At 42.0% G+C, this 144179-nt stretch overlaps 4 protein-coding genes and 3 long non-coding RNA genes across 16 annotated transcripts in view; 4 read left to right on the forward strand and 3 right to left on the reverse strand.

The window, feature by feature from the left end:
* Positions 1-12491: 12491 nt before the first annotated feature.
* Positions 12492-46119, reverse strand: anln (anillin, actin binding protein). Of its 7 annotated transcripts, none has more exons than XM_031279301.2 (25): positions 45892-46119; positions 39000-39150; positions 38463-38888; positions 37502-37830; positions 35739-36138; positions 35330-35529; positions 34765-34872; positions 34539-34650; positions 32834-33135; positions 32193-32341; positions 30609-30750; positions 30289-30424; positions 29630-29812; positions 28616-28742; positions 28222-28270; positions 27496-27549; positions 27348-27392; positions 26554-26586; positions 26418-26436; positions 24872-24984; positions 24085-24138; positions 21350-21436; positions 20852-20959; positions 20289-20461; positions 12492-12983 (listed from the first exon to the last, which is right to left on the reverse strand). In XM_031279301.2, the coding sequence occupies exons 1-25, from the start codon at positions 45907-45909 to the stop codon at positions 12869-12871; spliced, it is 3633 nt and encodes a 1210-aa protein (XP_031135161.1). In that variant the 5' UTR covers positions 45910-46119; the 3' UTR covers positions 12492-12868. The 7 variants fall into 7 exon arrangements, with proteins under 7 accessions (XP_031135161.1, XP_035848763.1, XP_031135163.1 ...); XM_035992870.1 differs by having other exon boundaries at positions 32834-33132; positions 34539-34644; positions 35739-36141; XM_031279303.2 differs by having other exon boundaries at positions 34539-34644; positions 35739-36141.
* A 1026-nt stretch (positions 46120-47145) lies between these two features.
* si:dkey-222b8.4 (uncharacterized protein KIAA0895) lies at positions 47146-65279 on the forward strand. 2 transcript variants are annotated; one of them, XM_031279315.2, is made up of 7 exons: positions 47146-47508; positions 51440-52113; positions 57037-57180; positions 59802-59934; positions 60242-60547; positions 60770-60867; positions 64600-65279. In XM_031279315.2, exons 1-7 carry the CDS (start codon positions 47484-47486, stop codon positions 64756-64758), a joined length of 1539 nt encoding a protein of 512 aa, XP_031135175.1. In that variant the 5' UTR covers positions 47146-47483; the 3' UTR covers positions 64759-65279. The 2 variants fall into 2 exon arrangements, with proteins under 2 accessions (XP_031135175.1, XP_031135176.1); XM_031279316.2 differs by having other exon boundaries at positions 47149-47508; positions 51444-52113; positions 64600-65278.
* Positions 65280-69013: 3734 nt separating this feature from the next.
* On the forward strand, positions 69014-70081 carry LOC116035935. The gene is made up of 2 exons (XR_004101488.2): positions 69014-69196; positions 69239-70081. It is a non-coding gene; the product is annotated as an uncharacterized LOC116035935 (long non-coding RNA).
* Positions 70082-76461: 6380 nt separating this feature from the next.
* Positions 76462-114016, reverse strand: eepd1 (endonuclease/exonuclease/phosphatase family domain containing 1). The gene is made up of 8 exons (XM_031279311.1): positions 113741-114016; positions 112696-113626; positions 91494-91545; positions 79450-79560; positions 78856-78990; positions 77768-77906; positions 77367-77561; positions 76462-76839 (listed from the first exon to the last, which is right to left on the reverse strand). The coding sequence occupies exons 2-8, from the start codon at positions 113541-113543 to the stop codon at positions 76652-76654; spliced, it is 1668 nt and encodes a 555-aa protein (XP_031135171.1). The 5' UTR covers positions 113544-113626; positions 113741-114016; the 3' UTR covers positions 76462-76651.
* On the forward strand, positions 100944-102251 carry LOC116035938. The gene is made up of 2 exons (XR_004101491.2): positions 100944-101522; positions 101555-102251. It is a non-coding gene; the product is annotated as an uncharacterized LOC116035938 (long non-coding RNA).
* A 7290-nt stretch (positions 114017-121306) lies between the features above and the next one.
* sept7a (septin 7a) overlaps positions 121307-144179 on the reverse strand; it is a 55325-nt gene continuing 32452 nt past the window's right edge. The window contains exons 5-15 of one of the 3 annotated variants that reach the window (XM_031279317.2): positions 144084-144179; positions 142676-142810; positions 141200-141317; positions 138207-138299; positions 136968-137064; positions 130394-130445; positions 129100-129225; positions 128108-128128; positions 125672-125807; positions 123618-123763; positions 121307-122462 (exon numbers count right to left, since the gene is read on the reverse strand). The exon at positions 144084-144179 is cut by the window's right edge and continues 5 nt beyond it. In XM_031279317.2, coding sequence (XP_031135177.1) covers positions 122426-122462; positions 123618-123763; positions 125672-125807; positions 128108-128128; positions 129100-129225; positions 130394-130445; positions 136968-137064; positions 138207-138299; positions 141200-141317; positions 142676-142810; positions 144084-144179 — 1057 coding nt within the window. In that variant the 3' untranslated portion in view covers positions 121307-122425. Of the gene's footprint in view, positions 122463-123613; positions 123764-125671; positions 125808-128107; positions 128129-129099; positions 129226-130393; positions 130446-136967; positions 137065-138206; positions 138300-141199; positions 141318-142675; positions 142811-144083 lie in introns of those variants that run through there. The other 2 variants (XM_031279318.2, XM_031279319.2) reach the window with 2 other exon arrangements.
* Positions 139163-144179, forward strand: part of LOC116035934 — a 25330-nt gene continuing 20313 nt past the window's right edge. Inside the window, exon 1 of the long non-coding RNA XR_004101487.1 lies at positions 139163-139367. This is a non-coding gene — a long non-coding RNA (uncharacterized LOC116035934). The remainder of the gene's footprint in view (positions 139368-144179) is intronic.

The following is a 144179-nucleotide window of genomic DNA, read 5'->3' on the forward strand; positions in this document are numbered from 1 at the left end:
ATGGTATTTCTCCCTGCTACCGAGACTCTGGCCTTCGGGTCTCTGTGACCCGCACGTTACTCAATGGCATTTCTCCAATTGAGCAGCTCTGGCCTTCGGGTCACTGTGACCCTGGCCAGTCATTTAGTGGTATTTCTCTTCACTACCGCTGCTCTGGCCTTCGGGTCACTGTGACCCGTACGTTATTCCATGGCATTTCTCCACGGCCGAGGCTCTGGCCTTCGGGTCTCTTTGACCCATACGTTATTCCATGGTATTTCTCCCTGGCCTTCGGGTCTCTGTGACCCTGGCCAGTATTCAGTGGTATTTCTCCACTTGAGCAGCTCTGGCCTTCGGGTCACTGTGACCCACGCGTTATTCCGTGGAATTTCTCCACTACCGCAGCTCCGGCCTTCGGGTCTCTCTGACCCATACGTTATTCGCTGGTATTTCTCCACTTGAGCAGCTCTGGCCTTCGGGTCACTGTGACCCTGGCCAGTATTCCATGGTATTGCTCTCCACTACCGCAGCTCTGGCCATCGGGTCACTGTGACCCTGGCCAGTATTCAGTGGTAATTCTCCACTTGAGCAGCTCTGGCCTTCGGGTCACTGTGACCCTGGCCAGTATTCCATGGTATTGCTCTCCACTACCGCAGCTCTGGCCTTCGGGTCACTGTGACCCACGCGTTATTCCGTGGTATTTCTCCACTACCGCAGCTCCGGCCTTTGGGTCTCTCTGACCCATACGTTATTCGCTGGTATTTCTCCACTTGAGCAGCTCGGGCCTTCGGGTCACTGTGACCCACGCGTTATTCCGTGGTATTTCTCCACTACTGCAGCTCCGGCCTTCGGGTCTCGCTGACCCATACGTTATTCGCTGGTATTTCTCCACTTGAGCAGCTCGGGCCTTCGGGTCACTGTGACCCACACGTTATTCCGTGGAATTTCTCCACTACCGCAGCTCCGGCCTTCGGGTCTCTCTGACCCATACGTTATTCGCTGGTATTTCTCCACTTGAGCAGCTCGGGCCTTCGGGTCACTGTGACCCACACGTTATTCCGTGGAATTTCTCCACTACCGCAGCTCCGGCCTTCGGGTCTCTCTGACCCATACGTTATTCGCTGGTATTTCTCCACTTGAGCAGCGCTGGCCTTCGGGTCACTGTGACCCGTACGTTATTTGTTGGTATTTCTCCACTACCGCGGCTCTGGCCTTTGGGTCACTGTGACCCTGGCCAGTCATTTAGTGGTATTTCTCCACGGCCGCTGCGGCTCTGGCCTTCGGGTCACTGTGACCCGCACGTTATTCGACGGTATTTCTCCACGGCCGCCGTGGCTCTGGCCTTCGGGTCTCTCTGACCCGTGCGTTATTCGCTGGTATTTCTCCACTACCGCAGCTCTGGCCTTCGGGTCACTGTGACCCTGGCCACTATTCCATGGCATTTCTCCACTACCGCAGCTCTGGCCTTCGGGTCACTGTGACCCTGGCCAGTATTCAGTGATATTTCTCCACTGCCGCGGCTCTGGCCTTCGGGTCACTGTGACCCTGGCCAGTATTCAGTGATATTTCTCCACGGCTGCCGCGGCTCTGGCCTTCGGATTCTATGTGGCCACTATTCCATGGTATTTCTCCACTACCACTGCTCTGGCCTTCGGGTCACTGTGACCCTGGCCAGTATTCAATGGTATTGTTCCTCTACCGCAGTGCTGGCCTTCGGGTCACTGTGACCCTGGCCAGTATTCAATGGTATTTCTCCACTACCGCGGCTCTGGCCTTCGGGTCTATGTGACCCATTCCATGGTATTTCTCCACTACCACTGCTCTGGCCTTCGGGTCTATGTGACCCGTACATTATTCCGTGGTATTTCTCCACTACCGCAGCTCTGGCCTTCGGGTCACAGTGACCCATTCCATGGTATTTGTCTACTACCGCGGCTCTGGCCTTCAGGTGTCTGTGACCCATTCCATGGTATTCGGGGGACCCTGGCCTGGCTTGTAGTAGTAAAACAGACAGGGTGAGGCAAAGCGGAAAGAAACAAACCTCGTTCTCGTCCTACTAAACACTTTTATTACACACACACACACACACACACACACAAATGTATATACATATACATGTGTATTGTACAGATTTTGTCTTCTTCGTCTTCTTCTTCTGGACCTTTGTACTCTTTGTACTCGGTTCAGCAGCCGGTTGCGACGCCGGCATGGCCCGCTGTGTGACTCTAAATTTGGAGCTGCATCGGGTTATCGCCCACGTGGCACGCAATGGCCCCCAAGTGGAAAATTTAGTAGTAGCAGAAGAAGAAGAAGAAGAAGAAGAAGAAGAAGAAGAAAAAGAAGACGACCACAGTGACAGCGACAGCGACTCCGACTCCGACTCCGACTCTGACTCCGAATGGTCATCCGGCGGGTGTGCGTCAGAAGAGGACCGAGACAAACACGATGACGGAGAAAGAGACCGCCACGACGCTGACGAGCACGACCACGACCACGACCACGACCACGACGCAGGAGAAGACGAGTACGACGACGCCGACGACCGAGGCGAACGAGGAGAAGAACGAGGGGAAGAACGAGGAGAAGAACGAGGAGAAGAACGAGGGGCAAACGCGGCACAGGCTGGTGGACGGCAAAGGGGAGATGAAAACAGAGAGGGCGAAGACGCCGACGACGACGAAGACGACGACGACGACGGCGAGCAGGACGACGAACGAGGAGAAGAACAAGGGGCAAACGTGGCACAGGCTGGTGGATGGCAAAGGGGAGATGAAGACAGAGAGGGCGACGGCGGCGACGACGACGGCGAGCAGGACGAGGAACGAGGAGAAGAACGAGGGGCAAACGCGCCACAGGAGGGTGGACGGCAAAGGGGAGATGACGACAACGAGGGCCACGACGACGAGGAGCAGGATGTGGAACAAGACGATGAGGACGAGGAGGACGAGGAGGAGGAGGAGAGTGAAAGGTTTGCGTCGAGAGACGGCGAGATCGAATGGTCCTCCACGACGTATCATCCCCATCGCCCTGGACCTCGTCGCCGCCGTCGTGCCGAATATGAAGAGGATGAGGAACAACAACTGGACGACGGCGACGACGGCAACGACCAAGACCAAGACCAAGACCAAGACCAACGTGACCGAGACCAAGACGAACGACACGACCAAGACGAACGGCAACAACAAGACCCGGCCAGACGCGCCACCGCTCCGCAGAGCCCAGGACCCACAGAGTACGCGGCAACACGCGTCCGCGATATACTCTCCGCTTTCGAGCTGTTTGTCACGCGGCACATACAAGAGATCGTGGTGACCGCCACGAACATCGAGGGCCTAAGGAAGTGCGGCAACGGCTGGAAACTGATGGACGCCACGGACCTGCGCGGCTACATCGGGCTGCTGCTCCTCGCCGGCGTGTACAGGTCCCGAAACGAGGCCCTGGAGAGCCTGTGGCACGAGGAGAGCGGCAGGGCCATTTTCCGCACCACGATGCCGCTCAAGCGCTTCCACGCGTTCTCGCGACTGCTGCGATTCGACGACCGCGAGACGAGAGCCGCCAGACGAGCCGCGGACAAACTGGCGGCCATACGAGACGTGTGGGACGCCTGGGTGCGGCGGCTGCCTCGCCTCTACAACCCGGGCCCCGACGTGACCGTGGACGAGCAGCTGGTTCCCTTTCGAGGTGGGTATTTGTCACCGCAACTGCTACTTTCATTATCGTCGTATTGCGACCGCAGACCGTCTTTTTCTTGGTCTTTTTCCAGCTCGCCGTTTACAATGCTTTTGTGTGTGTGTGCGCATGCGGACGTTTCTAAACATTTTGTTCTTTTCTCGTGTGCTTGTATTCTCATCTACAATTTCTATCTCATTCTTCTTCTTCTTCACCTTCCCTCCTTCCCCCCTTCTTTGTCTTCCTCCGAGTTCTTTTTCCGTGTCTTTCTCATTCTCACTCTTTGACGACACGTCCAACACCTCCAACACCTCCAACACCAACAACGACAACGACGACGACGACGACGACGACGACAACGACAACGACAACGACAACAAGGTCGATGCTCCTTCCGCCAGTACATGCCCAGCAAGCCCGCCAGGTACGGACTCAAGTCCTGGGTGGCCTGCGACGCCGCGTCCAGCTACGCGTGGAACATGCAGATGTACACGGGCAAGTCGGCGAGCGGCGGGCCCGAGAGGAATCTGGGCGCGCGCGTGGTGCTGGACGTGACCAAGGGCCTGCGGGGTCCGCGCAACGTGACGTGCGACAACTTTTTCACCTCCTACGAGCTGGCCCGGCGGCTGCTCATCGAGAGGCGCCTCACCGTGGTGGGCACGATGCGCAAAAACAAGCCCGAGCTGCCGCGCGCCTTGCTCAACACCAAGGGCCGTGCGCTCTTCTCGTCCAGGTTCGCCTTCACGCCCACCGTCACTCTGGTGTCCTACGTGCCCAAGAGGCACAAGAACGTGCTGCTGCTGAGCACGCTGCACACGGGGAAGGCGCGCGTCCGCGCCACCAGGGACGCCAAGCCCGACATCATCCTGCACTACAACAGCACCAAGGGCGGCGTGGACAACCTGGACAAGCTCGTCGGCACGTACAGCTGCCGCAGGAAGACGACGCGCTGGCCCCTCGCCGTGTTCCACAACATCCTCGACGTGTCCGCCTACAACGCCTTTGTGCTCTGGCGAGAGCTCAGGCCCCAGTGGATGCGCGGCAAGCTCTACAGGAGGCGCGTGTTCCTGGAGCAGCTGGGCAGGGCGCTCGTGACTCCGCTCATCGAGAGACGCTCGCGTCTCCCTCGCACGGAAGCGTCCGCCGCGCTCGTCACAGCCTTGACGAGCAGGGCCGCGGCCGCTCGAGAGCACAGAGAGGGTGAGGACGACGACGACGACGACGACGACGATGTGGAACCGACCGCGCCCAGAGTGGCCAGCAAGAGGAAGAGGTGTCAGCTCTGTCCAAAGACAAAGGACCGCAAGACATACACGGCGTGCGGGGCCTGCAAAAGATACATCTGCGGGAGATGCACGCGGCTCAACTGCGCGGAATGTGTGCGCGGACTGTAGCCTCTTGGCTCGAACGCCGCCGGTTTGGGCTTGGGCTTTGCTCTGCACAGCAACGAGCAGACAAACACAACAACGACGACGACGACGACGACGACACCCGTTGTCTCGCTCGTGCTTTAGACCGTGTCGACCTGGAATCGCCTACGGCCTGACACTGAACACCACGAGAGACGAGCGACGTCAACGCACACACAGTGTGTGCTATTGAGATGTGAACAGGTGCAACAAAGTCACATGAACAACACTGTTGAAAATCTTTTGAATAAAAACCCTTTGGCATGTGTCTGCTGTGTGAGATGTGAGATGATGTTACGCACGCACACACACACACACACACACACACACACACACACACACACACACACACACACACACACACACACACACACGAAAGGGTCCGGGGACCCGAAGCACAACGCCAGGGTAGTAGGACAGTACATAAACTAAACAAGTCCCCGTGAAATGAAGGACAACACAAGGGTTAATTCATTAAAATGAATTTATGTATCATTGAGGTGAATAATTGTAATATGTACATGGAGGTTACTTCCTCAACAAAGGAGGAGGGAAGAGTAAATGGTGCCTAAGCTACATGTGTGCTGACTCAGATATAATTAGAAAAGTCGATCTACAGGAGAATAACTATCACAAAAAGTCTGTATTTTCAAGAAATACAGAATGCCTGAGAGCCTTACTGCAATATATTCCATGTTTTTATATTTGGATTGTAATTTATGTTTCCCTTTACATAAAGATATTTTCAGCATAAATTGATGCAGAAAAAGGTAGAAATAGGTGCATCAAAATTAACCAGAGTGCAGGAAATGAAGTGTTTAATGTTCAAAATGGTCTGGGGGAGGACCCCCAACATCATGAGTCATCACACAAATCTGGAAACAAAACCTTGGCCTTTGGGTTGCCAGGCCAACTAACATCTACAAACTGGGCAGCTGAAATGAACATACACTGGCTATTAAAGGTGCTCTAAGCGATGTCCCGACAATACTTTGAACATCAACAAGAAGTGACGTCACCCAACATCACTTAGAGCACCTTTAACAAGCTGGGCAGTCGCCGTTTTGCATTGCATTCCGTTTATTTAAATGGGTCCGGGCTAAGCCCCCAACCTCCTCAAGTCCTAAAAACACCCCAGCGCTGCAGAGGAGGGTCTGGCTAGTCCACACAGCATTCCTGGATGGGAGAAAAACGTGCGCTGGTTTATTGGTATTTCTTTAAACCAATCACAATCGTCTTGGGCGATGCTAAGTAGGGGTGTGCCAAAAAATCAGCATCACCCAGAGATTAACATTAAAGACGTGGACGAACAACAACCTAAAGTAGCTCCTCCTAACATGCCAGTCAACCAATGCACTCTCTTTCATGCTCTAAACTCCCACCCAACTCTGAACGAAAAGCTCTTTTTATGTAACAGTTTTATTTTATACTTGAATTAAATGTATTTGAAAGCTGGCAAAAGCTTGGCACAAAGTTTTTATTTTTGTATGAAGACATATAAAGTAATATCAAACTACATTTAATTTGTTGTTTCTTTTCTTTTAAATTGTATGGCTACTGCAATCACATGGAAAAAGTAACTACATTTACATACTGTGTATCGTTTTTTAACCGAGAATCATTTTTGAATCGAAAAATCGATTTTGAATCGAATCTTGAGCCTAAAAATCGATATTGAATCATGACATTTTCTGAATCGTGCACCCCTAGTGCTAAGCACTGGATGGAGCCACGGTGCCTCTGCAAAATAGCCTCAGGAAGGAACTTGTTTTGGTGGAACGTGTGTACGTTCAAAAGTAGTTTTAGTCGTGCAACAGAAAACTCCGATTGGACAGATAGTCTAGCTAGCTGTCTGGATTTACCCTGCAGAGATCTGAGGAGCAGTTAACCATAGTCCTCACAAATCCACCAGAGGTTAGAACACCAACACAAAGAAAGAGGAAGGTGACGGACATCTCGTGGAATTTCCAGCGGCACCAGAACAATTCCGGTGTCATGGTTGTATGTTTCTGTATATGTTCTGTTTCCTGTTTTATTTTGGTAGTCTGGTTTTCTGCCTTGTCTTGTCTTGTTTTACTTCCTGTCTTGTGTTTCCCGCCTGTTTGATTATTCTGTCCCATATGTGTTTCACCTGTTGTATCACCTGTCTCTTGTTACCTCGTTACCTTGTACATTTAGTCTTTGTGTTGCCCTTGTCTTGTGTCAGATCATTATTTGCTGTTCAGTTTATTCTCATTCCCTTGGGTCCACCACATTCTCTGGAAGACTGTGACAGAATGATCTGACCACAATATGGACCCAGCAGAGAGGCGTTTCTTTAAGGAGAAGGTGAAAGAGTTTGACCAGACTGTGGAGAGTCTTTTAAACTCTAAACCTAACCAGCATGCTCCTATCCTTCAGAAGATTTCTACGCAGCAGCAGTGGCAAACCCTGGCTTAATGACTCTATTCCTGACTGGGCTAAACGTTTTCTTTCCACTCCAACTCCTCCACCTGCTAATGAGTTGTGTTTTTGTAAGCCTGTTCGCTCCACCAAGGCTCCTCCTCACCTTCTTGGCCTACTCCAGTGCCAGCTAGCACCCACCAGCCTGCCTGTTGCTAGGTCTGCTAGCATTTTGACTTCTGAGTTTCTGTCTGTCACCCGGCCTGCTCCTTTGCCTGCTTCTCCCAGTCATGAGGTTTCTCTACCTGGAGGAGAGCCACAGACGTATATGACTTTGTTCCAGTATTTTGCCATGTTGGCTAGAAAGACTGAGGAGGCCAAAGCAGCCAGTCTTCTAGCTGGAAGGGAGAAGTCCATTATCGCTACTAACAGCTCCCCTGGCCTCCTGCCTGTCAGCTCAAGTGCAACCTGTTTTGCAGACAACTCCAGCAACAAGCAGTCCTTTGAGGGTACTCGCCTGGCAATTTTTCCTGGGAACCGTGGAGGCCGCAAGAGAGGACGTGGTCGATATGGGTCCCGACGCCATTCCCCGCTTCAACCTCTCTTCAGCCCCGAGCTCGTGCTGTCCAGCGGCCCCGAGCCCGAGCTGTCCAGTGTTTTCGAGCTGTCCAGTGTTTCCGAGCTGTCCAGTGTTCCAGAGCTGACCAGTGTTCCAGAGCCTCCGCTGACATCCAGCCACCTAGAGTCTCAGCTGACGTCCAGCCGTCCAGAGTCTTCAATAACCACTCTTCAAGAGACGTCCTGCCGTCCAGAGTCTTCGATGACCGCTCTTCCAGAGTCTTCGATGACCGTTCTCCCAGAGTCTACGTCGACTGACCTCCCAGAGTCTACATCGACCGCTCTCCCTGAATGTTCCCAGAGACTGCCCCTGAGACTTTGCCGGTCTCCGGTGTCCCAGAGACTGTGCCGTTCCCCGGCGTCACTGAGGCTCCTGTCCCCAGTTTCCAGTCGGCGGTCCAGCCGACTCCTGTGGCTGCCCAGAGTCTCAGCCGGCCGACTCCTGCCCCCCGTGTTTTGTCGGCGGTCCGGCCGACTTCTGATTCTGTTGTCTTATCGTCTGATATTATTCCTGTTGCCTTGTTGGCGGAACCGCCGACTCCTGTTCCTGTTGCCTTGTTGGTGGACCCTGGCCCAGCTGTCTTCAGCCCCACTGACCCGTCACCTGTCTTCAGACCCGCTGACCCGTCGCCTGGCTCCAGCCCAGCTCCCCCTTTGCCTGCCCAGCCCACAGAGGGGTTTAGTCTTCGCTGGCCTGCCAGGTCTCCCGAGGGATTCAGCCTGAGCCATCCTGCTCAGCCGCCTGAGGGATTCTGCCTTTGCCGCCGGCCTCCAGAAGGATTTCGCCTTCGCCGCCAGCCTCCAGGATTCTGCCTTCGCCGCCGACCTTCAGAGGGATTTCGTCTTCAGAGGGATTTCGTCTTCGTCGACGGCCGCCTGAGGGGCTCTACCTTCGTCGATCTGCTCGGCCTCTAGAGGGATTCTGCCTTCGTGCTTGGACGCCAGATGGGTTTCGTCTTCCCGTCATCGCTGGACTCCAGAGGGTTTTCAGTTAATTTAAGTAGCTCACGCTCTGTGTTGTGTCAACAGTTAACTTCATTTAATATTGTATGAGGTGGAGTGGCCTCTAGCTCAACTGATAGAGCGCGTGCCCCATGTAGGCTTTTCTGTCTCTGTTTAGCTGTTCTAAATAAAGGAAAAAGCCCTAAAAAATATCAAAAAAATAAATTAGGGTCTGTTCGTTATTTAATTAAGGGGTCACCGGAGGAGTTTTGTAACCCTCCCCTCGTCAGTAATAATTTTCCTATGACCCTCCAAAACGACTTGGAAAAATAGGCATAACCCTCCCCTCGCGTGCAAGTTTGCACTTAGCAAAGAAGTACAGATACTATCTGATTTTTACAGCCATGATGTACAGGAGTTAACCTCTGCATTCTCATCTTACACATCCCACTCCTCTGTTATGGTGTGGTGGCCATTTCAGTAGATTTACTCACTAACATTGTTGTGGAAACACAATAAGCATGGAAACTAAATGCACACTTCCTGCATTACTTCAGATACTAAGTTCCTCCTCTAGTAAACTAGTATTCATATGAAATAAAACAATAAAACATTGAGAGAATTCAGCAAAGGACGCTGGGATATAACCAATTCAACACCGGTTGCTATGGACTTGTCACTATCGTCATTGTATATTTTAGCACATAGGTAAAGCTGCCGAAGCTGAACATTATATTCCAAAACACATATGTTTATTTTTAAAGTTTTTTAAGTTACATTGTAACAATTTAACAATTCGCCCTTATGAAATCCAATCGCGGCACGGCTGTTTTGGAACGCAATAGACAGACGGTGGCGGAATAATTCAACTAAAATGTAACAGTGAACAATCAGTGTTGGACCTACAATCTGTTGAGATGCCTCTCCAAACTCACCATAAAACGTTAAGACGCGTTGAGAAAAAAAGATCCGTATTTTGCCGTAATCCAACGACACGGAAAAAAAGTAATCCACAGCGATCAGTAGATCCACAAAAAGGTAAATGATACGGTGTATCCAGCAAGGCCGATATGAGCGTCACATACGAGGCCTCTCCACTTCGCCGTTTAAACGAAGTGGAATAAACGTATAAAAGTCCAAATCTACACAAAACCCGCAATCAATTAGTAAGCTGACATCACATGTATATACATGGCATTTAGGAAACCTTTATTGCAAGGTTGGCACAGCAAGATGTCCAGACTAGTGCAACAGTAATTTTCGTTTTTTGCGTCCTACTGCTCCCATCATCAGCCAGGTAATCATTTTTTTTGCTAAAGCAGTATATGAAATCTGATGTATTACCTATCACCATTTAGTTGTTTTGTGTTATTTAAGATATTTATTTAATATCTGGTCATGCCAGATGTAATTATTCCACTCATTTTTTAAACAATGCAATTACCCGTTGTAGCCACCAGGGGGCAGTGCTCCTCCTGCCCCCCCCAGCAAACTCCGCGTATGCGGTCAGACCATCTGCTAGGGGGCCGAGACTGAGAGCTACATGGATAAATATGCACCAAACAAGCCACTTTGAAATTTTGCTCTTTTCATGAATAAAAAGGTTGGGTGACCCCCCCACCCAGACTAAAAAATGTTGGATGACCCTCCCCTCAGCAGAAAATAAAAAGAAATGACCCTCCCCTATTTTCCTCCGGTGGTCCATTCCATAAATACCGAACAGTCCCTTAAAAAAGATATTGGTGCCGCCCAAGACGATCGTGATTGGTTTAAAGAAATGACAACCCAGTGTTTTTTTTCTCCTATCCCAGAATGTATCTGTACTATTGCCAGACTAGGGCTACACAATATGAGGAAAATATCCAATATGGGATAAAGTTGTTGAATATTGCAATAACGACACTACTTGTGATAGATATTGTGTAACCAGTTTTGCTGCTCTGTCTTCTGCTCAAATACAACAAATTGCTTGTTGAATTTAAATCAAATGAAAGGAAATCATTTCCAACACTTTTATTGAACAAATTGAACGTAAAAGGCACCATTTAAAAAAAAGTGAGTTACATTTAAAGTGTAGTTTTCTACTGATATTTTCTTTCAACTAACAAAGAATCTCTGAGTATCTTTTGCGATATGTCGCAGCCTTTCGCGATGTGTTTATTGCGCTAGTTGATTACTCGCTGGTGATAAAAACAAACATATTGTGCAGCCCTAAGACAGACCTTGTGACCTGTGGCGATAGGTCTGCCAATGTGAGACTAAGGTAAAACAGACTTTGACACAACACAGTAGCCTCCTGTTGGAACAGTAAAATGTAAGACAGGTCACCTGACAGTACTCGTTAGATTTTTGGTTAACCTTATAAATGAAGTTAAAATATCTCTTCAAAATGCATTGTAGACTCAATTTAATGTTACATTTCAATAAAATGACAAAAGGAACTTAAGCATTAGTGACCTGGTCCATTTTGTAGGCATTTATTGATAGATGCACAAATACCTGACAAACTGATTGTTAAACTCTCTGTTGAAAGCACTAACATATTACCACTCACTTGCATGCTTCATGATGAAATCGTATGTAGAGAAGGGTATGTGTAAACAGTACATCTGGTGTAGTTCATTACCAACATGATGAAAAAGTGTCGTCTTCTACTTGGACTAATGTGAAATTCTCAATCTGAAATTACATTTACCAACACCCTGCAGGGTCACTGTAAAGTCTGTTACATACTCTGCATAAGCACTACAAAGGGAGGGAGGGAGGGTCATACAAATAAGTCTCCTTTAAAAATAAACAAATCCGCACTTTGACAGGATACAAAGGTGTAGACACAACGTTTGGAGGCCATTGCTACATACACCGAAAAAAGCAAATGGTTTCTTTTGTGTAGACGAGCCATTCTTTAAAACATCAGAGTAAAGGCTGGTTGATACATTTTGAACTGTACTGTACTGCAGTAGGATGTGTTTAAAGTCATGAACAAGCAGTGTTGCTGTTACAGTCTGTCCACCAAAGAGCACTGACAACTTTGTGTTTACACTGTACAATGTTCAGATTTGTAAATCATTTGTTTACTCTGTGATATCCTAAATGGGACCCTTATCAAACAATGTCTGTTTAGCATTTTCATAAAAATGAGTGTTTGGTCAGGTTCTAGCATGGAATATGTAACAGACCTTACCCCCCAGTTATCCAAAACTTGAACGTCCACACTAACATTTACAGAACAACAATAATACACAACACTAAACAAACATTTCAAAAAGAATAAAAGCTGGGGTATTATAACTTGTATGAAAAATCTGTGCACGACGATAAAGAAAAGATGTGAAAGTCCTGCCGCAAATTATAAAAGCTAATATATAAAGTAAAAACTTAGCAGTATTGTTCTGTGCCGTCAAGAAGGATAAAATGAGATAAAATTGTGGTGCCTCAAATTAGTATTTCTCTGTAATTCAAACACCATTTATATATATATATATATTTTGATTTTAGCTTTAAAACCAAATAATTTAAAGCCATGCACTGTGTCAAGAACACTTAATATTGGCATTAACATAAAATAAATTCAGCAACACAAAAATACCCCAAAATAGAGTATCAAACCGGTCTAGAGGTGTATCAAAAAAAACAACAGTGCCAAACCCCGACTCCTACACAAAATACTGTACTGAAATGTTTCAAATGTATGGCTTTATTTACTTTCCTCTGATCTATAACTTAAACACTAATGTGTTTGATTACTAATCTCCTGGAAAATATCCACAAGTTAAAAATATTTAACAATTGTTATAGTGTATTGCACTTTGTATTGGCCATGTGTCCCTGATATTGACAGAAGGGCTGGTTGTGACAGAGTGCAGTGATTACAGCGGCCTGTAGCAGGCGTCTGGCTGCCACATTCGCAGATCCACCACAATCTGGTTCAGCTTCTTCATCCACAGATTCCTCTCGTCCTTTGTGTCTGCACACAGCCAGTTTCTGCACAGAAAAACAATGCAGGCTCACGGTTACGTAGGTAGCTGGGTATCATTCAAAGATTTTCAATACCAATACCGTGACTTCGCTACCGGTAAGTAACCATACTTTACTTTCCGATTCCAATTTCATAAAACAAAAAGAAATACACTAGATTATTTTCATAGTCGATTAATCTGTTGATTATTTTCTCAATTATTCGATTAGTTGTTTGGTCTATAAAATGTCAGAAAATGGTGAAAAGATATTCAATTTACTGTCACAGAGGAGAGAAGAAACTAGAACATATTCACATTTAAGAAGCTGGAATCAGAGAATTTTTACTTTTGGTCTTAAAAAATTACTCAAACAGACGCTCGATGGTGTTTTTTGCCCCCAACGTCTCCTTCCAGGCAGCGCTGCGACCGCTGCCTTCAAGGCACCTAACCCTAACTATAACCAGTGCCTAATCCTAGTGCCTTCCAGGCAGAGTTGCCTGGTAGGGGCCGTTGGGGGCAAAAAAACACCAATAAACCAAACAGACTAATCGGTTATCAAAATAGTTGGCGATTAATTTAAGAGTAATCGATTAATCTTTGCAGCTCTAAAATACATAATACGGCACAATTACTTACATTACTCTTAATTTTTCAGCTCCTACTACGTGAGCCCCGTCTCTGTGCATAACGTAGAGTTTTTCCTGCATGTCTCTACGACGTGTAACGTTAGACAGCCAATCACAGACATTATTAGATCTTGGTAGAAGCATGCTGCGTGCTGATTGGCTCACTGACGCCGATGAGATTTACTCCTTAGGTATTGAAATGGGGTAGCTGTGCCTAAAACATCAGTTATCTTTACATCCAATTATTTTCATATTTATGTGTTGAATTATAATGTTGACTGGAGATTGTGGGGTTCAATGAAGTTGGAATTATAACAGAAATACAATAGTCAAATAAATAGTGATAAAGTGTAAAGTCGTGTGCCTTCCTGTGAATGTTTTTATTCAATAAAATGTTACATATGCTAAAAAAAAGAAAGAAGAAATGGGGTACTGAGTGACGAGGCATGTGGCCGGGTTGGTCTCAGTGGGTAGAGCAGGCGCACATATATTTAGAGGTTTATGCCTCGACGCAGAGGTCCAGGGTTCGACTCCGACCTGTGATGATTTCCTGCATGTCTTCCCCCTCTCTCTCCCCTTGAATCACCTGTCCTGTCCATTAGAGGTGGAAAAGCCCAAAAAATAAATAAAAATAATCTGAATGACGAGGCATTTTTTTCAATACTTTAGAGCAGTGGTTCCCAACCTTTTTTCCTTGGCGCCCCCCCTACTTATGTCTAAGAAAAGCTGAGCCCCTCCAAAACCGAAGTTGAGGTAACTTTCCCTTACTTTCTTTTTTGATACAGAGGAGTTATCAGCACTTTTACGTTTCTCCGCCATGTTTCGTTCATAAAATAGTAATGCTGTGGCGGGATGATAGCAGCTAGCAGCTAACAGCTAGCAGCTGACCTGATGACAGCAGGGTCCCAGGTTAAGAGGTCCCGGAGGTTTGGCCTACTAAGTAGCCTGCCTACAAGTTTAAGCGAGAACAAAAATATATAGTTTTTATACAGACTTTTGTATACATTATATATTCTAGTGTATTATAATTTCTTTAACATGTGCAAATATTTTTTTTTTTTTACCTCAACCTCAAACCAGATAAAGACTTGCGCCCCCCCTGTGATCTTTGCCGCCCCCTTAGGGGTCCCCGGACCCCAGGTTGGGAACCACTGCTTTAGAGGGTATTCGGGCGGTTCCTAAAAAGGATTGAGTTCGGTACCCAGCCCTAATGTTATTTATAGACACACTTTTTTAATAGACATGTTAAAAGAAAGTGTGTATATGTATGTATGTATGTATATACATACGCCTCATTTTCACGTCATCCACAAGCGACAGCAGTCGGCGGGGACGAGGCAGCCGGCAGCTGCCTTCAACCTCCTACCTAACAGTCGGCTCTATCGCCTAGTTTTTATTAGTTTTTATTATACTAATAAAGTGTTTTTAAAACCAAAGATACATTTTTACGTGTAAGTAAGTATTAGCCTCACGCTAATTTATCAAGACTAGGCCTAAACTAACGTTAGCTTCATGGCAACCTCTACACCTGGCGAGTCCCCACTCCCCCTCAGGATTTCCTCATTGTTTAATAATACAAACAAAGAAATTGCTGACCTCAGTGAAGATGTTCGTCGGCTTTCCGAGGACTTAAAAACCAAAGATGCTTTGTTAACCGCCTGCTTGGACGTGGCTCATAATCAGTCGCTCCGGATCTCATCTCTCTCGGCGGCCTTCCAGGATACCGCGCCATGGGACCCAGCTGCCTGCCCACGCCCATCGTCCTGCTCGATTTACCGGTTATCAAGCCACCCTGGACTGAGGTGGTTTGCGGCCGAAAGAGAGCCTCGGGTAGGGCTCCATCGCCTCCTGCCCTCAGCCTCTCCAACCGCTTCAATGCCTTGTCGGAGTCGGAGCCGGTAGCGGCCAATGCGGCTCACCGGGCTCGCCCCGCTTCAAAGCAGACTGACCAGCCGTCGTCACGGAAGACGATTGCTACCGCGCGGCGCAAGCTTCTGAGGGATGCGGTAGTCAGACGGTCCGGTGGCCTACACTGCCTGGATCGGCCAAATGACAACGTTCCTCAAAAACAATCCCCACAACCGAACGGTAAGCAATCTTCCTCTTCTTTTCCCTGCCCATCTGAAACCGACACTGACTGTTTTGCTCCCGTCACCGGCTATCCACACCCCCCCCACTCCTCGTCCGCTCTTCCCCCTAACCACAGTAATTATTGGGGACTCCATCACTAGAGACCTACGGTTTCATAATGCTGTCACACACTGTTTTCCCGGAGCCAAAGTTGCAGACATCCTGGCTAAAGTTATGGACCTGATACCCTCATTTCCGACCTCTATCAAACGCATCGTGGTCCATTGTGGACATAACGACATGTCCACTCGGATTCAGGAGTGTGAGCGCACAAGGCGAGACTTTACCACTCTCATTGAGGCTTTAAAAAGCACTGGGAAGTCGTTTTTTATTTCGGGCCCACTTCCATCTCTAGGTCGCGGATCATGCCTCTTTAGCAGACTACTCTCCCTTAACACCTGGCTCCAGCTCACATGCAGCATTCACAAGATAGGTTTTATTGACAACTTCAATCTGTTTTGGGAACGTGGCTCCCTGTTCAGCAGGGATGGGATTCATCCCAATACACGCGGAAGCCAGATGCTACGTGGAAATTTGCACCACGCCCTGCATACCCAGACCTCTGATTGACTGTTTACATCCCGTAAACACTCTCACAAGCACACTGACCAGACACACTCTCCCAAAGTCAATAATCAGAGATACAGCGCTACACGCCCCTCTGTGCTCCCTTCAGAGCAATCACCCATTCATAATCCCATAACCACCGTGTCTGTCCCCCGACTGAGACCGTTTAAACAAAACACTAACAAAAGAGGTGCTATACTAAACAACCTAATTGGAATTAAAACAACCACTGCAACGATAGAACAGAATAGGAAAATCAAATGTGAACTATTAAATATTAGATCTCTGTCATCAAAAGCATTATTGGTAAACGAATTGATATCAGATAACCACATTGATTTATTCTGCCTCACCGAAACCTGGCTGGGCCATGACGAATATGTTAGTTTAAATGAAGCCACTCCTCCCAGTCATAATAATACCCAAATTCCACGAGGCTCAGGCCGAGGAGGGGGAGTTGCAACCATATTTGACTCGAGCCTGTTAATTAATCCTAAACCTAAACTAAATTATAATTCGTTTGAAAGCCTTGTTCTTAATCTTCAACACCCAACATGGAAAACAGTACAGCCAATTATATTCGTTGTTGTTTACCGAGCACCAGGTCCATATTCTGAGTTTTTATCTGAATTCTCAGAGTTTTTATCATGCGTAGTCCTTCAATCAGACAAAGTACTTATTGCAGGGGATTTTAATATCCATGTGGACGTTGACAGCAATAGCCTTAGTACTGCTTTCAATTCACTGCTAGATTCAATTGGTTTCAGTCAGAGGGTGCATAAGGCCACGCACTGTTTTAACCACACCCTCGACCTTGTGCTAGAATATGGCATCAAAATTGACGATTTAATAGTATTTCCGCAGAATCCTTTATTATCAGACCATTCTTTAATAACTTTTGAATTCCTACTACCAGACTATACGAAATTAAATAAAAGTTTCTACACTAGATGCTTATCTGACAGTGCTATAGCTAAATTTAAGAAGATATTCCAACAGCACTTAACTCAATGTCATGCCTTAATATAACAGAGGACTGTTATGTTAACTTTAGTCCCTCCCAACTTGATAACTTTGTAGACGCTGCTACGGCCTGCCTACGGACTACTTTAGACTCTGTTGCTCCTATCAAAAAGAAGATGACGAAGGAAAGGAAACTAGCACCTTGGTATAACTCCCAAACTCGTAAATTAAAACAAATCTCACGAAAACTTGAAAGTAAATGGCGTTCCACCAAACTGGAAGAATCTCGTGTGGATTGGCAAGATAGTCTAAAAAATTATAGGAGGGCCCTCAGAAATGCCAGATCAGACTATTACTCATCACTAATAGAAGAAAATAAGAACAACCCAAAGTTTCTTTTCAGCACTGTAGCCAGGCTGACAAAGAGTCATAGCTCTGTTGAGCCATCTATTCCTATAGCTCTGAGCAGTGATGACTTCATGACCTTTTTTAATGATAAAATTATAACAATTAGAGAAAAAATTCATCACCTTCTGCCCACAGCTTCTAACGGCTCACCATTGGGCGCAGGAGGGCTAGAGAGAACGATAAGACCTGATACTTATTTAGACGGCTTTTATCCTTTAGACCTCCAACAATTAATGTTAAGGGTCACTTCAGCTAAGCCAACTACCTGTCTCTTAGACCCCATTCCAACGAGACTACTTAAAGAAGCACTACCCGTGGTCAATACCACATTACTAGATACGATCAATATGTCCTTATTAACGGGTCACGTACCGCAGTCTTTTAAAGTAGCTGTGATAAAACCTATTCTGAAAAAACCCACCCTCGACCCTGAGGTCTTAGCCAACTATAGACCTATATCTAACCTCCCGTTTCTCTCCAAAATCCTTGAGAAAGTAGTCGCTAATCAATTGTGTGACATTCTGCATAGAAATAGTCTATTTGAAGACTTTCAGTCAGGATTTAGAATGCATCATAGCACAGAGACGGCACTGGTGAAAATCACAAACGACCTTCTAACTGCTGCTGACAAAGGACTTGTCTCCGTACTTGTCTTATTAGATCTTAGTGCTGCATTCGACACCATTGACCATACCATCCTCTTACAGAGACTGGAACATTTAGTTGGCATTAAAGGAATCGCACTAAGCTGGTTTAAGTCCTATTTTACTGAGCGATCCCAATTTGTTAATATTAACGATAAACCATCCAAATACGCTAAAGTTAGCCATGGCGTTCCTCAAGGCTCAGTGCTTGGACCAATTCTATTCTCTTTATATATGCTTCCTCTAGGCAATATTATTAGGAAACACTCAATTAACTTTCACTGTTACGCAGACGACACCCAATTATATCTGTCAATTAAGCCCGACGAAAGCGGTCAGTTAGCTAAACTTCAAGCGTGCATTAAAGATATAAAATCCTGGATGACCCACAATTTTCTGATGTTAAACTCAAACAAAACGGAAGTTATTGTGCTGGGACCCAAGCACCACCGAACTTCATTATCTAAATATATAGCTACCCTAGATGGTATTGCCCTGGCCTCCAGCACTACTGTCAGAAATCTAGGAGTCATTTTTGACCAGGATCTATCCTTTAACGCCCACTTAAAACAAACCTCAAGAACAGCCTTTTTCCATCTTCGTAACATTGCCAAAATCAGGAACATCCTCTCGCAAAACGATGCAGAAAAACTAGTCCATGCATTCGTTACTTCCCGGCTGGACTACTGTAATTCTTTACTGTCAGGCTGCTCAAATAAGTCCCTCAAGACCCTCCAGCTGATCCAGAATGCTGCAGCACGTGTTCTGACAAGAACTAACAAAAGAGATCACATTTCTCCTGTATTAGCTTCTCTGCATTGGCTTCCTGTAAAATCCAGGATTGAATTTAAAATCCTTCTCCTGACCTACAAAGCACTAAATGGTCAAGCACCATCATACATAGAAGAGCTCTTAGTACCTTATTGTCCCACTAGAGCACTGCGCTCCCAGAACTCAGAGCTACTTGTGGTTCCTAGAATCTCTAAAAGTAGAGTGGGAGCCAGAGCCTTCAGCTATCAGGCTCCTCTCCTGTGGAACCAGCTCCCAACTTGGGTTCGGGGGGCTGACACCATCGCCACATTTAAGAATAAACTGAAAACCATCATCTTTGATAAAGCTTATAGTTAGGGAGTGAGGAGTTGCAGCATAGTAGAGTAGAGTAGAGGGAGGCAGGAAGTACAAGCCCGTTCCGGCAGGGGAGAGTACGAGCCCGGTCCAGGGCCCCTCTCTTTAGCCTGCCTCTCTTAGTTATGCTATTATAACTCTAGACTGCTGTGGGAAGCTCCTTCCAAGGACACAATGAGCCGCTCCCTCTTCTCTCTTTTCACTTGTCTCCTTTTGTGTGCATCTTAGTCCCAGAAATGCCTGTTACTAACCTAGCTCTGGGGAGTTTTCTCCCCGGAGTCCCTTTGCTTCTTCTTCACCCAGAATATCGCCTTGGAATTGGGTGGCACCTACACCGGGGTCCTGGGTGCAGCTGACGCTATGGACTTACTACACCCTGCTACGCTCTGCGTTTCCCCGCAGTGTCCGACTGCGTCCTGCCGCGTCCAACCGCGTCCACCCAGGCTGCTGTGCCACACTACACCCCGTAACGCCCTGCTGTACCCTACTATGACATGAACTACTACGACTACCATTGTGATCACTGTTTCACTATCTTTATTATGACTATTATTGCCACCATTCACCACTCCCCCAACTGGTGCCGTCAGACACCGCCTACCAAGAGTCTGGGTCTGTCCGAGGTTTCTTCCTAACAAAAAAGGGAGTTTTTCCTTGCCACTGTCGCAATAGCTACTGCTAATGCTTGCTCTTGAGGCAACCACTGTAATAGTTGGGGCTTCGTAAACTACAGAGTGTGGTCTAGACCTACTCTATCTGTAAAGTGTCTCGAGATAACTCTTGTTATGATTTGATACTATAAATAAAATTGAATTGAAATTGAATTGAATACACATACATACATACATACATACAGTAGGCACTTACTTGGTGACACACATGGTGTTCTTGCACTGGCTGACGAGTGTTTCTTTGTCATCCTCTCTCTGTGGCCGGACTGTGATCAGCTCAAATGTGTTGGGTCTGGCACAAAACTCTCTGTTGGCTGGTTCCACCTTCTTACTGGTGCAGTTAGCCAGGTTGATGCGACCAATGGGATTCTGAAAAGATAAAAAAAAAAATGGGGTTAACACAGACAGACAAACTGTCAGGTGCCTCAGTCCATTGCTTAAGACCCTGCACTGGCTACCTGCCTCTTTTAGAATTGATTTTAAAGTGATTTGACTTAGGTTCCAGCCAGGTCACTAAGGTCCTCCACTGTTTGTTTTTCTTTTAAATGTTCCCATAAAAGTACAGGTGAAGGTGCATTCTGTTTTTACGGCCCTAAATTGTGGAACTTGCTGCCAATGACCATGAGAGGTAGCGTTACCCGTTTAAAATCATGGTTGAGTAATTCAAAAAAATAAATAAAACTAATATATACAAACACCCCCCAAAAAACAGGAACCACCAGTCAATAAAAAAAATTAAAGAGAGTTTTGCCCAGTTACCTTGCGCTTCTCATCATCTGGGTAGGTCCAGTAGGAGATGCAGTATCCCGTCAGGACACACCACCTCCGGTGCCAGGCTCCGAATCCACTCACATCTTCAAACATCGTCTTCAGGAGGAGAGGAATTATAATCACAACATATATATGTGTATTGGGAAATAGCATCAGCAAATCAACGCCAGCCTGAGAATAGCTTAATTCCGCGTTAATGATTTGGCATGGGCCGGTTACCGGTCTCAAGGTATACTGCTCACGGTTTCAAAACAGCTAAAAGTTCCCATCATACCGTTCCTAAGGTATGATCTGTTTTTAATGAGTCTTCAAGGACAGAAAGTGCAGCTTAGAAACCCCTCTTCCTGCCAGTGTGCAGTGTGTTTTAAAATAAAATACATTGTGTCCAATGGAAAAAAAGTTTAAATTTCTTTGCTGAAGGTTATCATAGTGTCAGAATCTTATACCGGCCCATGCCTAGTGGTGATTCAATCTACTTGCACTCACCAGGAAGCCCTTCTCCTCCACCTTTGAGCCAACCTCACACTGCATGGTGAGGTAGACGTGGCCCTCCAGAGGGCACAGGAACGGCACCTGGAATCCAACGTGCAGACACTTAATGAAAAGCCCGGGCATCATGTTCACCATGTTACAAGATATGGTTAAACAAATAAAAGGTTTAAGATGGTAACAGCTAGGGCTGGGTACCAAATTCAAGTGCAAGAACACCATGTGTGTCACCAAGTAAGTGCCTACCATTCATATGTACATATACTATATATACATATCTATTTTTTTTAACATGTCTATTAATAACAGTAGGGCTGGGTACCGAACTCAATCCTTTTTAGGCACCGCCCGAATTGCCTCCTTAGTATTGAAAAATGCCTCGTCATTCAATACCAAATTAAGTAAATCTCATTGGCGTCAGTGGGCCAATCAGCATGCTTCTACAGAGATCTAATAATGCTTGTGATCGGGTGTCTGACTTTATATGTTGTCGCAGTAAAAACTCTGCGTTACGGCTCATGTAGTAGGAGCTGAAAAAAATAAAAAGATTTGTGCTGTACTATGTGTTGTAATTTCTTTTTGTTAAAATGGATTTTTATGAAATTGGTATTTAAAAAAGTATCATTTAGGAAGCGGTATCGATTTATTTTCCAACGTCGAGCCCTAGTAACAACAGTTGCTTAGAAGCACCTGTCAATCATAGAGAGGCATGAAAATAACTAGAACAGATTTGTGATCAGATTAAGCTCATAATGTCAGTGTCACAATGCATTTAATATAATATCCCGTGTTATACAGGGTACCCCCAGAAAGACTTAACACCTTTTTAATACCGCCTAGGATGAAATGTAATGCCAATGTCATGACCATTTAATTGAAAATCAGTATGGAGTGCTTAATTTAATAAAACATTTTATTATAATACTCAGATTTTTGTCATTCCCACTATATGTGTTTGTGTCTAATGGCGCTTTTCCATTACATGGTACCTGCTCGACTCGCCTCGACTCTACTCGCATTTTTTGGTTTTCCATTACGAAAAAAAGTCCCTGGTACCTGCTAACAGGTACTTTTTTTTAGTACCTCCTCAGTCGAGGTTCCAAGCGAGCCGAAAAGGTGACGTGAAAGCGACAGACGGGGGTGTCCTGAACAAACCCGCTATTTTTAAACAGTTTAGCCAGCTGTTTTTTTTTTTGCTGCCTCCAGCTTCTTTAGAAACTAAATGTGTCTTCTGGCAACACACATCTTCGACGTTCTGTGTGTGTGTGTCGCGTTAGGTCACAGTAGTTTACTGCGGCGCCGCTTGTTTACAATTTTGCGGAGGCTCCAATCCAGGCAGAGCTTTCGCTGTAGCCTAACTACACACACACCAGCGCACAAGTATAAACATCAGGCCACTTTTACATAGGCTACACAGGCTACAGAGAAAGCTCTGTGTGGAGCCTCCACAGAAATGTAAAACAAACTCAAGTGGCCTGATGTTTATACTTGTGCGCTGTGTGTGCATCGATACGTCATAACGACCAGCCACGCTGAGGCGGTACTAAAATCTGCAATGGAAAACGGACGCACAGTGTGTCGAGTCGAGTCGAGCAGGTACCATGTAATGGAAAAACGCCATAAGTGACTGATGGGAACAACAATCTTTGACATTGGTCCAGTATTAAGAGAGATCGCTGCAGTCGGCAGCGGAGACACAAGCTACAATATAAGTTAATAGGACAAGAGTCCAGCTTGTATTTACCTTCACTAAATGTTCTGTTTTTGCTGCTGACAGACTCTATTAATTAATTAATTAATATTCTAAGTGTCTGACAACATTATGGAAAGGATCCCTACAGAGATAAATCTCTCTAAAAGCTCTTTGAGACCTTTCTGTTTAACCAGAAACAGCTCTGAAGTCGATAGCGCTAAACCAACCAGACTCCATTTAAAAAAGCAATACTTTGAGCGTGTATCGAGCCAACATATTTTCACATGTAAATCAGTAAACTATGTGTTTATTTCAACCAAAACTAGAGTTGTGATGTTTGGAAAAATGGAAAGACGACCCAAAACGGCGTTTCATAGTTTTATTTAGTTTCTGTCGACTGTCTGAAAGAAGTGTACTTTACGATGCTAAAATTACTGATTTCCATGGATCTGGTGGGTTTGATTGATTGATTTTTAAAACAGGGATAATGCACCAATAAACATTAAACTTGTTAAACAAGAGAATACGTCTTGGGCCAGGTTATAGCAACAATTGCTAATTTCCACCTGTAGTCCCTGGGCAGGTTTAGCGATTTTGCTTAATACTGGACCAATGTCAAAGACTGTTGTTCCCATCAGTCACTTAACATACATAACATATGGTCCAGGTTGAAAAAAACGGTAGTTACCCTTTAAGAAATCTTATGCTATAGACTGAAAATACAAAATAAATAGAATAAAAAATTCCCTTATTAGGAGTTAGGTTCTGTTTTTTTTTTCTTTTAAGTAAAATGTAACTGAACAAACACATTATTATATGACGTTACGTATTTATTCGATCCCATGAAAGGACAAGAAAAAAAGACCTTTGTGAACAAAATGTAACACTGCACACAAAATTCAATACTTTGAGGCCTTATTTTTTTAGAATATTACATGTAATACTTTTAAGACACCCTGTTATAGTGACTTCACCCTCCTTCCCACACAAAGAGAGAGAGAAAAAACAAAAAAAACCATACAATAGGGCAAGTAGTAACCTTGGTATGAAACATGTCACTGAGAAGTTCTCTTTCCCTTGCGTCATATTTGATCTAAAAGAAAGAAAGCAAGGTAGGTGGCCCAGGAGTGCACAGGGAGACCAAACAGGGTTACTGTGAGTCTCTGTAAAGCCTGTACACAGATATATGACTACGGTCCAAGTGAGCCATTTGCTGGCGTCATCCACACAGCATGGATACTGTGCCTTCAAACAAAGGGCAGCCATATATTTGAAAATGCAGAATAAAAACAACCTGTAACAATATTACATAATTGTCCAATTGTCAATTTCTGTTTAACCGCAATGAATGGCTAACATTAGCTAAGGTCTTAAGGCGTATGACTGATAATTGTTCATTTTGTTTAGATATGCCAAATTGTAATTATATAAGTGATTATTGGTCAGACTGTTGAGCTAAAGTTATGCTAGTTGTTGGCACGTGACCCTATACACGTTCATAGCAACAAATATGGGGACACAGTTAGAAAAAAATGTTTTATGATTATAAAGAGGCGTTGTTTACTTCATCAGCTGTGTACCTGTGTTATTACATTATCTGGGTCACATGACAGTGATATATAACCAAAAGACATAACCTGGGCTTCGTTTTAAACTTTAAATTATTTTAAAAAGTAATAAATAAATATTTTTTAAATTTGACCGAAAGAGACAATTACATTGTGAATTGCAAGTATTTGTGAAACAATTAATTGTACAGCAACATTTGTAATGGTTACAGCTCTATGTGGAACAGGGACATGAGGTGACATTAATGGCCTCCATACCTTCTCCAAAGGGAACTTGTTTTTCCCGATCGAGGACAGGGTGAGCTTGTGTGATCCGACCAGGATGAAGTTACTGGTGCGAACAGCGTTGGGGCCTCCTGGACTGGCCACAACTACACACACACACACACACACACAGAGAATTACATCATGAATACCTCATTTGAAACTTAAAGGGATAGTTTGAATTGTTTTTGAAGTGTGGTTGAGGCACTTCTCCATAGTCCGTGTATTACCTACAGGAAACAGCCCCCAGTTTGGGGAAGCAGGCAGGAGTACCGACACCAAAGCTAAGCAATGTGCTGCTGTGTGTGTGTGTGTGTGTGTGTGTGTGTGTGTGTGTGGGGGGGGGGGGGGGGCGGGGGTAGCTAAATGGATTAATCCACCCTAAATGGCTCAAAAAAAAAATCTGTTCAAGTGTACGCTATATTTTGAATATTTTCACTGCTTTATCTTGCCATCTTTCTAAAGCCGTTATGTCCATCTATGCCACCAGACTCTTTTGGGGAAAAACAAAAACAAACAAAAAACTGTAATCTTACCTCACAGAACACAGGACTTGCTGGTTTATTACTGCCTCCATCAGTTAGGTAGTTAGTGGCATTGCATCCAAACTAACCCTTTTAAAACCCCAATGTCACACACTAAAACAAACTAACCGATGGAGGCAGCGGTAGACCAGCAACTCCTGTGTTCTGCGAGGTTAAATGACTGTTTTTGCCAAAGGAGTCTGGTGGTAAGGAAGGGAACAGAGATAACAGCTTCAGTTCCCCGTCGTAAAGGACTGTCTGACAGAAAGGTGAAGCGCTGAAAATATTTCAGTATTGCTTTCACTTCAGCTGAAACTGACTTTTTAGGTGTCTGAAACCTGTTTAGCTGCTGCCCCCGTCCACAGCAGTACACTGCTTATCTTCCGTGTCGGTACTCCTGTCTGCTTCTCCAAACTGGGGGCGTGCCGACCGCCATCTTCTGTAGCTAACACACTGACTATGGAGAAGTAGCTCATACAACCCCACTTCAAAAGATCTGATCTATCCCTTTAAAGGGGCACACCAATTTTACACATCAAGATTAGTTTACTTCCTCAGGAGTAATATTCAGCCAGTGAAAACAGTTGTATAATGTCTTCTTTGTCAAATCTGAGAAAATAATAATCACCTTTGGCTTGGAGACAACACATTCATAATAGAAAATATGCGTGACAAAGTAGAGGGGGGAAAGGGGGGGCTTAAACAACTTAAGCTGGATGTAGTGTAATCAAGAGGAGTATTCCAGTTGCATTATGGGAAATGTACATGAAGTGGTTTTGGAACTTTATTCTAGGCAATAAAAAATAGGAATCTGCTTCTTCAGTTTCAACAATTATATTAAATCTGTCTCTTGTAAATCTAACAACTTTATTGAAGTGCAGTACTCAACCCCTTTAAAAAGAAAAACATCTTGTGGCCTACATTAAGCATGTCCTTAAACTTTTTGTGGAATGCTTCCATTACATTTGACTTTACAGAGAAAAGTGGTTTTAGATTTATTTTAAAGTTTGACATACCTGGTGTCTGGCCACTTTTCTGCAAGACAAGATATAAAACCAAAAAAAAAATTAAAAAATACATTCCAAGTAGATAAGAGTTACATTCTGATATAAAATTCTTGAGGGTAGCAGAAAATAAATTGGAAATACTTACAGTGATGGCGAGGAATCTCTTTGGAGTGATAGCCTAGAAAGATAAAAGTAACGCAAATAATATATTTTTGATTCCCAAGAAAAGATGGTTGTGACAGTTTAATGTGTCTGAGGGATAGGTCTGCTACCGGCCAGTTAACATTCTTTAAGCGGGATTTATGCTTCTGCTCCACGGCGAGCTTTCGCTGTAGGCTACGGTCTGAAGTATATACACTTGTGCGTTGGTGTGTGCGTCGATCTCTTTAAGAGAATAGCAGGGCCGGCATGTGCATGTGTGTGTGTGTGTGTGTGTGTGTGGGGAGTGTGTGGTAGAGCGAGTGACGCTGATTATCTTCAGAGTGAGTCCCGACTCTAGAGTCATAGTGAGAGAAACAAAGTGTCTCCCCTGTTCTTTCTGACCACAGTGGGAAATCTGGAGCAGGAGAAGTTAACCCTCTCCTTGATGTCATGTTATTTATGGAGAACGAGAACCAGGAAATGAGTCGGGGGAAATGCAACGCCACCAAGCAACGGCCAAACGGACCAATCACAGTTGTTGCGGTCTGTGTTGCCGTGACGTGTAGTTACATCTTTTGAGAGGTGCACGTCAGGCTACGGCGTACGGTCCGCATCTCCAAGTACCTACATACGTACGTACCCACAGCGTTAATTTAACGCAGACGCATAAATTGGCTTTTATCCACTAAATGAAATGACCACCTGATGCTGTGTAGACAAACAGTGACATTCTCCATCTGCCCACACAGTGCACACCCACCAACATGTGAGGGTATCTGATGGAGAAATGGTTCATACCGACATACACAAATCTTGGGCCATGTGAACCTGTCTCCATATTCTCTGGACACACACACACTTAAAAGTATTAAAGCATGCTCCATTATTGACTTGACAATGTGTTTTTCATTTGGTAAAAAAAAAAAAGGGGGGGGGGGGGGGTTACCTTTGACTTGCTGGGTTTCTTCTTCTTGTCACTGCAGACGTCACGCTTCTGCACCTGAGGATGTCATCAGTTAATGCACAAGATTGGAATGAATCAGTGGCCAGTAATTCTAGATAGCAGCTCAATCCTAAAACATGTATCAGTTATCCAAAAAATGTTTCACAAGGCTTAAAGCATCTAAATATACTGACATGAAAAGATAAACTGGGGGAAATAGCAGCAATTATAATAAAATACATTTTATTGAATGTGGGTACTCAAAGACCCGCCTCTTTCTGTCTTTCATCACCCCTTTAAAAAAGGTCCCATAGCATGAAAATGTCACTTTATGAGGTTTTTTAACATTAATATGCGTTCCCCTAGCCTGCCTATGGTCCCCCAGTGGCTAGAAATGGTGATAGGTGTAAACCGAGCCCTGGGTATCCTGCTCTGCCTTTGAGAAAATGAAAGCTCAGATGGGCTGATCTGGAATCTTCCCTTTATGAGATCATAAGGGAAAAGGTTATCTCCCCTTTCTCTGCTTTGCCCGCCCAGAGAATTTGGCCCGCCCATGAGAGAGAGAGAGAGAGAGAGACACATCATGGCTTGAAAACAAGCGAAGCATGGCAGTTGGTCAGAGAATCTCACAGCTGCTGTTACAAAATGTAAGACTTCAAATTAAAGCAGTAAATACAGTGCATGTGGTCAGAGCATCGTTATTTGGCATCTGTAAACCATGACACTCACCAAGCAATAGACCTCTATATCAATTACAAAGTCACTGGAGACATCGGATCTGAAAGTGAGGAAGAGGAACAATCATGATTGACATAATAATTCAAGTACACCAGTATAGAATCTGATCAAAATATTGATTTGAATAACACAAACTGTGTTTTTGTAATAAAATCATTTCTGTTCAATATAGACTGGTTAAATCGAATGTGTTGAATACGTTTTTATCAAACAAGCACACTAAACATCATCTGTCAACTGCAAACAAAAATGTCTGAATCACAAATAATAATAATAATAATAATAATAATAATAATAATAATAATAATAATAATAATAACAACAAGTCATTATCAGAAAATATGATGCATGTTCTCCTTAATATGAGCAGGAGTGCAGGATTTACATGGTGAACTTGGTAGGGAAAGCCAGCGTGTCCCCACTGAGGCCGCGGTGTGTGCTGGCTAATGGTGTGGCCACAGTGTTCTCTGCTCCAGCCCGAATCATTACGAAGAAGGAATGTTTGGTGGACTCTGAAGACAGAAAGGAGAAGGGCTTGTAGTTTTCCTTACTTTGATTCCTAACACTAATGTCACTGGCAGTCTATTTAAAGCCCACACTTAAAGCCCAGTTCAGACCAAAGATTAGCGACGAGACAAAACCGTTTCAGAACGTTGCCGGCCCGTCTCAGGCCAAATGATGGTGTCGCATGCGACTCAGCTGGTCAAGTTGCCAGTGGCTGGTTTTAGAACGTAAGGGACCTGTTTCAACAGCCAATAGAGAAGTCTGCAGGTCAAGTCGGTTACAAACTGTAGAAATAAAATGATCCATAATACATTTTATTTCTATGTTACAAACTGTCGACTGGTCAAAATGGCAGAGTTGTAGACCGATGCTCAACGAACGCTGGCGAGCATGCTACGTGGTCGAGCTAGATAGAGTGACTAAAGAGAGGGAGCAGCGTTAGAACTAAGCAGTTAATCACATAAACAAAACGTTTCTGCTGATTCCTCGCTAGAAATGCAACTGTAGCAAGCACTACTCACTATCACTAACGTTATCCACATTCATATTTAGTTGCAACAAATGATACATCCAGCTACAAAAAAGTTGGAAAGTCGGAAGTTAGAACGGAAGTACTAAGAGTCGTTACTATGGAGATGATACAACGTCTTGTCTTGTTGGTGTAAACTGGCAGGTTTCAAAAAGTTGCAGACCGGTGGTTGCAAGTAGTTCTAAGTTTCAACTGGTCTCATCGCAAATCTTTGGTCTGAACTGGGCGAAAGACACAGCAAGAGGAACGAAATGGTGATGTACAATATCGAGCATTAGTGACAACAGAGATCTGGAGATAATGTTGAACAACAGTGGGCTGTTGCTTTGAATGACTGAACTGTGGTTATATACATTTTGAGCCTACCTGGCTTGTTGGCAATGGAGCAAACAAAGTCTGCCTTGAGAGGCAGGCGCAACTCCTGCAGGGTGACGGAGCCCTTGGAGGCCGCCATGCTCATAGGTTCTGGGGCCACAGAGGCCTTTTTCTGGCTTGTTGGGTCTCCTTTCAGACGGTCCAGCTCCACCTTCAACGCTTCCCTCCTCTCCGCTAAGAAGGTCACAAGGACAGAAAGTCAAGCTTTGACACTACCCCTTGGAGTCATCAAATCCTACATATAGAGGCTTTAAAATATATACAGACAGGCTGTAGTGGTGCTGTTGTATTATGGCTTTATTATTTATTTAAGGCAGATGTCTATAAGCCTAGAAAAGGCAGCTTGAATGCATTAGCGCTTTTGCATGATTGTGTGGACTCAAATCTTGTATGTTGATTTTTTTCTTCACATTCAAATTGCAGTGTGTGGTTGGTGACAGTTTTAGTTAAGTATAGACCCCAAAATAAACCCCATGGGTACGGTTTTAGAATTTGAATAAAGAAAAATATAATAAAGCATTCTCAAGGATAGCTACAGGGTTGTTGTCTTAATAAAATTTATAAATACAGCTAAATCATTTCTAAAATCACATGTAAGTGCGCCTAGCATGGGTATGCATAGTATTCGTCTATGGTGTGGATTAACTCACTTGCCACCAGCAGCAGCCTCTCTGCCTCAGCCTCCACCTGGGATCCTTTGCCGTGCTCTTCATCAGTGCAGCAGTTGAGTGCCTGACTGGCCTGATGAATGACTGTCTGTTGCAGGTTCAGCTCATTTGTCAGAATCTACAGAAACGTACAACAGAAAGCTTAAAGCTTGCTCTCAAAGCTGTTTGAAACCATTGCTTTTCCCCCCAAATGTAGAAAAACCAAGTCCTAAGTGCATAACAGAGTTCCCACATGAAAATGGCACACTCATACTGTAATCTGGCATGAATCAAAGTTAAAAAATGATTAATTCCAAACCAACCTTCATCTTCTGTTTGATGCTAAAGAGGCTTGCTCCTCTGGGTTCCTCCGCTCTGTGAGAAACGTCCTCTTTCCTCACAATCACCTGTTTTATGTTGGGTCTCTCTGTCTCTTTCACCCTGATGGACCTATATGCATCAATGCTAGCACACACAGAACCAAACAGATGCATATAAGATACACATGTACTGCAACAGCGTGGACAGCCGACTTGAATCCATAGTTCATTTATATAAGACCTTTCGCAGACACCGTCACAACATGCTTCACAGTCAAAGAAATAAAATTGAATACAGTCAAATAAATAAATAAAAAGATAAAACACCAGGGCCCCGTTTCAGGAAGGAGGTTTAACAAACTCTGAGTCTAACCCTGATGTCTGAGTTGATTTACCCTGAGAAGGGAAACCCTGAGTTTTCGGTTTCAGAACAGCTGATATGAGTTGGTTCAATCAACTCGGAGTAGGTTCACGCGCGTGCACCACCACAATAAAAAGGCAGCATGATGTGGCCATGGTAACAACCACAAACACACAGGTCGGCGGAAATACTCATGCGCACATACAGCGAGTTAAAAACAACAACACAGCGGCTGCTGCAAAAGAGAGAGAATTTGTGTGGGAGAAAATTGCTGCTAGAGTAAATATATAAGTATAGCCTAATATTACTGGTGAAATGGTATTGAACCTATAATCTATTTCATTTAGGTGCAATACTGCGGGCGAAAAAGTCCTAGGCTTACTAATCCCACTGAGGCTGCAGCACCATCATTAACAGAATTATAATTCATAATCTTTTATTTCAAAGGGTTTACATCATTCACCTGCAATACTCCTTTTTAAAGGCTCTTACTGGTTTGTGTCCAGGGAACACTACAAAACATTTAAAACACGTTTCAGAGTGAGTCACACTCTTCTGATGGCGCTACAGTGGCTTTACTAAAATGCTCCGCATCACCAATGTTGTAAAGAAAAATTTATGTGACACAAATAATCTGCTGGGATGTAGAGCTTGCCCAAGATGGGTGACATTAGTGATACGAGGACGGATAAGGTTATGTAGCCTAGGCTGCATAACAGACTGGGAAGACAAACCATACCGCTCAAATAGGAAGTTATCTGAAAATTCGGGTCTTCAATATCATCTCCCGACAACACCCTGCGAAGTAAAGCAGCTTTTTCATCAACGGGATCGTCGACACAAGGAAATGCCATGTTTTTAGAAAGAAAACGTTTTATAGTCTGCCTAACATGGTTAATAAACCAACACAATTTTTTTTTATTTATGCCGATAAACTAAAATGCGCCTGATTACAGACTGAATGAATGAATGAGGAAATGAGAGAGTGAAAAAAAAAAAAAAAAGTGACTTGAAGAAAACCTGCTCCTGACCAGGTTAGGTTCACAGGCTCAGTTACCACAGTAACTGACTCTTAGGTGAAGTTACCTCTCTTTCTGAAACAGAAAACCCAGAGTTTCCCCTCATCTCAGGGTTAACAATCTCAGAGTTTTCACTAAACCTGCTTTCTGAAATGGGGCCCTGGTAAAATATACAAGGAAATAAATAATAAAACTGGGAGCACTTACCTATATGGCAGTTTGGGGTCCTCGCCGAAGGCCTCAACACTGTCTGAAGATGCCGCCCGCATCACGTTGGCTCTCTGGAACTTGCTAGGTTTGGAAACATTATCCGGAGTGTTGCTCTTCACGATGAATGAGCTGGCCGGAGTCGACGTCTGTACAAAAGACATCGAGAAAATGCACACATGCATCACAGTAAGTACATGTAAGTGGTAGACAGACCTCGTGTCCGTACTACCTACTATTTGGCCTGTAACAATTATTACATAGTTGTCTAGTCGCAATTTATTTTTACATTATCGCCATTTCTTTGTTTAACCGCAGTTAATTGCTAGCATTATCTAAGGTCCTGAGGGGTATGACTGTTGATGGTAATTGTTGATTTTATGTTCATTTAAGGAAAATATCATGATAATAAAGCAGTTTACCTCATAGGCTGTGTACCTGTGTAATTACATTATCTGGGTCACATAACAATGACCAAAAGATGCGTCCTGGGATTCATTCAAAACTTTTATTTGTTCGAGAAAGTAATAAATAAATGAATGTTTTAAATTTGAATGAAAGACATTTATATTGTTAATCACAATTATTTCTGAGACAATTAATTGTACAGCAACATTTGCAATTGTTCCAGCTCTACCTACCATCATTCTTCTCTCTGGACTTTTCACCACAGCAGCCACAGTCTCTGCTAGTGGAGTGAGGAGCGACATGGAGGAGATATTTAAAGCATCTTCCTCATCATCATCACTCTGCTCCAGGACGCCATCAAACAGCTCATTGATAACTGCAGAGTTGATGGACTGGTCCACGTTCATCTCTTTCTCTTTGACCACCTCCTCCTCTTCTTCTGGGGTTTCATCACTTGTTTTCTCTACAGTGTGGCCGACCACCCTCAGAGGACTGGATGTTGAGGCTGGAGGCGAGACCATCAACCCATGACCTGCTATTTAACACAGTCTATGTTAGAAAACATTACATTTTACCTTATTAGCCACACTCAGGAGGTACATCTAACGATTACAATTGAAGCCAACATAGGCATGTGCATACTGAACACCTCTACCAATACTTGTAAACTCTCAAACTGGCGGTGACATTCAATGCCATAATGCCTTAAATTCAATTTAGCTAACCTTTAAAGAGTTTTGCCTTAAAACTTATTTCTGTGTCTCTATGTCTCAGCCTGGCGCAGCTGCAAAATGTGCTCTACTACTACTTAAAGGACAATTCCGCAAAATGAACATGGAGGTTAATAGCATATGTGTACCGAGTCGAACGTTCTCTGGGACATGTTTTCATGTTAATTGAATGAGTCTCTAGCTTGAACCAAGCTAGCGCAAACCGTAGTTAGATGCTAACGCTACCTTTCAGGGCAGAGGGTAAATTGCTATTTCTACACCACTAACAAGGCTCAAAATATCACCACACTTGCACGGTAGCATAATGAAGGTCCCTACATGTAAACCGAAGCATTGAGAACTTTGTAAGTGTACAGACAGTTTATTATAAAGATAGATTATAAAGACAGTAGCGTTCACATATACAAGCAGGCGCCATCTTGGAAAACAGTCATGAGCAGTCGAACGACAAACGCCGTGCAACCAGTAACCAGGAACATAGCTCAAACACGTGGCTCAAAATCGCCCTCCGATACCAACAGAAACGGAATTATTCTGCTGCAATGAATGTCAGCGTGGGCTTTGGGGACTTTGGGGAAGTAGCAGGAAAGGAACTAAAGAATATTTAGACTGGGTGCTGCAAGAAAAATGCTAGGAGAAATCATTAAAGATCCAAAACACCCAGATAAAAGGCTTTTCTCTCTTTTAAGATCAGGAAGCAGTGCATACACCAGGATCCCAATAGGGGTGTAAATCACGAGTTTTATCACGATACAATATTATATAGATTCTTTGGACAAGGATACGATATTGGCTAATATCTTTAGGTCTGTCACAATACGATTTTGATTTGATTCAATTCAGGGGCCTGCGATTGATATGAGACAACAACATTAATGGCCATTTAACACAGTTACATTTATAGCACCTAAAAAAAAATTTAAAAAAAAAACTAAAATATGATCTGACAATTGTATAACTGAGCTCTTCCAGACATTTAAATTAAAAACTATTCTTTTTAATACAAAGAATAATTATAAGGTTTATCAATCCAGATCGATGTATGGTTACACCCCTCCATCCTAAACGAGGCACTGCCTAAAACTTTCTTCAAGTCAAGAGAGCCCAATGAATGAAATAACTGCCAATGTTAGTAACACATCACTTAAACATATGTACACAACAAAATATAAATGTCCAAACCCCTAAAGGAAATATTGTTGAATACCTGGAGGAGTGCACTTTGTGGGAGTATCTGTACTCTCAGTAGAGGGTGCTGCGGGTTCATCCTGTGGCTCACATGGGGCAACTTCAGCCTCCACTGGCTTGTCAAGCTGTTCCTAAAAAGCACACTTTTATTAAATATAATCTGGCATATGATACAGAAGCATGTCTGTATTGTGAGATGTCAAACACAAATTTGGCATTTGTGTGTCCAATGCTTGTTGGTCAACCTTGATGTCTGCGTTTTTATTGGTTTCTGCCGCTTCATCTTTGTTTTTCCACATATTGTTCCCCTTCTGGAAGCGACTGCGAATCTGAGCCAACTCAGACTCGCGCTCCTGAAATGAGGGGGTTGATTTAAATCTCATTTTACTATTGCTATATCAAACAAAATTATTGCAACAATAATATTATTATTATATTAATAGTAGGGCTGCACGATATAAGGAAAATACCTAATTGCGATTATTTTGACCGATATTGTGTTTGCAATATGATTCGCGATAGTAGAGGGAATGATGATATTTGCATCATTATTCTCATTTCAAAATGATTTTATTGTGATTTTTGCGAGGATCTGTACCAAACAGATTTTTTAATTTAGTCTGTAGGAAAGGATTTGTAGGCCGGGAGGTCTCTGCAGCACCACAATACTTCATTCAGAATGGTTTGACACATGTTGCCTTTAACCCCGCCCCCTGCGATTTCAATACTGCACTAGTCCATATTGCGATTTCGATAAAATTGCGATTAATTGTGCAGCCCTACACAATAGTATGTCCAACATTACTCTACCAGCTTCTGTCTTTGGGCGAGATCAGCAGTGGTTGTGCTTGCAGCCTGGGCAGCTCGGAGCCTCTCCTGTACCAGCCGGGTGTTTGGTGTGACTGCTGATGGAGTTACAGTGGGAGTCTTGGCATGGGTCCCTGCTGGGGAGCTCTGGTTGGTACGCTCCTGGCACCTCTCGCCAAAACGCTCCAGAAAAGATTTTACACCTGTTGGGAAGGAGGCAAAAGAAATATACCATGTTCTTTCATATATGTGGAGGAGACTAACTGCACCATCACATACTAAACAAATCTAGCTGTAATATTACTGCCTTCTGCATACGATTAAAAATATTTCACTGACACTGAAGAACTGGATCATCACTCTGTATTCAATTTCATAAAATAATTCCAAAATGAAGTTCAACATGACTCACCAGGTGCTCCAGCAGTGGCCATTTCCTGAGGACCAGAGGGGCCAGCAGTGGTGGGCCTGGCACGGAGTTCTGGCTTCTGGGGGCTGGAGGTGGGGATGAGACCCGTGGAGAGGGCCTGACTCTTCAGGGGGCTTTGAGGCACTGATGCTGAGGAGGAGGGGCCAGCCTTCTGGGGACTAGAGGGGAAGGCAGTTCCCTGGATGGAGCTCTTCTGGGGACTAGAGGGGAAGGTCGTTTTCTGGATGGAGCTCTTCTGGGGACTGGGGGGGAAGGCCGTTTTCTGGATGGAGCTCTTCTGGGGACTGGTTACTGGCTTAAGTGCTGGTCTGGCTGCAGGAATGTCAGCGTCCTGAGGGCTTGGTTGAAACACTCGGCCTGGCTTTGCTGGAGAGTTCAAAGCCTGCTAAAAAGACAAACAATAGTTCCTTTAATTTTGTGCATATTCAAAAACAACACAGGTTGAGGCTTCCTGGTGGTCTAGGGGTTTAACTGGTAGATCCTAAATTGGATCTGCTAGAATGGTTGACGTAGTTAGGTTTAGGCATGGGGAGTGGGGATTGGTTAGGGTTAGGGTAAGAATACCAGGGTAAGCCATCAGAGGCAGAATAAGGCGGGCCACGAGGCACGTCCTTTGACGTTGACACATCTAGCGGATCCCATCTAGCATCTACCGGTCTAACTGGACACGCAGAACAAAAAAGAAACATGCCAGCTGCTGCACTGGCAGGGGCATGTTGCGTCAGTTATCGTTGTGGCAAAGAGCCCTCTGCATCGAGACCCCGCTGTGCGAACACAGTTACCAGTCAAACTAATAAAGGGGATGATTTGTCTCTCACTGTCCGCCTTACTCCGGATTTCCACTGAATGCAGAACGTCTGCGGACCGGCTCCGTGCTCCGCCGTCCGTCAATACCCACTAGGTCCGGATTTGTTACGGTACGGCTGCGGCCATGACTGACAGCTGTAGTCACGAGGACCCACAAGATCTCGCAAATTCACATAGAATAGAACCACAAAACCAACAACAGTTTGTTTCCATCCAGAGGAGTAGAGTGGAAACAACTCTGTGCTGTGTTTTCAAGGTGTAGTGCAGGGAAATATGATCCGCTGTGAGCACGGTGTATTTTATTTTGAAAATTAACCGGATGTTTATTTTGTTTCTGTGCTCGACTTCCTATCCCGCACTATCTGCCGTGTGCTGAATTGCTGCGGAGCTCTCCGGCGTCGGGCAAAAATAGAAGCTCTGCGTATCTGCTCCGGAGAGCTGGGACGCAGTTGGAACGCAGCCGTTCCGCAGTCAGTAGAAATACACACATTGACTTTAATGGAAACCTAATGACTCCGCCGACGTTCCGGAGCCGTTACGCATCCGGTGGAAATTGGGGGTTACATGGCCTAATACGGTGACATGTAGTTAGGACTGCAATTATATTCATTATCGATTCATCTGCAGAATAGTTTCTTGATTAATCCAAAAATAATTGTCTGGTCTATAATATGTCATGTTTGGCATATTTTTTCTTGATTTACTTATTGGTGCAACTCTTATCACGCAGGTAATCACTACAAAGTCATTCAGCATCTTGTGAGCAAAGTAACTAAGCACTATCAGTGGATTTAATTTGTTTTTAGGGTCTTCATTTCAGATCTGGCAGATTAGATGAAATGAAAAAAGCAGCCAAACTCACTGAAGCAGACAGCTCGTATAACATCAGTCAGACAGACATAACTGGTTATGCCAAAGAAGAAGAAGACAATATCTACCTGAGAGCTGGGTGTAGACCTGCTGCTTGCAGTTGAACTGGCCGCCACATGGCCAGCAGCACTTGGCTTAGTGCTGGCAACCACAGTAGCACCTCGGACTGCAAACTTAGGAACAGCTGTAGCGGGCTTCTCTTTTGCATTCTCGTTGGGAATATTAGCGTGGCTAAGGTCGTCTTCCCAGGATCCGATGGTGGCAGCGAGGTTGGCGAGTCTGCCTCTCCTCCCTACCGGAGTTCCAGAGGAAACGGTGGGGACGGCAGCTGGTGTGACCTCAGCTTGTCTCTGCAACAGGGACAGGGGGGTGCAGTCTGGAACTGCCTCAGGGGTGTCTGAAAAGGTGGCAATATGTTAGATTTGGGCAGGTACATGAGGAATGGACAGCAGTGTTTTTCCTATAATTCTACAGAAAAATATATTATTTCAATGCCAAAAATAACACCAAATATTCATTGTGTTTCCCCTATATTCATTCGCCGCAGAGCACGAACTGCAGCGACGCACTGCTGTGAGTCCATGGACGAGGGAACTGTCTGTGGTTAGTTCACGTCTGTAACAGCAGGACAGTTGAGTGGGTTATCTAAACTGCTAAAGTCAGTTGAAACATTGTTGGCAGCCTTACAGTTACAAACGGACTAGATAGTGAACAACACGCTAACGTGCTGATGGATTCACTGTTTTTAGCTGAGCTGGACTAGATAATATTCTGTTAAAACAATAAACTGTATGGTTAAAACAGATCGGAGATGCTGTTTTGCCCTCATTGTTCCCTGTGAAATTTATTGGAAATGATGTAATGTTTACATGTGTTTTATGTGGAGTGAGCACAGCACTGAAATAAGTTAGTATTGTAGTGAAATAACAGAAGTAACTGGTGAACCAGCTTTAAAAGTGATGTATTCCCTCTCTAACTTTTCTTGATTTATAGTTAGATCATCTCAAACCGCACACAAAATATTCTTACCATCGCCATCCCAATACTTTCTCTGCTCTGCCAGCCTCTGCAGACGAGACTTCATGCCAGCAGCAGATGGAGCAGAGTCTTCCACCAGCTCCTCCTTGTTCCTCTGCAGGGCTGAACTGGCAGGCACTGCCTCTACTTCTCTGCTGCTTGGAGGATTAGGAGCAAGGGTGACAGCCATTTTCTCTGGCTCTGGAGCTGCCTGCTGCCCTGGCTGAGACCGGACAACAGGCCGGTTAGCAGTCTTCTCCAGGGAGGAGGAAGGTCGAACGCCGGCAGGCCCCACCGGGGGTTTCCTGTCTGTGGGAGGATCCGAGAGCATAGGAGCCACAGCTCGTGTCATCGCTGGCTCCTGGTTCTCCTCGCCGGCTACATTTTCCTCTGAGCACCTGCGCTTGGAGGGAGAGGGCTTAGAGGACACCTGTGGAACTGGGAGGAAGTGACGGGGAAACATAAGCAATGAGTAGAGCTGCAGCTCAGTGTTCAAACTGGCAGGACAAGTCCCAGCAGACAGCAATCCAACAAACGTGTTATTCATACCTTTATCAATGGCTGGCTCACTGATCACACTGTTGGTGTCAGCCAGCGGCTCTCTGGGCCTTTTGACCATCTGTCGGTTTGCTGCATTTGGTCTCTCCGCCATTTTCTTCTGCAGGTTTTCTCTGCGAGCCCGGGTCCGCTCCAACAGTTTCTGGTTCGACAAAAACAGTTAAATTGTTACTCCAATGGCTGCTTTACAGTATACAGAGGATGGACAGGAGAACATCACCATATGTACAATATTTTATAAATAAGGTACAATACAATACCACCTCCAAATAAAGTAACTAAATGAACAAAGAACTAACTGTTATGTTACATTATAAGTTGCACAAAGGTATTATTATTTATTATTATTGTATTGCATTACATGTTTGCCCAGGTGTTTATTAGGTCCATCCCCTGTGTACAGAAGAAATGTTTTTATCCAAGCCATGGGTTTTCCTCACAACCATCGGTGTGTTCTGTACATTCTGTCCCATACAGTCCATTTACATATATTATTAAAGTAATTCAGAGTATGTGCTATTTTGCTACAGGATCAACTGAAAATATTTGACAGTTCAAATCAACAACTTTTGATTTCAAAGATAATATACACAAAACAATACACAATAACCAACAGTAGAAAAAGGTCATGGTATCAAAGCTCAACTTGAATAGTAGCGGGTCTTAAGCAAGGACTTAAATGTTTCAACGGTCCGAGACATTCATATATGAATTGGTAGACTATTCCAGAGGTTTGGAGCAGCCACTGCAAAGGCTCAGTCACCTTTATTTTTTTAACCTGGATCTGGGCAAATCGAGGAGCATCTGATTGGAAGACCTCAGTGCTCTGACAGGTGTGTGGACATGTAAAAGCGCCTGTCAGTACACGATCCGTTCTGCCTGCACGATCCGTTCTGCACATGCGCAAAATCTTCGCGCATGCGCGGTTGTACGAGGTTTACAACACTGCACGATCTGTTCCACGCTTCCGGTCGACAGCCAAGCTAACGTTAGTTTAGCTAACAGCTAATTCGGCTAACTGCTAGCTGAGACAGCATGTAATAACTTTAAAAGACCCTCAAAATAAAACTTGAAAATAAACGTTGACATATATAACAAACACCTAACATATATAACAGCTGTTACGTCAGTTCTACTTTACTTGTGCTCATTTAAAATACAATCACTCAATACTTGTCTTTATTGTTATTACTGTGAAGTCTTAATTTAGCTGTAGCTGCTTTTCCCATTACGTTTGAGTTAACGTTATTTTAGACTGAATCTAGCTGTCAGCTAGCGGTTAGCCGAATTAGCTGTTAGCTAAACTAACGTTAGCTTCCCGGTGGAGGCTAGCCATAGGCTAGCGTGGAACAGATCGTGCAGGTCGTATCCTCGGTAAAACAGTATTATCTTGCGCATGTGCAGAACGGATCGTGCAGGCAGAACGGATCGTGTACCGACAGCGCCGATAAATAAGATGGCGACGACAACCCATTTAAAATCTTAAAAACAAGCAATACAATTTTAAAACCAATCCTGAAACAGACAGGAAGCCAGTGGAGCGTGGCCAAAACTGGTGTAATGTGGTCACACTTTTTGGTCCCGGTTAAAAGTCGAGCTGCTGCGTTCTGGACTAACTGTAACCGACGAAGGGATGACGGATCCAATCCAACATACAAAGAGTTACAGTAGTCTAAACGAGACGTAATAAAAAGGCATGTATGACTCTTTCAAAGTCTTTGCGTAGCAGGTAGGGCTTGACCTTAGCCAAAAGTCTCACTGTCAAAAATCACACCCAGATTCTTGGTGAAAGGTCAAATATGGTCAAGTACCAAGAGCATCTACACAGGTACTAAAATGTTCAGCATGACCAAACAACAATTTCAGTCTTATTGTCATATATTTTGAGATCTCTCAAGCAGTTAAGCAGAGGCTGAAGTGTGTCGTTATGTCCTACAGGAATATTTTTTTTTTTTTGGAGATTATGCTTATACACTTTCTTTTTGAGTGAGATCAATTGTCTCATTTGTGTCAAGTTGTACTTGAGCGTTGAATTTCACCCGCCAATACAACCGCTGCAACACTAGACTGATGTAAAGTATCAAGTGGTTACATTCGTCAATTTACTTTATGATATAGAGCAAAGATCTTCAACAGACCTTTGCTCCGCAGCACTGTGGAGATAGGTCCGGCAATGCGAGACTAATGATAGGCTTACTGGCCTATAGGTAAGCTAGCCACTAAGGTAGCCATCCACAGATACAGTTAACAGGGTTTTTCCTGCATAGAGAATTCTTTAGCGCTTAAATTGGTGCATAAAAATGTATCAGAATGCAGGAAATTACGGTGGCCGAGACGGTTCAACACAAACGCAAAAGCTACAACATAAATACACAAGAGTCAACAGAAGTGTGTGTGTAGTTGACAAACAGAGCCGGAGGAGGAAAGTTCTTGTATGTTTGAGAAGTAAGTGAAACATGGTTCCTGGCTAATTACGATTACTGTCGCTACGTGATTGTCTAATAAGCAATGTTGTTCAATATCTTTTTTTATTTTCATATGCATGTATACTCTGCCATTTAGACTATGAAGCTACAGCTATAACGTTATCTAAAAATGGTGCCCAGCGTCTTTTAACGCGCGAGTGCTACGTTTAAAGTCTGTAGTTTGTCACGTTCAGTGAAGCTGTTTAAATCACACAAATATTATATCCCACTGTTAGGTGCTTGTAACTTGTTAACCGGATCCATCTGGTTATTGATCAGCTCCCAGCGGCAAATTCCCTCGATACGGTTGATTTGGAAAGTGTTTGTGGTTATGGTTACGGTAAACAGATGTTTAAAGTGCTACCTTCAATATGCTGCCTATTACAGCGTTAGGGGCGTAATATGTCACACATACACCCGGTCTATGTTCACGGTCATACACGGTTGGTCTGAATGAAATAAACCCAGAATTTTAACTGTGAGCTTGCTTCGTGCTTACCACTGGAAAATAAAAGTAGTAAATAAATAGAATTCAGACTGTGGACTGAATATTTACAATGTACTTAAAGCCATGTAAAAGGGTTTGTTCATACTGTATTTTTCCCATTTGTACAGTTTTGTTGCATGTCCCCAGTCTTACCACCCACCCACACCCACATTCCCCTTTGTAGCCTAAATGGCAGAGTATACATACAGTGAGGAAAATAAGTATTTGAACACCCTGCTATTTTGCAAGTTCTCCCACTTAGAAATCATGGAGGGGTCTGAAATTGTCATCGTAGGTGCATGTCCACTGTGAGAGACATAACCTAAAAAAAAAAAAGAATCCAGAAATCACAATGTATGATTTTTTAACTATTTATTTGTATGATACAGCAGAAATAAAATCAATGTTAATATTTGGTACAGTAGCCTTTGTTTGCAATTACAGAGGTCAAACGTTTCCTGTAGTTTTTCACCAGGTTTGCACACACTGCAGGAGGGATTTTGGCCCACTCCTCCACACAGATCTTCTCTAGATCAGTCAGGTTTCTGGGCTGTCGCTGAGAAACACGGAGTTTGAGCTCCCTCCAAATATTCTCTATTGGGTTTAGGTCTGGAGACTGGCTAGGCCACGCCAGAACCTTGATATGCTTCTTACAGAGCCACTCCTTGGTTATCCTGGCTGTGTGCTTCGGGTCATTGTCATGTTGGAAGACCCAGCCTCGACCCATCTTCAATGCTCTAACTGAGGGAAGGAGGTTGTTCCCCAAAATCTCGCAGTACATGGCCCCGGTCATCCTCTCCTTAATACAGTGCAGTCGCCCTGTCCCATGTGCAGAAAAACACCCCCAAAGCATGATGCTACCACCCCCATGCTTCACAGTAGGGATGGTGTTCTTGGGATGGTACTCATCATTCTTCTTCCTCCAAACACGGTTAGTGGAATTATGACCAAAAAGTTCTATTTTGGTCTCATCTGACCACATGACTTTCTCCCATGACTCCTCTGGATCATCCAAATGGTCATTGGCAAACTTAAGACGGGCCTTGACATGTGCTGGTTTAAGCAGGGGAACCTTCCGTGCCATGCATGATTTCAAACCATGACGTCTTAGTGTATTACCAACAGTAACCTTGGAAACGGTGGTCCCAGCTCTTTTCAGGTCATTGACCAGCTCCTCCCGTGTAGTTCTGGGCTGATTTCTCACCTTTCTTAGGATCATTGAGACCCCACGAGGTGAGATCTTGCATGGAGCCCCAATCCGAGGGAGATTGACAGTCATGTTTAGCTTCTTCCATTTTCTAATGATTGCTCCAACAGTGGACCTTTTTTCACCAAGCTGCTTGGCAATTTCACCGTAGCCCTTTCCAGCCTTGTGGAGGTGTACAATTTTGTCTCTAGTGTCTTTGGACAGCTCTTTGGTCTTGGCCATGTTAGTAGTTGGATTCTTACTGATTGTATGGGGTGGACAGGTGTCTTTATGCAGCCAACGACCTCAAACAGGTGCATCTAATTTAGGATAATAAATGGAGTGGAGGTGGACATTTTAAAGGCAGACTAACAGGTCTTTGAGGGTCAGAATTCTAGCTGATAGACAGGTGTTCAAATACTTATTTGCAGCTGTATCATACAAATAAATAGTTAAAAATGAAAATTCATAAAAAATCATACATTGTGATTTCTGGATTTTTTTTTTTAGATTATGTCTCTCACAGTGGACATGCACCTACGATGACAATTTCAGACCCCTCCATGATTTCTAAGTGGGAGAACTTGCAAAATAGCAGGGTGTTCAAATACTTATTTTCCTCACTGTACTTATGAAAATACAAAGATGCTGAATAACATTGCTTATTTGTGACAATCACATAGCGACAGTAATCATAATTAGCCAGGAACCATGTTTCACTTACTTCTCAAACATACAAGAACTTTCCTCCTGCTCATCCGCCCACTCTGTTCGTCAACAACACACTCACTTCTGCTGTCACTTATGTATTTGTGTTGTAGCTTTTGTATTTGTGTTTAAGCTTTTGTGTTTGTGTTGTAACTTTTGTATTTGTACTATCTCGGCCACCGTAGGAAATGAAGTGTTTGACGCTCAAAATTTCCTGGGGGAGGAGTAGGGCTGGGCGATATGGAGAAAATCAAATATCACAATATTTTTGACCAAATACCTCAATATCGGCACCGCAACAATATTGTAGTGTTGACTATTGGTGCTTTCACAAAATATTTACACAATGAGATTTTTGATAAATAATCATCATCAGTAATGTGGATATAATGACTGAGTGGGTAAAGGTAAATAATAGAACAGTTACAACAGTCAGGTAAGTTCAGAAAATGACATCACTTTACTGTAATGCAGCCTTTAAAACCAGGAAAAGACAACATCTATGCCATATTACAATATCCAAAATCTAGGGCGATATCTAGTCTCATATCACGATATCGATATAATATCACTATATTGCCCAGCTCTAGGGAGGAGTTCTCTTAATACATCCATTGGGAGACGTAAATTAGGGCTGCCCCCTCTTAGTCAATAATCACGATTTATCTCCTTCATGCATTCAGCACATCTGTGGTTAAAAGAAGACTTAAAGTGGTTCTTCTGCATGGTTATGGAGATCTTTTTTGCAGATCTGTCAATAAAATCAAATAAATCGATTAATCATGCAAGTGTTAAACAACTTAGAATTTCTTTAGTCGAGGACAGCCCTACTGTAAATGCCAATGTGTGGAACAAGGCACAGCGCATTGTCTTTCTCTATATGGGCTACTTTAACAGACAACACCCAAGACACACAAAACAGTCCTTCTCAACCAAAGATTAAAAAAAAAGGCCTCTGTTTGCTTGCCCTCTTTTCTTTCCATGACATACCCTTCCATTGGACATCCATTGGTCACACAATCTGATTTACTGTGCTGTACGTTAACTGTGCAAGCCCAAACACATTCCTGCTGCAGCACCGCCTTCACATTTCTCCAGGCAGTGTGGAAAACTTGGTCACATTTAGCAGCATTCCACATGAATGAGCCACTCCTGCTTATAGTTCCTGGATTTGAAATTTCAAACCATACTGGCCCGGATACTGGAGCAACAAGAAATGTTATATTCAATATGAATCATTTCTAGTTGTAGCTTGTAACAACAGCATGAGTGCATCAAGGCAAAGAGAGAAAATCAAGCAACGGTTGGAGAGTTGGAGAATTTCCAGTGCTGACATTGCCTTAAATGGAGACAAATCCGTTTCATTTGAACGACGTTACGTTATACGGATTGTAGTGTGCTTTTGGCTGAGTGAATTAGTGAGTAGAAATAGTGCATAGATGGTGTTCTAGTACTGTATGGCCAGTCCGACGCCTGGCTATATTAACGTTACTTAACTGTTAACAACTAGTCCAACATGTAGAAAACGACATATATGTAGTTTTCTACATGTTGTTAACTAAACTAATATATGTAGAACTACATTAAACGTTACGTTAAACTACATATATGTAGTTTTCTACATGTTGGACTAGTTGTTAACAGTTAATATTTAACATATATTTATAATGTTAGCTAGCCGTTGGAAGATTATGTTACCAGCTAACTGTTAGTTGTTATTTTTATTTCAGATGTGTGGTTGCTGACAACTGACATGACAAAGAAACAACACGTGACATTATTCCCTATTCCAAAATATTACGCATTTCTGTTTTGGTAACGTTAGCAAGTACTATAGAAGTAAACAAGTTGGTCTCCTGCCATAACTAAGACAGTCTATAACGATAGGAAATGTTACGTAAGGTAACGTTAAGTTAGCATTAAGCTAGCAGGTAACCCTAACGCCGCTATTTTAACTCAACGTTACGATAGCTAGCTAACCTTACATATGACGTTAGTTAGCTAGCTAGTTAAGTTAACGTTAGCTCAACGACTTACCTCAGTAAATGGATCCATTTTAGAAAGTTTATCCCGAATCGAGCAATATTAAAACAACGTTGTATTTTGCAAGTGGTGTACACACTTAGTGTACAAAAACAGGACCTAAGTGAGGCAAGCTGTGCGGCTCTCAGCTTCTCTTCTCTTTTTTCGGTTCCTACTTCTCTCTGCACAACAAAACAACTGTTCAAATTTGAATTTCAGCGCTGGACCTACTGCGCAGAATCTAACAGTTGAACGAAGTCATTGACAACCAATCAGAATCAACGAGCCGTGCTATACACTTGCACAGCCAATCGCAGCCTGAGTGTAAATGCCACGTTACAGCAAGGCACCGCCCAGGTCGGAGACCACTCAATCCATCATCACATTTTTTATTATAATCGGTCATCTGTGTCTTCTGGTTCGGAACCGTTCTGCCATACAAATGCTAAAAAAAAAAGCGGTTTAAACGTACGCTGACTAGACACACATGGATACATGACACACATGGATGTATTAACGGATTCTCTTCCTCGACTGCAATGTGATCTGCAACATGCCAGAGACGGTTTAGAGGATCTTTGAACATGCATAACACACATTTACACGCTTTGTTGTAGTTTTAACTGTAAAACGAGTATGCATACACCGGTGGACCTAACTACCAAATAAGATGTATAGACATGCCAGATAAAGGAACAGTATTTTCTATTAAAAGTACCTATATTTTGTAAAACATAACATATCAAATCCTGCATTAACTTTTCAAATGATCATTTCCTGGAAATGACACATTGAATGACAGAATGAACTGAATCATTTGTTAGCCCCTGCAATGTAAAACACATATAGCCTTGTTTTGTTGATTTTGTTAAAGGTCCGTTTCTGTTTCTGTCCCACATATTTGAATTATAAGTAGTTACACGTGTGCCTTCAAAACAATTATACTCAAGTAATTTTTACAAATGCCAGAAGGACAAAACTATGGGTTAGATTATTTTTCTATTGTTAACATTACATTGTAAAACCTGCAACCATCCATAGAATAATACAATAATGACATCTAATCGAAACATGTTGAATAATAGGAGAAATTGAATCCATTGACAATCATTGCTAAATTACAAATTATGTATGAATCTCCGACCATTTAAGACTAAACCCTGATATATTTTTTTTCAAAAGTGTCTCACTCAACCTATTCTTAAAGGGACTTCATTTCCCATGCGTATCTATGTGCATTGCGTATCAACGAAACCATGGTAACATATCAGAGCCTGTACCACACAGACCACAGCAGACAGCTCGGCTCTTTCTTCCCAGTTTGGCTGGGGCTCAGTGTAGGCGGCGGCACGGTTAATGTTAGCTCAGCTGATAGCCTTAGATACTTTATATATTATACGTATATATATTTCTGCGTGTCGCGTAACATGTAACGTAAGTCATTACAGTTAACTCGCTTAAATCGTCGGGTTTCTATTTGGCCAATATTTGCCAGCTAATTAAGCTAGGTTAACTTTGCTAGTTAGCTTTAAGTAACATTAGCTAACGTTTGTATTCTTCGAACAGCACAGGTATTTTAGGTTTAACGTCATATACCTGAAAAGAGAATGCTGGAGTCAATTAAAGTTACAGGTACGTTAATGTTGCATTTTTATGGTGTTTCACTTATTTTCTTGTGACCGTTGCTACTAATTCGTTACTGATAAAAGTAAAAATTAAACTAACTAGCTACTTATGTAGCAGCTTGTTATTTAAAGCAAGTAAATTGAAATGTGGGGTCCGGTAATTTGTGGACCTAATACACGTATTATTATATAGAGGGGAAACATTTACAAACCTAAACTAAATTGACTTTATTTTAAGAAAGCATTACTTTATTTATTATTCTCCGATTATAATATATTTGCCTGTATAAGTGCTTAACTTAACTGTATTTTTGTTTTGTAAAGAGCTACATGCTGATTTTTGCTAATCATATGTTTGAAATGAACACTAGTGCTTTGACATTTTAATTAATATTAATCAAAATGTCAAAGCACTAGTGTTAGTGTGATGGATGAGATGGAGACGCTTGAGCATTGATTTAATTTGTTGTGCAGTTGGACTACGTACATTTAAGTGTACGACTGCGTTTGCTTTCATAAATTTGATTTCATATGGTAACTGGCATGACAGTGTCCAAAATAACGTTCACACAACCAGTATCCAGTCTGATAGGAATTCTGGGTTGGTTACTTCTTTGCCTACATAATGATGTGATAACAGCCTATCACATTAACATGTATTAGGTAATAGTAGATGTATTAGATAATAGTATTTGATTTGGTGGCTGAGCAAGCCAGTGAAGCTCCAATTTGTCCTTGTCCCTCTTCCAATCATTACTGTGCTGTTGAGGTCATTAGTTTGTGCTGTCAGTGGTTGCATGGATTCTGCCTCAGTGCTCCCGTCCGAACAGAGAGAGAGCCTGCTCTCACTGTGATGATGTTCCAGGTCACCTTATTGGAAATTGCAAAGCCCTGCACTCTGACTCCTGTGCTTCACTGCCAGTCTCTGGAGACAGGATAAGAATAATTTCCTCCGTGATATCAGGATACTGACTCATGAAACTGACTGAGGTTTATTAGAGTCAGATCACATCATCATCATGATTGTAAAAAAAGAAAAAAAGTTTCTACTTTGCTTACATAGATGTAATCATGTAAACATATACTTAAAGCTATTGTGTGTAGTTTCTGTCTCACCCATGAGGAATTCTAAATAATGACAACAACTGTCGGCATATCCAAATGATACAAGCCTTCCCTGATCGCGCACCACCCCCAATCCTCCTCCAGTAGGGGTGTAACGGTACGCAAAAATCACGGTTCGGTACGTACCTCGGTTTTAAAGTCACGGTTCAGTTCATTTTCGGTACAGTAAGGGAAAGAAATGCAAACATTAAACTGCAGGTTGTTAATTACTATAATTTTTTTTTAACAATTTGTTTACAGTTTTTAAACACTTTTTAATAAAATATAATAAATAAAATATATATAATATAAAAAACAATAAGAAATGAAATACTGCTGCAAAGTTCTCCACTAAATAAAATACTCTCAGTCTCAAACCAAAATCACATAATAAAATATAATGAAAAATATAAATAAATAACTATGGATTACAGTGCAGCATTACCAATCCCAGTTTATCAACAACCGAGTATGGTCGTAGATCAGCTGCTATAAAAACACCAATTGCTTTCGTTATTGCGTTGGCCCGATCGGAATTACCAGCAAAGGTCTGTTTAAATACCAACGGGAGCTGCGTTTGAATTACGGTCGTTTTTTTCCTTGTAGTAGTGATGTTCACACTCGCGTGATGCCTTTTCAAGTGCGTTAACAAGTTTGAAGTGTTGCCAGAAACATACCCGATCATTCCTGAGCAACGTCGGCACACTGCTTTCGTCTTATCGACTAGTCTTTCGTCTTATCGACTAGTCTTTCGTCTTATCGACTAGTCTTGTCCGTTGACGTATTTCACTGGGAAACCAAAGCGTTCCCAAACAGGAGACCTTAATGATATGGGTGGCTCTTCAAGCTCCGGCTTGTCCATACTGTCTATGGGCTTGTCTGCATTGGCCATGACGCTAGCTAGCGAGAGGCTGGGCTAAAGTGTGCCGTGTATGTTGTTGTACAGCGCGCGGTGTGTGATTATTATTTTTTTCCCCAAACCACTTCAGCGGAAATCCCGCCCTGCAGTCGATTTCATTGGTTTAGGTTACAGTGACGGCAGGTAGGTTTAGAGATCAGTGTTTGGTGTCTGTACAGTGATTGACATGTTGACATGACCAATGAAAACTTTAGAATCAGCTGCAGGGCGGGATTTGCGCTGAACGCGGAGACTTCCGCCACTTAATATGTTTGTGTGGAAATACGAAAATTGACCTATGCACCGCACCGAAAGCCCTGTACCGAAACGGTCCGGTACGAATACACGTACCGTTACACCCCTATCCTCCACACACTTGCTAGTAGCCAAGGAGGATTAAAAAAACATGAGAAGAGGTAATTATCTTAATTGAGTTTCTGCGCGGGAAAGTCACAGGACGACAACAATCTTCTGAACATAGTCATACTGAGAAATCCAGAGAGAGTTGTGTGGAGCTGATAGTCTTAATTAGATTTGAATCAACTTATTTGGCAATGGCTTGAATGAAACGGACGTTCATTAATATAAAAAAAGTTACGCACTACAGCTTTAACAGAATGGTTAAGAAGCCCAGCTCGGTCCTGGCTAGGGTTGCAGCAGTATACTGGTTTCACGGTAGGCTATGTGGTTTGAAAATTGACGGTTATGATTACCCTTAGTCTTGCATTGCCAGACCTATCTCCACAGAGCTGCGGAGGAAGGTCTGGCTAGTCCACACAGCATTCCTGGATGGGAGAAAAACGTGCTCTGGTTTATTGGCATTTCTTTAAACCAATCACAATCGTCTTGGGCGGTGCTAAGCACTGGACGAAGCAACGGTGCCTCTGGAAGGAACTTGTTTTGGTGGAACATATGTAGGTAGGGAGGCGAGCTCTGGAATCAAAATGGCTGTCGAGTGTTTAATGAGAATTTTACTCAAAAAAAAGGTAAATATTATTTGATTGTCGGTTCTAGCTCGAGTTTAGAATGCCAACTCAAAGAAAGCGGGAGGTGAGGAACATCCGATGGAACCTCTGGCGGCACCGGAAAAATCCCGTTAATGAAACATTGTCGATCTAGACTATGATACCGTCTACATTTGCTACATTTGCTTATCTATTGAAAAAAAGGTTTATTTGTTTTATGTATTTCCAAAAGGGAGACATTTTACAAATACTTCAAACACTTGATATTCATTTCAACACTAGTTATTGTACCTTTTAAAATCTCATACCGCTGCAACCCTAGTCCTGTCATGGCCCCTCGATCCAGTGGAGGTGGTGGGAGATGGAGTATGATGGCAAAGCTATCATCTCTGAGGGACAACATGTCCCACCCCATGCAGGACACTCTGACAGCACTGGGCCGCTCCTTTAGTGACCGGTCCTTCCTTCCTTCCTGCTGCTGTCAGACTTTACAATCAACACTGCTCCCAGTAGAGTAGAGCACATACCAAAACTGACAATTCACTCATGTGCAATATCAATGTTTCAAGAAACTGTTCAGTCTGTGTCTATTTGTTATATTTGGCTTTTTAAAAAAATTTTTTTTACGGTTAACTTATTTATTATCTTGCTTTTTTATTGATGCGTCTTGCTATTGCTCTATCCCCTTTGCTGCTGCAAAACTGCAAATTTTCCCGCTGTGGGACTATGGTCTTATCTTAGCTTATCTTAAAGCATTGTTCATCACACAAGTTCAAGTTGTGGTATCTATATTTATTACCTTGTTTTGTTTTAGCTTGGCATAGGAATAGATCTAATTTTAGCCTGCCTTGATAAGAGGATTACTACATCAAGCTATCTGTAAAAGGTCTGCATGTGAAGGTGATTCTAAAGTAAGCAGCAAACAGATTCACTGTCCTCTCTTACTGGTCTCTCATCTTACTTCTTTTCAGAAAGACTCCACTGGCCAGAAGTAGAAATGTCCAAAAAGTACATTTTAAACTCTGCTGACAAGGCACTGAGTCCAAGCCAAGTATACCTGGAGAAGATTTCTTCCAGTGTTCTCAAAGACCTCTTCAGCACTGGCTCCAGTAGCTACAACGTCCTGCTGCAGGCTGAGGAGGAGGAGGAGAAGAAGAGTCAGAAGCAGTCCCCGTACAAAAGGCCAAAAACATCGGTGAAATGTGGCGCCACATTTAGTAGAAGAAACCGCCCAGGCATGGCTCCTAAAAAGTTGCGTGCAGCTGAAGGTAGTGGTAAACCTGCACAGACAAATCGTGTTCTCTCAGGCAACTCCAATCTGTCTAAACCAGCACGGAACATCGCAGTAGTGGGAAGCACCATGGCCCTGATCCCTCGTACAGTTCCGCAGCTCAGAAAGATCTGCATCCCCAATTCCCCACGCACTAAACTTCCCTCGTTGCACAAAGCAGCAATCACACGGGAAGTGGAAAATGCCAAGAAGCTCTGCATCCTTACAGCCATAAAGCCATCTAATGTTGAGAAAGAGAAGGCCAAGTTCTTCAAGTCTGACTTCAACTATAATCCACAGTTTGCATACAGCAACCCAGTTCCTCCACTTGTCCTGGCACGGCATAACAATGCCTCAGATCGCTTCCTGACACAGGTAAGGGTGCGGTTGTGTTTGGTTTAATTGAATAGTTTTAGATTGGTTCGTTGGGTGAGAGCAGTGACATCTGCAACAAATAACCTTTATTGAAATGCTTAATCATGTTGTCATTGTGGACACTGACAACGTGTCCTCTGCATTTACATATACAGTATAACAATGAATCAAATGACTATATGCAATACGAAAGAGGTGTCTCTTAGTGATAAACCCACAGAGAATTGTTATCTCTGCAGTTTCCCACAGCTCTTTAAATTATTTACGGGTCTTTCAATTCATTGTTAGGGGCCGAGCAGCGAAGCTGCATGGACCCTATTGTATTTGCCTGTATTATTTCTTCTTCTTCTTCTTCTTCTTCTTCTTCTTCTTCTTCTTCTTCCTAAGAAATCCATGTTCCCATGCAAGAAAACTCACCAAACTTTGAACATAAGTCCAGTCCAATGCTAAACGTAATCAGTGCGATTTGTGTGATTATTGTCCTGATGGTGGCGCTACAACAGCCATCTAAAATTATAAACTTTACAAATTCATAACAAATCAGCCATACATGCTACAACGTCGCAGCTTATGCCAAACTGTAGCCCCAATAGAGCTGAGACTATGTTTTGCTGTTACCTAGCAATTTTGAAGTCCATCACTGCAAAAACTGCAAAACTTCTTAAACCTATCTTCTCCCATATTTGTTTCAATTGACACCAAATTTAGGCAACTTCATCTTCAGACTAGTATTCAAATTTTTCATTTATCAAAAATTGAGCCCACAGTGCATTCAAACGTTTTAGTGCATACAGTAGATTAAATAAATACTGCAATTTCTTCCAAACTAAATCTTTGATGTTCATGGAAATAATTCTCAACATTCGAAGATCATTGTAGATTTGGTGTGCAAAATTCTTTTTTTGAATTGTGTCCCCACCTACGCATTGCAGTCAATGCAAAATAGAGAATCTTTAAACATCAGTTTGGCATTTATTGATCTTTTTGAAAATAAATGACAGGCATCTATATGTTGTCTTAACCAAGTACACAAATTCTCAGAATTTTCTAATAAGATTTTCTTTTTTTTTTTTTTTTTTTTACAGCAGCTCTAAATTCAGCATTTTCATGCAAGCCTGCTCCTTGTCTACTTGGTGTTGCGATGCCACTTGTGACATCACCCAGATAAAAGCTCCCTGAGATCAAAAAGTTTTGTGCTGTGGACAGCCGTCGTGCATATTTTAAATGTGGGTCTGCATTAACACACCTGATTCTGATTAACAATCAGTCCAGTTGCAGTTTAGGTTTAAGTCATGTTATTGAGTCAACCCAGGCTGACTCAATAAAATATAGCCCAAAGAGCTAGATGCATCATCATCTGGATAATAGCTCTCTGAGATCAGCGTTTACCTAAGGACCTGAAGATTGCGAGTTCAAAGCTCAATGGTCCCAATTTCAAGTTTCAAGTTATACATAATCAGCCCTTGTGCTTTGGACCACTTTCCCTGCGAGTTTAAAATGCTCGGCCTCGACCATCGCTGCAGGGCAGTGATAATTTTGTTTTGTTTTTTTGCAAATTTACTGTTTCGATTCTATCACCGCTCGCATCCACTTAGTTTCTAGCAGTTGATAAACCCATTGTGCACTATGTACTCATATTCTCAGGAGTTGGAGGAAATCAAAACACAGCTATAAGGAGAGTGACTATTGGACTTGTGTGTGTGATGTTCAACTTGTTGTAAAGTTTGCCCCCAGGTTGCCAATAATTAAATATTAACTTGAGACCCATTCTTACTAATCTTAAACACAGGTTTATCATCAGTCAATTTAATTATATAGGCTTTATTGGCATGACATTTGACATGTTTTGCAAAGGCACATAAAATAATATATGTACAAGGTAAAAAGAAATGGGCTAGAGAAACTCAGCATCCAAAACATGCTTGAGAAAAAGAGAGAAAGTACACTCAGTATGTGCAAAAGTCAACCAATTTTGGTGAGAGGCAGTGACGTGTCATTCATCACATCTATCTACAACAATGTCCATAGTGCATGAGGTTGGTGCTGAGCTGGCTGGTTTGAGATCAGCAACCTCGACAAGCCAGCAGTCAAGCTGGCTATTGTGATCACAGAGACTGCCAATGCTGTTTAGCGTCAGGGCCGATCAGAGCTGATGCAGTGTGAGTCTGGTGCCTAAGTGAAAATGGAATGAGGCTGGGATGAAGTAGTTCAGGATACAGATGCAAGACGTTGTCCAGCAAACACTAGAATATTCACTAAAAACTGCCTCAATTGGTGTCTTAAATCAACATTAAAGGCAGGGTTGGTAACTATTACCAATATTCACTTTTTTATATATTGTATGAAATGATCTTTACACCCCGACAGCAGTAAATAACTTACGGGCTCTAAAAAAGGAACGAAAAAGATCCGTCATCTGTAGCTGCTATAATCCTGTAAAAATGGCCACTAATCACTGCCTTGTGGAAAGAACCAATGAAATGCCTCCTTGCCCTGCTGCATGTACTCTACCCCTCCTGTGTATGAGCCTGAGCTCAATGCGACAGTAGTCATGTTTGTTTTAAACATTTGGTATGTGTTTGCCCACCGGTGAATGAGACCTGAAGTAAAATTGCAGTCCTTTCTCGGCACTGCTCTGAAGCAGCGATGCACCGGTGTTCGTGCACGTCTGTGTGTGGGTCAGAACCCCGAGAGCAGGGGGGTAGACTGAGCCCCGAGGAGATGCTACTTTCAAATCTTGCTAGCTTTTCAACATTACCAACCCTGCCTTTTAAGAGTACATTTCCAGTGAGCAACACTGAAGTGTTTTCAAGACCAAGAATTTAAATTCACGTTACGATCAATCCCGTCTATTAAACAGGAAAAGAGCCCTGTGGTGTTCTGTTGCAGGCTCTTTTAGTAAGACAGTACACAGACAGTAAGACAAAGAAAGAGGTCAACCGGAAATGCAGTAAAATGATCCTGTGTGGAGGATGCTTTTGTTTGCAATGTTGTTTCTTCCTGGAGTCTGTCCTAGTTTGTGGTGTTTTCTTACTGCATTGAACTGTGAAAGGATTGCCACTTGAATCCTATTTTCTTACAGTATGATAGTTATTGAATTTTTCGTGGGGGGATTGGAGGACATTGAAAAATTAAAAAAAATCATGGAAATGTAGATCAGCCCTTATAACATAAATTAATATTCAGCATGAATTAATTTAATGTAAAGCAAGACTGTAAGCTAGAGCTATACAGAAGCACAAATTCAATAACATTAAGGTTCAAAGTAGTATGAGGATAGACTACTGGCAAGAATTCCTCTCTACACACTGGACATGATTCAAAACCTGAGAGTAAAACATTACCTGCCAACCTAAACAGCTTTTTTTCACCATTGCCCCCCTAACAGCTACTACAGTAGACAAAGTAGTTCATGTCCATTAAGTGCACACTTTACTAAAGAGACGTAACGTGGTTTGTGGATAATGAATCTGTATCAGTTATGATAACAGTGACTTATGATAAGTGTTTTCGTGCCAGCTTAATGTAGTTTTGTTGTCCAGGAAACTATATGTTAATACATGCCATCTTTTTTTGCACTGTACTCCTGCCTATTGACCTACTTCTTCAACATCACTTTTAGAGTTTTCTGGTGCCAAGCAACATCATCTGCCCATTCAGTTTATTGTAATTATTAGTAGAGCTAGACAAATTGCCAGGCAGATATAAGCTTATTGCAGAAACTGGTATGTTGGCTGATTATTAACAAGTAATTCCATAAAAAAATGCCAAATTAGGTTTGAGGTAATTTAAAAACAGTGTCTCTATTATGTAGCGTCAAGTTTATTTCCTGATCGGTATGTATCTCGGTCAAAATCCTTAAAACCAAAAAGAAATCTATGGGATCCATATCAAGATTGTTTGTTTATGTGAAGAAAAAAGATGAGTCTCGGCTGATATGTTGTTTTTTACATTTTTTTAACTCAAATGTCAATATCAGTAGCATCCTCAAAAATCCAGAATCGGGTCAGTGTGTAGCTATTAGGCCCTTGGAGGCTACATTAAAATTGCAAATGTCTGTGATTACTTCGCATTTTAATTGTGATATTTTGTGACTAAAATCCAAATTTGCAACATAACCAATAACATTTCTCTGTCAGGTAAATGCAATAGTACAATCTTTTCCTCTTAAGATGAAGTACACAGTAGGTCAGTAGTATACAGTGGGCTTGCATATTAATGTAATGTACGGTTGGTCGAGGCGGAGGCACAAAAACAGAGGAAGGCCCATGTTGCAGTCTAGATGTATTTATTCACAGGATGGTAACATATTTCTTGTGCAGAAAATTAAATTAACTGAAGAGAAAAAAAAACATTACCAATAGAAAAATATGTAATAACTAAATGCAAAACTGTGATAAACAAAAAAAATAAATCCTCTACACAGGCTTTGCCCCTTTAACTATGGGCCCTTGGAGCTCTCCACACTTGCTTCACGTTTCCATGCTTGTCCAACTAATCAGAGTACCAGTGAAAAGAGATTTTGTGTTTTTTTCATTTAATGAGACCTAACAGCAACATACAGTATAAATAGAGAAAAACATTGGACCAAGTACAGAACCTTGGGGAACCCCATAGGATGAAGAGGATTTGCCAATTAGTGGCAACCTCTCTACTTCCCATAGTTGGTCCGTAAAAATAATAATAAAAAATACTGTTTGCCTTTGTTGCCGTTGTTTTTTTTTAAACAAGTTGTTTGACTAACTGGGGGTTTGTTTAATATCTCTCTCATTATCTAACTGTTTGTGTTTCTTGTTTGCTATGTTAGCCTATTGCCAAATTGCCTAGTACTGCATGTCCAAAGCATCAACAACAGAAGATCATTAGGTCATTAGTCATTAGTCATGTCACGGGCAACTTTTATGACTTTCTCATCTCTTGCAGGCAGTGCACATCATGGAGCTTGCCCTGCAGCGATATGGCAGCTATGAGAAGTTTGAGCAGGCCACTGGGGGCAACCTCCTCAACAAGAGTCGTATCTGGCACAACGTCAAGAAATACATGGAGAAGGAAGGCTGCTTGGGGGAGGTAAGAGGACACAGATGCATTGCTTTTTATCATGGTGTTGTAGTATATATTTATTTATTTTATTTATTTCATTATATTTGTTTCTGTTTTTTTCAAGCACAATGACAAACACACAAACATAGTTCTGACCATTCCTACTCTAGACCTTTTTACATACAGTAAAAAAGTCATTAAGAGACTGTAATTTGGAGCCTGGTGTTTTTCTGTGGCTGCACTGCAATCTTTGTCATGCTGGATTTGCACATCATTGCAGAGCAGCAGTCAGCAGGGCATCAAAGTGAATAAGCTTCAGGGAAAAGTAAGACCGCCACTACACTGAAGTCATCCTGCAGTTTCTTGTGCAGAGCTGTGTTTATGTAACCAACAAATACATGTTACATCATCAGGTTATTAATGTCCCACTGAACACATTATACCACACGCACCTTGTGTATACTTGGTAAAGTCTTAATGGGGTTAGACATACTAGACAGTGGAAAGAAAATACAAGGGAGTGGATAGCATTAAAGGAGAAACCCACCCATAAACTCACTTGACACTTGCATTTCTTGGCCCATTATGTTGAGCCCAACTACAAATGACTGACGAACATATTTCAGCAGTGTAAAGCATCAGTGGTTTTGGAGTATCTCAAATTATACTTTCAGCGTCTATAGCCACAAATCTGCAAGGGTTCGCACAATGTCAATTTTGTCATCTGCCAACGCCTGTGAGGGTCCACGCTGACGCATTTGTGGACATGATCCAAATGCAGGCCAAAAAATTAAGGAATACACACGCCATCTTCACATGTCTGAATATGTCCGTCTACGCAGACACTCAACGCAGTATAAACAGAACACATGCAGTCACGTAAGCAGCTGGAGATATTGGGGCTAGCAGTCTTGTCAACAACATTCCACAGGTTGAAAACTATCCACCTTTATTAACTATACACACCAACACTTTGTCGTCTTTACTCTCTGTTAATGTCCTTGAATTCACTCCCAGCCATACTTGTATTAATTGTCATGCAGTTCTATAAACAAAGAACGAAAAAAAAAAGAAAGAATAAAAACGGTTAATATTTCCTCAACAGGTCAGTCACAAGCCCTCGGTTAAATTTCCTGGATACTAGAGAGCCTCACTAATATTCACAAATCAGATTAAACTAAATGCAAGTAGGATCATTTCGCCACGGAAAGTTAATATGTCTCGTCCCCTTCTTTTTATAAAATCGAGGAATCTGTGTGTGTATCCGTTGTCTTTCAAATATCTCGAGAACCGTTCATCCAATCTACTTCAGAATTGGCTTCCTGGGTACCCAATAAACTTGGGGTTTGGCATTTGGAGCAGTTTGGACAGCGCTGGATATTAAAACAATGTGAATAAAAATACATGACCGCACAATAAAAGTTGAGAAAAAAAAACCTGCCATAACACTGGCTACCGTTGTTTACCTGATTACCCTTCACAATAAAAGCCCAGCTTGAATTCACCTAGAGCATTTCCCTAAGAGCATTCCCTCACTAAAAAGCCTTTTTTTTGCTGGCACTAGATAGCAAACAAAAGCCAGACACCATATTGTAGTAAGTTGCTGTGAGCTGTAAGTTCACCACTGCTAAGCAGAAGGCAGAAGATAACATCATCTTGGAGCCTGACCTGGCAAAGAGAGCTGTCTTCCTTTGTCTTACTCAAACTCACCGGTTGTGTAAGTGTTCTGCTAACTTATAACACTATTAACATTACCGTCGTCAAAATGCCTCCGCTAATTAAAATCCATACTTTAACGTTACTTTATAACCGTCAAGCCACTAAGCCTGAAATGAAAACCTCTGCTGAAGTGTTAGTCGTTAAAGATAATAATGACGAGACAGCACCGCCGCCATTAAACGCTGACTGTGGCGAAATCAACCTGCAATATTGTTGGCGACAAAGACGACACAAAAATGTAGTTGAAACAAAAACTCTTTATTTTCATTGAATTCCACCTTTTTTTCCCTGCTTTCTTTCTCTCTGACAACACAACCCACACGCACCCGAAGAAGCCGGATGAGTCCGTCTCTGTACTTGGTTCAGTAGTTCTGGTGGTTGATTAACCCAATGTTTTGCTGATTGGCTCTCATAACGGGCCAGATGGGTGGCACATGGCTCACCGCCATGAGTCCATGAGGCAAATGTCATTTTAATTGTGATATTTTGTTAGTAAAATCTGAATCTGCAACATAACCACTGACATTTATCTGTCAGGTATGTAGTTGTACAATGTTTTGTAGTACACAGTAAGTCATTAGTATACTGTGGGGTTGCATATTAAGTGCTTTGGGGGCCTTCTGTAAGTTAATTTTGGGGTACAATGGTTCTGGAGAAAGCTACAAGCAGCAATACAGGAGGCCAAGCAATCGGCCCGTTCCAAACAGGCATGTTTTCAACAGGCACTGCCCTAGTTGTAATGAATGGGGAGTACCTTGCTTTGGGTGCATTCACACCAAACACCTAGCTATCTTTCCCAGCCACATCCTTCAGCTCCAACCGGGGAATTCCAAGAAAAGTACACACGTACCACAGCTAACACAATGGCCATGCAACAACTTTTCTAATTTTATAGTAAAAACGTAATGTTGAATTCTATCTGTTGATAGATCGTAGTCCAGGTGACAGACGACCTCCTGTCCAGAGCCTCCATGACGGTGGTGAACAGCAGACCCACACTGACCATCAACATCTCCACCGCCCGAGAGTACTGGCTGGAAGGCATGCTGAGGCATGAGATTAGTGGGTACAGTAGCTCCCATACAGGGCTTATGTTTTATTTTTTAACGTGGGCTTCCTGGAGGTCACCAGCTAAATGGAAAATCATTTCAATTTGACTGTAATGAAGTTCATCAGAAGGCATTAAACTCTCTAATCACAGGTCTAATTAGCTGTCATCCAGTATATATTACTGAATGATTATGTGTAATTGTTATTGATACACTGTGTAGACCATTTCATGGATCTAATTGATGTTGCTACTAATAAAGGCGGCTTGAAGTTGATCTTGAATACAACCATATAAATAGTCCTTGTCTCTGTCCACCAGGCACACATTATTTCCGTGGCATAAACAACTGCCACCAGCCATGGAGCAGCAGCGCGGGTAGGAAGAAGCACAACCTGAAGCCTCTGAACCCCACAGAGGAGGGCCTGGCCAGCATCCACAGTGTCCTGTTCAGGAAAGACCCCACACTGTGGCGCGCCGCCCTGCTCTACTACACCGTCTACCAGGCCAGCCACATGTCCTTCTCTCAGCTCTTCCACAATCTGGGACGCTTCGTCCAGGACCCCAACACCCGCTGGGACTACTGCGTCCGAGCCAAGAGGGGCCAGACCGATACAGCACAGCCAGGTCACCATGTCACCACATAGGGCTTTAAGATTCAAAAGAGAGAGTTTGCATTGATATATGCAGCCAATGTTTGGCTTGACTACACATTCAATGTAGAGACAATCCAATACAGTTATCTCCTGAATTGATTCACATGTGATACATTTAAAATAACATAAAAAAAATGAATATATAGCCTTTTAAAATTCTTACTCTCTTCTTTTCTCATATCTGTCATTGCAGGGTGCTTCAGTAAAGACCAGGTCTACCTGGATGGCATCCTGAAGATCCTGAGATACAGAGACAAGATCAACTTCCCACTGCTGATGGCTCTAGGAAAGGTAAGGCAGCTCAACTCTCACCACATTAGGGGTGTGAATCTTCACTGGTCTCACGGTTCGATTCGATTACGATTATCCTGTCAACGATATGAATCGATTCGATGTCCCGATGCATCACGCTGCATCACAATGTGTCACCTCCTCAATATTGTTATATATTGCTACTAGGGGTGGAACGGTACATGTATTCGTATTGAACCGAAACGGTACGGGCGTCTCGGTTCGGTACATGAATTTACACGGAGAATACACGGTATAAAAATAAATAAAACTTGCGTGCAAATGAATTAATGTAATGTGGAACTACTGTTACATACTTGTTTCTTAGGGACACCTAATCTGTAGCCCCGCCTTAGCTCTGAAGCTCCCAAGCTCCGCCTACATGTCAAGTCGGTCCAGTGGCAGTGAGTCCACACCAGAGCCGTGTCTTTCTCTATCACTCTGGTTCACGAAGCAAACTAGTCCCTTCCATATACAACCAAACACGGATGAACTGTAGCTGTATCCCTTCTCGCTTCGATCACAAATGACTTCCAGGCCCATTTGCTTCGCTGTTTGCTCCGCTGTTAGCGCCGCTTTAGCTCCGCCGTTAGCTGTTAGCTCCGCCGTTAGCTGTTAGCTCTGCCGTTAGCTTCGCTGTTTGCTGCTAGCTCTGCTGTTTGCTGCTAGCTCCGCTGTTAGCGTGTGAAGCTAACGCCACAATTCCCCAACTGCTCTGTGTAACCGAAGCTGCTCTTTTAACACCCCTGCTCTGTGCATTCACATGAGAGCAGCGCCTGTCTCCCATATCACACTACTAGCTGATTGTCTTATTTTGTTTCCAAGTTCCAGATGGAGTCTGGAGATGATGTGGGGTAGCCTACTTATTGTTTACTGTTTACATCTTACTTTATACACTTCAGGCTGTTGCAGCTAGCTCAGGGGAGAGACTGGATGACACTAGGTGGTACAGCCTTAGACATGCACAATAAAAAAAATTGCCTTCTGCATTTTTATTATGCTTTTCCCTCCATTGTACTGAACCGAACCGTGATGTCTGAACCGAGGTATGAACCGAACCGTGACTTCAGTGTACCGTTCCACCCCTAATTGCTACACATGGTTTTCATCAACAAATTCAAGCAGTCAGATATACAGTATATGAACTCCCCTTTTTATTGTATCTGCTCTTAAAAAAAACACTTCCTGAATGTAGCGGAGTCTGAACACAGCAGACAACAGACAAAAGGCAGAAACTAAAAAAGCAGCAAATGGAACATCAACAAGTAACAGGCAATAATTGATTATGGTCTGTTACTGCATTGATGCAGAATTGTCTAGGTCAGCATGCATACATCGATGCTATGATTAATTTCAACACCCATACTCCATATGTTGGTTCCGTGGTATTTGTCAATTCACTGATTTACTAAGCAGCAGCCACATTGAATCCATAGGTGAGTTTTTTGATTAGATGTTTTGATGCTGTTCTTCACAACCTGAATCAAGCTGCTGGCTCCTTCTCTCAGCCAGTACGTTCTCCTCTTCAATCAGTCATTTCTTCCCTTGTCAACGTCTCTGCTGAATCAGCACAGGAGGGCAAAGAAGTGACAGTTTCCCCCATATATTTGTATATTAATGACCACTCTTAAAGGACTGGGCCCCCATCATATTAATTACTCATCTTTTAATGAGGCCTGATATGTTTGTAACTTTTGTCTTCATGTTGTTGTTGTTGTTGTTGTTGTTGTTGTTGTGTTGTCTTTTTAGTTGTTGGAGCTTGTATTGCAAGACAAATTTCTATGCCTACGGACAATAAAGTCTTATCTTATGTTATCTTATCACCGCCTCATCCAAACGTCCACCCTTTGGACTTGCAGACCCTTGCAGACATCTGTCATATGTACCGTGATGTGTTCTGGAAGTCCGCTAAAATGATGAATCATGCACAAGTTGAAGGAGTTGATGGGTTAACATTTCACTGGAATTGTGCCTACTACGATTTCATATGGCAAACGAGATTGATTCCCAGCCACAGCAAATTATATTTGACTTCCTGAATTCGTTATAACAACCCTATTTCCACCTTCCACAGGGAAGTGTCTTTCTAATCAAATGCTCTAACCACATGTACAGTACCTCAACCACAACTCCTTTCAATGTGAAACACACTTGTATGTTTAACTTCGATATTTCGGTCATTACCCAAAGCACATGACCATAGATACAGGTCGGAGCATGCATCAATCAAGAACTTCACCTTCAGACTAAAGCTATATCTGAACAAAACACTCTAAGGATGCAATCAGACAGAGCGTGTTTGCAGGTTGCAAAATGCGAGGTGCACTGCCTTTCTTGCTCAAGACTCCCGATCACACCAGCTATGTCTTTTTGTTATTCTTTCTAGGCAACCATTGAATCCTACCTGTTCTCTGCCAACCATTATTTTACTGTGGAGGTAAATGGCGGCGTTTTTTTTATTACTTCAGGGATTCAGTACACTCCTTCAACTCCTCCAACGTGAGGTGTTCAGCAACGCAAAAGCACATCGCTTCACTCTCATTGAAAACAATTACAAAAAGCCACCTCAGGCTGCAAAAACACGCTCTGTCTGATCGGGAACCTGAACCTGCCAATTCAAGTTTCTGAATAAACCACCACAGCGTTGCACAAAACAGCCTACAAAGTGGTAAATCCTACTAGTGTACTTCTTTACCTGATAACCTCCACTGCCAGAAACTTCTCTTTCTATCTTCTCTGGATGCACTCATTCCACCAGAGGCTGATATTTGTACAGCCTTCTCTTGAATGTCTGCAGCTCCATCATACAGCAATGGTGATGGTGATGGTGGTTGTGTTGACAGTGTCCTGTAGGAAGGTGCATACATTCTGTCAGTTATGTTACCATTCAAATCTACTTTCCTTTGAGTGGCATCATGTTTCTAATGGTATCTTGTCTCTGCCAATGCTTCTACGACACCACTATGAAATGCATGACGCATGTAATAAAAGTTTGACTACACAGAAGATGGTTACAGTTCAGACATAGAGTAACATGAATGGAAAGGCTGGATGATGCTTATGCAATAACCTCTCTAAGAAGATGGTCTAAGAACCAAACAAGCTGAAGGCATTGATAATTAATCAAGGTGCTCCAGCTGTAGATCTTAAACCTGACGTAGGAAGTGATGTGCTTTTATTAACCACAGTGGTTAGGGCGGAATACACAAAATGAAATTAACCGAAACCTACTCATGAGTATGACAATTCATTTTTTTTTTTACTTAACACTAATTTATTTATTTTGAAATGAAAAGGTCAAAATCATATGGCATAGGGCAATATGAAGAAAATCAAATATCATGATATTTTTGACCAAATACCTCGATATCGATATTGCGACGATATTGTAAGGTTGACAATTGTGCTTTCACTAAATATTCAGAATATATACACAATGAGATTTGTTATAAATAATCATCAGTAATGTGGATATAATGATAAGTGGGCAAAGGCAAATAATAGAGCAGCTAGAACAGTCTGGTATGTTCAGAAAAGGACATGTAAACCTGGAAAAGACAAGACATGCCATTTTACGATATAACGATATCCAAAATCTAAGACAATATCTAGTCTCATATCACGATATTGATTTATATTGATATTTTGCCCAGCCCCATGAGAGACAGAGAGTGCCACTGCTAGCATGGCTGTGTCCTCATTCTGTCTCTTCTATTTTTCCTGTGGGCTCAGGTGTCATTTGAAGACGTGGACCGCCTGAAAGCACTGGCTCAGATGGAGGACGTCCGCATCCCTCACTTCATGCAGGACCAGGCGCGGTACGCCGAGCAGCTGGCGAAAATCATGGCGGTCAACCAGCTGACTGACGAGGAGCTCAAGGCCATCATCTGAGCCCGCTGCGCTCCACCTGCACAAACCTGATCACAACTGAATAAAAGCTGTCACACCCCTGCCAGCCACGGCCCGCATGCCTTAACTCCATCACCGCGCATGGTAGCAGTGTGTGATTTGTGCAGCATGCTGTGTTGCATGTAGTGTAGAGTTGTGTCAGACAGACATGGAATTAGAAATCTGTTATAGCCCAGTCATGTATCCACTGATACTGTAGGGATCACTCCGAGTATGTGTTGTGTTGTGTTGTGTTTAGGGCTGGATGTAGTTAATTTTTTTTTACCAGTGCCAATACAATACCATGATTGCTGATCAATTCAATTCATTTGAAAATGAATTTCTATAACATTTACCAAGCACTTTTTTACTTGACAGTTACTCTGATAATCAGTTTAGTTTGTAGTTCAATACCCAGTCTTAGGTTTGGGAGGATTTTCATGAATATATTCTCTGTAGATTATAGTTTCTAAAAGAGAGATTCAATATCCCATGATGACCTTTTTTTTTTTTACGTAGACGCACCACATGAACAAACGCAGGTAGGCCTGTCACTAGAGGTCGACCGATATGGGTTTTCTCTGGCCGATGCCGATCTTTAGAAATCAGGGTCAGCCGATTAATGCTGCCGATTTATTTTGGCCGATATTTGGCTGATATGTGCTTGTTTTTAAACCTCTATTTGAAAGATAAAACGTAACACTAATATACACAGAATTTCTCAACAAAAACATTTATTGAACACTTCACCAATCTACACTGTATAGGCTACTTCAATTAAAAATGTATAATGTAAAAACATACTGTAGCCTATATTGTATAAATAATGTATGAAAAATATATTAAATAAACGAAACAGGTAAGAAGAAAATAAACTTTGTCAAATAAACCTTTCAATGAAAAAATAAAGTTTAGTGTACTTAGCAGCATTTATTAAACTTCTGAGAATACAAATCTGCAAGCGTCACAGAAAGTGACATGTTATTATTAATCTCAACACTATTTCCTCCTAACTCCTGTTGAATCACATAAGACTAGGGCTCTCTAAAGTCAATTGTTGTTCACCTCGTTTGTTAGATCATTGTTCATTTGTTGAAGTGTTTTATCTGTGTTTTGGGGATCCTACTGTTAGCCTACATGTCCTGTTGATTTCCAGATTTCTGTCATTCAAACAACTCTTAGTTGTAATTTAAAACTCGTCCAGCCAATTTAATAAAATTAAGGGTTTTATTCGTGCTCGAGTCCATCGATGCAGTTAATGGCAGGCACGGAGAACTGAAGGCTCTGTTTGCAACGATTAGCTCCGTTAGTGGTTAGCTCCGTTAGCGGTTAGCTCCAGTTAGCTCCGTTATAGGAGTGGTTGAGACTGCCACGGGCAGGGGTAACAACCAGACTCTGATAAACGACATTCGGGGAGCTTCCACAGCGGTGTGGCCGCGGTGTTTTGTACGGTTTTATTAGTACAGTTAATCCCAAGGCAAGAACACCAGCAACATGCTACTGCTAACGGTAGCGTCTGAACCTGAAGTGACTGTGCGAGACACACCACGCAAGAATTCACGAGGGGAGGGGCTGGAGGCAGCTGGTCTGGGCGCGCTGTAAAAAATGTCGCCTACCGGTATTCATGTTTTTAACACTAGGCTGCCCGCAGATGCGCCTGCTTATTAATCGGCTTGATATTGGCCGATGCCGATTATGTAAAAAAAAAAAACTGCCAAAAATCGGCCGATTAATCGGCCGGCCGATAAATCGGTCGACCTCTACCTGTCACGATAACAAATTTTGCTGGACGATAAATTGTCCCAGAAATTATTGCGATAAACGATAATATTGTCGTTCTGAGACCATTTTCATCTAATATAATGATGATGACATAATAATGCAGGTACACCTTTTCAAAGATCAATAAACTTTTATTTCTAAAGAATATTTAACACTGGAACTGGAAGACATTTTAAATATCCACAATATGTCTGATCTCCTTTAGTATGCCGTCTTTCACGCTGTTGTACAGTTGTGGAATTGCCGTTTGTGACACGTATGTTCTCCCAGGTAATTCATACTGGCTGTCAAATGTTTGCAGCATTAGTCGAGTGTTTGTGATAGACTACAGACTCTGTACTGCATTTAACAATTATTTATTAAACACTAAATATTAAATTTAAATAATACATTATATCTACCTATTTCTATGTGACTATCTGCCACATGGCGAGTAAATGTTTGTACCAAAATAGTTCTGTTTTTCAGTCTTCATTTTGGCGAAGGTGCAGCTATACTTTCTTCTGCTCCTTTGCAGGTCGGAGCTTCGCGGGGAGGGAGGCGGGCCTACACACACACGCGCGCACAAACAGACGCCAGCCACCAGCCACCACGTCACTTCTGTTTACTGATAGCTAGCGTTTACCTTAGGCTAATTTATTAGCTAGTAAGTGGTGATTTTTGACAAGCAGGTAACGGAGTCTCAGTTCACCGTCCGGGAGCCTCTGACACACTGACAGCTGTAGGCTTGTACCGGTTAATGTTCTGTGCATTGTCGGACACATACAGCAACTTTCCTGAAACCGCTTGCAAGACTGACAAGTCCACAGCGGCGTTTATGTCCGTGCCTGTCTCCACCGACTCCACCTGCAGGTTGTCAACTGCGTGGTTTGGAATGAAAGGGAGAAAATCGGACGCCGAGTAACAAGGCGGATATCGCTCATATACGTCTTCTTTTTTTGACGGCGCCTTAGCGGCAAAGTGCTGCGGAAAACCCCGCTCCAACAACTCGCATTTTCTCTCTCTCTCTCTCTCTCTCTCTCTCTCTCTCTCTCTCTCTCTCCGCCAGGAGTCCCGCCTCCACACAAAGACCATGCGACTCACAAGAGGGTTCACTCCTCGTTATGCTAAGGAACCGAGAGTGGTCCTCCAGTCTCTTTGGTAGAGAGAGAGAGAGAGAGAGAGAGAGAGACAAGGAAAACAAACAAGCATGCAAATGGAAATTATCGCGGCCGGAAAAATTATCGAGCAAATTTTTTTTATCGTGCGATTAATTGATTTATTGACTATCACGACAGGCCTAATCGCAGGTGTGTTCTGAGATCTCACTTCCCAGAGATCCAAACAGTACGCCACCTCACACACAAGTGAGTTGAAGAGCAGGTCTGTTGCGTTAGCTCCAGCTCTCCCTCTTCCCTCTTTGTCTCACTGCACACACGCACAGCAGCCAGTAGGAGTGCTCTCTTTCTCTGGAATGACCTGTGATTGGTCAAAGTCTCCCGTTACTGGCTAGATTTTCTAAAACCTGAAAACAGCTAAGAGGAGTTGGAGAAGTCTAGTTTTCTCTCTGACCACTTGAATTACAATATGCTGAAAGAATATTATGGAATTCTTGCCCAACTACACTGAAAATAAAATGCCTACAACAGCTTTAGATTATTATAACAGTTAAATAATATATTTTAAAGTATCAGTTAATGTCAGTGCTCTGTGGTGGACAAACTATGTAATGGTGAGAAATTTCTGTACTTCAGTTTGTTGGTATTTATCCAGCCGGCATTCGTCCATTGCATGTCCTGTAATCTAGGCTGTTGTTCTCCTTTTGCTAACATAAAATGGGCAAAATTAGCGAGCCTTGCTATCATCACGATCATAACACCAAACCATCTGAGAAGTGACGTGAACATTTATTTTGGAATTAACACGGGATGGAAAATCTGGATAACTGGATGACTTTTCAAATACAACTGCCTTACATTAAAGCTACATTGTGTAAGAAGCTCTCCCATCTAGCGGTGAAATTGTATATGACAACCAACTGAATATTACTTTCTAGCCCTTCCTCCTACAGTGGCTGAACCCAAAATTAGCTCTTAGTATCTCCATTGTTTACACGCAGCTGTTCTAGCCACTCCAATATTAACTTTGGTCTTGTTGCTTTGTCGCGTTGTCGTTTTAATTCTCTTTTTCGCTTCCCTGGCGAGTAATCTCCCCCTGGCATTCGTCACGGTGCCAATAGGTGTAAGAGGGTGAAATACGGAGGTATGTCCCTCTTTGGCTAATGTATTTTAAAGATGGAGGCTCAACATGGCTGCCATCATTCGAGCGAGTCGCTCATATGTATTCTGAATGATTCTGAATTGATGATTCTACGCTTACGAGAATACTTTGATTAGTTGGTGGAAGTAATTACACATGAATGAGCACATATTTGTGAAAGAACAAAGGGGTTTTTGCTAAGAATTAACTCAAAAAATTACACAATGTAGGTTTAACGTCACTGATTGAACAGAACAACGCTAAATAACTACAATGTATTTTGGGATAAGGCCAATTGGGTTGCAATCAGATTAGTTCAAATTATGTGTTCATTTGAATTTATTCCAAATGGAAGTGATAGCCTTAATGTATTGGTATGTAATAAACTAAATTAGCCAGTGATATCAGATGTTACGTATCTGTCAGGCTCTAATCTAAATGCTGCCCCAGAGGCGATCTCAAGCAGACAATGACATTCTTGGAGACTACTTAAATTCTTGTGGACTTGTGCATGAATATGGTTAGTTTTAGCATAAACCATCAAAAACGTATTGATCTGTTCCTAATATAAGAAATATTTGTATTTCTCTCATGTACCTAATCTCATGATCTAAGTGTACTTACCTAGTGTTTTATATCTGTCTCTTAAGTGAAGCTAATGGACACATTCTTGCACTGTGTTTTCTCTAGTTACCCATTAGGGTTACTATTTTTGAAGTACATATGTTGGGCATAGAAAATAGAGTTGCTTGAGCAAAAGATTGTGAAAGCAGGATGGTTCACAACAGCTCAGTCTTACTACAGAGACAGATAACAGAACAGCGTAACCCACAGGCCTGCTGATTACAGCGGAGCCTGTCAGCATTGTTCTACTGTACATGGGCTGAAAAGAAAATGTCCCTGAAGTGTGAAAGTCACTTGTAATACAGTATATTTTGAAGGTGAGTTCCTCACTATGCTCTATGAATCCCTAGTGGTCCAAGCCCTGTTTGACTACTTGCACTTTTTTACCTTGGATCTACCTTTTCAACTGCACTGATATGAGCAGTTACTGTGTTGGTGTCATTTATGATATATTTATGTTTTACAAACCAAACCAAATGCCTTGTGGTTTTACTGTGATGAGTTTCAGTGGCATCAATACCAAGATTGACCTAATGTAGAGAGCACGTGTGCATCTCTGCTTCCTCAAAGACCACTTCAATGGTACAGTTTAATTACATGGCATTCCTATGTGATGTTTTCTATTTGACTTTTTTGTGATATTCGTAAATAGAATCTTTAAATAAAGTGGACTACCTGAAAATGAGTAATGTGCTTTGTATTTCCCAAAGTGTGTGCTTTCTCACAAAACAACTGCATTTTGAAATTCTATTCATACTGTAGCAGCTGGATGAGATGTTGAAATTCCGCCGTATGTCCTTCTTTTTGGCCGGATTTCCTTTACCTAACGCTTTCTTTGTGTTGGCATTTTAACCTCTGGTGGATTTGTGAGGACTATGGTTAACTGCTCCTCAGATATCTGCAGGGTAAATCCAGACAGCTAGCTAGACTATCTGTCCAACCTGAGTTTTCTCTCGCACGACTAAAACTACTTTTGAATGTACACGTTCCACCAAAACAAGTTCCTTTCCGAGGCTATTTTGCAGAGGGCGCTGTGGTGCTTAGCGCCACCCAAGACGATTGTGATTGGTTTAAAGAAATGCCGATAAACCAGAGCACGTTTTTCTCCCATCCAGGAATGCTGTGTGGACTAGCCAGAACAGAATGCCTGAGTGCCTGAGCTCTTGTCAGTGTCAGAGATCAATGAGGAGAGTTTCCATAGTTGAACATGCTGACCCACAATCTGACTGACGGCAGTAACTAAATCAGTCACCACACACACTGCTGGCGGCTCCAAACCCTGTCCAGAGATGTTCAAAACCATTGAGGGCTCGAGTGGTGACTGACGGCTACAAGCATTGACATGCTGGACAATATGTATCAGTCTACAGTAGACAGCAGTGTCTCACACACACACACACACACACACACACACACACACACACACACACACACACACTTACACTTGGATCTGCCATGATGAACACAATGTGCACAAAATCTTGCCTTGCGACTTGTTTTTAAACGTTTTTAATGGTGTTAGTATATGGAAACTGTAAGACATGCTATCTCCCAGTGCACTGGGAGATAGCATGTTTTACCATTTTTAATTTTTGCATTAAATAACTAAGTTTTCATTTTTTTCTTCACGGTTTTGATCAATGTGTCTTACCCTTCACAAACTATGAGTTTATATAGTCTGTATTTCTGTATTGTTTAGTCTTATGGGTCTTTACATTTTGTGTTTTTGTAACCAGCAGTGGGTGGTTAGGACTGTCATTTCCATGATTGTATGAGTTCTAGAATAAACCTTAAACCTTGTTATTTAGAAGACTGTCCTGCTGAAGTAGAACATGTTTCCGTCACAAGAGGAGAAAGGTAAAGTAGTTATTGTGCAATAGAGCCAACCCCCCACTAGAGGACAGTAGCACTTAATACATGTTCAAGAAGTGACCTACGACTGAAGAAACAATCCAGAGAAATCCTCAAATCCCACAAGTCACTCACAATCCAGCAGATAATCATTTTAATTCTAGATGACATGTCACTGCCACCTGAAAGCAGGAAACATAAAGTATGTGTTAAATAATGGACTACAAAAGTTCACGTTTATGAACATATTCTTTGATTCAATATCTGTTCTTCAGATATACAGTATTATACTATTTATAGGCATTCATGTATTTCTGATACATATTGTTTGAATATATTGTGCAATATAAACACATATACACACTTTGCCCCAACTGTATATTGACTCTTTACTACATCTCAGCATTTTATAGACTTGTCTATTCATGCATATCGTGTTATTTCTGATCTACATCACTATCTAGTCCACTATTTGCACTAACTGTATATTGATTTTTCACTACATTCAACATCTAAATAGACTGTCTATTCCGGTTAACTGTGTTATTACTGACTTATATCACTAAGCAGACCACAATTTGCACTAACTGTATATTGACTCCTCACTACATTTCAGCATTTACCCAGACTGTCTATTCATACATATTGCAATATAACTGATTCAACACAACTAACTAGACTACACTAACTGTTCCTGTTTTGTTTGTTTGGCTCTTCACTACATTTCAGCAGTGTTATAGACTGTCTATTCATGTATATTGTGTTATTACCATATCACTTTTACATATCCTTCATATTACTTACACCTCACTTTGCACCGGCTTTGTAATGCCTACTTAATCTGTACTTTATGTAGCCTTTTTGTATTCTGTATTCCTGCACTGAATTTAATGTGAAACTGTATGTTGTCCTGCACGCCTACGCTGTTCTTGGCCAGGTCACCGTTGCAAATGAGAACCTGTTCTCAACGGCCTACCTGGTTAAATAAAGGTTAAATAAAAAATAAATATATTCAGTATTTTGACAATATGGCTATACAATAAAACACAAATTACAATTTCAATTCTAATTTTGAACTTTTAATGACAAATAAAGAAAGGGCATGTTGACAAAGCTAAAGCTATCCTGCCCCCTGTTATTATGTGTTGATTGTATTGTTTGCACATGTTGTGTTATCTTGTGGTGTGTTAAGTGTTTTACTAGAGCCCTCAGACTTTAATGTGTTTTTACAATTACATTTGGCCTATGTAATTTCTGCTGTGGAGTGTTATATGTGTGTTTTTAATCATCAAATAAATCAAACAATCAAACAACCATTACTTAATATAGGTATGCACAATATGAATTTAAACTACAGTAAACCAAGCATCACATGCAAAATGTCAGCAAGCTATTTAAAGGTATAATCTAAGAACCTAAAATAAACAGTAAAGAGCCTTTCAGACCAAAGGCGGCAACGGCACCATTGCACTCTAAAAACCACTGTTGAGTCCATCAACCTCCTACGTCTTCATTTGGTACGCTGCTGCCACTGCCAAGGGCAAAGGCAGACTGTAGCGTATCATTCGCTCCGCTGAGGCTGTAATCTCGCATTGCTAGACCTTCCTCCACAGCGCTGCGGAGGAGGGTCTGGCTAGTCCACACAGCATTCTGGGATGGTAGAAAAACCTGCTCTGGTTTATTGGCATTTCTTTAAACCAATCACAGTCGTCTTGGGCGGTGCTAAGCACTAGACAGAGCCACGGTGCCTCTGCAAAATAGCCTCAGGAAGGAACTTGTTTTGGTGGAACATGTACGTTCAAAAGTAGTTGTAGTCGTGTAACAGAAAACTCAGATTGGACAGATAGACTAGCTAGCTGTCTGGATTTACCCTGCAGAGATCTGAGGAGCAGTTAACCATAGTCCTCACAAATCCACCAGAGTTTAAAATTACAACACAACTAAGAAGGCTGCAACCTGCCATCCCTCCAGGACCTGTACACCAGTCCAGGGGCAAGCAGGGAAGATTGTGGCCAATCTCTCTCTCCCACCCCCATCTTTTTAAAACACTCCCCCAGGCTGCGATCCATCAAGACCAAAAAACCTCAAGTCACAACAACAGTTTCACAACAACAGTTTCACTTTGACTTGACTTTTGCAGTACTTTTTTTTTTTTTTTTATTATGCACCAAACTTCCACATTTCTAAACATTTACATTTTTTCCTGAAAGAAAAGCATTTATGCAAAAGTAGAACATATACAAATATCAGTGCATGGTTACCATCTATAAACAATGTCGGTAACGTTTGCAGGCTTCTAGAAGGAGCATGGCTGGAGTAAGCTACTAGGGGGCTCCATGAGCTGCAACATGACTGACAGACCATGGACAGGTATTCAGGTCTGGCCAGGATGCTGACAGGCAAGAAGGGCTAGAGGGCTAGAAGGCTTGGGCAAGGAAGCAACATAGATAATCTGACTGAGGCACTGGGGCTTGATGTATTGTTGGAGTAAATGAGGGACCAGGGATATGTGGGGCACATGCAGATGCTGCTCTCATTATTAGCCTTGTTTTCAGCAGCAGGAGGCTGTTCTCTTTGTAAAGGCTCTTTACACTATCTGTTCAGCAGCAAAAAGCACACAGACAAAGTAAGCAAATTGGTAGCACGGTGGGTCAGTGGTTAGCACTTCTGCCTCACAGCAAGTTGGCACTGCAAAAGTTCGATCACCGGTCCGGGCAGAGTTTGATCCCAGGGAGGGCCTTTCTGTGTGGAGTTTGCGTGGGTTTCCAAGACATGCATGCTAGGTAACTAGGACTACAGTTGAAAATTGAAAAAGCAATCTGGCTAACACTGGTGCATTTACAGAAATGTTGAATGTGCATTGTCCTAATCAAATAAAAAAATCTTAATTGGGGAACCTAGTGGAGCATTTAGCTGCTAAAGAGACAGATATGTTTTTCAGGAGTTGATCGAGACCAAAATATGAGCTAAAAGGAGAGTGAATATTGGACTTGCTGTAGCCTACATCCATCAGTTGGATGGACTCTAAATAAATGCTAATGTTGCTCAGTGTCTGCTGGATTTAAATTGTTTACTGACATGTTTGCCATATCACAGAAAAAATACTCAGATATCTGAGGAAGAGCCTGGTGGCTTGGAACGACACTACTTTGAAGCATTAAAATCCTTCTAACAGGAGCTATTTTGGTGTGCAGATCTTTTTAGTTTTTTTCTACTGTATTGCTTTGATCCAGCACCTATCTCATTGGGCAACAGGAACGTGTACGTCTTCTTTATCGTTTCTTATGTTTGCCATATCAACTTTACAAGATGGTAATATGTTTTCATCGTGTTCCACTGCTCCCAAGTGGCCATCTAAACGTGAAGTAAATTGTGATTAAGTGGTGTTCAACACTGGCGGTATTCATAACATGAGTAAATGTTACTAAACGTAAAGTGAATACAACTTTAATACATTTACTTGTCCGTAAATAGATACATTTTCATTGGCAATGATGGGTAACAATGAAGACAACAACCCATGATTTCACGCAACTTTACAAAATCAGCATGTTTAAATTTAGAGACCCCAAGCGGCAGAAAATTAGCCTGGGAAAACCCTGACGAACTTCTGGCAAATTTGAGATTTGCTCTGCAAGTCAGTCTGGCCAAGAGCCCATTCAAGCCCATTTCCAATTTTTCCAAATCGAGGCACCAATCACAACTGTTGCATTGCATACGCCGTCTCCTTCATCGCTCTCATTGGTTTTAGGACTATCCAATTGCGCCCAGAGGCATTGAGTGGCGTCCGTTGGTGACGCCCGTTTGGAAATGGGCTGTGGATGAACCTTCCCCAGACCCACTCTCAGTTACAAATGAGAAGGGTCTGGTGTCAACCAGGCTAGCAGAAAATTACATATTGTACGTTATCAAAGACGGTTTATAGTGCGTTCCAACTGTACTCGGAAGATGCCCCAACTCAGAGTAATTTTCTGTATTTGTGACGTGGGTTTTAGGAGACTAGCGGCAGGTCCTGAGTGTATTGATTGGTGGGAGAAGTGAACGTGAACACAGGTTATGAGCGATTCTTTTGTCCCGTAGTCACCAAAGTTAATATTGTACCCCTTCCTCACAAGCCACATATCTCCAGAACATTCTGACACTAAAATGGCATTTTTCAGACGGACACATCAGGAGAAAACTAACTTTGTTCGAGACCTGTTTCTGTCTCAGGACCAAACTCTTGCGAGATCTGGCGACACAGAGAAGCTAACGTCAGCTAACGTTCGTGAACGCCGTAGCAAAACAAATTCTTATGATGCTAAAAATGGCTTTTAGCTGTGTAAATATCTAATGTTAGAAAAAGAAAATATTAATAAGTTATACAAATATAACTTTTCATCCATCCACATGACGTTCACTACACATTCAAACGAGGTCCACAGCCATTTAGGAGACAGGAAGTGTGTACCGTTTCATACCACTGGCGCGGTGCGTAATGCGCTATCTTTAGTTATAGAGAATCTTTGGTTTAATCAAGTTACCACAAACCAACGGACTCACAGTGAATGTGGGGCCCCAGGCCTGGTGCCTGCTTTGCCTGTTTGGTATTCCAGCAATGGGAAAAAAAATGTCTTTTGTAGTGTATACAGCCGAATGCAAGGATTTAGCTCTCTCAACCAAATGTAAAGTCACAGATCATTTCACTCTTTTTATCGCCCAGTATGGACATCTCCATTCTCTACACATTCAGAAACGGCCAAACAAATTCTGTATATTCTCTTAGAATAAGATCTTTTCCATAGGCTGTTTGTTTTGTAGTGTGGATCTATTCATATCTGTGATCAAAGATTGAGTTTGGTGTTTGGCCCTTTGAAAGCGACACTGTGGAGCTGGTTAATGAGCAGTTGAGACAGCAGCAGTGTCCTCTGATGGCACTCTGCCACAGAGGAAGATGGCAGCTCACACGTGCACACAGAGGCCTGGCTTACATAATTTAAAGCTCAGCTTTTTTGAGCTCTAAAGCTGGGATGTTATCACCCTCTCAACTGATGAGCGTCACAGCAGAGCCTCTGAAGAGCTGCGTCACTCAGACGACTCGAATTAGATCCTGCACTTATTTGCATTAATGAGAAGTCAGACACAGCTGGAACATCTATCAATTTCTCTTTATTTTATATACATATAGAAAATGTTTGGCACATTTATTTTTAAAGTATTATATATTTTTTTCTTTCTGAACATTTTATGGCTCTTTCAACTAGTTAATATTTTTACATCGATAAATTGAAACCCAAAAGGCAATCCTGGCACATTCATCATGAAACTCTTTGCTCCACAGCTAACCGTGACAAAGCAGGATCCCAGGCAGGACAAAGTCCCATGTCATCAGCTGCTGTCTTCACTGTGACGGTGGATGTTGTCACCGCTCATGTTTGGGCATGTCCACTCTGTCCACCACTGCCATACCAGGCCTAGTCAACTCCTTAGGGGAAACGTCTGCGTAGAACTCAGCCACCACGGGGCAGTGATCTGAAGCCACACCGCCCCATGACCAGTTGTCTGGGATCCAGGGGTTGGTCAAGCCCTCCCGAATTACCATGCAGTGGCCTGTCGGAGGAAAAGACACAAGGAGATGGGAGAAGTCAGCAGACATGTGGGACTGACTGCAACTTAGACAATGTACCGAAGGATTTACACAGTGAGGCCAACTGTAATGTATTTCATTTTCAAAGTCCTGAAAAACACATATCTTGCCTTGCAATTTGCTTTTTAGAGACCTGACTTGTCCCTGTCTCAAATAACTTCATAACTTCAGACTCAATGTTCACTTATCTTAATTGACTTAGACATGACTTTAAAAAATCTCAAATGACTCAAAATTCTATTTGGACTAGTCTTGAATAACTTGAGAATTGACTTGGCTTGTCTCTACCGACTCTGCCTTGACTTGTACCAGTCTCAAATTACTTTTTCTCTTATAACTTGACTTTTATCTTATAACTTGACTCAAATTATATTTGTCTCCAATAATTTAAGACTTTATTGCTGACTGGAGACTTGACTTGTTGGGAACAACTTCAAATTTCTAATTCAAATCTACCACTGTCCAAAACACACCCATGCAGCACACCTACCAGAGTAGATCTTCTTGAGGGAGCGGCTCAGCCAGATGTTGTCCAGACAGCGGGTGCCCTGTGGTGAGCGGGTGCTGATGTTGGTGAACTGCGAAGATGGTATCAGGGCACAGAGCTTCTCCTTTCTCAGGATGTCCAGCTCTGAGCTCTGAGCAGGGGAGCCAAAATCTCCCAGCAGCACCAACTCCTTCTCAACTGCAGACAAAGACATGGAGATCATGTTTGAGAATAGGATGATATTCTCATAATGTAGTCTCATAACTCTTCATGCAGAGATGGAGGACGCAGGTAATCTGCCGGAGATTATTGTAGTTTTTGATCCATCACTCCAAATTGTGTGACTCATTCACCGCGTCGTACACGTGGTGTGATGTGTAGAAGAGGTGACGTGACAGACTGACCTTTGAGTGTTTCCTGGACGCTGGGCGGGAGGTGTGGACACTTGGCTTCGTCCGTGTTGTGGTTCTTGCCGTTGGACTCTCCTGATGCAGCTGTGGCCTGAATGTGGACGTTCACCACTGTCAGCTCGTATGAACCAACCTAACAGAAAAAAAGTCAGTCATTTAACGTCGGTCAGAATACAGTCGGCAACTAAACTAAACAAAGGGGCATGTGTGTATATGCCGTTTCTCATGTTCCGTCCGAATATTTGGACAAATTGTATCTTGATGCTCTGGCAAAAAAATTATTTAAACTTTCATGGCATTGAAGCTCCTTTGAATTTCATATGTGTTAAAAATGTGTTGTTGTTACCATAACTTGGACATCATTCCGGTCAACTGTAAAACCATTGTTTACAACCCGTCGTATGGCCTGACTCCCGGGTCTCTTGCCCTGTCGGACTTCTTTTTAGCAATATTTGTGTGTTCCCAGATCTCAGCAATTACTTTGGTAAGGTAAGTGTTATCATAACTATTAGAAATGATCACCCAAACTACAAAAATAAGACCCAAGTTGTAATAAAATGTAATTTAAACAAAACCAAAAATGAATTTATGATTTTCTAAACACTGAAATTCCTGTCCATGCGTATTGCAATTTATCCAACTACAGTACAACAAAATGTGTTTTCATGATAACAAAATATAGCATATTTAGCCATATTTTTCTATTTACGTACAGAAATGCCACTAATGCAAATAGAGCAAAAAAAATAAATAAAAAGCCTGTAATAATATACTTGACATGACGCTCATGGACAAGCACATATCGTTCCTGCTGCTGTGTGATAGCTACAGAAGAAATAATCCTACAAACAGCTCTAAGCAACAAAAACTTGAGCTCTTTTTAACCTTTCGTCAGAACCCGGGGTACATTCATTCGCACGAGGAAAATGTGGTTTTTGCTCTCTCTGTAATGTTTATGGACCAATATATTGATTTCCTTCCCATTCTTTATTTTAATAAACATAAAAAAGACTTCATTTTTCTTAAGCAAAGATATCTCATCTGAACGCTACAATCTGTTTTGGGAATCCATCATTACTTACAGAGAAGTGAGCCAGGTACAGTCGAGGGTAGGAATGATTTCCGTTGCCATTGACAACAGGAGACTCCAGCACTGCAGCATCCTTCAGGTCAATACCAGACGAAGTGTCCCACAGAAAGCCAGAGTAGCTCACTCCCTGGGACAAGAGGATCATGGGAAATGGAGTCAGATATATACTGTATATTTTTTTTTAAAGATTATTGTATTTTACTACTTAAATACTTTAAAACAATTTAATATGTAATTCACTGCATCACAAGGCCATCTATATGAACCAAGGTTATAATTGTATGTTTAATATTTAAGTTTTTTTGAATTTCATTTCAGTTTAGATTTCAGAGTGTGTGTGCTAGTTTTAGTTTAGTTTCTGCCTAATGTTTTTGAAGCTGAGGATTGATCTCTAACATTTGGGGACTGATTGGCAAAAGTTGGGGTTTGATAGATTTGGGTATTAAAAGGCTGATGATAGCAATATGTCTGAGTTAAAGCTGCATCAGTTGCCAAAGGTAGAAAGCAGAACAGCAGTTTTCTGTCCCATGACATTCAGTGTAAACCTCTTATACTGTATCAGTGTTGTTCAAAATGGCTGCCATACCTTGCTGGAGTGTCCAGTGGGTTTTTCAGACACAACACTTTTCCACAGCCCTCGAGGCGATTTCCACTTCCGTACACTGGCCAGCGTTCCTTGGTTTAACTCCACACAGAACTGCAACATAAAACACAGAGGACATGTCGTCAGCACTATGCACAAATATCAGATCTGTTGTAATTTGCTCTTCATTATTTGGCAATGATGTAAATGTTGATTGTAGTTTTAGTTCTGCTAACTCCTTTTAGATGGCGAACCACTGTTTGTTTAGCTAAGTATGAACAAGAGAGTGAACCCGCTAAAGAAAATCTCTCGTAATTCAGGTTGTACTTAATACCTTAATTTAAGCTAGCATCTAAAATTATGAAGAGTTGCTATGAAAAACAACATTACAGTCAGTATAGGACTATGACAAAGTTACAGAAGTTATCCAAAGTAGCTTCAGTATGACCTAACTAGACCTTCGTAATTAAGCTAGCCATGCTAACTCTAAAAAAAAAATCATTATTTTGTTAGCCAAAGCTAAAGTTAGTAGTTTTTGAGTGAAGATTTCCATAACTACAGTCCTATCTAGTTTTCGGCAGCATACATCTCCTATGTCAAAACTCAAGGTGGGAGGTGAATATTTTTGAAAATATCTATAAAAAAGGGTTAGTATGCACAATACACGGAGGCTAATGCGCAGCGGCACAAAAGCTAGCCTGAAGGTGGGTTTTTACTTTTTACAATTTACGCCTCTATGGGTGTATAATGTTTATAAGAGTAGACTTTAGGTAAATTATAAGTAAACCATATATAATTCAAACTGAGCTAAAGTAAAATATATCGGCCAACTAACCAACCTAAGATTCACTAGCTTGTAAATACTAGCTTCTATTTTTTACATTTGAGAAGAATCCATTTAAACTTACATTAATTTCTGTAATGGGGTGATAATAGTACACAAGCAGGGTTGTAATAATTAATAAAACATTTATTAAAATTATAACGGGCCAGAACAGTGCAGTAATAACATGGCAATGATGTAAAATGTTAACAAAATGCTTCTTTGGTTCTACACACTAAGCTTTCCTTAACCACGGGTTATTACTGCTGTCAGAGCAGCTCTGTCTGAGAAAGATTAGTAACAATGTTGCTGTACGGCTCAAATTCAGAACTGTGCATTATAAGACACCAGTGCCAAGGACACTGTGAGTTGATGATTATGAGAATCAGAGGATGGTATAGTAAACACAAAGACTTGAATAAAGGGAAACGATCTCCTGATGTTCATCGGATAATTAAATGCCAACACGGCTTTATCTCTGCTTCTGATTCATTTCTTATCTGTCTGAAATACATGACATTGCATTTCACATGGAGAGTTGTACTATATTTTAACACTTGAGGGCAGATTAACTGGTCGTCAGCAAAAAACAGGCACTGAAAAACAATGCAGAGTTCAGTGAACTCTAATAGCCTCATCTTACAGAGGAACTACAGGAGAAAGAGGAAGCCTCTCGTCGACATCACTGAAGAAAAGCGCTAAACCAGTAGTGGTGTAATGTTCTGGATAGGGCTGGGCGATATGACCTAAAAATAAAATCCCCGATTTAAAAAAAAAAAATCCGATTTAAGATTTAAATCGATTTTTTTCTCGCCCTACTTAAAATCAATCTGCAGATGACAAAGAAATTGTTCAAAACAAGTTTTAACTTTATTTTGTTTTGATTCACACACGCACACACATGGGGCATGTATACCATTATGATTATTCATGCCAATTTTGTGGAAATATAAATTGGTTTGAGTGTTTTCCCTTTTTTTGGATGGGGGGTGCTATATATTCAACAACAAACAAACGGATGCGTGAGATAAAGCTGTTTTCACACATACAGGTATTTCACTTCTCGTTCCTCGCTAAAAGTTCAAATCATTTTAACGTTATTGGGAAACCTATTTTCACCTGTTGCTGAGTAACGTACATTAACATCCCATGGTCTCTTGAATTTATACCTGTAGCAAGCTCCTTCGTAGTAACTAGTGGTAGAAACAAACGTCGAAGAGGAGCTCCGTGCTACAGAGCGGCGATTGCTAGTTGTTTAAGCCGCTACAGACCTCCATCACAGCTCGGTCGTATCAGCGGCATTTAGTAGATGTGGTGAGCCGCAAAAGAGTTCCTCAACACCGCCTCTGGTGCCCCGCATGGTGGTCCTTTAGGTCAGCGGTAGCTGGTGGTTCAGTTATCCGAGAATAGGTGACTCTCAGCCGGGGACAGAGCACCGCGAGCTGCCGGTCATTTCGGCGGAGATTACGGATAAGTAAGTAATGAAACTACTAGTTAAGAAAAGAATTAATGTTAGTCCCTGTCGCTGCCATGTTGTTTGTGTATCTCTATGGCAAACGCGCGGGGGGAGGGCTGAGCCCGTTCGGAGCTATGGGAGCCCAGAGGGGAGCGTCGGCGGATGTTAAGGAGAAAATCGATTTTCATTTTAACAAATCGACGTTAACTACACATTCGAGTTAATCGATAAAATCGATTTATCGCCCAGCCCTAGTTCTGGAGAAAAAGGCAAAGGCCCTTGGTGTGAAATTAAATAAGTAGGAGAAAGCAGAGGAATAGAGGGAGCGGCACAGACGAACATGCTCATAGGCTCAGGTTGCTGCTCTGGCTGACCTGCCACTGGCTCTAAATTTAACCTGAGGGCTCCCTTTGGGACACCGAGAGAGTCAGAGGAACCCCACCTAGTGCATGCACACAGGCACGTACAGTACATGACCTCTCCATGAGGAGACCATGCTAAAATGACACCTATTCATATTTAAAGTGACAATCTGCCACATTTTAATAATAATTGTCTTGTACAGTAGAGCAGAAGTCTCACAAATACAAACCCCAATTCCAATATGAACCTTAAGTAAGGACAGAGGGTGTTGCTTGATGTAGCAGTTTGTAAAGCCCTTTAATGCAAATTTATGTTATGTGATTTTGGCCTACAGAAATAAAATTGACTTCTAAATATTGTTTAACATAATGCAGGGCTGCACGTTATGAGGAAAATATCTAATTGCGATTATTTTGACTGATATTGCGATTGCGATATGATTCACGATATTGGAGGGAATCATAATTGATTTATCATTATTCTCCTTTTCATTGAAATAAAATGATTATAGTGTAATTCTTGCGAGGATCTGTACCAAACAAAGATTTCTTCAGTCTGTAGGAAAAGATTTGTAGGCCGGGACGTCTCCACAGCACCACAATACTTGGTTGGTTTGACACATATTTTGCCTTTAACAAGTATTGCGTCCCCCCCCCCGCGATTTGGATATTGCACTTGTCCATATTGCGATTTGGATAAAATTGCAATTAATTGTGCAGCCCCAACATAATGTTCTGTTACTGTTTTTGTGAGCACTAAATTGTGCTATCAATATATTGAATTTCTCTTTGTCTGGGCTTCAGGGCCTTGTAACATGATGTGAAGCATGAACTGCATAGTTTTGGTAGATCTCTGGAATCTACTAAGTGTTACATTTTGTCCTCATAGGGTCTTGAAAAACCCATAACACTTTCACAAGAGCAGTTCAAAGCTAGATAACACTAATTGACAATGAAGTCCTGTTACAGAGTCTATCAGGTCATCTCACAGTGCTACCATAGCTATACCGGCTGCAAGAGATATACAACCACACAGAACAGGCCTGTCACTGAGTAATGATATTAATAATAAAGCAATCTCAGAGTGCCAGCATGTTAGAGACCCTCAACAGATTTACTTTAGATGTAGTCCCCAGGGGCCATTGAGGCTGTAAAGAGGACAAGGTTGAATTGCTCACAGGTATAACTTTGCCAAAACACCCTCATAACTCAGTCTGTGAGGAATGAAGTGCGGGCACAGCATGTATTCAGCGCCCTGGCGCGGAGCCCAGGCCTGGAGGAATCACCCGGCAGAGCTGGGGAGTCCTGCGACACTTGGGACTAGACCATGCGGGAACAAACTGGAGCACAGGCTTGTGTCTTACTGCCAAGATATAATTATCTGATTATTAGAATGAGTGTTAATCCACAGTACAGACAGAGGATGTAAAACCTCCTCACCATAAGGTCACGTTCACACCGTCAAAAGGGGATCCGGCAATTTGCCGCAGGGTTGTGTGGCGGTGGGAGTGTCACTGAAACGGCCCATTTGTGTGACGTCCCGTTGTGTTCTTTAACCCCCTCAATGTAGCACAAGTAGACTTTATATTTGAAAATTACCGTTTTTCGTCAGATCGTTAATAGATCTCCACATTTCCGGCCGCACTTCAAGGCAGCTTCATTTGACGGAGAAAGAGACGGAGGGACGGAGGAAACAGTCAGCTGTTCCACAAACTCCTGGACAGTTCAATGCTTGTGTTTGGTGTTTTAAAACTTTATTGTGGCAGCGATAGAGGCAGTGATGTTTCCTGTTTCTTGTATGGAACTCTCACACCGCCTCAGAACTGACTGACAAGTCTGATCGCTGGTTACATGATTGGCCACCGCAGTGTGACGTCGGATTAGCCTGGGAAAACCCTGATGAACTTCTGGCAAAATTGAGATTTGCTCTGCAAGTCAGTCTGGCCATGAGCCCATTCAAGCCCATTTCCAATTTTTCCAAATTGAGGCACCAATCACAACCGTTGAGGCAGGCTTTACACGATGATGATAGCGCAGTGACGGTAAGCAGCTTTTTGTTTACATTTAACATGCCGGCCACCGAAGCACAGCAACCCGCTGATGCCGCTGTCGCTGCTACGTCACCCGGATCGTCGGTCTGATTGGTTGAAGGACTATCCAATTGCGCCCAGAGGCATTTGAGCGGCATCCGTTGGTGACGCCCCTTTGGAAATGGGCTGTGAATGAACCTTCCCCAGACCCACTCTCAGTTACAACTGAGAAGGGTCTGGTGTCAACCAGGCTAATGTTGGATTGCTTTTGTCCAAAAGTTGATCGGTCTCAGCTTTTCACTGTAGGCCGCTGTGTTTTTTTCCGGCTCCCCCTTCTTTTTCCACTACCCCCATTCAAAATGAATGGGCAGACCTGCGCTTTGCGACCGTCTGACGGCCAACGCAGTCAGTGTGAATGCAGGCTAACTGAGAAAGCCCGAGACAATCAACATCATAATGTAGCACTGCTAGCTGTTTTTGACAATATTCTGCACTATGCATATTTATTTATTTATTACTCCGTGTCACCTCCTACTGTGCAATATGACATTACTATTCATCCGCACCTTACTCATGCGTATATCTGTGTATATATACTGTCTGTTTATAGTGTACATATTACTTTTATTATTATAACTCTTATATTTGTTTCTATTTCTTATAATACTTTCTGTATATTTTTCCTAAGTCTATTTAATGTGTATTTGTCTTATTCTGATGCGTGTGAATTTTTCTTTTGAGTTGCTGTAACAAGGGAATTTCCCCAGTGTGGGATTAATAAAGTCTATCTTATCTTATCTTATTACAGGTAGGGCTCTAAGAATGGCACAATCATCTTTTTATTCTATTCAATTATTTAGTATTGTGGCTGTAATGAACACTGCAGCCTCTGGGAGCTGCTAGCAGAACTTGGGCATAAAGCAATAAAGGACTTGAGCTTGTACAGTACAGTATGTTTTGGATGTCTATACTGTTATGAGCAAGTTATGTTAAAGGCTAATAAAAAAACATCCAGTTGTGTGATTAAAGCTTCTTTCATTTCCCTAGATGAAAACCACTCACTGTCACCCTGACATGAAACATGACTGAAAGAAACTCAGCTGCCTCTTTAAAGCAGGATGGACAAATGAAGACATTTAGAAGCAAACAACTGTGAACCCACTGAACCTTCAGATGAGTGCCAGTTAACTGTGTCTGAGGTTGCCAGTAGCCACACAACACAAAACAAGGAGAGTGTGTGTTTGCACTTGTGTGTGTTTTTGAAGTATTTATAAGGTGGAAAGCTAGGCCATTGGTCCAGTTATTGCATGTTATTATTTTATTTGCACAAATGCAGTAACCAGGAAGGCCTTTTACAGTATGACTAATGATGAGGTTGAAACGTAACCACAGACAGGGGTTTCCTTAGCGACAAAACAGACAAGATGACAACAGTCTAAAACCGGCACACACTCTCTGTATGACTAATCACAACATGTGTCCAGAAAAACATCAAAGTTACAGGGGCAGTGGCCGGTTAGCTCAGTTGGTAGAGCGGGCGCACGTGTGCAGAGGTTTATTCCTCGACGCAGAAGGTCCAGGGTTCAAGTCTGACCTGTGACGGTTTTCCTGCATGTCTTCCCCCCTCTCTCTCCCCTTTCATATCTCAGCTTTCCTATCTAATAAAGGTGGAAATGCCCCAAAAAAAAAAAAAAGGAAGTTACAGGGGCAGAGTAGTCTGGCTATCACCAGACCAAGCTCAATCTTTTAAGATTGAACATTAGTCTGGGGAGTCTCTGTACGCAATTGGATAGTCCTTCAACCAATCAGACCAACGATCTGGGTGACGTAGCAGCAACAGCGGCATCAACCGGTTGCTGCCATGGAGTGCTGCGCTTCAGTGGCTGGCTTGTTGAATGTAAACAAGAAGCTGCTCGGTCGCTTCTCTATCGTCATCGTGTTAAACCCGGCAATAGCGCGCCAGGTGGATAAGCCAGTTTGTGATTGGTTCCCGCAAATTTGTAACGGAAGCAGGATAGATAAACGTACAGGTTTCCAGCCTGAGCTGCAGGGCGAAATCAAATCGCTGGCAGATCGGGCTGGGTTTACCCAGTCTAGGGGCAGTGGTGATTCTAGACCGTTTCACATGGAGGGGCCAGGCTGGGGCCACATACGATTTTAGGGGTACCAAATACATTAAGCCCAAGTGTTACATACCACCAACCCTCCATAGGTCTGGTTCTACAAAAGACTAACATACACATTTAACAGTTAACACAAGAATACTCATTCAGTGTTAACCAACATGTTATATATTACTGCACATGAATACTATCCCCTCTTTGGGGATAAAGGTGGGGTTAAAAATGTATGAAAATATTTGCCACAGTTAGGGGGGCCAGAGTGGGGTTGAGGCTTAATATTACGGGGACACTGGCCACCCCCCACCAAAAGTTAGTTATGCCACATATTTATGATCACAGAAATCCTCATGATGCACATTTTCACAGATTATGTTTATCAAAGTGATGTAAGTTATGATAGTCTATTGCCTATATTCTATAGTAGTTTAAGAGGCTGTTCAGCCATGCTAGCTGCAGCCTGCTTATCCCAGCCCAGCTCAAGTGAAGCTTAGCGTGAGTCCGTTCAGGAAGACTTCTATGCTTCACATTTTCTCTCTCTCTCCCAACCTAGTCAGCTGACTGGGCGTTCACTCTTTCAGTTAAACCAATCAGATTTTGCCACGATCTCTGTGAGCTATCGCGTTGTTGCATCCAAACTTTAAATCTGTTCTCCTCTCGGCTGCTGTCGATTGTTCTCATCATTCCCAGCGCCCAGGGTTCCTCCATCACCAGAGGCCCTACTCCACACAAACATCCTTCCAGATCTTTAGGCTCTTCCTTCATCACCTCCACCCGTGTCTAGACTCCATCGGGGGGATATTCCTATATATCCATGGCCTCCATTTCCCTTATAAATGTAACATTGCAATGGAGTCTAATCGCTAACTACTCTAACATATCAACCCATTATGCACCATGGTAATTCAACTAATTTCACTCTTAAATTAAGTCTCTCCTGATTGAACTACCGCTTTCCCAAACTTGGATTTTGTAGCTGCAGTAACTGACAAGATGGAGGCTAACGGAAAATCCAGCCTTCAAAAAACATCCCTTCAAAAGACTATGGGTCATTTCACTGATGTTACATCAGTGTTATTCTACAGTTGATGGTTCAAACACTGATGGACTGAAGAAGAGACTTCATCCAATTGGTTCAGCCGTGAGGAACGTACAGCCCAGTATTACTTAACTGTTACAGGCTATCATAATGTAGAGAATTGGGTTTAATATTTCCGATTGTTAACTTTCCTGCATTGAGACAATCTTCCAAGAGAGAATTGTGATGCATCTGAATATATTTCTTCCCCCACCCCTACGATAGATTGTCATCCTAAGTAATGCAAGGCCATTTAAAAAAATAAAATGCCTATTCAGGTCCCCAAAAAATTCAATAAAGCAGCTTTAAGAGTTTCAATAAAAAAAAGTAAAACTAATGCATAAAATATATTTTGGCAAGTTGCACTGCACCAAGTGAAGTGAAAGATCTAAGAGAGAATGGAAAAACTTCTCACGTTCACTCTGCAGGAAGAGACACTGCAGGGATAGAAGATGAGAAGAGATGATGCTTATGACTAAGACAAGACAGAAGAGATGAGAAAACAGGCCCAAACAAATCAGCGTGGGAGGCTGGCAGGAGTGTTAATACTGCAATGTGGGCTACAGTACCTCTTGTCCAGAGGTAACTCATCCTCCCACCATCTCCCTCTCTATGTCCAAAATACTCTGTTGCTGACCTACTTCCCTTTCCACGGAGCTCTGCTTTCTCTGCCAACAATCCATCTGGTAGCCAACACACAAAGTGTCATTGCACACGTGCAACAAGTGTGTAGGCTGAACAGGAACACATCATTCTGCTCAGAGCATACTGTTGAACTCTGACATTTAATGGATACACAGACATCTGTGCGTCAGTGCAGTCGCCCTACATCTCTGCTCAGTACTACATATATCGTATAAAATGAAGTTGCATATTAAACTGGGCCTACAATACCTTACCTATTCACCCTTTGCAAACACGTGACCACGACCACATGACGACGCCGTGACGGACGGCGGAAGCACAGGCTAAACAGTAGTAGATGAGCGGAAAGTTTCATAGTTTCAATCAGTTTGAAATACATAACACTAAATAAACTGTATTTATGGCTTTATGGCTTCTTCTATTGAACAACAAGTTGTCATGCCATTATCGGTCGAGGTAGAGCATCTGGTAGGTGCTCACAAAGAGCAGTATTTGGAGAAGTTGGAGATAGCAGGATTGGATACCGACCCTTAATTCTTTCTCCCTCCGTTTTCACGGACCTCATTAAATCACCGAGTCTGCCCGACTTCAGTCCACACGATCTGTACCACTATGTGGTAAACGGGGTATCCCCATATACTGGTGCTAATCTCAAAGCTTTTAAAAGTCTGGATGCTAACCAGTTCTTTGTAGCTGGTTGGGTTAGAGGTACGCGATGCTACGCTAACGGCGGGGGGAGGTACCTCATAATGGCAAAGATAAGACATCAATCTAGGGTTTATTTTGTATTAACATCTATTCTTTACTTAAGTAAAGATTTATATAACACATAGCCCATGTTTTTAGAGGACATGGTCGGTCGTGGCTACCCACATACCGTTGTTCACTGGGTGTGCCAATGCAACTTCCTAGATAATGGATGCCTGAACACATCCCAGCTCTGGGAAGTGTAGTCATTAATTATCTATCACACGTTAATCCATGCAGTAAATCACGGAGTGTATATGATCAGTAGTAACCACATATAATTGTAACATCTAGCCATCTTCTTATCTGTGATTATATTCGCTGTGTAGCCTATGTTTAGATTTGACCGGTGGATATTACGACGCGATGGGCAGCAGCTAGCGAGCAGTCCAAAGCTAGCTGCAGCTAGCTCGTCAGCTAGCCGGGGTAGGAGCTCCGCAGACCCGCAATTAACTCGTTTTTTTTGGCCTTTTTGAAGCTATTTTCCGTGCCATGTCAGCTTTAATTTAACCGATATTTTTTGTATGTGTGTTAAGTTAAATGATCAAGGGAACGGCTTTCTTTTTTGGATATGTAGCTAGGTCAGTGAATAACCGATGTTAGCTAGTTATGTGGGTCATCATCGGGTTGGATACATCCATGGGTTGGACCTGTTAGCAGGACAGCTGGTTAGCACGGCAGCTAGCTGGTTGAGGATCATTTTATTTATCACTCATTTAAAACAGAAAGGCAATACATACACATGCTTGTGTTGGTGAGGATTACTCTGCAGATTGTGAATGTGAAAACACAAACACGAACAAAAACGTACGAGTTTAGCTTGCCGTCCATCTACAGCATATATATATATAGCTCTTCCGCCGTCCGTCATGGCGTTCATAATTCGCGCGAGTGGAGCGTGACGTCACGTGCAAAGGGTCTATAAGCAGTGGGGATTTATATTAGCTAATAATATGTTGGATTCATGTGAAGACTTTTTCATTTTTGAAAAAACTTTCAAAAATTAACAATAATTTGGAGGCCCCCCTTCATTGACTCTGACAACCCCCTAGGGGTCCCTGACCCCCAGTTGAAGAGCCCTGCACGAAAGACTAACATATCAAACTATTATGCACCGTTTTAATTCAACTAATTTCACTCTTAAATGAAGTCTCTCCTGATTTAACTACACAACAATCCATCTGGTAGCCAACACAGAAAGTGTCTTTGCACACGTGCAACAAGTGTGTAGGCTGAACAGGAACACATCATTGTGCTCAGAGCGTACTGTTAAACTCTGACATTTAATGGATACACAGACTTCTGTGCGTCAATGCAGTTGCCCTACATCTCTGCTCAGTAGGAGAGTGGGTGATCTGACTGTACATCGTGCGATCTGTTCTCCGTACTGACTGATTGAGGTCCCAAAAATGTTATGTCTTAAGGATCGGTCACACTATAGAATGTAAAAAATAGTGGACGTAGCAGCAGTGACATCACCCATTGGTTTGTGGACTGCTGTTTTGAAACCTTGAGTTTGCCAGTTTGGCCGTCGCCATCTTGTTTTTTGGAAACCGGACGTGACGATTTTTGACGAGAGGGTGAAGCTGGGGAGGATGACGTGGCCAAGCCAGTGTTGTTTTTGGTTGTAATGGCGCTGCACTAAGCTAAACGCTAAAGAGGGAAAAGTACGGCAGAACAGAAAATAAGTTACCAGTAAAAGCTAACAGTAGCTTGGTTGGCAGAATGCTGAACAAGACATTTTTAGGTGACCAAAATGTTCATATCAACTTTGATGAAGTGAAAACACGCAGTGAGAGGGTCAAAGTTTAAGACAAATACATGGACAGCACCCAAAAACAAGTTCACGGCTATTTGATTATGACAGGTTGATGTGTAGCCACGCCCTAAAGCATCCCCTGCTCTATCGTCACAGATTAAACAAATGAGACACGTGTCCATTAGTGAACTTTTGAGGTGATGGTAGGTGAAGCTAGGTAAACCACATCCTGACTCCGGCTCCGAAGATTTATATCAATTTCCTTATCCCACTCTCATAAAGGAAGCAAGTAAGACTATCAAAGAACTCTGTTATAAAGCTGTTTCCAACCGAGCACTCGGGCGTCGGACTCGGGGGAAAAAGGGGACTACCTTATTTTTAACAGTAACCCACCAGATTAGCAGAATATAACGTTAAGTAATAATGTAATGACATGCATATTTATCACTGGAGTTGTATTTGAATATGATGTCACGTGACAAATAAATTGTAAAACAGTGTTTACTGTTGCATATTTCATATTTTCCTCTTATAAGATCAGTGCAAGTAATGGAGATATCAGGTTTAACACGGTGAAGAAGGCAGTACAGCGCAAACATCCTCTAAGCCAAAATGTGCCGGCATCTTTTACCAAAATTACTTTTTTTCTTAACTGCTGAAGAGGACACCCTCCAACTCATGGCAACCCCTGTCATATTTATAGTAATGAAAGCCCAGATGAGTACTAACACAGTTCAACCCCAAATGTGGGCCTTGAAATAGAAGCCATTTACACTCTGAGATAGAGACACAGAGTGGGAGAAAGAGAGAGAGAGAGAGAGAGAGAGAGAGAGAGAGAGAGAGAGAGAGAGAGAGAGAATAAATAAATGAATGGGAAACAGAGTTTCTGAGTACATTTCCCTGAGCGGTTGGTCATCTCATTTACACTGCTGCAAATCAAAGCAGCCTTCAACCCCTACAGTGGCAGGCCTCCCAACCAACCCAGTGACCGCGGCAGAGAGCAGTGGTGTGCACAGCTCCACTTTACCTTATCAAGAGCCTCCCGCTCCAGTAGGTCCTGCACGGCCAGTAACTTGACGCTGAAAACAGAAAGAGAAGATCAGTTTGACATTAACATATTCACATTTTGACTGTATATATACCAACACCTATCAACTGACATCTACATACCACAAACGGTTTCACTGGCTGAATCTGTGGCCAACATGTGTAGCCAGAGTAAAATTGTTTAAATTTTTTTTTGAATGTAATTATATCATCTGATGGCATTGGTTGTTGTCCATTTAAAAAAATAAAGCCGCCGTACTGAAAATTGGCGCAGTGTATGTGTTGTGGGATAACTTGAGTTTAGAGCTGGGCGATATGGAAAAAATCAATATCAATATTTTTGACCAAATATGTCAATGTCAATATTGCGGCGATATTGTAGGTTGACTATTGGTGCTTTCATAAAATATTTACACAATGAGAGTTTAGATAAATAATCATCGGTAATGTTGATACAATGACTAAGTGGGTAAAGGAAAATAATACAACAGCTAGAACAGTCTGATAAGTTCAGAAAATGACATCACTTTACTGTAATGCAGCCTTTAAAAGATAAGATACTTAATTAATCCCACACTGGGGAAATTCCTTTGTCACAGCAGCTCAAAAGAAAAATTCACACACATCAGAACAACAAATACACATTAAATAGATAAATGAAAAAATATACAAAAATTATTATAAGAAATTACGATTACGATATCCAAAATGTATCTAGCCTTATATATATTGATGATGATATAATAATAATAATATATTGCCCAGCCCTACCAGAGCCGAAAATGTCAAATTCCTCACATAGTCGCTTTAAAATGAGACTTTAAAGGAAGACTATCTGCTGAACAGCTGCCAGTATTACAGAATAAAGATAATTACAGGATTATTCTCTTTATTTCCCAAGATTCTCTTGAGTCAGTTATTGTAAAGAAATCATGTATAGACAACCTGACTGGGAGCGAGTAGAATTAAACCACAAGCAGGAACAAACAAACATATCTCCTTTATTTACTTTTTGATGAAACCATTTTAAACGTGCATCTTTTGCATGCTAAAACATAGCGTAACAGTGAACCAAGTACAAGTTTGTTAAAGCAAAGATCCTCTATACTAAAGATAGCACATTCCAAGCAGCGCCAATGGTATGAAACGCTACACACTTCCGGTCTTCTAAAGGGGCGTGGCCTCATTTGAACGTCTAGTGAACGTTGTGTGGATGGATGAAAAGTTATATTTAAATCAGAATTAATTAATATGTTCTTTAGCTACCGTTAGATATTTACACAGCTAAAAGACATATTTAGCATCACGGAGATTAGTTTTGTTAGGGCGTTCACGAACGTTAGCTTCTCTGTGTTGCCAGATCTCGCGAGAGTTTGGTCCTGAGTCAGAAACAGTCTTAAAACTTAGTAGTTAGGAGTTAGTTTTCTCCTGATGTGTCTGTCTGAAAAATGCCATTTTTGTGTCAGAATGTTCTGGAGATATGTGGCTTGTGAAAAATGGGTCCAATATTAACTTTGGTGAGTACGGGGCGAAAGGATCGCTCATAATCTCTGTTCACGTTCACTTCTCCAGTTGGAATCAACACACTCAGAACCTGCCGCTAGTCTCCTAAAGAGGTGTGACACAGATGCAGGAAACCAGCTTGATTTGGGGCGTCTCGGTTCTAAACCGTCTCTGGTTAAAGTTAGCTAACATTAGCCACCTAAGCTACTGGTCATACCAGACCAAGTAAGGCCGTAGCTGCAAAACCCTTGAGTGTATTGAAATAAGCAAGGGTCTGTTTTGTTTCGTAGGAGTTGAACTTTTCAATTTTGTAAGAGGAAGATTGAGTTATTTCTTCTTTCAAACGTTATAGTCTTTCAGCCATTTTGGTCAAAATGACTTTGTGAAAGCACCCTGTTTTGTGTTTGCCCAGTTTTAAATGAATCCATTAATAACCCATTGTATTACTTAACCTTTTTCACTAACTGAATCAGTTCATTTTCAGAATCAGAAAAAGCCTCCATGTTCTCTGACTAAACCCACAGACTGTGAACACTCTCAGAGGAACTACTTTCTATTGAGGAAATGGTGTGTTGTTATTTGAATCAACTGAACCTTTACGGAAACAAGCATTACTAACCCAAAGGTTTATCATACCTTATTACGTATGATACATATTTAGTCAACCTACATTGTTTAACATAATGTTCTTAATGCTAAAACCAGCTCTTCATTTTATTATCATGTACACAGAGAGAGTCAGATAGTGTTGACACTGTTCAAACTAGATCCTCAACATAATAAACAGCGCATTTCCATTAAGGCAAACTCAATGTTTTTTTAAAGTGTCAGAGAGCTGAGAAAATCATACTCTTACTGAGGATTTTGGACTGGTGTCCTAAATCCTATCTGCCAACACGTCATTGCACTGTGAAGGAGGGGCCTTTACAGCCCAATAAACATTTATCTGTTTACTTTTTAAATGATTTTCCAGACCAACAGTCAGCACAATAAAAAGCAATACATTACTGAGAGGCCCTAGTGCTTTCACTCTTGCCTTTATTTGGCTCTGAAGAGGAACTGCTTTGCAATGCAATTTGCGACAGAAGTGAGGAAAGCATTCCCCAGTATTTCACTTGGATTAATGTCTTTTACAAATTGCCTCTAGATGAAGAAGGTTTTATATACTAATAAGTAGGAAATCAAAATAAGTCCCCCAAATCCAGCTAGTTGACACCCAGAATCTTCTAGAGCTCAATCCAAGCCGTTTATTAGAGCTCGATAGGATTGGGCATCATGAACGGGTTTCAACTTGGAACCGTTTCAAAATTCCAATGGCATCGTTTTTTTATTGGAATCATTTGGAAAAGTTGGTTTAGAATCAGATCATCGGTTCCAAATTCAACACAACTAACAGCCATGGAGCCTAGTAAGCGGCGCTCTAAAGTGTGGCTTTATTTTACGTTGGAAAAAGCCTGGTAGAACTGTAAATCACTATTGAATCAAAATACATACATTTAAATACATGTTCCTCTTATCCTCTTATCTGTGAAATAAGCATGTGACCTGTTTCAACTCCAACCCTCAAAGAATCGGAATCGATAAGAACCAGAATCGAAAGGAAGAATCGGAATTGAAATCAGAAAAGTTCAAATCAAAACGATGCCCAACCCTAGAGCTCGAGGAGAAAAAGTGCTGCTTGAGTTGCACAAGGCATTATTCTAATGCACACACTCTCAGCTCAGCATGTAGTACCTTATTCTGAACTGATTCACTGTGATGCAACACACTGAAACCAAGTTGGTGGCAATGCTTTGACTTCATTCACCTATAACCTACTACGGACGACACACAAATTTACATAACCTTATCGCCAGGGGACTATAGTCCAATACAAAAATTGAGTTAGTGCATTGAACAAATTAACGATTGGGTGTGCCAGAACTTTCTCAAATTAAATGAAGAAAAACTGAGGTGGAGGTGGTGGTTTTTGGAGCAAAAGAGGAACGATTAAAAGTCAGCGCTCAGCTTCAATCGACAATGTTAAAAACAACGGACAGAGCCAGAAATCTTGGTGTAGACATGGACTCAGACCTGAATTTTAACAGCCACATTAAGACAATAACAAAGTCAGCATAATATCACTTTAAGAATACATCAAGGGTTAAAGGACTTATGTCTCAGCAGGATTTGGAAAAACTTGTCCATGCTTTTATCTTCAGTAGACTTGACTACTGTAACAGTGTCTTTACAGATCTCCCTAAAAAAAACAATCAGAACACTGCCGCTCAAGTCCTCACTAAGACCAAGAAAGTGGATCACATCACTCCAGTTCTGAAGTATTTACACTGGCTTCCTGTCCCTCAAAGAATTAATTTCAAAATACTTATGAAGGTTTATAAAGCACTAAACGGTTTATTTCTGATCTGCTGCTACGTTATGAAGCACCCAGACCTCTCAGGTGTTCTGGGACACGTCTGCCTTCTGTCCCCAGAGTCAGAACTAAACAGGGGGAAGCAGCATTCAGTTTTTATGCTCCACATATTTGGAACAAACTCCCAGAAAACTACAGGTCCGCTAGTCTAGAAATCTAGACGCACCCTAGCGGCAGCAAATGTAATTTGCAGTCAGGGTCGTCTAGCAACTTTCCGTTGCAAGCTGGAAAAAACAACCTAACCATAACCATAACCATAACCCTAACCCTACAAAGTTGTCGTTTAAATAGCAAATGCACCTGCGCCCATCTTTGCGCCCACGGGCGTGCTGGTCTTACAGGGAGATGTGTTCAGGTGCATTCTTGGCGTATTTCTAGCTTGAGGCAGCGGAAAGTGATTGTGGCCAACAAAAACCTGGTCTAAAGTCAATAACGCAGCATTTCATTGTTATTATAACAGCAAATTAGTAAAATGCGTCTAGGCTTATGCACAGCGTGCGCACACTATGCTTGTTACACACATACAGGGACGCACAGCAGCACACAAACATGCAAAAGATTACAAATAAAAATATTACGGTGCAAATCCTCCATCATAACAGCAATGCTCCAAGGTCCAAACGCGCCTGGCTTTTAAAGGGAATGGGAGATGACACTCTGATTGGTTTATTACATGTTACGCCCAAAACACACCTATGATTAATGAAGACACTAAGTACAACTCTTTTAAACCATGCACCCGACACCCTTTTTTCCGCAGTCGAACTAGCAAAAGTGGATTTGGACACGCCCTCAACGCACCTGCGCCATGTGCTTCACGCCGTGCGCTTAGATCGTTAAAATAGGGCCCTGTAGCTTTAAATCAAGGCAGAAGACCTTTCTTTTTTATGCTGCCTTTCTTTAAATAATTGTTTATTTTTTATACTGCACTGTAACTTTTATTCTCGCATTTTATCGGTTATATTTTTAATTGTTTTTAACTGCTCTTTAATGTTTTAGGTAAAGCACTTTAAATTGCCCTGTTGCTGGAATGTACTATACAAATAAAGCTGCCTTGCCTTGCCTTACTAATCCAAGATCAGCCACACAGAAAATCAAATTGCATGACAGTCTTTTCTATTAGTGAAGTGCTGCTGCTGCTGCTGCCGCTGGGCATTACAGGAGCTCTCCAGACTGACTCACATTCACTTCCCCAAGTGTTCCACTAAAGCTCAGTAACCAGCATCATATGTAATGTAATCCGTCACCAGTTGTAAGGGAGAAAATAGAAAAGTTACAACACAAATGCTTGTACGCGTCATGCTTCATAGGCTGTAAAGCTGTCAAGTAGGGCAGCCATGAGGAGTGCTCTTTCTGCACCCGTGGACACTGCCATGCTGGTATGCTGCATTCAGGCCATACAGGAAAGGAGGCAGAGACCTCCCTACCTAAGAATATCATCCTCCTCGTGTTGCAGGTTTACAGAAAGTGGAGACAATTTCTTCTTTCTTGAGGAGCGTAACAGTAGCACACACTGGACGTGCAGAAGTAGTCAAGGTACAGAAGCTGAGATGTGTCGATCCACGCAGCCAATATGTTCCAGCAGGTGACAGTGGCAATCTCTGCATGTAGGGCTACTAAAAGTACTACTGAATATTGATTGTGTCCGGTCCAGTTGTTTGGTCCGCATCAGTTTGATTGACAGCTTTCACACCAGCCTAAATGAACTGAGCCAAAAACTAAAATGAAATGTTCCAATACCATTTTTTCCTTTCCCAGTATTCATTCCAATACCTGCCATTAGTTCTGTTGGCAAGCCCCGTTTCCTCCACCCTCTCTATGCCTTTGATCCGCTGATCAGCGGTATGAGTTCCGCATTAGCACATTGATTGGTTTAAAAATGGTTCGCCAGAGTCTTTGATCGTCCATGGCAACGGTCTGTTATGCAGAAAAAACAGACCGTAGAATGCTGTGATTGACCAATCAGAATCAAGTAGGCCTACCTATCAAGGCTGTGCAATATACTGTATATATAACGTTAACAGCTGCATAACACAAACCCTGTATGTATATGTGATTGTTGTACGGCCTGGCTCAGGTTAAACCCTTTGTAAAACATGAACAAATACATACAGAGAATGAAAGTCATAGAACTTTCAGTCATGACGTGAAAAGACCATAAATAAACTACTTTGCATAGATCCTCAAACTCATTTTAGGCAGTATCGGAAATGCTACTGTATGGGACAAACAAGAGTTTTTTGAACGGTACCAACAAGCTAAAGTTAGGTGTGAGGAGAGAGTCTTCGGAATATCATCAAGGGGCATTTCAAACGCTTCAGTTGACCTTACTGATACAAACAACTGATGTGTGCTAGTACCCTCTTCATTCAGCTGATGTGTCATTAATGCATTCTGACAAAAAACACTAAGCATTGCATTGTACCAGGACTTGGAAGTGAGCTTACTACAGCTACGTTTTAAACTTGATCTAGGTATGTAAATCTTAATCATTAACACATCCACTCCTGCATTCACCGTGACTAGAATTAAAATCTATTTTTTTTAGCAGGCCACAGTACAGTAGGTGAAGGATAAAAAGGCATGAAGGTGAAAATGCCTAAGTAGGGCTAAAAATGTAACGTTTGTCTTGATGGTGGTGATGCAAGTACTGCAGTAAATAAAATAATAAGGGTTCTTCATTGGGAAGCATAAATTAGTCGTAAATTTAAATTCTGGTAAGAAGATGAGTGGATATCTTGTAGGCATTTTGCCAAAGGATGGCACTAGAAGATGCATTAATTGTGCAAATAGAAAGAGTGGATCCACGGCAACATGCAAATTACATTTGATATTACAAAGCTATGTCCATCCACCAAAAAACAATTACAATTGTGCGCAACTGCATTGCATGAGGTAACAATGGATGACAAAAAGAGTGTCATCAAGTGAGGCTATTTTGCAGAGGCATCGCAGCTCCCTCCGGCACTTAGTGCCGTCCAAGACGATTGTGATTTGCTAAAAGAAATGCTGATAAACCAGAGCACGGACTAGTCAGACCCTCCTCCTCAGCACTGTGGAGGAAGGTCTGGCAAAGCGAGACTAAACTATCAATAATCCTTATTTCATGTGTGTACTGCTTGAACATGCTGCCCCACCTGAGTTAACAGCCTCAGGTAACATAACACTGCGAGTTGGAGCAGAACCTTTGTCGCCTCGGTAATCAGCGAGTCTACAGATCCTGTTTTCAGAACAAACAGGCCTGCAGTCACAGAGATAATACCCCTTTTCTCTGCTGTAGGTGTGATCTCTCTGCACAATGAAGGAAACTCTCACAGAAACCCTGCTTCTCTCCTGCTGGCTATGATCCTGATCTTCCCATTTCCACTGGCAGGGATTCAATCCCAGCATACCCTGAGCTGACCTGAGCTTCGGCCATGTCATATGGATTATGCTGAGTCAGTGATGCAGGTCGATAGAATCTGCTGTGTCTATGGGAGATTATCCTGGTGCAAACAATACGTGAGAAATCAATGAGCACAGTCAGGCACACATAAGGGCACAAACAAAGGTTGCAGACAAACTCTGTGACATCGAGCCTAATCCGTCAGTGTCACCGTGAAAACAGAGCCTTTCAGCGAAGCAGTGAATCTCTGGGCCCCATATCTCATGCTGTTGTGCAAAAACAAAAGCACGACATGATGAAGCAAAATAGTCTGCTTCAGCATTTGTCAGATTAAGGCAAATCTGAGGGCAGACACAAGGTTGCATTAGAAGTGATGAGCGGCAGCAGTGGACATGACCTTAAACATAAATAATTCCTCTCAGGATTTCAGAGCCTTGAATGACGAAGAGGCTCCAAGCTGCAGTTCACCACACATTTAAAGAGCACACCGATTTTCAAGCTATATACTGACTAGGTTTACATGCAATCACAAAAATAGTGTGATGTTAAAACAAATCTGCAATTCTTCAAATGATGTTCCCTCAAAATATTTCACAACAGATTTTCTAAGAAAATGAAAAAGAGTTAGTATGTGCGTGTTATTATCAATTTAGACAACGTAATTGTATATCACGTAATCTCAATATGATTCCATTGAAAGACGATAAATTATCAAATTGAATTATTGCCCAGCCCTAGGTTTACTATTCAGATCAAGTATTCAATTTAGCAATTTCTGTATTTAGCCTGAGCCATAATTTCCTCACTCTCTCCAGTACTCAATCCCACTGATTAAAGTGGAGTTGCATTTAGCTTACTAGTGACCATAGTAAGTCAGTTTGATTTGCTGCTGCAGGAGACAAACAAGCCCAAATCAGCTTTGTTTAGCAAGAGAAACGGAGTTGGGAGCATAGTTTTGGCCCCAGTGACTCCTGGCTAGCAGGGCTTGCTGGGCAATTTCCCTAACTCACTGTCCAACCACAATAAAATGCTGTGCCAATGGAAATTTCCACATGAGCACCCAACACCCTGCGTCAGCTCAGCACAGACCTCCTTTGCAGCACCCCATCCTCTTAACCTCAGCACCCATGCTGGCCTCAATCTTGCTTGATTCCTTTATTAAATCAGTTTGGCTTAGTGAGATCCAAGTCCAAATTATTAACATCACTGAAAATGTGAACACCCAGCACGTTTGCGTGTGTCTCTGATAGTTCTGTCGGTCTGTGAAGGGATTAAAAGAGCGTGTGATGCTGCTGCCAAACTCTGTGCCTGCCTATCTCATAATCCAGGCCTACTGTACAGACCACAGATGTTGGGTACATCATCTCGACAGCTGCACTGGGCTTGTGTATGTCAACAGATTTGCAAGCAGAGATGTGCACAGTCTAGGTCACTTAGCCTGGGAGTGGCTCAGCAGAGCCATAACATTTCTGTGGTATCAAAGAATGGAAGGGGCTTTGTGTAGAATTGTTTGCCCAATACTACTTTCAAATTTTTGGGTAAACAAGTGACATCATGGTTAATGAATACAGGCCATTATGGCATGCCATTAGTGTAAGTTTGTCTCAAAGTTAAAGCTATAGTTCAACAATTTGGGAAATACACTTAGGTATTTGCTTTTTCCCCAGGAGTGATATGAGAATATTGATATCACTTTCATGTCTGGGCTTTAAGTACAAAGCTTCGTATTAAGCTTTCCCCTGCTTCCAGTTTCTGAAAAATATAAAACTTAACTGTGAAAATGAACCAGAGCAAGACAGAAATATGTAGCCTACGTCTTTCAAGGTTTTTTTTATTGAATGACAAAATTGCAAAAAACAATTACTGTACAATGGGATATACGTATTTTCCCTTTTTTAACCAGAACATACCCCCCCATATCCCACCCTCCCACCCAGTTACAAACAAACCTGTATTAAGGATTACTACAAGAGATAATTTAAAACAGTCTAAATTATAATACATAAAACATAAAGGTTGAGAAGATACAGAATGACAAAAAAAAAAAAAATTTAAACACACCTTAAAATCGTAAAAAATAAATAAATAAAGAAAAATAAAGAAAAAAAAAAGGGGGGGGGGGAGGGAATAGCTACTCTTTGTTTTGTTGTAGTTGGTTTCTCAAAAAATGTCAAGAAAGGACGCCATATTTTGTAAAAATGTATCCTCAGATCCCTGGGTAGTGTAACGTATTTTCTCTAAATTCATACAGGACATAATGTCTCTAATCCAATGTGAGTGGGAAGGAGGAGCAGGGTCTTTCCACTTGAGTATGATAATCCTACGAGCCAGTAAGGAGGAGAAGGCCAATACCTTCAGCTTCACCTTAGGCAAGTCCAAACTGAGAGCAATGCCAAAAATGGCAGTAAAAGGGTTCGGCTCAATCTGATGGTGAAGTACTTCAGAAATTGTTTGAAAAACTGATGTCCAGAAATCAGTTAGGGTGGGACACATCCAGAACATGTGAAAGAGTGACGCAGGTGCGCTCTTGCAGCTATCACAGGTCGGGTCGACGACAGGAAACACATGAGCTAGTTTGGTTTTAGATATGTGGAGACGATGTACTACTTTAAATTGCACAAGAGCATGACGGGCGCACATGGAGGTAGAGAGTATCCGATCCAGGACTGAATCCCACATGCGATCTGTGAAGGCAGAACCTAGATCCTGTTCCCACATGGTTCTTATAGCTGTTAAAGAGGGACTATGCAACTTCGAAATAAGGTTATAAAAGACCGAAATTGTGCCTTTTAATGTGGGGTTAACAGAAAGAAACATATCGACAGGATTGGCTGGGGGTTTATTAGGGAATTGGGGAATTAACTTCTGTATATAATGCCTGATCTGTAGAAATCTGAAAAAAATCAGTCTTTACGATACCAAAGTTATTCGTCAATTGAGAAAAGCTAACAAATAGATCATTAATAAATAAATTGCCAATGCAGATTAAGCCTTTTTTATGCCAGATCTTAAATGAACCGTCCACCGTCGAGGGAGCAAACAAATGATTAGCTGCAATTGGGCTGAGAAGTGAAAAAGTCTGCAGACCAAAATTCTTCCTAAATTGGGTCCAGATTCGAAGGGAGTGCTTTACCACAGGATTCCTGTTGGGAAAAGCAGAAGAGAGTGGGAATGCGGCGCTTAAGAGGGCAGATAGAGACAAAGGGCTAATAGCGCTGGACTCCATTGTTACCCAGACTGGGGCTGAGTCGTCAAGGTGAAAATGCCCCAACTACACTAAAGAGCGAATGTTAGCAGCCCAGTAATAGTATTGGAAATTAGGCAGTGCCATTCCACCTGTTTGTTTGGGTCTTTGAAGAAAAGCTTTCCGTAACCGAGGGTGTTTACCATTCCAAATATAATTTATCATTAAAGAGTCCAGGGCCTGAAAAAAGGATTTGGGGAGAAAAATGGGGAGACATTGGAAAAGATACAGGAACTACGGGAGTAATGCCATTTTAATTGAATTTATTCTACCTAAAAAGACAGAGGAGACCACTTCGATAATATTTGCTTCGCCTGATCCAATAATTTGAGGAAGTTCAATCTAAATAGGTTTTTAAAATTTCTGGTAAAACATACCCCAAGGTAACTCAGATGATCTGTCGCCAGAAATATGTAGCCTATGTCCTCCAAATTGTGTTCTGGGTATGTTATCTTTTTGCAGTCACACTTAGGCTTTATTAGGCCATTTTTTATGACTTTATGGTGTATAAAAACATGAGCCAAATGCTTTTTCATTTCTGAAAGGAAGCAAACCTGAACTGAACAAACAGTTCAATCAGAAGATACCGCTGCATGATTCACTCTCCATTACATATAGCTTGGGTCACTACATTACATTTACTGTATTTATTCTGTTTTGCGGTCCAAAGTAATGTCAATGTGTTATTAAATTCATTGTAAATTATCTAACAAAGAATAAAAGTTACTTGGGGGTAGGGTTGGGCACCGAAACGCGGTGCCAATAGGGCACCGGTTCCGACATAAACGGTAGTAACGAGACCAAATAGACGGGTTTCCTGTTTACAAACATTACATTGTGCGTGCGCATACCGGCAGAAAGCCAGACTGGTGAGCTGGTCCACTACTGCAACAACCTTAAGTACTTAAGCTTTCCTTATTGTTTGTATATAACTGCTGATTCAATAAAACGTGATTTTAGTTGGATCTGTTTGTCTGTCTTTAATTTTGCAGTGTTACTGTGATATATATGTATGGCTATAATTATCGTTTTAGGCTAATGTAATAGTTGGCAGCAGGGTTACCCCTGAGTGTACCCCTATGGTTGGTTTATGCCTTAAAATAATGGCCAGGATTCCCGGGCGAAAGGTACTACGTTACCGTTAGCTAGCAGCTGGATTAAACACAATGGTTAAAATGCTGACAGCGGTGTAAAGTGTGACTGTATTTCCCTGTAGAGGATTCCAACACTGGGACGTAACAATCCGCAGCTGCCGTTGTCGGAAAAACAACACAGACGGTGCGTTACCCAACCCTACTTGGGGGTTTATTGGAAATGCTTTTTTCTCAAGCCTCTGAGTAGGTGTGTCAGTGTCCAGGGGAGCTGCCAGGCTTAGCCCCGGGAAGGGGCATGGAGAGACAAAGTAAGCACGTTTGTGCTGGTAACTACCTTACAAGCAAAGGACAGGCTGCATTTTCTTAGCAGTGGTACCAAAGAATTAGGACCACACCATTTAGCATATAAACTGAGAGGTTTTGTAGGTACTAAGTTGCTTCATCCACACACTCCCGCGTAAAAAAGCACATCGCTATCGCCAGATAAGTGACACCAATCACAATCGTCTTGGGCGGCGCCAAGTGCCGAACGGAGCAACGGTGCCTCTGCAAAATAGCCTCAGGAAGGAACTTGTTTTGGTGGAACAGAAAACTCAGATTGGACAGATAGTCTAGCTAGCTGTCTGGATTTACCCTGCAGAGATCTGAGGAGCAGTTAAACATAGTCCTCAGAAATCCACCGTAGTTTAAAATTACAACACAAAGAAAGAGGAAGGGGACGGACATCTGGCTAAAAATGAGGGACATCCGGCGGAATTTCCGGCGGCACCTGAACAATCCGGAAATGAAACGCCGCCGATATAGACTAATCATCGTGTAACGTAGCTAATGTTAGTATAGCAGCACTATTTCCCATAAAATATGTTGAGCTTTTTAGCTAGCTAGATACAGGTTATGTTACAAAATGACATACTGCTTAACATAATGTTACCTAACCTAATAAGTTACAGTAAATATTGAAATTGTATTGTTTACCTTGGTGTTATTGGTGGAGGTTGTGTGGCTTAGCTTATATGCTTGTTTTGAGTTTTGACCAGGGATAACAGCGCTGGGCCACCCCTTGATTGAATTTGCCATATAACGTTAGCTACAGTAGCTGTATGGGTAGTCATCTCATCTAATGGTAAGTTAGCAAGTTAGCTAGCTAGCCCTCTCCGCTGTCTCTTTGCTGCTCCCAGCCGCTAAGAGACTTTAGCCAGAATGAGAGATGACGGCAGGTCCTGAGACGAACAGCTAGCTATTTAGCTTGCTAATTCCGCCATGTTTTATTGCTACACTGGTTAAGGAGCCGAACAACTGCATGAGGAGGGGTGGAATGTATTTGTAGTCACTTTATTGTTTGCAGTTGTGTCTCACATTGTATTGTATTTATGTATTGTGTCTGTTCATGTATGTATTGTATTATATGTATTTTTATGTGGCAGCCTTTTGTCCTTCGGGACAAATAAACAAAATTTAATCTTGAATCTCTTGAACATTAGCATTTGGGTTGTTTTTGTTTGTTGTTGGTGATGTAATACGTTTAAACAAAACTGTTTGATTGGCTATAGGCTAAGAAGGTTTACATCTACTCAGCCGGAGAACCAATGGCATTCCAACTGGTTAACAGAATGAAATGCTATGTGTAAATGCAGACGTTCACAGATTCTCTCTAGTGGTTTTATAAGTGTGTAGTTCTCAGTAGAGAATTGATAAACTAAACAAATAGCAGAAGCAGATCTGATTAAAGTAATATGATTATCAAGAGAGCGACGACAGCAGCTGCCATCTGTACGGCTGTCACTCAAAGACTAGGAATATCACCAGCAACTCATTAGCATATAATTGGCTTGAGTGGCTCCAGTGTAAACATAGCTGTCTGGGCTATCATCTGTTAGCCACCTCTGCTAACAACATGAAAGAATGGTGGACATATGAAGTGTAAAAGGCAGGAGAGTAAGGATTTCATCTCCTCATCAGGCCTGGATTTCAGTCAATATACAGGTAATAGCTATGGATTCTGTTTTGTGCTAAGATACATGATTTGATAGTCTGTATTCTGTCAAAATGATATGCAAGGTAACTTGCAAGTAGCAAGTTACCTGATGTGTCATATATGAGAAGCTATAAGACTGCTTTGGCTGACTCAATGACTCCTTGTTTCTCTTTCTGTTTCACTCTGTCTTGCAGCTATTTACAGCTAGCTTTTAGTAGCAACAACCCACTTCATGTGTGATGTCAGCCCCATCCCCTATCATCATAATCCCCGTCAGCAAGGTCACGGACAATCCCTGGTGACTGGACATAGTGATGGGAAAAGTAAAAACAACCTTGAGTAACCTTATGGCTTTAAGGTTCAGCTTGTCCTTGTGAGGAAACTGACACTGACATTCCACCTACGTGATCTAAATACAAAGCTCATTTCTCTTTGATTCGTGTTTCAGTGAGGACAAATGTTTACAGTGCTCATAGTAATGAGACGTAACTGAACATTTTGAAACATTTTGATTGTTTAAAAATGTATGGAATTTGTTTCAACAAGACGTGTGAGATAACATTATTGATTACTGATTGCAGTGCCATTTTTTGTTATCTGGGCTGAAAGGAAATTCCAGTATTTTATTAACCTGGGTCTTATTCTTATAAATGTGGCCATTCTGATTATAAATCACTTTGCACACCGTTATAGAGACTTGGGAAACGGAATCCGGCAAAAACACTAGATTGGGCCAAGCAGCACGATCCTGCTTACCTTGCAAAGCACCTGGATTCTCGCGATATCACAAGATCGCACAAAAATTGTGGGATCACATATCACATAAAAGTCCCTCTTGTCAGGCTTCAGGTAATGCGTTTGTGACCGAACAGCAGCTCCCCGAACCAATCAGTGCCCTGTGAGGAGCTACTGGCAGCTACGGCCGTGGTTTAGGTGTGCGTGACGGCCACGACAACAGACAACAGTGCCGAACGTAATAAACAGATGGTTCATCCAATCGCCTGCCAGGTATTTTTTTGAAAGTGCAGTTTCCAATGATGGCTTCTCAGATGGTTTTGTGTAACAAACCATCTCGCGCGTCAGGTTACGAGCCAGCTGAAGCTTTCCAGCTGAAGTTTCCTTGTTTCTGAGTCTGACTGAAAGTAGACCCAGAAATGAACCCCCTTCATTAGCTATGGCAGCCAACAGCAGAGGCATATTCTGGGACTGCTTGCTGGCTACCAACAACACACTCAAAGGTTCAGACAGAAAGTGCAGCGAATCTTAGCCAAAGCAGTCAGTGTACCAAATGCAGAGACATTAGCTGCAAAGCTAGCAACGAATGCGCCGACTGTATCTGCGTTCAGCTCAGCCTTTGACTGAACACAGAACTCACCAGAAACTCCCGTTCTTTTTGCCATTTCCCTCCGATCTCTCTCCCTTTTCCTCTCCTCTCTGTATGGTTATGAAGAAGATTTATAAAGCCCCAGGATATGTAGACCAATTTTTTGGTCTAAACGGGTCTTTCCGTAGACTTTATTAATCGCAACACCTCTAAAAATCCCTTTACATTTCGTCTGTACACACAGTAAAGATCACTAATTTAAACAACAATTAATAGTGCTTGGGCTAGGGAGTTATGTGGTGGAACTATTTCTTCACGACAAAATTGTTTATCCAACTGCCCAATGACCAGCAGTGTCGAGTCACCACCTATCGAATCCGAGTTAACTCTCAAGTCTCCAGTGTTTGAGTCCGAGTCTAAGTCCGAGTCACCAAAGAAGAGTCCGGGTCGAGTCCGAGTTCAGTCACCATTACCTGAGTTTGAGTCCAAGTCAAGTCACGAGTCCGTAGAATAGCGACTCCAGTTGGACTTGAGTACGAGTCCAGGAATCGAGTACTCCATCACTGCCTATTACACATAAAAGTAATCAGAAAGTTGATCCAACTTCCGAGTCCTATTTCATGAATGCTTGTGTCCAGTTTCATAAATCGTTAAGTCATCTGTAGGCGAGTCCAAGTCGAGTCACAAGTATAGAGAATAGCGACTCAAGTACTCCATCACTGCTGCCTAGTACTTCACAGCTGAGATGCTATAGCCAGTTGTAGATAACAATCAGCGAGCTTTTGTTCTCTGTGATCACAATGGTACCACACCGGGCAACCTCACTAAGAGACTTTGGGATGATGTGCACAGTTCCAGCACATAGAATAAATACTTTTTCTTTTTTTAAATGTGGAACTATTTATTTTTCTTGTTTAAAGCCATAACACCAAGTCATGTCAGTAAATTGCACACTGCAAACTCTTGTTTACCGGCCTGGCTCGTCGATAATGACTCAAACAAAAAGGAAATCAAAGAGATGACAAAAGATCTAATGTAGTTAAGCGCAGCATTCTATGGACAGATCACTTCCTCACAGCCGTCCTATAACTCAATTTCATGTTTTGATACTTCTCATCTGCAGTCAGGTAGGTGCGATGGTAAACTGGATGAATATAAGCTGTCACGCTGTGTGGATGTTCTCCCTTGCAGCCCTGCTTTACAATTGGGACAAAGAGGAAGGGATGTTGTTTGTTGCATAAAATTCTTGCTTCATGCAGCTTGGAAGTTGCACAGTACTGAGTGTGAGGCTGACTAAAGGCTGGCTGATTACTAACATCAGCAGGCTGTGGTGGCTGAGCGCAGTTTGCAGTGTAACCTACAGTAAGCGGGAGTTCATTGAACCCTAGTAGCTCTCTGCTTGTGCCTGGAAGAAAGCCAGGAAGTGTGTAAACTCAGCCTGGATCTTGTGATTGCTCACACAGCTGAGCCCAAGCACTGCGCAAACACACCAAACCTCCTCCACAGCCTCCTCCACCATAACAATGATCCCTACAACATTACCATTAGGGTTGTTACCCATGGCTTGGGAACACAGGAAGTGGGAGGCATGAGGGAGGGAAGTGGTGGAGATTTACAAGAGATTGGGGGGGTTTGGTAGGAGATGAAAGGGGAGGGAGAAATGGAGGAAGATCTAAGATGGCGCCAAAGGTAATCAGACAGTTCTTATAATAACACGACAGCTCCTTGTTCCAAGGAATCAGTCATGTGAGGCTCCAGGCTTTACCTAAGGCAGTTTGCACTGGGTGTGGTGGCGGTTATGGATGGCTTAATAAACATGGATGATTACGATCCTCTCATATGAAGGACATCATAGCACACCAGACTATTCTCAGGAAATGGTGTGTGGCCTTCATTATCAAGTCCATAGCTGGCCAGAGGCATGAAGGCATCAGCATGTTTCAAAGAAAAATGTATCTTATCGAATCGTCTAACACCCTCTGGCAATTTTTGTCACTCTCCAAAACAAGCACCGCGTCAATTATTTCCACCCCACACAGTGATTGGGCATGTGTGTGGAGGTAAGGAAGTAGTCAGTGTTTGAACTCTCTCAAGCTCTCTATTTTCGTTCCTCGCACAACTACTTCCATCACTTTACACGTGTAAAACCAAGTGCAAGACTGTGAATGCTTTCGAGAGAGAGGACTGTCTGAAAGTGTGCGTCGCTTTCCATTGTGTCGACTGTCAAGACTACAAAGACAGAGTTCTTGGATTCAACGTGATGCAGACGGGAGGAGCAGACTTTTCGCCTCATACTGAACTCTTAAGGGTCCTGATACACCAAGTCAGCTTTAAAGAACTAAACTCTCGCCTCAAAAGCATTCTTAGTGTTGCACTTAGGCTACATCCACACTAATACGTTTTAAAACCTGCGTTTTAGAACCCCTAAAACGGAGAATTTTGAAAAACGCTGCTGACCCCATTTTAGTTTGAAAACTTCTCCTGTCTGGACGGGTGAAAACAGAGACTTTTAAAAACAATGGCGCAGAAAGCCATGTTCGCTCCCTGATTGCATCTTATTAGTCACGACGTGTCAGTCCCCCATTCGTCACGCCCCTATCACGTGACCCTGTACCGGAAGAAAACAACTCCTTTCCCATTGCCTTGACTTCTTCCAGCGATGGATAATATTCCCGCTCTAATATGTCACTTTATTTGCTTTTCAACAACTCCCAATCTATGTTCCCCACCGCTTTATACTCATGTGTTACTTTCAGTTACAGTTCCACCTCGTCGTTGGTCAAAGAAATACATTTTTGGTCTTACTTTTTGCATTGTTGTTATTCCTCTTTAGTATTTTCTGCAACTAAGCAACCAACCGCTGAGTAGACAAAAATTCAAACGCTAATCAAAGTCATTCTAGATACTGCTGTTGTGTGCAAAACTACAGCTGATAATAAACATCTTTCTGTAAGTGCACTCTCCTGTGTATCTGTATCAAATATAGGAATGGTGTTGTTACCTACCACTAAAGGAGAGGATAATAATACAAAGTTTCTGACCTATTTTTCTCCCTATCCTACCATCCACCTCTCACTCTCTGCCATCTGTGCTGTCTGTCTGCCTGACTGACAAGTGCACTGAGGTCACCTCTTCTTTTTTCCGTTTTATGGCGGTTGGCAACTAGCGTTAAGGTGCATTACTGAGGTCGCTGATCCACTAGGTAGCTTTTAATGAAACCCACTGACAGAAAAAAAGGAAACCCTGTGAAAGTTCGGCTGTTCGCAAGTTCTTATCGCCTCATTTTAGGACTATGTTCTCTACAGCTACGAAGAAAATGTGTTTTAGTCATTGTTTGAATTATTAAGACTGAGAAAAGGGAACACGTTGTTGAAGGCTGAGCCCCGGCCCTGCTTGTAGCTACCTAGCTTACTTGATGCTAGTTGGTGATTTAAAAACCTGTTGCAGAATCCTAAATTCTTTGGCCCTGATTTCTACAGTCCCTGGCAGTTCATTTTGTCAGGATTGTATAAAAAACAGGTATAAAAACTGAAATCCCAATAAGGTCTACTTGGTGTCTTAAGACATGAATTGATGGTGAACTGATAAACAGAGGCAGATGATTCGACAAATGTCTTAAATCATGAAGTATGTACGTTTGTTTTCTTTTAAGCAAAGTAACATTAAAACGACCGATTTTCAAATAGAATTTGGTTTGGCACCAATCCATCTTTTTCAGTTCCGATGCAGATACCTGGGCTTTGGGTATCGGACGGGTACTCTGTGTCAGCCGATGATGTCAGCGACAGTAGCGCCGTGTTTGAGCTATGTTCCTGGTTACTGGTTGCACAGCGTTCGTGGTTCGACTGCTCATGACTGTTTTCCAAAATGGCGGCCAAATGTAAACATAAACGCTACAGTCTTTATAATCTATCTTTTTAATAAACTGTCTGTACACTTAGAAAGTTCTCAATGCTTCGGTTTACATGTAGGGACCCTCATTATGCTACCGTTGAAGTGTGGTGATATTTTGAGCCTTGTTAGTGGTAGAAAAATAGCTAGCGTTAGCGGCTAACCACCTGTTTTGTGGTAGCTTGTTAAAAGCTAGAGACGCATTTGATTAGCATGAAAACAGATCCCAGAGAACGGTCGACTCGGTACACATATGTTATTAACCCCTAGGTTCATTTTACGCCGGAATTGTCCTTTAAATTGGCAAACTGACAGAGGGAATGAGAAAGTCTGGTCACAGCCTCCTCACGATGACTGTATTACAGACAAACAATGATTGATGTGAGCAGTCATGTGAGCAGAGCAGAGTAAATATCCTGTATGTCATATCATGCTGAGCAATCTCAGGCCTGAGCTAATAGAGCTTTTAGACGAGGTGAGCCGAGCAGCTGGTTATCACGCAAAGCACACGTAGAAGCCAGTCTAATTTATCTCGTTATTTGTTGACTGGGGAACGGGACGCTGGAACACTGATTAACCTGGATTCACAGAGGCCCGTTTTCCTGCTGTCTGCACAAAAATAAAAGATTGTGGCGCTCTGTTCTATTATATTCACGTGCCACCTTTTATTGCTTTGTGTGTATTTGACTAAGTTATAGCCTACTGGCTTTATACACTTCCTAAAATGAATATATTGAATGGGTACGAGAAGGACTCAATGCGATTGTGTTGTGTACTGACTGTATTGTTCTTGGGGTTATATATTATGGCTAGTTTGGATGGGTTATTATTTGGTTTGATATAACTGACAGATGAATAGCTGTAAAATAAAAAAGAATGTGTATATGTATGTGTGTATGCATGTGTATATGTGCCTGTAAGTAGGTATATGCATGTATGTGTAAGTATACATGTATAAATAAGAGAATCATTAAATTGTTTGTATATAACTAAAGTAGAAAAGTAGAAAAAGGGGGTAGGGCCAGAAAAGTTTATTTTTAACTTCTTCCTACTCCTTTTTGAAGATTGAAATCCTTATTTGAATCATTTACAATAATCTTGAAAGATATGTTTGCTGAGTATTTTGTTTGTGTTGGTTTTCTCGCTTGTACTGAAATGTATATATTCTTATTTATCTTTTTATTTTTTTTTAACATGTTCATAATAAACTTAATCAATCAATCAATCAATCAATCAATCAATCAATTCTTGTCATGTTGATGGGAAATACTAATCCCAGTTGCCCCTTTTTACATTAAAATTAGGTATACTATTAGTGATATGTAGGCTAATCATTTGTGTGTGTTTTTTTTGTAATATTTGCATGTTTTCTAATAATCTAATTATAACTGGTAGGGGAGCACGATTCAGAAAATGTCACAATTTGATTCAAAATCTATTCTCGATTCAAAAAACGATTCACAGTATGTAAATGTAGTTAATTTTCCCATGTGATTGCAGTAGACATACAATTAAAAAAAAAAAAATTCTGGAATTCTATAAATCGATTTTGAGCTTGAATCACCATACGAATGTAAATCGATTTTTTGCACACCCCTAACTGGTTTCTACATATTTGTACAATGTTATTTAATTAACCTTCCATTTCAAGCTTTAAAACATAAAGTTTTAATAATATGCTGCAAGGTAAAAAAAAAAAAAAAATTAATAAACCTGTTAGTCCCTGGGTAAAAATGTGTTTTTGGACGCCTATTATGGTTTGCATAATTCTTTGTGAACAATTAGTTGTTGTGGGTCACCACAACAAAAGTCAGGAATTTTGGAGTGAGTTTATTATAAACATCCCGAGTGCGCTGGCATTAGGCATCTGTGCCTAGAATGGCCCCGATGGCCCCAGATTAAAGACGGAAAGCACATGTTTTTGGTAGAGCTTAAAGTCTTCTCAGTTCCTTATAAGATGTATCACGAGGAACGCCTCCAAAACATCCCTGTATATCTTTTCTTTAAATTATTTTTGATTATATTTTGACATTTATACATGTATATGGGCTCGCGTTCAACCACTATGCCATCCAGGCACCTGCACTGCGTCTCTAAAAAAAAATAGCATTATTTGTAATGCAATATCTAAGTTTGTTTAATACTTTGTTCAACTATAGAGATTTTTTTTTATTATTATTATTAGTTTTTAATGGCTTTTAAAGCCTTTTGAGTATTCCCTAATCTGCACTCCTACCTCAATATAAAAGGATTAATCTTGGCCTCACTTTTGACATCAATCATGATAATGTGTGTACCAATCACACTTTAGATGTCATGACTTAGTAAAGGAAGTTCTGAATGTTTAACTCACTCATTTTCCAGCAGGGTCATGCACACCACCTCTTTGACTCCCGGGTTATTGGCCTTATCGCAGGAGCACCCCTGCAGGCTCCAGGTAGCCACACGCACCACGGGCTTCCCGTCCCGTAGGCCGGACGGGGGCTCCACGTTGGGCCGCACAGAGAGGATCTGGGTCGGTCCTCCGGGCGGTAGGTCCAAGTCGTCGCTCCGGAGACTGAATGAAGTCGGGCTGGGGTGGGACTTGGTGGTGCAGGTCAGCCCTGCATTAGTGTTGGTGGACGGCGCCCTGGAGCGCTCCACGAACACCTGGAAGCGGATTTTGTCCAGCAGGGAGCTGTTGATGTGGTTGACCCTCACCAGGTCTTCGATACTTCTGAACGGGCCGTGTTCGGCCCGGTAGGCAACAATGTTCTTGGCTATTTTCTCCGTGATGCCTCGGATGCTCATGAGCTGCGCCGGGGTGGCGGTGTTAATGTTCATCCCGGTGCAGGACTGGTGATCCAGGTCTTTGCGCAGGGAGGACGGGGAGTGCTGTGACGAACTGGTCCTGCTGGAGACGCATATTTCCAGTTTGATCACCTCCAGTTTGGTGGCCCCAATCCCGCTCACCAGAGCCAGGTCTTCCACCTTTTTAAACCCTCCGATACAGTCCCGGTACTCCACAATATTCTGTGCAACAGCGCGGTTGACTCCCGGTAGAGTCATGAGTTCCTCCTCCGTGGCTGTGTTGATGTTCAGTCGCTCCTGGTTCACCAGGATGTGGCCAAAGTTACACGCGGCGCTGAATTTGCGCTTGCCGCAGCTGAAGTCTGTGGGGTCCCTGGGGATGGAGCGGTGGCAGCCCAGACTCCCACCCATGGCTCCGGCAGCAGGTCACCGCGGGGCTAGGATCAGTGCAGCGGACGGGAGCGGACAGAGCGGCACGGCATAGAGAGAACAAGCTGTAACACAACCATGAAGGGGACCAGAGAGGTGACAGTCACTGAGGTGTACACACAGATATTCTTCCTTTACTCACAAACTGGCTCGTTAAAACTAAAGCCTAGCATACGCACCTTAACGTTAAAACAGTCCTCAGTCCGGGCTAAGTTAACGTTACATGCTTCATGTAGCCTAGCTTTCCCAAACGCCGGTTCGGTGTCTCACTGCTGCTCGTGCAGCAAGCCTGCCTTGTGCGGGAGACGATAAGAGCTGGATATACAGACAGCTCTCGGTAAACTTTGCCCTCCGACAGTCCGCTGTGTGACTGACCACAGGTCGGCCTCCACACACACTTATCTGACAGGGAGACGTCAGCGGCGGCGCTCACATCAATACCAACCATTGCGCCCAACGTGCGGCAAGTCACACAGGTTCAGACATGAAAATACCGGAACACTTGGTATCAGTTTTCAAAATAAAAGTAGCATCATTAAGAAGGTGAAGCACGCAAGCCAGTTTAAATATTGAAACGTGCACACTTCACTACAGGTTTAGTCTCCTCAAATAAGGACACAGAACATAAATAAATAGGCATATAGCCTGCCTATATATAAATTAATAAATAAATGTGCATATTAATTCCAAATAAATACCCTACAATTTAAATGATGCCAATAAAGAACAAATATAGCCTATGGAGAATTAATAAAGAATATTATGTATTTCTGTATTTTTATATTTATCTCCACATTTAGGCCTATTTATTACCACAATCATTTTCTCTACAATGCCATATTTTCCTTTATTTCTACACTATGATTTTTATTTCCACCTATACTTCCACATTATTTGAACACATTTAGTCTAGGCTATTTCTACAATACATGAGTTATGTATTAATGTATTTATTATTTTCAGCTGCATTTAAATTAATTACTTAATTTTCAACTCATCATGCACATTTTTTTCTATATGTAGGATATTTATTCATTTCCCATGTCCCATCTGGGGCCCCAAAATAGAAAACCAGTCTTTAAAAAATAAATTTACGTTTATGTGATCTATCCATAAAAATGTATATTGTAATTTTGTGGTGCCCACAGCTAAATACAAAAAAAGAATCGTGTGTTAATCCGGCTTTTATTTTGAAGCCAAACCCTTTCCTGTTCTGTCTGTGTGTATTATCTCTTCCTCCTCCAGCAGCAGCAGCAGGAGGCGCGGCTCCAGGCATGACAGCCTAATGTTTTCTGCTGCTGGGGAAGAGGAGCTTATTACATATCCTACATGTACATTTTCATAAAGGCTAGATTCACATTGAGATTTGTTTATCTTTTTTTTTTGGTTAATAATTGATCCTTCAAAAATTGATGTCTGGTCTTCTAATGTTGCAACAAAAAGCAGGTTTTAAAATATTTTTCATCTGCATTTAAAAAAATAAGATATATTGTATAAAATTAACATTATTTTATGTTTACTTTATCAGTATTTGTAGATACCTTTCACACTAAAGCTTACATGTTCTGAACTGCATTACAGGAAGCTTTCAATTTTAAAGGAAGTAGGACTGACATACGAGCTGTAACACGCCGTTTCCCCAGTAACCCCTAATAATACATCCATGAGTCACACACACACACATGATTCTGCTAGTTAAAATCATGATTTTGGTAGAGGTTAGTCAGAAGGGAATTCCTGCCAATATGTGGTGGGTGTTATATGATTTCATTGGGTTCTTGGGTTATTATACACTTAAAATAATGTTGTCTAATAAAAAATAGAGATGTTTTAAAATCAAAATCTTACGGGAATGCAACCCTGAAATGTTGAACTGCAGCAAGCGGTCAAAGCGTTCAGTGTTTGACTGTGGCCTCCATCAATGGAAGGATGTAATTATCACTCCGGCTCCCTCTGCTCTGATCCTGCCTGATTGAATTAGCAAAGCATTAGAATTTCAGATCTGACACATGCTTTGGTTCTATTCTTTATCAACAAAGCATGCCATTATCCATTGAGCTTATGCTTTATCTATTCTATAGAAAAACACCTAATTCATAGACAGAAGGATTCACAAATCCAATGGCCTTAAATGTATTCCAAATGGAAATAAGAAACATGGTCATAAAGGGACAGATATATATGCAGCTATCTGGGACTAATTCATATGTACACCAATGTTGATTTCAGTGCTAAAAGTATGTATAGTTTTTGTAAATATGCCACACCAGCAATTTTCAAAGGGGGATTTAGAGACCACCGTAAGTTGATGGGGTGGGTTCCAATGGTTCTTTAGAGGGTTTCAGGGATCCATCTTGTAGTTCCTGCAATAAGATTTAAAGAGTTCCTTGGGTTCTTAAAAGGGGAGCACCAGTATCTGAACAGGTTCTATGTGTGGGATTGTTAATGGGAGTCCTGTGGGATCTTATATGGAGCTCCCTACAGTAGGTTCTTGAGTTCTAAGGGCTCTCGAGGGCTTTTGGGAGGGAATTTAAAAGATGTTTTAGGAATTCTTCTTGAGGGGGCTCCAGGCGTCTTGTAAAGATCAAATGGTAACAGGGGGATTACCTGAAGGAACTCCCTGAGATCTAGATGGAGCTCCAGAGGTTTTTGAGTTGTTCTATGGGTTCTTGAGGGCTTTAGGCATTCTTAAGTCGCCAACGTAAAAACCGCGAGGTAGGGCACAGAGCCAAGGGCAGACACTTCATTCATCATCGCTTCTGTCTACCTCTTTATCTTATTAGTTGCGTTTCGAAAGGTCAGCGCAACGACGTCAAAGTTTAAATCTTTTTTTTTTTTTCTTTAAGATAGTTTTTGTGGCTTTTTTATTGCCTTTATTGACAGGACAGATTAAGACAGGAAAGTGGGAGAGAGAGAGGGGGAATGACATGCAGCAAAGGGCCGAACCCGCTGCGACAAGGACTGAGCCTCTGTACATGGGGCGCACGCTCAACCAGGTGAGCCAAGCAGGCGCCCCAAAGTTGAAATCATTTGAACTTTGAACGCAACGTTCAGTAGCAATTTCGAGCAGTGTGCCACGCCAATGGCAGCGCTTCCTCTGAGTTGTCTCCACCGCTTTCCCTTTAGGAAAACAATGGCCCAGCCAGCGGTTTTGTCACTGATCATGTATAGGCGGCTTAAAGAGTAATTTATAGCCCAAGAGAGGATTCCACAGGTTCTGAAAGGGTTCCTTGTGAAGACCACAGGGGTAACCAGAATTCCTGAAGGAGTTCATAAGTTCTTCTAAAGATTTCAAGCAGATTATAGGGGATGCTTCAGGGATCCTTGAGGTGCTTCCTGTGGTTATGAAGTGGTTTGGCGCTAGGGTTGTACAATGTTTTATAGGAGTCTTAAGGGGTCTTGGGCCCTTGGTAAGGTTGCAGCGGTTCTTGAGATGGTTCCAGGGAGTCCAAACCAAAATGAGGACTACTGATAGTTAAATTTGACAACTGTTTAATTGCATAGTTTTCCCACAACGAAAGCATGTGGGCTCATTATTTGGACTATGGTCAGCATGCTTTCTTCTCCACACAGCCATGAAAAATCATATCTTACAAATGCAAATTCTGTCACATGGCACTCTGTTTACTTTGACAAATGAGTGTAATGTGCAATTAGTAACCAGTGACATGGATGTCTAGCCTTGACAGAGTGTTGTGCAGTCAGCTGTATGTCAGGATCCTCTAGTAGTGAAAGGATAAGCCGCTGTTCACATTACAGTTCTATTTACAGCCAGGATGCCCCATTGCATAAATACTGGACATTGCCACCTCTGCTTGACCTCAGCTCTTATGAAACATGGATACAACAGAAAATCTCAAGCACAAATATGATCCAATGAAACAACCCAAGAAAGGACTCCAAACGGAATGGTAAATGGTTAATGGTCAGCTTTATATAGCACTGGTCTACCTTATTGGACAAGTTTGCCTCTTATTCACCCATTCAAACACAGATGGCGGAGGAGTGACCATGCAAGGCATTTGCTTGCCCATCTGGAGCAACTTGGGGTTCAGTGTCTTGACATGCGGACAGGAGGAGCCAGGGATCCAAACTGCCAGCCTTGTGATTAACGGACAGCTAAGATGCTGATGCTCTACCTCCTGAGCGGCAGTGGCTCAGGAGGTAGAGCGTCAAAATCTCTAAAAAGGGCAAATGGAACTCCGGAGTCTGATCCACATCCAAATCAGTTATGAGGATTTAGATTTCACAGTGATATGAATTTGAAAAATATGATGGTGGCTTAGGGTTCATGTTCTCTGATGGTATCTTCCCATGCCTGTTGTGTAATATTACTAATCTTGTGGTTCTTGGCAGGCTGAGTTCTTGACCTGGTAAGTGAAGACTTGTGTTAGTCTATGGACCGAGGCCAGAAGAGCTCAGGTGTTGTGCAGTGACTGGCCACTCAGTTTGTATTCCCCATACGATGTATGTTGTTGTTTTATCAGTAAAGGAACTCAACATGGTGAGCAACTTCTGACAACTTCCCTGTAGAATAAATGGATGCGTATGGTTTGAGATCATAAAAACAAATGAGCTTGAACCATATCTTTATTTTTATTATGGTTTTACTCATACCCAGTGGTAGAATGCAACTACATTTGCAATGCAAGTACATTTATTCAAGTACTGTACGTAAGTATAATTAAGTACTTTAAGTGAGTATTTCCATTTTCAGTGGTGAAGAGAGGCTGTACAATCTCAATGAAAGTGAGGTAATTGTATTGTAACATGAAAATGGTCAAAGGTATTGTTTTCATACAAGTATAATAGGTTTTAATATGAGAGCAAAATGCTCTAAAAGAACCTATTGGCACTGTTCTTCAAAAACACTAGTTACCAAGCTATTCTCCTGTTCCCCTTGCTGTTGCTTTACTATCTAAATAGCATGCTTTCTCTGAAGTGGCTAAAACATATTCAGACAGAGCCTCAGCGGCACAGTTCCTACAGTCTTATCATTTTGGCCCAGAGCTGGAGCTAACCCAGAAACACTGCAGCTCTCAGTGAACCAGGTCAATGTCAGAACAGCAATTAACCAAACATGAACTGACTCTGATCCACCAGATGAGAGGGAATCTGGCACCAATTGTGGAGGTAAAGTGGAACGGAAAGGGAGGTATGATGGGTTTTCCAATACCCAGCTCATAGAGGTCTTTTTGGGCCTTTTAGGCAGAATTAGGGTAGATTTGTGACCAGTTGCTGTCTTGTCATATGGGCTGACACATGGGTTTTAGTGTTCGCTTCTGTAATTGGCTCAAAGTGTCTTCACCTGGGAGACCCGAGGGCACAGCTGGCCAATCGACAAGAGGAGAGGCTGAAGCAGACTAGTTGTCAAACATGAAGGGCTGTGGCGTGATGCTGCAGTGCAGTACAGCTGTGTGTGTGTGTGTGTGTGTGTGTGTGTGTGTGTGTGTGTGTGTTACACTCCAGCTGGGAGTCCAAAGGCTGCAGCTTTTGTTTAAATAAGCCAGAGGCAAAGACAAATTAAAGGTTACATCAATACATTACAGACTTTTATTATTAATATTTAAAAAAAATAAAATAAAAAGTCTGTTGACCATATCATATTGATGGATATGATATAGGTCGATAAATTAGCTACTGTATTGTGGAACTGATCTTTGTATTGGCTGTCAATGGAAAGACCTCACTAAATGGGCCCACACTAATCTCCTGTTGCAGTGTTTGCTAAATTTAACAGTGGACAGGAAGTAAACCTGGGCCCAAACGGTTTCCTAGCAACACAATTCCTGTGAAATAAGTTTCGGCAAGGAGTGTCCAATAATATAAGGTGACATTGAAGATATAATGCATTTATTTTGGTTTGGTCCAAAATAGGTTAGGTTAGTTTATGATATAATATGAGCATGTGTCCACAAGCAGCGATAGTAATAGGTGTTCTTAAGACGTGCCATCAGGAGGCCTGGCTCTTCCAAAAGAACCACTTCATAACTCCTTGAAAACCATCAATGACCCCAAATCCCTCAAGAATCACCCCTTAAGAACATAAACCTCTAGAGCACCCTTAAAAGCACCTAGAACTCCTACAAGGGTTTAATAAATAAACACCAAGAAGAAAGAACCTTGTCAAAAAACCTGAAATCATATCACGTCGACCTGGAATCCTCTTGTGATCCCCTAGAATTATCTTAAGTTGCCTCAAGACCTTCAAAAGATCCCCTAGAACCCCTTGGGAACAACTTACCAATTACCTCTGAAAGCTCCTTTTGGAATCCCTGGAGTATCTCAAGAGCCTAAAATCCACTAAGAACCTCTAGATCCTGATTAGGGGCCCCAACAACTCCCATAATATTTCAAGGAACTCTTTTAAGTATCCCGTTACTCCTATGACCCTCACAAGGAACCAAGGAACTACTTCAAGAACCCCTTTAAGGACCACTGGAAGAACTCAAGGAGCTCATTCAAGAATCCAGGTACCCTCACAAGGACCCCCTCAATATTTCTAGAATCCTCTAGTGGGGCCCCCAAGGAACCTTGGAATACGCTCAACAATCTCTAGGACCTCCTGAATGACAGGTAGCACCTCCTTTAGAGTCCATGGTAGACTCAGAATTCCACAACTAAGCCCTCCAACTCAATTCCCAAGGAATTAAAAGCATTAAAAATAACCAAATAAAACAAACATACTTTACACTAAAACGTTCAGTGTCATCAGTGCCAAGTTGGCAGCAATTACCCTAATCTGACCTGTTAAATGTAGAATGACAGCACACAGGAGGTAGGAAAGAAAAGATCTTTTCAGTAGGTGAAAGGTTATAGCAACACAAGCGGACGTTGAGTTCTTTATTAAGCACTATTAGGGCTTAAGTACATCAAGAGACAAACAGCTGAGCCATGGCTAAAGTTCAGAGAGACATTGATAAGACTGATCAAAAGGCAACCTGTCAGCAGGAGGCAGTTCAGTGTTGTCTCGTACTGCCACCTTCTGGACGCAGACGTCAGTAAGTCCTCAAACTCTTTACTTTGAACCCTAGAAATGCCTTTATAATTCAATTTTGCCATGCCAAATGATCATATTTATAGTTGTCTCTGTGTTGCATTTCCAGCTTCTTTAACATTTAAAAAATGCTGCTAACAACGCTCTGCTCCCTTTGTTACATACGACTAAAAGGACATCCATTTTCTCATGGTGCATCCCAATGCCATACTTCATACCAACTACAGTATATAGAATGTGCTATGTACTTAATAACCAATGTTCCAGTTAGTGCACAAGAATCCAACAGACTTTACCGTTTTATACGAAAACTAAATTACACAACATGGGTTAATCAAATTGCGACTTTAGAATGACACTGCCAATTGAACTTAAAGAGACAGCAACATGTTTTTTCCAGAAAAACTAATGGTTATTTTTCTGTTTTTAAGCTATTTCACCACCAGTGCCGTTTAGCTTTATTTTCATTTCCAGCTGTGAGCAAGTGCTCCAAGTCCTTTTTGTATTGCATCATTAGAGATTAGAGTACATCACGGAGCAACTTTAAAAATATACTATTTGTGCTTTTATATAATCTGCCACATTTTGTAATTAAAACCCCGTACGCAATATGTAATACTGTATATTTAGTGACGTGCGCTCAGGGATTAAATTACGTAATGCGTCGTTACAGGGTGTAATGTTTGGGAATCCACATACTAGTACTGTATATTTTTCAAACATTTAGCCAAGATCATCGGTTTTTTTTCCCCCATCACAATTTTATTATGTGACTTTTTACATTAAAAACAAGACATTACAAAATACAGATGCAGTACACAAACAGTGCTAAATGTGATGTAAAGAAAGCCAGCTTGGTACAGTTATTCATTTGACCACTGTGGGGCTGAAGCATCTCAGCTCCAACTTTGCCATCCAACACAAGCTTTCCACATCCTGCCCCTGGAAAGATTGGCTCTGTTGGAAATCTGTTTCTTTAAATAGAATCTGCACAAGAAGTTCAAATAAATTCACGTAAAAGCACTTCAAGAGCAGTTTCTTGACATTGTTACACTCAGCATGAGTGAAGTCAGGATTATATGTTGGGTTTCCAAGAGCAGGGCTAATTAAAAAATAATAATAATAACACCGGCTATGACACTGGAAACAAAATGAACACAGTTTCTATACCAGGACCAATAAAAAATGAAAAATAAAGAGAGCAAAAAGTAAGAAAATGTTACACATGGTTGAAGTTAAACACTGCAGTTGATGGTTATACAATTTACATTACAGGAGATGGGAGAGCATACCACTTGGGAGGGGGGGGGGGGTGGAGAATAAATGTGATGCCTAAATAAGTGAACCGAAAGATACATATGCAGTATATATATTAAAAAACACAGTGCCTGAGGTGAGCTTCAGCCTGACACACACTGCCAATGTGCAGGAAGTGAAAGGTTTTTTTGGCATTAAAAGAATGCAGCACAGAGCAGTGGAGCATCCAACATTCCCAAAGTAGAAGAAAAGAGGAAAGAAAGACTGAGCTCTGAACTTTTCCCTCCTGTTTTGTCATGATTAAAGAACACCAGTTCTCTCTGTTCTATGTGAATATACTTGTTTTTGTGAGCTGTGTGCGACCCAAAACTGGACCGCACACGGAATCAATATAGAGATAACAATTCTTGAAGGAGGAACATGAGGATGAGCTGAGAACGATTGGTTAAATTCAGAGTTCAGACAATACTGCCCCCTGGCTTTCACTTGATTATTACACAGTAATATGGTCAAACAGTGGATGGAGTTTATTGACAGATGCTCTGACAATCAAGGGCTGATAGGTTGGCAAAATAATACACTGTAACATCACAAAGGTCCTCCAGAGTTATTAAAATATCTTCTTCTTTTTGTTCTTCTCCAAGGTCCTGTGAAGACATGAGGACAGAAGAGCAGTCAAGCATGGAACCGTCTACTGCCTTCGTCCAAACACACTCTGGTAAGTCTGACGGCCGACGTGTTGCTGCCTCGCAACTTGGGTGTTCCATTTGTACTCTACTACGCTGTAGTAACATACAGTTATAAGCACTTCGGTGTTATTTGTGTCTCACTAAATCAGTCGTACACACAGCGCTATCCAACTTCCATCTGTGGACAATGTTGTTACGCTGTTTGTATGCAAAAAAAAACAGCGTAATGCGTTGTTATAAACTGTCAGTGCTAACAATGGCTAACCTGGATAGAGCTAACCCCGCAATGAATAATCTGACTTGTAAATGGAACGCATTCAACTCGAGTGTGACGTCATTCCCAGCTTCGGCTTCCGAGTTCCGAGGTAAATGGAACGCACTATTAGGGGAACAGTTAATAATAAGGATTTATGTATATCTTTCTATCTATCTAATATGGATATATTGCCCAGCCCTACTTTGAAAGAGTTCATTTCTGGTTATTTGTTGGGCATTACGTAGATCCAACTTGCTGACATGCTATGTAGAGCATTGTGTTGCATATATATTAGGGGTGGTACGGTTCATGAAAATACATCCAAACCGTTCGGTTCGGTTGTCTCAGTTCGGAGCGTGTGTGCGCCACACGGTTCGTCAGTCCACTGTTAATGTGCACTAACCACTTACTGCTGTAGTGCCCACTTTATACACCTATGTTAAAACACTTACTGGAAACGACAAGTGGGATGAGCGTGAGGAACGCAACACATGGCAGCTGATTGGACGAACGCGTCACATGGGTCTGGCTGCTCCCGAATTTCAAAACAGACTCTAATGGCGTCTCGTTCTGAATACGATCTCATATTTTACGAAAATAGTTCACCGAAACTGAAACTGTTTCTGAAAACATTTTAAGCGAGAAATAGGTTATACAGTTGCTAAATCTGTCTGCTTTTTTGATTGCCAAAGGTCAGTATATATATATATATATATATATATATATATATATATATATATATATATATATATATATATATATATATATATATATATATATATATATTGATCTTGAGTCTACAGTAGGCCGTATAATCCCAAACCCTACTGGATGATGGTGTGTGATGGAGTGTTTACCTGGAGGCGTCTAGTTTCTGCTGTTCCAGAATCCTCTGCTGGGCCTCCCAGCTGGCCTTCTCCTCCTCGTGATGGCGACGTTTCTCCTCCAGTTCTCTGTGCTGGGCCTCCAGGTTCTTCTTCATCTGTTCATGTCGTCTCTGGAGCTGCAGGGACACCGCACGCACAGTCAGGAGGTTAACCAAGCATTCGTAAAGGAGCACAGAGTAATGGAGCTCAACAGTGACCGCCCACTTTTTTAACGGCTCTGGTTCCGGAAGTGTTTTTCCCCGTTCAATTGTTTCATTGATGTTTCGAAAATTGCTTATGTAACGAGATTTAAGTCTGGAACCATGACAACCAGCTACAAGGTGAATGGTGACCATAAAACATTTGATTTGGCGCAAAAAAACATGTTGAAAACGGCAAAAAAGGCAAAGGTACAAGACCGTGTACATAAACGATCATAGACCTCAATGGCAGAAGCTCGCTCTAGCCGTTTGCTTAGGATTGTGGGTACTGTAGTTTTTCTCCATAAGATCGCGGATAAAACATGTTTTTCTTAAACAAGGTTGATTTCATACAGACTTCTAGCTTCTACAGGAGCAGAGACCTTCGTTTCACAACCTCGTAGCTCGTGGTCAGTCTACCTCGGATGGTTTAGACATTATGGCTGATAATCAGAATCCTTATGGAGTAAATGAATGGGATTTTTACTTCCGGAACCACACTGTTGAGCTCTATAGACCATTACACATTTGTAAACATTAACATTCTAAAAACCCCCAAGTTGATTTCCTGTTGCAGTGTATGTAGTCTATATCGACGACGACTCATTTATGGGGTTGCTCCGGTGCCGCCGGATATTCCGCTGGATGTCCCTCATTTTTCTCCAGGGGGTAAGCGTTTGTCAACAACCCGTAGATCCTATGGCGCCATTTTGATGCTAACAAGCCATCACCTCCCGTTAGAATCCCATTAACTGCCATTCATTTTGACGCCACTTTGACAGAGAATAACTTTACATCTGAAGCATTTAAATACTCTATTTGTCCATTGTTTAGTTCTAAAGAAACACGACAATGTATAAAAGGCTCCATTACCTTGTACCTCATGTTATGGCTCCGTAGCAGACGTTTTTATAAAAATAGGCTAACGATTGGGTCATAACCACGCGACTTACTGTCTCATAGTAGAGGAATTACCGTATAGTACAGGAGAAGCTCTCAGGCAGTTTGGACTTCCATTAGCTGTTTAAGTTTAATTACTAATGTTAACTATCATTTTAGTGATCAATAATTAGCCTGTGTCTATGTTATCTCCTTACATATACCTACGCTCTCCGTCTCTGCTAGATTGGGAATGATTGAGATTTCTCTTGGCACAGCTACCAGAAGACTTCCAACTTTCAGACAGGTTGCTCACGTCACATCTACGTCTTCAAGCTCAGTTTGAGGCTGCGCAGTAACGCTCAGCCATCACAGGAAAAGAGCTTCTAATATCCTTCACTGGTCTCCGTCCAGAGACACGGGAGCTGTTGGTCCATTTTATGTAATGTCTATGATTTTTTTCTGCCGGGTGTCCGTCCCCTTCCTCTTTCTTTGTGTTGGCGTTCTAACCTCTGGTGGATTTGTGAGGACTATGGTTAACTGCTCCTCAGATCTCTGCAGGGTAAATCCAGACAGCTAGCTAGACTATCTGTCCAATCTGAGTTTTCTGTTGCACGACTAAAACTACTTTTGAACGTACACATGTTCCACCAAAACAAGTTCCTTCACGAGGCTATTTAGCAGAGGCGCTGCCCAAGACGACTGTGATTGGTTTAAAGAAATGCCAATAAACCAGAGCACATTTTTCTCCCATCCAGGAATGCTGTGTGGACTAGCCAGACCCTCCTCTACAATGCTGTGGAGGAAGGTCTGGCAAAGCGAGACTACTGTGTGAATTGATGTGAATGTGAATGATATCAACAGACAGGAAGTTACCAAGGGGCCAGGTTGTTTCCTAGAAATTGAATTCCATTCAAAAAGGTCTACAAACACATAATAAAGAAAAAAAAAAAAACGTTAGTTTACCTCAACCTCAGAGTCTCTGAGCTTCTGGAGCTTTTCTTTGACTTTCATTTCAAACACTTGTTCCATCTCTTGTTCCATCTTCTTCATCTTGGACACGTGGTCCCGCCGCTCCTCGTCCATCTGGGCTAGAGGACTCCTGGAGACACAAGCCAGCGTTCATACGGACAGCACACACTGGCTGCTATGTAGATGCTCACTAGGGCTGCACAATTAACCGCAATTTTATCGAAATCGCAAAACGGACTAGTGCACTATCAAATCGCAAGGTTCAAAATTTGTCTTTTTCATCCACCAGCCAAATGGCTAGTGAATGTCCAAATCTTACCAGCCACTCAATATATTACCATTGGTTTTTTGGCTGGTGAGTGAAGCAAATCTACCAGCCACTTGCATATTTTACCTAGCCTGGTTGACACCAGACCCTTCTCAGGTATAACTGAGAGTGGGTCTGGGAAAGGTTCATTGACCGTTCATTTCCAAAAGGGCGTCACCAACGGACGCCGGTCAAATGCCTCTGGGCGCAATGGATAGTCCAACCAATCAGACCGACGATCCGGGTGACGCTGCTCTTTGGTAGCCGTCATGTTGAATGTAAACAAAAAGCTGCTCGCCGTCGCTGCGCTACTGTCGGCGCGTAAAGCCCGCCTCAACGGTTGTGATTGGTGTAAAGCCCGCCTCAGCGGTTGCGATTGGTGCCTCGATTTTGGGGACATTGGAAATGGGTTTGAATGGGCTCTTCGCCAGACTGACTTGCAGAGCAAATCTCAAATTTGCCAGAAGTCCGTCAGGGTTTACCCAGGCTATATTTTACCAGCATTTGGCTGGTAAATGGTGCTAATTCTGAACCCTGGGCGCATTATTTGTTAGACAAAATATGTGTCAAACCATTATGAATTATTAAGTATTGTGGTGCTGCAGAGACGTCCCATCCTACAAATTGTATTCTACAGAAAAAACAATCTTGGTACAGATCCTTGCAAAAATAACACTATAATCATTTTTAATTTGAATATTTTTCAATGAAAATGATAAATAATGATACAAAATAATCATTCCCTCCAATATCAAGAATCATATCGCAATCGCAATATCAATCAGAAAAATCGCAATTGGATATTTTCCTCATATCATGCAGCCCTAATGGTCCCACATCTGTAACATCCCAGGTGGACATTTCTTCTAAAGGCCTTTGTGACCTCAGAGTGATGAAGAGGAGAAGAGGCAGGATCAGGGAAGAAGAAGAGGCCCGACTAGCTTGCCTTCCCTGGAAGCCCCATGTAACAGACGGCTTCCAGCGAGGGTTGGAGCGGGAAGGGGACAGGGAATAAAAGGGAATAAAGCATGGAACTAACCACGCCCTGCTACAATGATGTCTTGACACGCTACCTACTCGTCCAGCTGGAGAAAAAAAAAAAAACACACTTTCCAGCAGCCCTATTGGAGGTCCTTAGCTCTGCAGCAGCTGATATCATCTTGTTTGTGAATGTAAAATGTGTCTGATATGTTAATGAGCAATGTTAATTGAGCCGAGTAGAAACATCTTTTACATTGTTATTGACTACATTAGCATGTTTGCGGGTTAGCTAGCTAGATTTGTTCACATTATCTGTAGAGATGAGGGCTAATGGAAGCACACATGTACCTTATCAGACCAGTTATTATTAGCTGTTAGCTACGCTGCTAGCTTGGCTTTGGGGATGGCAATGTCAGTGTGTCTACAAAAGGATGAGTTTCCCCCAGAAAAGTTATTTAGCGCTGGCAAGTTTCTTTTTTTTTGACGAGGGCCCGTCTGGGGCCAGTCCCAGACTGATGGCAGCATTATTGTAGAGCCCAATAGTTTCTGTGACAACAGAATCATGGACGGAATCACGAAATTGAGAATTTAAAAAAAGCTACAAGACAGATTCCATAGGGCCCTACATTAAGTCAGTGCTAAAAGCTAACTGGAGATTTGAAAATATGACTACGTCTAAGTTTCCAACTGAGCCGCCCCGCTGTAACGATACCTTCAAAAAAAAAAAAACGTCTTAAAAACATTAAAATATGTGCACTGGGGAAACCTATAAACTGTTCTTATTAGCAAATGTTAGCGAGCTAAAAAGCTACACTATTACTGGTGAACACAGCAAATATCATACTTTCTGAACATCAGTATGCTAACGTAACCAGAGTCACCATGAGAAACTTATAAGCTGTGTGACCTTTATCGATGGTAAAACTGTCTCTTGTGTGAATTGATGTGACCAAACAGGATCACTAAATTTAACCCAATTTTTCAATGCTTCATTTAAATGAATGCATAAATGTCAAGCATTGTAGGTGAAAATAAATTTTAAAAAAAGAATTCAGAAGATCAGGGGGAAATGAAAATGGTCAGAGAGAGGAGTGGAAATGCAATTCTTTGGAGAGGTTTTGAAGAAGTGAAGTAACACTTACATGCCATCAGCCGTCTCAGTTCTAAAAACAAACAGATGCACAGACACTTAGCGTGCTAGCATTAAATCATGCATTAGCCTGTGAGAGTGTGCTGGTGATGGCTGACAGCTGCAGCCGGTGGTTCAGGAGTCAGACGGTGCCGCGGTTAGTACTGTCAGATTAAACACAACCGATACTGGTGGCCAGTGAGTCGGGGGTTAGTGCTGCTTTGTTTGGGCCAGTAATGGGTTTAAAGGTTCGAGCTGCTTTAGCGACAGCTTGCCAATTTTAATCTGCAGGTCAGTGGCTGCAGACTTTGACCTCTGACCTGTAGTTTCCTCTGTGGTTACACAGTGACTGAGCTGCTCAGAGCGTCCTGATAGAACCAGCAGCCAAATCAGCAACATCATCCCATTAGTTCACACTGTTAATGTCAGTCAACTTTTTAAGACATTTTTAAGACTATTATAAATTAAATTTAAGACCTTTATCCCTACAAAAAAGGGCCCACTGATTTAAATGCTGCTAGCATACTGTGCCTCTAAATCAAAAGTCAGATGTAAAATTAGCATTTGCAACTAAGTGCTGGCAAGAGTGATAAAAAAAAGAAGCTTTTTAAGATGGTGATGTCATGTTATGGTTTGTGGCTGAAAATACCACTCAAATCTAATTTGTAGCAATGACAAAATAGGCACTGTAAACGCAGTAATTGACTCATTAAAAATATTTTTACCTCCAAAAAAATAATATATATCATAACATAAAAAAATGAATGAAATTTGGACTGGGGAAAGAAAGAACTACAACACCAGCATTAGAGGCAGCGTTACATGGAGGTAGGACAATAAAGTCTGGTTTAAAATGATATTGGACCTAGAACACAATATTTAATTTAAGACTTTTTAAGGCCTAAAATTTGGATTTTAAATTTGAGACTTTTTAAGACCCCGCGGAGACCCTGAAATGTGCATTTCAGCAAAACAAACACCACAGCTGTGTACAGATGAACTTACTTGGTTAGCTGTCCCTTGTTCTTATTGTTGTCCACACCGTTGTAGTTGACCGCAGCAAGTTTCCTGCTGCGGTAATTCTCATAGTGAACGTTGTTTGTCACATCCTTTAGGTCCTGCATGTGGGTCCTGGGAAACAGCAAGAGGGAAGTAAATTAGCACATTTACTCTCACTAGAGGATTTGTTTGCTCACAGTACATATATTTTATTAACAAGTATTCTGCTTGAGTCCTGAGCAGAACTCCTCTGACCATGACTACTGACCTAAAGGTTAAAGTTGTTTTTTTTTCAAGATGGACCCTATTTTCCTATGTTTTTGTGTGTACGTGACTGATGGGAACAACAATCTCTGAAATTGGTCAAGTATGAAGTAAGACCACTGCAGTTGGCAGCGGCGAACCAAGCTACATTGTAAGTTATCGGGCAATTGGACAACTTTTATTTACGTCCACTAAAAGTGCTTGTTTTGCCAATGACTATTTAGATTAATATTCTAAGTGTCTTACAACATTATGGAAAGGATTCCCACAGAATTTTTTTTTTAACATAAAAACATCCCCGATATTACTATTGCCAGACTCTATTTGAATAAACAGTAATTTTTTCATCATAAAACACACTTCATTCAAAGTTGACAGAAACTAAATAAAACTATCAAAAGCCATATTAGTTCACCTTTTCACTGTTCCAACATCACCACTCTGGTTTAGTTGAAATAAACACATAATTTACCGATTTACATGTGGAAATATGCTGGCTCTATACACGCTAAAAGTACTGATGGAGTCTGGTGGGTTTAGCGATAGCGATCTCAGAGCTGTTTCTGGTCAAACAAAAAGGATTTTACTCTTTAAATAAAAGGTCTATCTCTGTAGGGATCCTTTCCATAATGCTGTCAGACACTTAGAATAATAATCTGAGTCTGTCAGCAGCAAAAAACAGAACATTTAGTGGACCAAATTGACGATGCACATTTGCCCTATAGGGTTACATTGCAGCCCGGTTTGAAGCTGCTATTTACAGCGTTCTCGCTCAATCCTGGACCAATTTCAAAGATTTTTGTTCACATTAGTCACTTAGACACCACTGCAAGGGAAAATAGGGTCGATGTTGAAAAAAAACCACACAAAATTACCCTTTAAGAATGAAGGAAAACACACTTATTCTAGTGAGGGGTTGGCTCGTACATCAACATCATCTCAGACAAAGATTCATGACGTATTTATTATTAAACCTTTTTACTTAGCCCAGCATGACTGCCCTGTAAGGATGAGGAGATGATGTGTTTTTGCTCACCTGATCAGCATGTTCCGGAGAATTGTAAAGTCACAGTGCTCTCCGTTTTCCACTGTAAGAACGGACAAACAGAGCAGTTCAGACACGATAACGTGGAGTGATTATGGCACGAACATGAGTGATCCCTGTAGGGATTATGAATAGGGCTGGGCAATATGTTGATATTATATCGATATCGTGATATGAGACTAGATATCGTCTTAGATTTTGGATATCATAAATCGTAATATATTAAGTGTGGTCTTTTCCTGGTTTTGAAGGCTGCATTAGAGTAAAGTGATGTCATTTTCTGAACTCAACAGACCGTTCTAGCTGTGCTATTATTTGCCTTTACACACTTTGTCATTAAATCGATATTTCTGATAATTATTTATCAAAATTCTCATTGTGTAAATAATATTTTGTTAAAGCACCAAATGTCAATCCTACAATATCGACATCAAGGTCGATATCGTGATATTTGATTTTCTCCATATCTCCCAGCCCTAATTATGAATACAGCAAGTAAACCGTCAGTATAGCAAATGATATTGAGCAATGCAGCTGATAATGTAATCATAAGATATTAAAGAAAAACTACAATTTATAACAACTTGGTTTTATTTTTGAAGCTGTGGCCATCGGTTTCATCAGTTATAGCAACCCGGTCTCATAGCAGTTCGTGAAATGGTCACGTTATTTTGATCTATTGATTCGTGTACAGGGAAACGATTTTCTACTTTATTTCGTGGTGGTCACCACGAAATTGGAACGTTACCATTTCACAAAGCTCTTTATTTTTCACTTTAACTTCAATCATTGATTAAATAAATTAAAACTTTAGTCATTTTTTATCTTTTACCAACCCATTTCACTTAGTTTTCTATTTGGTCTTAACATTACATCACATGACATGAAATTATTAACCAATCTATTCACTATTCTACCCATGTGACATTATTTGATATCCTCACCACGTTTCCATGCTCTTTGTGCTTAAGGATTTCATTTATTTGACTAACAGGATTAATTACGGATGTATTCCAATATATTTTTTTGCTCCCTGATTTCCTCTTAGTGCTTTTTGTTGGTTGTCCACAGCTAGTTTGCAGCGGTGGAAGAAGTATTCAGATCTTTTACTTCAGTAAAAGTACAAACCCCACACTGTAAAAGTACTCTGTTACAAGTAAAAGTCCTGCATTGAAAATGTTACTTACGTAAAAATTATGTAAGTATCATCAAAATGTACTCAAAGTATTACAAGTAAAAGTATTCAATGCAGAAAAATCCCCATGTCAGCTGGACTTGTAGGCCGTTATATTGCTGGGTAGTTTAGTAAGTAAGTTAGTAAAGTAAAGTTTATTTCTAGAGCACATTTAAACACAGCTTAAAGGTGCCCTGCCACACAAAACCGTTTTTACTTGCATTTTTTGAAATATGTTAGGTCCATATACACATTTTTTAGTACCAGTCAACATCCTTGCAGCTGCATTTTGACTTAATGAAGACTGGGCAAGGCCTAAATAAAGGGAATTGCAATAGTCCAGCTACGATGTAATGAAGGCATGAATTCAATTTTTCCATATCCTGAAAGGACAGACTTGGCTTGAGTAATGGTTCTTAACTGATAGAAACTATTTTTAACAAAATAGTTGATTTGGATGGTTTAATTTATAATAAAACAACAGATTTTATAAACTACATGTTTGTGTGCAAAAATCTTTATTTGTAAAGTCACCACTACTAACTAAAGCTGTCAGATGAATGTAGTGGAGTAAAAAGTACAATATTTCTCTCTGAAATGTAGCGAAGTAGAAGTAGAAAGCGGCATGAAAAGAAAAGACTCGAGTGAAGTACAAGTACCTCAACATTTGTACTTGAGTAATTGTACTTAGTTACATTCCACCACAGCTAATGAGTCTCAACAGTGGCTCAGGCTTCCCAAGGTCCTACAGTAGCACTATGTGGACGGCTGCAGTAGCAGAAAGCACCAGCAGGGGGCAGCGTGTGTCCCTCCCACACTGAAGCTCAGCACAGCTCTCTGGGGACTCTGCTGCTCAGTGCTGCGGTGCCTTGCATAGCTTCCCAGGGACCTTGCCCTCTTTCTCTCTCTCTCTCCCGCCCTCTCTTCATATTTATGCTGACACGGAGCCAAAAACCTTTTTGGTATTCCAAAACTCACTCCCCATGGACGGCAAACCAGTTTCATAGCACTCTTCCAGTGGTGGAATATAACTAAGGACATTTACTGAAGTACTGTACTTAAGAACAAATTTGACGTACTTGTACTTTGAGTCTTTTCGTTTCATGCTACCTTTACTTCTACACATTTCAGAGAGAAATATTGTACTTTTTACTCCACTACATTCATCTGACAGATTCAGTTACTAGTTACATGTAGTTTATAAAATACGATGATTATTTATTAAACTACCCAACAATATAACGGCCTACAATTAGAGCCGAAATGATTAGCCACTAAACACTTTGATTGACAGAACTGTTTGGATCGCTTTCAGTTTCTAAAACGTGAGGATTTTTCTGCATTGAGTACTTTTATGTGGAATACTTTAAGTACATTTTCCTGATGATACTTACATACCTTTACCTAAGTAACATTTTCAAACAGAGTATTTTTACAGTGTGGTATCAGTACTTTTACTTAAAGGACAAATCCGTGTTTGAGCTATGTTCCTGGTTACTGGTTGCACGGCGTTCGTCGTTCGACTGATCATGACTGTTTTCCCAAAATGGCGCCCGCCTGTATACGTGAACGGTATTGTCTTTATAATCTATCTTTTTAATAAACTGTCTGTACACTTACAAAGTTCTCAATGCTTCTGTTTACATGTAGGGACCCTCATTATGCTACTGTTGAAGTGTGGTGCTATTTTGAGCCTTGTTAGTGGTGTAGAAATAGAGATTTCTTTTTACTTTACCCTCTGCCCCGACGACTAGCGTTATAAGCTAATTAGCGGTTTGCGCTAAAACTGGTCCCATTCAATTAGCATGAAAACATATCCCAGAGAACGGTCAACTCGGTACACACGTGTTATTAACCCCTAGGTTCATTTTGCGCCGGAATTGTCCTTTAAGTAAAGGATCTGAAGACTTCTTCCAGCTCTGCACTCCTAGAAGTCATCCACTATGCCGGGGGTCAGCAACCTTTACTATTAAAAGAGCCATTTTTGGCAAAAAATTAAATAAAAATATTAATAAAATACACCAACACAAATCTGTCTGGAGCCGCAAATACTCTCTTGATCCTTTTCATTTTTTTTTGGGGAGACTTTACCTAGTTCTTAAATGTAGATTTGCTCTGCTTTTTGCAGCAGTTCACAAATCGCTCTTTCTTTCTTTCATCCCCGTGTCTTTCAATGTTGCCTTCTTCCATCTATTCACAATTAAATTCCCTGTTTTCCTCGGATACGTTTCCTTTTAAAAAAATAAGTGAAATCCATTGCTAGCCTAGCTAGACGGGCCACCGAGAATTCGGTCCAGTCGGCAAAAGAAGAGGTTGACATTACAAAACTTTTTTTTTTTTTTTTAAAAAGATAATTTTTTTGGGCTTTTCTGCCTTTTTTAATTTTTCAGGACGGCTAGGTGAGAAAGGGGAGAGAGAGGGGGAAGACATGCAGGAAATCATCACAGGTCGGATCGAACCCTGCACTTCTGCGTCGAGACATAAACCTCTCAGTACATGTGCGCCTGCTCTACCCACTGAGACAACCCGGCCACGTTCCTTGCTTTTTATTCAGTTTATATTTTCACAGTTAGGGAATGTAAGAATCACTTACAACAATGATGCATTAAAGCGTATCTCTCGCCAAAATGCAACCTAGGGTCTTTTTGTGAATGTACCCGAGTCAAACTTTCGTTTAAAAGCATATTTAGGACGGAAACGCCACTTTTAAGATTTACCGTATTCTTGTTTTTTGGTCAAATGGCCTTTTGAATGGGACTGCTAGGGGCACTTTTATGCTAGCCTCAAAATAGCTATTTTTAAAACCCTAAGAAGGCTCGACACAAAATGAGACTTGGCTACCACCTCGGCAGTCAAAACGAGTCGATATCCGAATGCGAATGAACGGACTCCATATGAGGCTCCTTTTTCAACTACGAGGTCAATATTGTTTTTCCATAACGACAAAACAAGAAATAATCCGTGCATTTATATGGAACTAAGCTTTATGAGCTTTCCATCTTTACTCTCCTCCCTGTTATGTTGCATTCGGAAATCGATTGTTTTTGACTGATAAAATGGCTGCAGCTGGAAACAACAAGACCTACGATGAGTTGTTGAAAACCTTTCTTTTTAGTAAACTCTGTGAACACAAACCAAGTTGTCAATGCTTTCATTAAGGTGTAGAGCCCCTGGTGATACTTGGAGCAAAGTTTCAAGATGTATTGAGCCTTCTTAGTGGTTTAAAAATAGCTATTTTGAGGCTAGCATAAAAGTGCCCCTAGCACTCCCATTCAAAAGTAAATCTTAAAAGTGGCGATTCCGTCCTAAATATGCTTTTAAATGAAAGTTTGACTCGGGTACATTCACATAAAGACCCTAGGGTGCATTTTGGCGAGAGTTACGCTTTAAAACTAAAATGCCAGGCTGTAATGCACTCCGGTCTTCAGCTGCTGTTGTTCTTCTGAGACGACAACCGCATAATCAACATGATCTGGAATGTTCCCTTCACTGCCTCCCATTCATTACAGTAGACACCTCTGTCACATTCACAGTGCGGCGCTCTGCTCATCTTTAAGCTGAATAAGTTTGTCATGCTTCATACGTCTCACCACAATGTGACAGCAACTTCCTGTGTCAGGTCAAACAGGGCTCTCATATCCTGTGCTAAAGACAAAAAATGTCTAGTTTTGCACTGCCGGCTCAAGTGTGTCACCGTGTTGTTTTCTTCTTCATATTATCAGTATCGCTGGCTTGTGTTTTTCTTCATTGAGGCTTGCATTGTTCCTGTTCTCTGGTTCTCTCAGCCAGATCATACAAAACTATGACATGAGATTACATTAAAGTGCTCATATTATGCTCATTTTCAGGTTCATAATTGTATTCAGAGATTGTACCAGAATAGGTTTACATGGTTTAAATAAATAAAAAACACCATATTTTTGTTGTACTGCTCATTGCTGCAGCTCCTCTTTTCACCCTGTGTGTTGAGCTCTCTGTTTTAGCTACAGAGTGAGACATCTCACTTCTGTTCCATCTTTGTTGGGAGTCGCACATGCTCAGTACCTAGGTAAGGACTACTAGCCAGTCAGAAGCAGAGTATGAGGGCGTGCCCTGACAATACCTAGGTAAGGACTACTAGCCAGTCAGAAGCAGAGTATGAGGGCGTGCCCTGACAGTACCTAGGTAAGGACTACTAGCCAGTCAGAAGCAGAGTATGAGGGCGTGCCCTGACAATACCTAGGTAAGGACTACTAGCCAGTCAGAAGCAGAGTATGAGGGCGTGCCCTGACAGTACCTAGGTAAGGACTACTAGCCAGTCAGAAGCAGAGTATGAGGGCGTGCCCTGACAATACCTAGGTAAGGACTACTAGCCAGTCAGAAGCAGAGTATGAGGGCGTGCCCTGACAGTAGCTAGGTAAGGACTACTAGCCAGTCAGAAGCAGAGTATGAGGGCACTAGCAGCTAGGTGAGCATTATAACATGTGTTCCAAAGTGACCACGTTTGTCTCTGAAGTAAAGGCTGGACTACAATAGAGCTGTTTGGAGCAGTTTGTGAACAGTGTTTTCTGTTGGAGATGGTAAGTCCCTTTGGGGTGGACTTTGGGCTTTTTACCTTTGTAAACCTATAATGTGCACAAACAAGATATATAACACAATAAAGGAAAAGGAAAAAGCCAAAAAGCATAATATGAGCACTTTAACTGGTGTTCATTATCAAACAGTTTGTCTGTCATTTTCCATTTGATAAAATATTAACACAATGAGAGTTTTCATAAATAATCACCAATAATGTAGATACAATGACTAAGTGGGTAAAGGGAAATGATAAAATGTGGTAAGTCCAGGAAATTACATCACTTTACTGTAATCCAGCCTTTAAAGCCAGTTAAAGACAACACGTATGCCATAACGATATTAGGATATCCAAAATCTATAATGATATGCAGTCTCATATATTGATATATTATCGATATATTGCCCAGCCCTACAAATAGTCTTTTCTTTTTTGGTGTGTGTACAAAAAGGATAGAAAGCAGGACTCTTTCGACTGGAGAAGTTTTGATACTACTCAGTACTGGGTTCTTTTTTTCTGTTGAGAACTTAAGGTATCAAGTACTGATACCCAGCCCCAGTGCTGCGATTACTCAATAACACAGTACCACAGTGTGTGTTGGTGTGTGCGCTGAATATTGGAATGAGAACAAAAAAAGGAGCACATTGATTGTGTTACTGCTTTGCAAACCATCTACACATGTCAGCTCAATAATCCAATAAAACAGTGGAAACTGTGGTCTGTGTGTGTGTGAGCATGAGTGTGTGTGTGTGTGTGTGTGTGTGTGTGTGTGACAGAGAGGCTCCACTTAGTTCATCAATTTCTAGGCTGGGATCAGTTGACCTTTGACCTCTCACCTTCAGCCACACCCCAGGGGTACTGCCTCCCGCGCACTCGCTTCCCATTGACCTCGATGATGGTGTTGCTACCGACTACAGCCAACGGTAAACGGTCCTGCAGCGAGGAGGGAGGGGACACAACTGTTGCACAATGGCTAAAAATACACGGTAAACTGTGACTGGCCGCTAACATGCACAGAGACATAGTATGCATGACATAAATTAGGGCACCCCAAAGATTCTTCAAGCCAAATTTAAGACTTTTCAATTTTTTAAGATTTTTAATACCACCTAGGAGAAAATTGAATGCCAACTTCACGGCCATATAATATAAAATCAGTGTGGATTTTAAGCTCAGAAAAGAAGTATTTACCAAGTAACGTTACCTGAATTTAATAATTGTGAAGAGTGTTTCCACTCTAAGGGCCCTATTTTAACAATCTAAGCGCAAAGGGTTGTACTTAGTGTCTTCATTAATCAGAGGTGTGTTTTGGGCGTAACATGCAATAAACCAATCAGTGTCATCACCCATTCCCTTTAAAAGCCAGGCGCGAGCAGATCATATCATAATACTATTTCACGTTGTAATATTTTTATGTTTAATCTTTTGCATGTTTGTGTGCTGCTTTGTGTGTATTCCCTGTGTGTGTAACAAGCATAGTGTGTCACTGTGCACGAGCCTAGGAGCATTTTACTAATGCGCTGTTATAATAACAATGAAATGCTGCGTAATTGACTTTAGACCAGGTTTTTGTTGGTCAATGGTGCGATCACTTTCCGCTGCCTCAAGATGGGCCAAGAATGCACCTGAACACACCAACCTGTAAGACCAGCACGCCCATGGGCGCAAAGATGGGTGCAGGTGCATTAGCCATTTAAACAATGCGGGCGCTGGACGGGAAACTGACAACTGCGTCGGTCTTAAACTAGCAAAGACACTTGGGTTGGGCTTCGCGCTGCGCCAGATGCAAAATAGGGTCCTACAAGTCTAATAGTCTAAGTCTAATAGAGCTCTTATGCCATGAAAGTAAAAATACAAAATAAAATAAATTTACCCACACAAAATATTTATATACGACAAAATTGAAGACCTTTGTTAACGATATCCAGTACTTTTAAGGCCTTATTTTTTAGAATATTAAATGTAAGACTTTAATACTTCACCCCACTGGTACCATGTAAATTAAAAACAGACAAAAAACCACAGACAGATTATTTAAAGTTTCATGGAGGGTTGCTTGCTTTAGAGGAACAGACCTTGATTTTCCTGACCATCTTCATCTCCTCCTCATCATCTGTCTCTGGGAACTCGTAGATTTTGATTTTGTGCTCCTGGATTTCTTTCATGATCTGCACACAGCAGAGAGGGAACGGGGAGAGGCAGGGGGAAATGGAAAAACAGATGAGAGGTGATGTAGAGCGAGCTGTACTGGATGTGGGACAAACAGGTCCAGAGACATCAATAGTTCCGCTGGAGGTTAGTCAATACACACACCTGCTCATTCATCACATCAACACTACCATCACATGTATACAGACAGTGTCTGTGCATCAATACAGGGTGCTATACATTGTACATTAGGGCGGCACGATATCAGGGAAAGTATCGCGATAACGATATTATTTGCGGTAAATAAACAGATATTAAAGTGTGCTCAGTTCTGCTGCTTTCAGTCTTCTGTTAAAATACAACAAGTTGCGTGTTGAATTAAAAAAATATAAAAATGAAAGGACCATTCTTTTATTAAAGCTATAGTGCGTAGTTTCTGTCTCCCCCATGAGGAATTCAATTCTAAGTAATGACAACAATTCTGTTGTTGCATCCACATGATACAAGCCTTCCGTGATCACGCTTCACCCCCCCTCCCTCCTCCACACAGTTGCTAGTAGCCAAGGAGGACACGGAGGGTTAAAAAACATGGACTCTTCAGAAGATGATAAAAACAGGATATACTGTATTGTGCAGCCCTACTATACATCTTCCACATTGGTGGAAACTCTTACTCTAACTTCCTGTATTCTCTTCATGGGGCTTGTGATGTATAATTAAATAAATCATTTGGACTAGGCATGCTAATTTAGAGGGAACCGATCATTAACCGTTAACTGACAAACAGGCAACGGAGTCCCAGTACACCCGTCCGAGAGTCTCGGACATACTTTCCTTGTTTCGCGGACAGCTGCAGACGTGTACTCTGTGTTTAGGACGGAAGCCGAAGCTGGGAATGACATCACACCCGAGATGAATGCATTCCACTTACAAGTCGGATTTTCATTGTTTTCATTAGCTCTAGCCAGGTTAGCCATGGTTAGCAATGCCAGTTTTACAACGCATTGCGCAGTTTTTTTGTGTGCATACAAACAGCGTAAAAACATGTCCAAAGATAGAAGATGGAAAGCACTGTGTGTACGACAGAAGTGCTAACTGTATGTTACTACAACTTTGACAACTGTTGATACACGGAGCAGCCATGTTGGAGTTTTAGCTCGGGGTATTCTGTGGTTGTCCAAGTTCCGAGCTCGGAAATCCAAGGTCAGGGGGGCGTGTTTCCGACTTCGACCTCGGAAAATCAGACTTCAGAGTACAAATGGAACGCACTATTAGCACTAGCAAGTGAACTAGCAGTTAAGAAATAGATTGTATAGCCTATTTTTTGGTTATCATGGTTTTTTAATTTAAAAAATATTTTTGTTTTCACTGTTTAAAGGTCCAATATGTAATATATTTACTGTAATAAATCCAAAAATGACCCCAATGCGTCATCAGATATTAAGGAAACATGCTAAGTTGACAACAATGCTAATGCCAGTATTTTCTCCTGAAATTTCCGTTCTGTGACGGAATGTCTGTTTGTGTTTTGGCCTGTGTGTTGGTATCAACTGCCCAGTTTGACAGCCAGGCCGGGTTGCCAGATATACCTGTAAAAACGTATACCCAGCGCGCTACAGCTGTAACGTTAGTACAGCCATGAAAGCAGCAAACAAACAAACAGGATCAACGGAGATAGATTCTACCCGACCTAAAAAACCCGGCATGTTTCTAACAGTTGCGTGACCAGAGATGTAACAAACCCCGAGTAAATATTGGAGATGTATTTAAAGATGGAGACAGCTTAGAGCCCAAAAGGACCCCAAGTTGGCTAATCTCCTCCTGAACAGGTAGCTAAGCATTAGCTTCAGGCTAATTTATCACGGCTACAAGGGACGGGCATTTTATGTCATTTCAACATTCATGTACTTACACTGAATTATATACAGTAGCTAGAGTACCCGAGTTGATTACTCACAAAAACAAACTGAGACACAGCCAGTAAAGTGAACCCGACGCCGCCATGCTAACCATGCTAACTTGAAACGTTACCGGAGGACCGGGCAAGGAGGCCACGGCTCTTTACAACGTGTAGCCTGTTCAGCGGCCGTAGCCAACAACGGTGAGTTATTTTAAGCCAAGAGAGGGGGGCTGTAAATCGGGAGAGAGGACCGTGAGTTTGCAGTGTGTTTAGCGATTGTTGCTGTAATTCTAAGCCAATAAAGTGTGTTCAGTCGGGTGGAGAGGATGGAAAAGTAGTGTTATTTTTAGCGGTTCCTACTGTAATTGTGTGAGGAAGTGTGTTTGTCCGTCGGGTGGAGAGGACAGAGAGGTTGTTGTGTTTTTAGCGGTTCCTACCGTAATTCTAAGCTGTAAAAGTGTCTGTCAGTTGGGTACAGAGCTCCGCGTGAGCACGGTCTTCTATGTCAATATAGCCAGCATCTAATGTTAGCTACTCCACTGTGCTATGGAGTAATGTCTGGCTATGTGAGACGTCTAGCGTCTAGCAACATTGTTGGATGCTGCGGTCTCAGCCTGGCAACCTCTGTGAACTTTGAGTCTGGGGAGGAGGGGGCGGGGGAGATGACTCTCTCCAGTATTTTGAATTTGTACTGCAGTAACTATTTTAAACACTAGCTGACAGTATTACATATTGCACCTTTAACTGATCTGGTCAAATTTCTTATTGCGGATTAACGGTTAATCATTGACATCCCTAATGTGGACTTGTTAAGGAGTCAAAAGCACAAAGCTGTGGAGGTCTACAGTGACAGCATCCTGGCATTGAATCATTTAGCCACATTAACGGAGGACAGACCAATCAATAACATTTGAAGAAAAAAACATGAAAAATGCTTGCCAAACAGAAACATATAGAGTACATTCAGTCTGAAGTGACAAACACACAAACACACACACACACACACACACACACACACACCTGTTTCTTGAACTGTTGACACTCCTCAGGAGTCATGGTGTCTGCTTTTGCGATGAGGGGGATGATGTTTACTTTTTCATGTAGCCGTTTCATAAATTCAATATCGAGGGGCTTCAGTCTGAGAAAGAAAGAAAGAAGCAAAGAAACGAGACAGTTTGATGGTTAGAGTAACACACACACGTCATGTGCTCACGACATGGGCTTGGCTGACCTCAAACTGTACATCTGGATGAAGCAGACAGCTGATACTCTAACACACATTTGTCATGACTGTTGAGAATCATGTGTCTCCATAATAAATCCTAGTTCAGCTGCAGCTTTTGACTAAATCAGAAATGTTTGGAAAGCTGGCTCTAATATGCTTACTTTACAGCAGAAAATCGAATGAGATGACAAATCACCTTATCCATATCATATGCATAGATGTTGGCTGCGGTCAGACCCAGGCTGGGTCACTGTGGGCCAACCGGCTCAACAGCACTGGACTGCAAAACCACCTTTTGCTGTGGGCAGCACAGTGTGGCTTAGTGTGTGAAAACAGCCAGGCCAAGAGTGAGAGTGTGTGTGTGTGTGTGTGTGTGTGTGTTTGGCAGTGGTCAGAGCCAAGACACAGATGGGAGGAATGGGGTGTCCAGGTCAGCGAGCTCAGGACAGATTACACCAGTGTTATTCCTGCATGGCGGCCTGGTAGCAGGGCGCAGGCAGAGCCTCTTGGACTACTTACAGTAACTGCTGGTCAGAGAAAGAGGCAGCAGCGGAGCAACACTGGAACACAACAGCTGAACTCTGCAGCTCCGTTGCTTATTTCTTCCCATGTGACTGAGTGAGTAATGAAGTGTGGGGAAAAACCTCCTCAAAAACAGTGATTATACTAGTCTGGAGGCAGATTAATAAACAGAACTTTTCATGCAACTATACATCTCTAATAAAGTTGAACTCCATATTAAAGTCCTGCATTGTGTAATATTGCAAATGCATAACATAACTCATCTGTGACTGTGTTTTGGATGACGAAATAGTGTATTAGCACACGTTTTGAAAGGCCACACTGTCATGGGTAATGATAGATATTTAGCCAAGATACTATTAATCACAAGTAAAAAAGCAATTACAAGAAACTGAACCCCCGACTATAAAACAATGGCTAGAAATTATAGAAGAGATTTACACTATGGAAAAATGACTTACCAGCTAAGAGTGAGAGAATATGTTTTCATTCATAAATTGAAGAAATGGATTATGTGGAAATAGTTTTTGACCTAACTGACGTATAGATTTCAAGATGCTGGATTTGGACTTTGATGGTGGAAACCTGTAGCCATGAATGTTTGTTATAGTTTGCTTTAGTATGACTAATTGTTTCCTATTGTAAGTCTCTCGGTTGGACAAACCCAAATAAAGATTTGGAAAAAAAATATCGGCATGACTCTAATAGCGCCAAAATTCCCTGATCAGGAGGATCCCTGTTGTACCTACCCGTGTCCAGACGGAGCGATGAAATACAGGCAGCACTGCACTCTGCTGTCGGGCATCAGCCGCCTGTTGACCCGGGACTCTGCGTTGAGGTAATCCTCAAACTTACTGTCGATGTAGTCGATGACCGGCTGCCAGCTGAGGACCACACAGCATGGACGATTTTAAAAACAGGATTAAGGACTTTCTGACCACTGAATGCACATGCCCTGTTACTGAACTCTGATTATTGATTGTTTGATGTCATTTTTTTACTGGATTATTCCTGGTAAAATAAAGGTTAAAAAAATAATAATAATTCACATCAATGTCAGGTACAGTGAGTATGTTTACATGCACACTAACATTATTCGGGCTTTACAGGCATTCTTTGGACATGTATACAGCGCATTCGGAATATGCGTCTCAATTGGGGTTTTTACCAAAGTTTTCAACAGTTCACGGCCGGTTTAGGGCAAATGCGTGATTTATGGTCCTGCGGAGGCTCCGTGCAGAGCTTTCACCGTAGCCTATGTAAGTGGCCTGAAGTTTATACTTGTGCGTTGGTGTGTGCGTCGATCTCTTTAAGAGAATAGCAGGGCCGGCATGTGTGTGGGGAGTGTGTGTAGAGAGAGTGCTGGTGATTATCTTCAGAGTGAGTAGTGACTCTAGAGTCATAGTGAGAGAAACAAAGTGTCTCCTCTGTTCTTTCTGACCACGGTGGGAAATCTGGAGCAGGAGAAGTTAACCCTCTCCTTGATTTCATCTTGTTTATGGAGAAGGAGAACCAGGAAATGAGTCGGGGGAAATGCAACGCTATCAAGCCACGGCCGAGAGATGTGCGTTGCCGCGACGTGTAGTTACGTTTTTCGAGAGGTGCACGTCAGGCTACGCCGTCGGGTCCGTGTCTCCACGTACCTACGTACGTAGTCACGGCATTGATTTAACGCAGAAGTATAAATCACGCTTTGTCAGCTCTGTGTGTTGCTATGGTTGTTGTACCCAAACCAACCAGCCAACAGTTTAAGTGAGTCCGGCTGAGGTAGAGATGCATGCTCAGAAGAAGGAGAAACACAGCTACTTTTAAACATTATCAAAGACTTGGATATCCACAGGTTTTGGGATACGCACAAACATCGATACAGCGACTTTTTCAAGAATGTTATTGAAGAAATGAAAGAGGGACGCTGTGTATAAGTCCGCCAATGGTGGAAAACTTTGAAAAAATTCTGTTTTGCACGGCTACATGTCAACGGGAACATTAGTGGAATATTCTCTTTCATTAGCCATGGAAACAGCTTAGTCGGAATATCGTCTTTTTCGGAATAAGGATAAAAACCGGAATATTATGTGCATGCAAACGTAGTCAGTCATACAATGAGAGTGTGTTACAGTAACTTAAATTAGCCAATGACAGAAGGCTGGAGCTCACCAGTTACTGTTATCAACGGCATCACCGAAGCCGGGGGTGTCGACGATGGTGAGCAGAAGGTGCACTCCTCCTTCCTTTACCAGGACCTTCGACTGC

The sequence above is a fragment of the Sander lucioperca genome, chromosome 16 (assembly GCF_008315115.2).
Source record: "Sander lucioperca isolate FBNREF2018 chromosome 16, SLUC_FBN_1.2, whole genome shotgun sequence".
Lineage (NCBI taxonomy): Eukaryota > Metazoa > Chordata > Actinopteri > Perciformes > Percidae > Sander > Sander lucioperca.

What these genes read in the sequence shown, in the direction of transcription:
- si:dkey-222b8.4 (XM_031279315.2), top strand. Translation starts at nt 47,484, where the DNA reads ATGCTGGAGTCAATTAAAGTTACAG. An exon ending in CATGCTGAGGCATGAGATTA is followed by an intron (nt 59,935 to 60,241) that starts GTGGGTACAGTA and finishes TCTGTCCACCAG; the next exon opens with GCACACATTATTTCCGTGGC. An exon ending in GACCGATACAGCACAGCCAG is followed by an intron (nt 60,548 to 60,769) that starts GTCACCATGTCA and finishes CTGTCATTGCAG; the next exon opens with GGTGCTTCAGTAAAGACCAG.
- anln (XM_031279301.2), bottom strand. An exon ending in GTCCAGAGAGAAGAATGATG is followed by an intron (nt 32,342 to 32,833) that starts GTAGGTAGAGCT and finishes TCTTTTGTACAG; the next exon opens with ACGTCGACTCCGGCCAGCTC. An exon ending in ATATAGAGGTCTATTGCTTG is followed by an intron (nt 27,550 to 28,221) that starts GTGAGTGTCATG and finishes TGACATCCTCAG; the next exon opens with GTGCAGAAGCGTGACGTCTG.
- eepd1 (XM_031279311.1), bottom strand. Translation starts at nt 113,543, where the DNA reads ATGGGTGGGAGTCTGGGCTGCCACCGCTCCATCCCCAGGGACCCCACA. An exon ending in CGTCCAGGAAACACTCAAAG is followed by an intron (nt 77,562 to 77,767) that starts GTCAGTCTGTCA and finishes CTTTGTCTGCAG; the next exon opens with TTGAGAAGGAGTTGGTGCTG. An exon ending in CCTCAAGAAGATCTACTCTG is followed by an intron (nt 76,840 to 77,366) that starts GTAGGTGTGCTG and finishes TTCCTCCGACAG; the next exon opens with GCCACTGCATGGTAATTCGG.